Source organism: Rhamphochromis longiceps, linkage group LG5 (assembly GCF_057381845.1).
Source record: "Rhamphochromis longiceps isolate RC_006_pf linkage group LG5, R_longiceps_female_GT1.1, whole genome shotgun sequence".
NCBI lineage: Eukaryota > Metazoa > Chordata > Actinopteri > Cichliformes > Cichlidae > Rhamphochromis > Rhamphochromis longiceps.
In genome coordinates, this window is record NC_140561.1 from 22,732,384 (window position 1) to 22,868,853 (window position 136,470).

Here is a 136,470-nt window from a genome sequence, read left to right on the forward strand (position 1 = left end):
AAATTTAAAGTGAAAAGAACACAAAACACTGCAAACCACAACACAATTAAATATAAATTATAATATGAAAACTAAAAGAACATGCATATTCTCTGTCATATGGACCTGCATGAATAAACTTTCTCAATCCTTTATCATCTGCAACCGAAAATAGTTGTGGATGATTACTATACCTTTCTAATGTTGTTGTCCCTGCCTCTCTTTCTCTCTCTCTGGCTCTGTTCCTGTGCTACTGAGTGTAACTACCGCCCCTCCCCCCCTCTGCCCAGCGTAAAGCACAAGGCTCGCGTGCAGAGTGAAGCGGAAAAAAAGTGCGAGAGAGAGGCTGAGAGAAAAAAAACAAAAAAAAAAAACCCACGTGACGGCTCGCGATAAGGAGTCGGCTCGCGTCGTTCACGTCAAAGACCCGGCTCTAAGAGCCATTTCGTTCGCGAACGACCCATCACTAGTGTGGACCACACAGCCTGTGTCCGGGGAGGGTAAAGGTGCCGCCTAAAAGCGTGCCGAGTTATTGGATACGTGTTGTTGCTAGGGGCGTGGGTTGTGCCGTGAAATGTTCTAGTTTCCCCAAACCTGAAAGAGATGAAATTGAAGAAGAAAACAGCATTATCATCTGGAACGACAGATGCGCTGAGAGCTGTGTGCTCCGACGACGTGGGGCAAGCTGTGCCGCAGTGAGCATAATCTGATAAGCGCTTGTGTCCATCCTGCACTCGGCTTCAGGACGACGCAGGAGAGGAAAAAGTATATGCGGAGTGTGAGGATAGATGGAATTATGCTGAGGTCACACTTCTCGGAGCTGATTCACACTTTCACCCGGAACACCTGCTGTATATTTGCATCCACCGGAGTCCGTCTCGATGACTGACGCGCACTTGCTTGTCCCGTGATGTGTCTTTGGAGGAGCCGGTGCGTGCCACGGTCTAAACATCCCCGCCTGTCCACTGTAGGCCTATAGAACAGCTATTTGTCTGCGGAACAAATCACAGTTTTATAGTAGGCGCAGGATCTTATGCAATGTGGTCGAAACGGATTTCGTGAGCTCATAGGTTAAACTGACAGCGACACCAGGCTTAGGTCGCCTTGCTCTGTGCTGTACTGCAGCAAGGTGGACCACCGGGGCGTGAGGTGGCAAGGAGCAATGCACGCATCCTCCCCGCTGGACATTTTTTGGGGGATGTTTTGTGTCCCGAACAAACAAAAAACCCAAGGCCATACACCCTAAACTGGCGAACTGCGTCACCGTGTTGGAGTGTTGCAGGTAAGCAGCGAACTCTTCCACCGCTACGAGAGAGCGGCTCATCATCCTCCAGAAACAATGTCGCCGGTGAGTGTTTAACAGCGTAACCGGGATGGATTCGGTGGATTCAAGCAAAGATCCGCCACTGGGATCCACGTTTTCCTCAGCACCTAATCTGGACTCGGACATTAATGCAAATGCTTGCAGGCCTGTGTATGAGAATGGTACAGACCACAATGTCAACATACAAAACACAGCCCTGCGTGGAGCAAGTGACCCCAGCTCATACCCCTCCACAGACTACCAGGTGCCGGTCCGCCACAGGTTTATTCGGCGGAGCCAGTGGTTGTCAGACTCCGAAGAGCCGCCGGTGGACACACCGGAGTTCGCCAACAGCAGCCCGGCACTCAACATCGACCTGCGAACCATCGTTGACAGGAGTCGGGCGCGGGTTCTGCACGCGACCCGCCTCCAGGAGACCTCGAGCACGGAGAGCCAGGTGGGCCTGAAAGACATGGCCACAGAGAGCGTGAACGCGGACGAGGAGAAGGGAGGCAGGAGCGAAAGCGAGCCCAAGGCAGAGGTCGTGCCCTCCGATGTCACAGGTAAAGCAGGAAGTGACGAAAACGAAGAGGAGCCCGGAATGAAGGCTGTGGCCACCTCGCCCGGAGGGCGCTTCCTCAAGTTTGACATCGAGCTGGGGAGAGGGTCTTTCAAAACTGTCTATAAAGGTCTCGACACCGACACCTGGGTCGAAGTGGCCTGGTGTGAGCTTCAGGTGGGTTCGCTAATCACTGAGGTCCAACATCAATCAGCCAACACAAATTAGCTGACTACAAGAGCTCTACAGCATCATTGATTGTTTTTCATTCGCTCATTTGAAGGTTAAAAATAAAAAGCAAGACAATAATAAAGATCTTTATATTACACATAAATACCCATATACATGCCAGTCATGTACCAAACTCTCAGGCAGGGTCAGTGGATGCTGTGTTACATTGTTGCCTTTGGTTCTTTCCCTCATTAGCTCAGCCAGGTCACAGCCATGGTTCTGTATATAGCTGGGATTGATTAAACAAGCTGAAGTTACAAGCATTTACAATACATATGACAGGATTTATGTGTGAACACACGCACACATATATATGTATTACAAGAAACTTCACTTTTTCACTTTTTTAAAATTCAGCAATCAGTTTACAAGCTTTTATTTTTATAATTCTTAGCCTAGATGTTGCTATTTCCAAACCAAGTTGAAGTAACAGCACATTTCTGATTCAGTAGATTACAAAGATGTCATTTAAAGGAAATCTGCATCCTCCTTGTCCCCTGCGCACATTATTGACTCTTAAGTGAATTGAATTTCATCTGTACCTACTCAGCCATGTCAGCAGATGAACTGAAATGGCACTTTAATTAGTCAGATTTGCTTATAGGCTATATTTTAGCAAGGGGTGATGCAGCTTGCTGTATCGCTAATCTGTGTATGTGGTAATCTAATGATTAGTTTAGATGCTGCCCATGTGATATACAGATTAGTCTGCAGACAGACCTGTAGACAGTGGCTGCCCTTTAAGGGCTCAAATTGTGCTAAGCTTTTTCAGTCTGCAGATTTATGAGCAGGCATAAGAATAGAATTTAAAAAATTAAGTATTAAGACATTCTGCATCAAAACACAAGCAGAAGCGTCTTTGTTTTTCCCAGCAGATCTTTTTCATTAAACTTAAATAGCTACTACTTCTTGGTGTATGCTTAGTCACTGAATTGGCTTTCACGTTACACGCGGACTTAGACGTTGGGGCCAGTGCACAAAATGATGAGTCACCATCTCATCGTAATCTTAGAAACCTTTCGTGTGCTTTAACTGATCATAATTACAATTATTTCATATAAGATGAAAAACATTTCACCTCATACTCTTGCAGAAAGTGTAGGAAGGCATCTCAGCAAGTCTGGCCCAACAAATCACTGAATTTCTCCCTAATGAAAAAATCACAGCCTAGCTCTGTAAGGTTCATAGAATTAAGTGGTAGTTACATTGTGCTTCTATTTTCATTCAGTAGATGAAAATGAAGTTCTGATGTAGCCCATTCAGCGTGTCTTCATCTCATTTGAAGAGTGAGAACGGCGATTGTCCAAGGCTGTACCACAATGCGTCACTACTGTTTAAGATTAACTTTATTACTTTATTGCATTTGGTTTTCTGATCCTCATCAGTACACCTATCCATATCTTCAGTGCTCATTCTTGTCTGTTTGAAGAGAATCCAACCACTGGGCATATTTTTAAGCACTTAAACACATAATTAACTGTATTTCACAGCAGAGTGTGCTTTTTGAATGTGTGTCACGTTTGATGAGCTCTACAGTAAGTGTATTTGTGCATTATGCGTGTGTGTTTGCATCTGCGTGGTGTCTGAGCAGGTTCTTAGGGGAGATCTAGTGATGATTCAACCATTCTGTCCCTCGAGATGAGGCCTTGCCCTTCGGAGTGTCTCTGTCTGTGTAACTCACTCACAAAAAAAGCTGCTGTAACTCAGATGCCCTGTGTGGTTTGTACACTGTGTGCGTACGGAGGTAGAACTAAGAATGAGACAGCAGAAAACATAGATGCTCATAGAAATCAGAAATGAATTGTATTTGAAGTGGAGCTTTTTTCCTGGTGTTGAGCAAACCAGGCTGCCAGTTTTGCTACTTACTTGCCTGCAAAAATGCGATCAAACGTTTGCTGACTGAGTTGTTTACCCGAAATTAGCAAATCGCCTAACACAATTTAGTAAAATGCCAAAGCACTTTACCACACTGAGAAGTGTCTCACAGTTGTACATTTTGTCTGATGGCTTAGTAATAAATATCAAACAGCGATTTATACCCTTGTGCTGTTACCACACAGATGTGTCTGGAGAGTGAGTCTTGCTGATGCAGCCTTCTGCACCATGAGAGTAGAAACGGGAAAGGCTGGGTTCATCTAAGGACAGTTTATAGTATACGAAGTATTTGATACACAGTAAACCAAGAGTTCTGTATGTTTATATTATTTCCAGATTTGTGTCCACAACATTCTATTTTATTTCTAATATTATTTATTATTTAGTTTTTCATTGTGCACAATTATGTCTCAGTAAAGACAATCCTGGTGCCACACCCTGCTGAGATCTTATCCCTCAAAGCGTCTTCTAATAATTTGTATGAAAATTGCTTTTAAAAAAGGACAATGAAGATATGGGGATGAGGCAAACTGTAATATATTTGTACACCATAAGAATCAGAGTTATGAAAGAAAGTCGGATCTGTATCCTTCACAGTGTTGCATGTAATATAAGACACCTCAGACTGAGCACTGTATAGATCACTATGAGCTTTGCAGGAAATCTGATTCTCAGGTATTTGTCGATAATCAATAGCATGAAATGTACATCAGGTTATTGTGGACCCCCTGGCCTTTGAAACATCAACTGCACCCGAATGGTTTCTGCTGAAACGTGTCTATGGAGACGGCTCTAAAGAAACCCTGGAGGTCATGCAGTTTTTGGCGTTGTCATAGTCTTTGAGTTGGATGTGTTGTGCTGACAAGAGAGAAACTGAAATGCGGAGGGTGTTTGCTGTCAGCTGTTTTACTATTTATACAACAGTTCAGGGAAGAAAGGGGACAAAATATTGATCCATTATACACAAACCCACTCAGGCTTGTATAAGTAAAGATGTAGAATTCAAAATTTGTGCAATTTAATTCCTAAATCAAGGATTTTCATTATGCTTTGTGGCTTTGTGATTGAAAGGAAAATAAAAAGAAATCCTAGCTCGCTGTTATAAAGTCTTAATGGAATTTTTTTTTGTTCCATTATTTACCAGAGGCATGTTTGACATTTATGATTAAAAATGTGATTAAAGCTCACGTTTATCTGCCATGACAGATGTGTCTGTCTCTGTATCACAGCAACAGATTAAACAAGACTTCTACTCATCTGTCTTTTGAAAATGTGATTTCACGAATGCTGTAGTGCTTTGTGTTTTCTACACAGTGGTAATAAAGAGAGTAATTGGTTCAGACCCCCATGTATACCCACTCAAAATGCCAAAGCTGCTTTCACTATAAACATGAGCCACAGGCAGCAGAGTCCCATCATAAAGCAATGGGAATATTCAAAGGAATCATATTTGTTCCATTACCATCTCTAACTGAGAAGAATGCATATCTGTCCTAAATGAGAAACAGGTGCAGCGACTTATTGAAACATTTGCAAACAGAAGTGGAAATACATTATAGAAGGCAAACACAGAGGCTGTACAAAACTAATGAGCTTGAAAGTCAGTGTTTGGTATGTTCACCTTTATTCTGCAGCACTGTCTGAACTATATTAGGCAAGTGTTCTTGTATTTTCTTTAAGCAGTCTTCAGGTATAGCTCTCCAGGCTTCTTGAAGGACATTCAAAGCTCTTCTTTGGATGTTTCTGCCTTTTGTTCTGTTCTGTCAACACGATCCCACACTGCTTCAATATATGCATTTCTATATATGTGTTTGCTTTCAAAGAAATAGTTGTCATGTTGAAACTAAAGCTGTTTCTAATCAGATGCATTCCAGGTGATATTGCATGATGAAGAAAATCTGATGGTACAGAAATTCCATCAGTTTTGACAGGATCGCCAACCCCACTGGCTGAAATGCAGCCCCAAACCATAACAGAGCCTCCACTGTGTTTCACAGATGGCTCTCCTTCTTCATCATCATTCATCAGTTCTTGTGTAATTTGGCATACCTCAGCCTTTTCTCCTGGCCTCTCCTCTCCATTTCCTGGCCTTCCACTGAGGCCATTTTTGCTCAGGAATCTGTGAACAGTCCATGAATCAAATGAAGATGCATCTCTCAGGGCCTGTGTCAGGTCTTTGCTGCCTTTTTTCCCATTTCTTAAAGACAGGACTTTCAGACATTGTTCATCTGTTGCAGATAGGTTTTGAGACCTGCAACTTCTTTTATTCTCCACTTGTCAGTGAAGTAAAGTAAAGAAAACACTGCACAACATGCTGAGATACGCAAAGTTTTCACCTAATAGAAAAGATACTATTTTTTGTCTGTCAAACTGTGTTACCTTTGGCAATCTTTTTAGTTATTTATTTTGTAGATTTGACTAAAGAAATGGGCCCAAAATAGGTATTTCAGTCCCAGGCTGCTAGTAAAGTGCCTAAAGACACGAGTTAAAATTGTTTTTTTGCTAAGTTGTCTTCTATGTGTAGACCCATTACCAGTTAGTCCCCTGAGTTGCCTTTTTATGATTAAATGCTTCATAGGTCAGTGTTACATGGCTTAACAAACAAACAAGCAAACATTCCTATGAAAAAAGGACTGGGCTGAAAATCCCTCAGAAAACGTGGAGAACTATTATTTGAGACCACTTTGAAAAGATAGAAGTCTGGCTTGTTGGAAGCAAAATATAAAGAAATGAGGTGGGTAGAGAAACACAGAGAGACTAATACTGTTTCTTTATACTCTATAGAAGTAGATGCATAAATAATAGTAAAAAAAAACAAAAAAACATTTTCTTTCTTCATTTTTCCAGGAACGGAAACTGTCCAAAGCAGAGAGACAGAGATTCAAAGAGGAAGCAGAAATGCTAAAGGCTCTCCAGCATCCCAACATTGTGCGATTTTATGACTTCTGGGAATCACCCGTCAAAGGGAAAAAGTGTATTGTTCTGGTGACAGAGCTGATGACCTCAGGAACACTAAAAACGTGAGCGGCAAAAGAAAAATATTTCCTGTCATAACCTTTGTTTGTCTTTTTTGCTATATTTTAATTTGCTCCCCAAAGCTGTTGAATGGCATAATTTTAGTCATTCTACGGCTGAAATCCAACCAAAAGCTGAAAGATATATTTATGTGAATAAGGGGGTGGATTTTCTTCGTAAAGAGTAATTAGCAAAATAAATGAATACCAAATAGAGGGTAGGACAGAATAGAAAAAGATTTTCAGGCAGTCACAATTAGGAAATTGGTTTGAGAAAAGAATAATCATTAGAGAAGGCTATAAAAATTAGCAAGAGAAGAACAGCTAACTGGATATATTTTATAAATGCAGAGGTTACTTGGGGATAGATCTCTAAATGTGATTTCAGCAACTATCATTCAGCATGTTTGAAAAGCCAGTTTTTACTTGTTGTCAACTGGAAATTCTCTATCACCACAATAATATATACATTCTTTATCTTCCAACAGGTATCTGAAGCGCTTTAAGGTCATGAAGCCTAAAGTTCTTAGAAGCTGGTGCAGACAAATTCTCAAAGGCCTCCACTTCCTCCACACTAGAACTCCTCCGATCATCCACAGAGACCTTAAGTGTGACAACATCTTCATCACTGGTCCTACGGGCTCTGTCAAAATCGGAGACCTGGGCCTGGCGACTCTAAAGAGAGCCTCTTTTGCTAAAAGTGTTATTGGTTAGTTACCATGCAGTTGGAAAAAATGCTGTTTTAATGATTTGGGAATTTTCACAGTGCAGAAAGAAACTAAACGCAGTGCAGACACTGTTAGACACCGTTAGAGGTCGAGATTATTTTACCTGATGCATCAAAGTCAAACATTCGCTCTAGTTTTGCTTTTAATTCTTGGCTCTGTTTTTATCTTTGGCAAAATATTTCACTGCACTCACCAATCCCACACTAAAATGTGTCAGCGGGTTATTTGTTGCTGCAGGTAGTGTTCAGTACCAAAAATGACACTGACGATCACTGTGGGAGTAAACGAAAACAGTAAATCTGTGTACTGCATAACCAAAATAAGGGAACTTGTTCCTTCTAAGTGTGGGATTTTGTGCCTGTTATGTTTTTTATGTAACAAAACAAAAAATTCTGTGAAGTGTAGAATTACATTAAAAGCTCAACATCTATGTGTCACTGGATCCGACCAGCTGTGACACAATGAGTGTTTTGAATCATTGGCCACTTTTAAAAAAACATTAACCCTACTTGGTGTAGAGTTACCGAGACTGTTTGGGCTTATTATTAGCTTTTTGACCACCTTAAAGTTGCTATATTTTACTGTCATGTTTAGAAAATTCTTCATGATTTATCAGGCCTGATCAGTTTCTGCTGTTGATGCCACTGGAGTTCAATTAAACCATCAGTAAGTTTGCAATTTATCATCTTCTCTTGCATTAATTTTCCAGGCACTCCAGAGTTCATGGCTCCAGAGATGTATGAGGAGCACTATGACGAGGCCGTGGATGTCTACGCCTTTGGGATGTGTATGCTGGAGATGGCAACATCTGAATATCCCTACTCTGAATGTCAAAATGCTGCTCAGATCTACCGCAAAGTGACCAGCGTGAGTTCACGTTCAAATCCTGCCACTGCTATAATAACTTTCAATCTATGATTACAACAAAGCCAAGCTATATCTCAATTTTTTGGTTCTTATTTAGAATGAAGGGTTCATTATAAGCCTGCCACAATATCCGATTTGTTCTGCACATTTGCAGTGATCAAAAGACAGTCAAATTTACATGTAGGTTTGCTTATTTTGTTGGAGTTTTTTTGCCTGCACAGATGCACTGTTGTATTCTTGTGGTGTCAGGTCAAACTTGGAAGAAAAAAATAAAGCATCTAGCTGGTTCTGCAGCGCTTGGAACACAGGACCCTGAGAGCATGGGCAAACCTCGGACTAATTTAGTTAAATTACTGTTATAACAGACAACAGTATCTACCTAATGTAGCTAATGCTGACACTTTTAATTTGGCAGATGAGAACTGTCCTATTTCTTTTGAAAACCTTTATTCCCAGGGCTCATATGTCTGAAAGACAATGTGTTTAACAGACTCTGTATTTAATGATTTTATACAATGCAGACAGAAGTTTCTTCTGTTATTTCTCCAAGTACTTCTGTTTAAAACCTGTCATTTGGTAAGCTAAGACATGGATTACATTTTTTTAGGGGGTGAAACCTGCCAGCTACAGCAAAGTCCGCGACCCAGAAATTAAGGAAATAATCGGGGAGTGCATCTGTCACAGATGGGAAGAAAGGTAATTGGACCAGAACCTCTATCTCTAGCTTATGACGCATTGTTGTGTGGGTAGAGATTGACTCTTATATTAGCACTGCGTTGTTTTGTTTCTCCTCCTGCAAAGAGACATCAATACCACTATTTGACTCTGACATAGTTTGTGCTCCTCTGTGTTTTACTGTGCCAGTGACATGTAGTGCAGGTCTGTAGTGTTTGTGTATTTCTTGCAGGTACTCCATCAAGGACCTCCTGAATCACGCCTTCTTTGCAGAGGACACGGGTGTGAGGGTGGAGCTCAATGAAGAAGATGATGGGAAAAAAGCATCCATCGCTCTAAAGCTGTGGGTCGAAGATCCTAAAAAACTGAAGGGAAAATACAAAGACACTGGTGCCATTGAGTTTACCTTTGATTTGGTGCATGAGGTCCCAGAAGTTGTTGCCCAAGAAATGGTAAGGAAATTTTTTTTCAAAAAGCACTGTTTCTCAGTGCTTTGCCAGTTCATGTTTCTTATTGGTGTCTGTTAAAATGTTGCCTCGCAACAAACACCTGGGTTTGAATCCATCATCTGGCCGGAGCCTTTCTGTCTAGAGTTTGTATGTTCTCCCTGTGTCTGGGTACTCTGGCTTCTTCCTACAGCCAGTCAGTGAGATTAGGTTTATGGACTGATAGAGGGGAAATGAATTTAAACTCTAACCATAACAAAAGTAGTTTTGTTTTTTTTGTTTTTTTTGTGGTTTGCTATTTCAATTCAGTTTCTGTTATTTCCTGTTATGAGGTAGTTGGGCTATCAGCATAATGATATACAAAGTGTCTAATAATGTTATGGAAGTCATTACATTGGAACACATCTTCTGATGTAGGTCTGATGTAAGGAGTGCGTTACTGGTTTGCAGTACTGCGAAGTGCTTCAGATACCACAGGACTATGTCTACATAGACACTAGAGCAGGGGTGTCAAACATAAGGCACGGGGGAAAGAATCAGCTCGGCAAAGACAGTCGGGCCCACTAGAGAGCTTTGGGAAAAGGAGGGCATATATTTTCGATTTTCAATTGTATTTTAATCAATTTTAGAGTTTTTCCTGTTGGTAAAGAGCTCCATCTGGGCATTTATATTACATAACAGTAATTATTAATTGTTTAGTTAAAAGTCTTTACATGCACTTGGTGTAAAAAGTGAGTTTGACGCTCCTGAACTAGGGCAACTGATCACTTGACCTTTCGCTCTTCATGCAAACTTCTGTTAATGCAGGATGGGTAGTTCTGAGCTGCAGTGAGTATCTTGCCTGTGCCTCCATAGGTGGATTCAGGTTTCTTTCTGGATTGTGATGTGAAGATCGTTGGGAAGTCCATCAGAGATCGTGTAGCTCTAATCAAATGGAGGAGGGAGCGGACTGTCTCACCAAATGGAAACAGCGAGACACCCGTGAAGAAAACTCAGCAGAACCTCCTACAGGTTCCCAGTACAGGGATGCCACAGGGAGCTGCATTAGCTACTACAGATTATGAAGACCAAGAGTCAGAGCAGCAGACTCTGATCTGCACCGTCCCCGCTGCCACATCTACCACATGTAAGAAACTGGAATTAGAATATTATGTGAATGTGTGCATTAACACAAAACCTGAAGTTAAAACCAGTGTTGATTTTAAGAGCCAATTTTGACCAGTTTTAATTTTATTAAGAATTTAAACATCTAAGCTCTTTTAGTTTTAGTTGATTCAATATCGCAAGAGCATCACAAACTAAATCTGAAGTGATTCAGTTCACTAAAATATAAAGTGTAAAAGTTTGTCATGTTTTTACCAGTGAGAGTTGCTCCACGTGGTTTACAAAGCATTTTATTTTCCATGACATCAAATATGAAATGCTGCTGCTTTTCCTGCTAAGAGATATTTTGTTGTGTTATCGTGAGAAAGCATAGCTGAGCCTGCCCTCCCTGCGTGTTTTTCAGATTAAATGTGTGTATCTAACCTTACTGCACAAGGAGATTACTTCTGATTGGATCCTACCTATCTACACAACGTAATTAGCTCTGTTTGGATCTCGTATTTCCAGAACGTCTTCATCTCGCTCATATGAAATGTGCTGACAAAAGTATCAACACATGTCATGATAGTTTTTCTCCTTGTGCATTTGTTATCATCTTGGTCAACAGAATCAAACACTGGTTAAAACACACGACACAGACTGTTGCTAAAATAGTTTCAGTGAACCTAAGCGAGAATCAGACATATGGCTGCTGCAGTGTCTGAGTGATGCCAAATTACGTGACATCATTTAGCATTTGAATTTTATTAAGATTCTACTCCACTGTCTCCCACACCCCATCTCTCTTTTTGAGTGTCTGTCCTTCCTGCATATGGACAAAAAGCATCACGGTGAATCATAATCTTTTACATGCTCTCTTATTACAGCTGGCAGTGGAGTGAGCTCCACCATGCAATTAGATGAGCAAAACAATCAGCAGAATGGCCCCTACCCAACGTTTCAAGAACCTGTTACCACAACTCAGATTATCTACAGTCCTCCTGCACAGACTGACCCTCAGCTGCACCAGGGGCCTTACCAGCAGTCCACTGCACAGTCCGTGCAGTTACACCAAGGAGCGTACCAGCAAACCGCAGGCCAGCTGCACCCTGGGACCTTTCAACAACCTGCATCACAACTGCACCAGGGGCCTTATCAGTGTCAAACAGTGAGTAAAAGCATTTCATGTTATTTTCATTTTCTCTTTCTGATATCCTTAATGATATTTTTCTGAAATAACGAAAATGTTATTTTCTTTTTCGGAATGATACGTCATCAGCGTCACTACAGTGATCCCTTTGTTTGCCATGAGAACCTGCTCATCACTGAAAGTACTATGTGTCTTAGGCGTGGCAGTGCCTCAATGGTTGAGATGGTACAGTGTAGGATGCAATCGCTAACTAAGACAACTCCACTCCCCTGCTTGTGTCCGTTACAGGAAGTGTCTCCGGCAAATAGCACAGAGAGTCGAGTGCACGATACAAACTGCCTGTATGCTAACTCTGCCCAGAAGCCGTCATTGTTATCGCCTTTCTTGCTCCCCCATCAACACTCTCATCATGACTCAGCAAGTCATTTCGATTCACCTCACCTTCCCCTTAATTTACAACCTCCTGCAGAGCTGCCTCCATGTGTCCCACGCAGCCCAGGGCCTCACCATCACTGCAAAGCTTGCATGTCTCTCCTCTGCAAGGACAGGACAAAAGGAGGTGGATCACTGGGATACACACACAAACGCACTGACACCACATCCACCCAGTTTGCTCCAGTCTCCAAGCCAAGCTCGCCCACATCTCTTCATCAGCCAAGGTCTCCTCCCTCTCTGCCCACTACCACATCATCAAATTGTCAGCCCGTCGTGGCAGCTTCTCCTTCACATCTTTCTCCACCTTCACAAAATGTGTTCCCACGGAGTTTGTATGAAGGTGGAGATCTCACGCTCCTCAACTACTGTCTCCATCACATTGTCAGTCGCAGGACCAGCTCCCCCACCCTCTCTGATAGAGGTGTTAATCATCCACTACACAACCAAACTGGGGTTTGTTGTTCTTCAGTACGTGAGCATAAAGACAAGAGCCAGAGCCTGGATGCTCCGTTCTACTGTTCTCCAAATGTGGTTAGGAACCTGCAGTTATCATCACATCACAGCAAAGACAGAGCCAATTCTCTGGTGGGTTAGAGAAGAAGACTTTGCATAGCCTGAAATGCCATAGCAGCAGCCTGCTGTATCTTTCCTGATCCTGCAAGTTGCCTCTCTCCCCTGGCCAGTATGTTAGCAGCCTGTTTTTGCTCCTGCTTAATCAACATTAAGTGCTGAATTACTCGCTCAAAGTGCTTCTCTTAACATGTTGGATGGGCAATGATAGATAAATGCTGCCGCTTCCCATTTCCATTTTAACTGCCCTTGATGAACAATTCCAGCTGCTAAAAAACACCCCTCTCCATTTTCTTGCAAGTGACCACAAATGCTTTGACAAACTAAAGTGTGAGCCACATTTGTTGTATTAAATACAAGCACATATTATACAGTTCTACTATCCCTAAAGAAGGTCTCCCATTATGTGTTTCTGACAGACAGCTCCTGCTCCAGCTACGCCAGCCACTGCTGCTAACCAGAGCAGACAGTGCTTTCCAGCTGCAGGCCCAACTCTACAGACACAGAACACTGCCCAGCCCAACCAGGAGCAGGTACTGCATACATCTGACTCTAAAATACCCTGGCAACATCTGTAGTGAGACCCAAAAATCTGAATTATGAAGCGACGGTTTGAAAGTCGCTCATTGGAGCCCACCCAGCTGCCTGTCCTAGCGTGCTTGACTCGCAGGGTCTCGTCATTTGACATGTAATATAAAAAATACAATTTCAACTTTTAAATCATAAACTGAAACATGCAATATAATGGAAGTTAATCTGCCATTTGATTTAGTGGTGCTGGCCATTTTAAGTCAAGTAGGTCTAGTGCTGTGTGTGAGGTGGGTGAAAAGTGTATCTGATTTTCCCTTTAATAGCCAATGTGCACTGTACTGTATATCTGTGTTTATGTGTGTGATGTGAATAGCTGTTCATGTGGTTTGTGTCTCCTTCACATTTATCTCTCCTCACTGTAGTACCATCTCCAACCAGCTGCTATCCTGCCAAAGGTAGAGCAGCATGCAGAATAACTGAATCACAAGTCTGCCCGCCCTGCAGCTCACTTGTAATAAAGTGAAGCTGTTAAACTGTTTAATTATTAGTTTGAATTCTCAGTTTCAGATTCATACTGTAAAAAAAACTAAATAAGTAAAAAAAGAAAAGAAGAAAGACAAAACCCCAAACATGTCATTTCCTTCCTTAGCTGTTATCTGCAGAGCAGCCTGCTTCCCACCTGAGTCATCCTGACACCGCTACCAGTTTTCCACAGTTAGTCTCCAGTGCTCCTTCCCCACTTCTACCCCTGCAGATCAGCATGCAGGTGTGTTGTGTTAGAGAAGACAACAACAAATCTTCCTATAAAATGATATAATAGGTGGCAGGGTAGAGTAATAAATAAGGGGCCTGTGTGAATGTTATTTCTATTGGTTATCTTTGTTCATTTTATATCATTTTCCCTTTTTCTTTCCCAGTTTTCCTCACCATATGCAGTTATTCAAACAGGGGGCCACAAGCCTTCCCCCGTCTCGCCAGCTCCTCTGCCATCTGTCTACAGCAGCAGTGAATCCACTATGTCTAGCACCTATTACTCACGTTCACCCCACCGTCCCTCTCTGCCTCTGATTCCTCATTCTGCCATGCCATCTATGTCTACTCTTGGCACTCCTCTGTCCACACCTCAGCATGTAGCCAGTGTGGCATTCCCCCTCCCATTTTTTGCCATGGCCGTGTCCTCAGCAGTGCCACAGCAGCAGGGCAGCCCCTCCACATCTCAACCAAACCTAAGTTTCCATTCCACCCATCCCTTACCTCTCTCTCAGGTACAACCCACCCCATACCCTGCCCCCAATCCTGAGCACGGTCTGGCTGAGCAGCCTGTCCAGGTGAATATTTCACTCAGTTCTCACTGTAATGGTTGGTTGGATCATAGGAAATCTGTAATGCTAAGGTGGAATGGGTGTGATGCTTGCTGGGCATGGGTTTAGCGACTCGAAGACACAGAGTACTTGAACTAACTGATGAACAATTCTTTAAATGTGCTTGTTTTCTTTCAGATACAGTCACTCACTCCGCATGGCACTCTGGGAGACTTTCAGCATTTGGGTGCGGTTCACTCAGTTTTGCCTACTGTTCAGACTTCTCTCTGGGGAAGGGGAACAGATTCAGAAACTAGTGGAGCTGGCCTTGACTTAGCAGACGCTTCTACAATTTCGGCCCCAGTCCCAGCCCCAGCGTCAATCCCAATTCCAGCTAATGTTGTTACTCAACCTCCAGCACAAATTCTGGCTGTGGTGGGAGCACAAAACCAACTTCAAGTCCCAGTATCAGCTCAGGCCGCAGCTATGCCTCAAACCACAACCCTTCTTAAATCCCCCACTTCAATCCCAATACAAGTTCCAACAGCAATTCAAGCTGCAGTCTCAGCCCCAGCTCAACCACTAGTATCAGCATCGGGTCCCATTTTGGAGCAAACAGAAGTCTCCTCTGTGAGCATACTTTCATCCAAACCCGAAATGTCAGTCCCAGGCTTGGTTTCAGGCCCAAACACCCTGCCAGCACCAGTTCAGTCTGCAGCTCCTGTTCCCGCTCCAGCTTCTGTCACAACTTCAGTCCCAGCTCCAGTTCTGCAGCCTCCTGGCACCCAGACAACAGTCTCAATACCCGAGTGTTCCAGCCTGCCTGCAACTCAGCAAACTGCAGACATGGCATCTGCATCCAGCACCCCTCATCAAGAGCCCTGTGCAGAGGTAGTGATGAATCCAATGTCTGTGAATATTTGAGAACAATACCAGTTTATACACTTATGTAAATTCTATAAGCTTTACCTGTGCTTGATTAAAATTGTCTCTGCAAATGACAAATAAAGTCATGTGAAAAAGAAAGTTCTTCACAGAACTCTTTGGAGATCCATGAAAAAGTAAGTACACCAGCCAGGTGCTTCTAAAGAAAACTTGATTAACTGATCATCAGCACTTGTGAAAGCAGAGGTTTAGGCAGTTAGGTGTGGGGGTAACTCAACGCCACAGTCTTACCAGTTTTTAACGTCTCTGAAAATTCAGCCCAAGATCAGACCTTACGATGCTCCAAGAAACTGTGGGGGGGAAAAAAACGCTTCTCAGACTCCAGAGGCTTTATTAACCATGTCAGGTGTTAAAGTTCATGAAAGAACATGGCTCCACAGCTTAGGTTCGTTTAGATTACAATACGCCAGCACATCAGTGCAATTCATAGCAGCTGTGTCAAGCATGGTTGAGGAGGGTGATTATTTGTGCTTGTTTTGCAGCTACAAAACCAGAGCATTCATTGAGTTGACCACGGACTCCACTGTATATTAAAGTAATCTAGAGTCACATTTGAGGCCATATGCCTGACAGCTCAAGACTGGCTGAAATTGATCCCAAATGCAGCAGCAATTCTACAACAGAATGGCTGAAAGAGACAAGATGTGTCACTGGTCCAAAGTGCAGACCTCAACCTGACTGAAATGCTGTGGCAGGACCTGAAGAGAGCCGTGCATAAATGAATGCCAGCAAACCTCAGCAAGGGATACAGAAACCAATTACTTCACATTATTACTACTTCCACAAATGATGGCTCATACTGTAGCTCTGTAAAAACTTTCTTTTTCACATGACTGTATTAAAGTATCCGCTGGTCAGAAAGAACGTTCAAACTGCAGGATTCATTTCAAATTACATTAACATAAATTTTATACATCAGTCCCATCATGACACCAGCTTCTGAATCTTAGTTTAACATGCTGAGAAGTAACAACACACATTAACCATATTACATTATACATTAACCACAGTAAGGCTTAGTCCCCCAGTGATCCATTATAGGTCCTTCATCGAGGTCCTCTTACACTCCCATTTTTCTATTTTCAGGAGGTGCTTCAGGAAAAACCAATATCTTTACCCAGTTATGAATTTGACAGGTGTGTATCTGTTATTTTTTAAAAAAAATATATTTTATGTCTTTTCAGATTCTGTAGTTTTTACAATTTTGTGTGAGGAAAATGTGCCACTTGGCCGTGAATTGCTAAACTGTCTTAAAATGTTCTTTTTCGTTTTAGTCTCAAGTCTGATATACCATCTGGTAAGGAAACAAGTGATGGCTATGAAAGCTTTGCTAGTGTGGGAAAGGGAGATGGGAAACCGAGGAAACATCACCGCAAGTCTGCCCGCACCCGTTCCAGGCAGGAAAAGACCAGCAAACCAAAGCTGAGCATGCTCAATGTGAGTCTTGGTGACATTCGTGGTGTCAGAATGTACAGTTTCTTGAAATCTTTTATTTTTCAGTTTGTAAAATGTAAGCACTGCTCCCACAGGTTTGCAACACTGGTGATAAAATGGTCGAATGCCAGCTGGAGACTCACAACCACAAAATGGTGACATTTAAATTTGATCTGGATGGAGACGCTCCCGAGGAAATCGCTACTTACATGGTTAATCCAGACTTGTACAATCTAGACTTTGTGTTTAATCATTTCTTAATATTTACATTATTGTTTAACATCTTAACAACTGCATATCTACAGGTAGAGAATGGCTTCATCTTGATGTTAGAGAAGGAAATCTTTATTGACCAGCTGAAGGATATTGTGGATAAAGCTGAAGACATGCTGAATGAAGACATGGAGGGTGAAAGGGACACAGCTTTGAGTTGCAGTCCTTTACAAGTCCAGCCATTTGAAGCATTAGTAGGAGAGGTAAGAAACAAATACACTCATTGCTTGAAATTAGCAATTAGCAGACTGACTTAGCTTTCATCTGTACATTTCTTTGTAGAGTCAGCAGCCTGGAGGATCTCAACCAGTCTATCAGCAAAATGGTATAACACTTTTCTTAGAAAAACATTTACCCATATGCATGTCTGGTAAATCCTTTTTCCTCGTCACTATAACTTTTTTTTTTTTTTTTAAATTCTTCCCAGTTCTTCATACAGGAAAGAGATGGTTCATAATCTGCCCTGTAGAGGAGATACCTACATCCAGTCAGGAGACCCCCTCTGACGGGACAACTACGCAGTCACCTGGGAGCTCAGCCGCTATGCACCCTGCTGACAGCACCACTGCAAAGCCCTCCAGAGGTGACTGCAAATTTTCCAATAATATCCAGCAGCTTCAAGGAGCAAGAGCACCACCTTGTGGCAGTACAATGACAGGCATCCTGCAGCTCAGATGGGCAAAAACTGATTTCACAATAAATAAAGTAGACCTTTTTTTAAAATAAATAAATAAATATCACAATTCTGTGTAATTTTGATTCTACCTTTTTAAAAACCTTTTGCAGAAGAGGGTTCATCTTCCACAATGTCTGGGGGAAGTGGAGGTTTCTCTTACGACGTGTACGGATTCTGCAGTCCTCCAATAATGTCCAACACAGACCCGCTCCTCCTGGCCACCCTGTCACCTCCTGTGTCTGCACCTCCGACTCTCCAGTCAGTGCCATCAGTGGAGCCAGCAGGCAGTTCAATGCAACACAGCATGCAAGCCCAGACAGCCAGAACACAAACATCATCCCCGCATGCTGCTTTCCCTGTGGAAGATTCGCAGGGATCCCCTCTCGGCTCCATCTCACCAATCCATGCATCTCAGAAGTTGCCTGATATGACATGCCCGGTTTCTATTGCTGACGACGTGCCCTGCTGCCCTCTGGTCATGCCCCTCTCTCTCGATGTGAGCACTTCACAGGTTGGATCTCCGCTTACTCTTCCGCTCCAGGAGCCAGGATCAGTCAAAGAGGCACCGGCTGTCTCCTACGCCCCTGCTGCACGGAGCGAGCGACCACAGCAACCTGTGGTGCTGCATCAGCCTTTTGCCACTGTTGGAGGGACCAAAGTGTCCTCACTACCACAGAGTCCAGCACCATCCCAGCATGGTGCAGGTCCCAGTGAGTCCGATGGTGAAGGAAGACTGGCTCGTAGCGGCTTTGTGGACAGCACCATTAAAACCCTGGATGAGAAACTACGGAATTTGCTCTACCAGGAGTATGCTCCCATGTATCCATCAGGCAGCGCTGCAGAGACACCAGGGTCTGGCACAGAGTACATCCAGTCTCCTCCTGGTCCAGACAGCGCCACAGGAGGCTCAGGAAACAGCACCCCAGGGCCAATAGGGGAGGGACGCTACAGAGGAGGTGAACAGCTGGTAAGTATGTTTTGTACTGTGTTGTACTGTATCCAAATAATATTAATTTAACTGTTTAATATATTTTAGTGTTTTAATGGAGTTCAAGAAAAGGAGCACAGCTAAACTGATCTAAGAGAGAATGACAAATATTATTTAGCTGTTCCTCATCAAGTATTTTAAAGGACAACGAGTAATAGTTTGTATCCTCTGCCCTCTATAAGCCTCAAATTCCAGAGAGAATGGACAGTTTGAGCGCACTGAGTGATTCAGCTGTGTGTGGTACGTCAAACATCGCAACATAATCGGCATCATTATCTCCTAAGTAAAATGAGATGCGAGTTAATTCCTGCAGTGCTACAGTTTTAGTATTGTGGATATTTTCCTTCCAGCATCCCTGTCAAGAAGACACGTTCCTCACTCTGCTTCATGCTCTGGAGCAAGAGGTCGATTTAAGGTATGTTCTAGAGTATGTTCACACATTTAAAGTGAAGGTAGAGCTGTGTATTCAGCACCATTTTCTTCTTTCACACCATTCATGATGTCATACGAATTCTTCTTCTGTGCTTTTGGCAGATCACTCCTGTTGCCCCTGAAGTGGCCAACAGACGAGATGTGAAGCAAAGGAGCTGGAGCAGCGCTGCCTCACCGGCACACCCTGTGGGATACATTAGGGACCATGGTCAGTTTGATGCCATGGCTACCTCCACCACAATTGGCCGTTTCTCTGTGGTGAGCACTGAAGATGACATTACACAGAGGACACGTTGTAGCCGTTACTCTGCACCGCCTGATTTCTATCTGGACACGCCTCCTTCTAACGCCAAGCGGGGCTCTTTACCTCGTGCAATGACATCCGTCCCTGTGGATGTCACGGTCCACGCTCGCTTCCTCTCCTCAGATTCAGGGGCAGAGAGCAGCCCTGCAAAGCTGACTCCTGCCACCCCGTTGCAACACTCCCGCTCTGAGCGCAGAGGAAGTGACCTCATGAAAAGGGCAGTGGCCTTTCTCCGTCGTTCTGGTCGCAGCAGCAGCGTGCAGAGCTCTGACTCACCGAGCAGGCATGGTGGGGTGCACGGCTCTGCCTATGGCAGCAGCGATAATGACTCAGAGATGGAGGATTCAGACATAAAGAGAGAACTACAAAGACTCAGGGAGAAGTAAGCATCGCTTTTGGTTTGCTTTCTGTCATGCAGCATGTTTGTATATGAAGATATTTTGTCATTTAGCTTGTAAGTCATTATTATTTTTCTCTCCTGGGTTTCCTCAGACATCTGAAGGAAATCTCTGAGCTGCAGGCCCATCAGCGAGGGGAAGTGGAGCTCCTGTATCGAAGACTTGGTAAAGTTCCTCCTCCTGGCCTGGGAGTTGCTGCACCACATGCCAGCCGTAGAAAGAGGTCCAGCAAGCACAGGCTGAAGCCAGGCAAACTTCTCAGCCCTCTGGTTCAACAGTTTAGAAATGTCACAACCAAAACTGGTGACTCTAGCAGATCCAGTGAGTGGCTTTGCAGAAATCCAAGTACTAAAAGTTAAGAATATGTACTGAAAGACTATTTATCGATGTTATCCTCTTGCATTTGTGTGTCTTTAGGTGCTGCTGCAGGTACGGGTGACAACACAGTTAGTTTAAATGGGTCTCCAGCTAAAGGGTCTTTCCCCACTCACAGCAGGGCCCGGTCATGCACCAGCCACCTTCCCAGCTCAACCTCGGAGCCTGTGCAGACTCAGCAGCCCTGCTCCCTTAAAGGCTCTTTATCTTCTGATAATATTTATGCTGGACTACACGGAGATGGAACTGGCACACAAGTGCCACCGGGGCAAGGTACCACACACCCTGATTCAACAGTATTAATAAAAGAGTATTAATAAAACCATTATTTGTGTTGTTGCTTTGTTTAATAATGTTGGCAATGGAGTGTTTATTCTTCTTACCCTGTTGTCTTTTCCCCTTGATTATGCTCCTCTACAGGCTGGTCTAATTACCCTCAACCATCTGAGAGAGTGACCTATAAATCGAGTAGCAAGCCACGAGCTAGATTTCTCAGTGGGCCTGTGTCTTTATCTATCTGTTTGTATCTCTTCTCTTCCTGCATAGCTTCATATTTTCTGGTTTCCATATTTTCAGTAAAACTCCTTTTAGTTCACAGGGTTTTTTATGTGCTATTTTTTTTCCCTGCCTCATTGTTATTAGTTGGTATTTTATTGTATTATTTCATTTCAGAGATGATTTTATTTTATTCAGCAGTTTACACAAATTCCCTGAAAGAGAAGCTGAGAATTTTACCCAATAGCTATCAGTCATGTTTAAAAACTGTTTTTATTTATTTATTATTCAACGTATTTTTATAAGTATTGAGTTTTACCTCACGTTTCACGTGTCTCACTAATTCTTCTGCTCTCTGTCTGTGTGCAATAAGCACTTATCAACTTTGTATTCCTAGGAAATAGACTCTTGCATGTCTCATGCATCCCAAACTACAATAGATTTTCTCGTCATGCTTCTTTCTAACCCTGTATTACCTGTTTGTTATCTGTCACTTTGATATCCTGCACTTTGTAATGCCTTAAACATGGGTCATCTGCATGATTTGCTAACTATACGGATTGTCTCATTTAAGGGGAATGATTGCCTTGTTTATCCATTTGTTAGTGTGACTTTATTCCCTTGTTTTGCAGTGCTCTGTAGCTTTGTTTTGCACCGTTCCCCGTTATTGACCATTATAACCTGCTGATGAAAGCAGCGATTTGCATTAATCTTTTTTGGTTCTGTAGGGGCGACACTGAAGCGACTTTGTCTTGGTAAAGAGCGTGGTAGCAGTATGTAAAATTACAGTCTCATTAAGAATTTGTTTTTCTATAAGTCAAGTTGTTTGTTTCATGTTGTAATCAGGGTATTAAACCAGGTGTTTATATGTGTGTGTGTCTTTTTTAGGGTCTGGAGCTTCAGCAGGGGCTTCCAATCAGTCACAGCAGCTGCCTGGGGGTGTCACACCTCCTCCACATCAGCCGGTGATAGGATTGGCCCAAGCTCAAGCCAATAACAGCAACAACAAAACAGGCACATACAGTAGCACATCTGCGAGTGCCCATGATAGCAACCTGCCTGAAGACTTACAACGACTAATGGATGACTGGGCCCAGGAGGTTCTGATTGTCACCCACCGGCCTCGCACTAACTCTTTGAGTATAACTCGACCCCAGCTTTGGGATCAGGATCCACTTCAAACAAGTGAACAGCTTGCTAGGGCTTCAGATGTGAGTGCTATGGTTATTATCTATTCTATAAAAGAGATATTGCAAATATACAGTGTTTAGATCATGAGGCCTGAAGTGTATAAAACTACTCTAATGGCTATAACTTCAAAATGCCTTAATGTTGTAGGGACTCATTAATTAGAAGAGTTCATTACAGAATACAGTAATACGCTTTCATTTTATCATGACTTGCACTCTGACTTGATTATTGTATTTCATTTCCTAATGCATGCTGGGGCATTCGTTAAGATTACTAGAGGTTATTGCCATGCTAGTATTGCAGTACTGTATCCTGCATGTCTACATGTTAGTGTAGCTATTATTGTTTTAATATGCAAAAGTGCTATGTTTACTATTTGCTTTTAACTATGTAACCCTTTTAGTTATCGCCATGGACAGCTTCAGGACCAGAGGCCTGTAGTCTGCCACTGTCCTGGCCTGATGCCCCTGGGTCAACAATGATCGCTACCCCGCCGGCGGGGGCACATCCCTCTTATCAGCATCACTCTCCTGCTCCATTCAGGGCCTTGCCCTCACCTCTCTCTATTAGCCAGTGGCCTGGGTTTTTCTTTCCCCTTCCTCCAGGAGTCTTTGCCTTTCCTGCTGTGGCCTCAGCTCAGGATACCCACAGCTCCATTCCAGCACCATCATATCAGCCAACTGACCCCAAGGCGAGGACTCTCTAATCTCTGTAGCATTGTGTCTTCCAACTCCGTTACCAAAAATATATCTCATTGTAGTTCTAGTCAATCTGTACATAATAGTGTAAATATATATAACCAGCACGTATGTAATCATATGTACATACTCATCCTTAGTCTTTTTGTTATTTGTGTCATTTTGCATCAACATACCTCATGTCCGTATTACAATGCATAATCCTTGAGTGCAGTCCACTTGTAATTAGCTGAATCGTGCATTAAAGTGCAGATTTCTTTTTCTGTATGTGCATTGAATGTACATACTGTATTTCTCATTCATATTGTGTTTTCAGTTAAACAGCTGATGTTTGTGTTGCTCATCTCACTCATATATATATAAGCTGCCGAGTGTATATATGAATTATCGTCAGTCTGTAAATAGCTCCTGTGTTTGTACAGTTACCATTAGATAATCTGTAGGTTGGTGCTGCAGTTACGTGTCTTAATGCAACACCTTATTTGCCACCATCATGCCATCACTGTGAAGACTTGACATCCTGGTCACTAAGGCCAGTCGCTTTACTCTCTCTCAGTCCAAGGATAGGTTTCATTCTTCATCGATGAAATGCTTCCAGCACAAGCGCTTGAAACATCCTTAAGAGATTTGAATGAACTTGAACTTTATCTTCAGGTGGAAAAAAAAAACACCTGTGAGAGTGCCTTGAAATGCAGTTTCTGTTTTTTGAAGAAAAGAATTTAGATTCAAAGCATACTCTAGATATATTCTATATAAGCTTTCACCTTCACAGGTAAATTATGTGATTTGAATAATGAATGTGGATTAAAACATGTTTAATTTAGCAACAAAACACAGCTAAACACTACAATCCGGTGTTGCGGTACATTAAATATCAGAGATTGTAAAAAGATTAATGAATATCCAAAGCTGCATTAGGTTAGCATATACTTGTGTAAGTTTCCTTGTTCACTGAAGTCATGTTCTTGTGGGATTGCTTTAGCACCTGCACAGCAGCCTGCATGACCACACGGATGTTCTCTGAATCCCCACTGAGTGGTGTTCTGTGTTTAGAGTGGATGTTGTTCAGAGAAAGCGATTGAAATCATACATAAGGAGGGCTGAAGGACTCAACACACGAGTCAAAATCATAATCATCCCATACCTCTACTAATGCAATCTGTAGCTTTACATATTGTTGCCTTGTGGTTTTTAAGAGATTACTGCGTGGATGGTTTTCGTTTGATAAATGCTGTTGATGTAATAATATTAGGGGGGCATATGATGAATGTGAATTACCGAAAAGCCACAACTGTTTGATGTTTGCGTAATAGGCATAGGTTTTCAAAATTGTATATTAGATGCTGGCCTTTTAGCTCATGCTTATACGTATTAAGGCTAAAATGATTCAAGGATTTCCAAAAAATATAGTGCTTTCACTATTTTAGTCAAAAACAATACTTTAATACATCTCTTGCATAAATCATTTACTCCCTTACAAGAGTTCTGGGGTTGCATAAGTCATTTTGTGTATTTTTGAGTACAAATGGCACAGTCATCTTAAGAAAACACTTGCTTTTATAAATGTGGTCCCTTGTTTCCCCGTGTAAAACTACACAGTCAGTATGGTAAGCCAAGCAGTTCTGTAAAGGCACAATAAACACTTTTGGGGAACCAAAACAGAAATGTTCTATATTTGCAGAATTAGAGGACGCTAGATTTCCCATAATGCAACACGCTAGCATCTTTACATCATCAGGGTTGTTATCTTTCAACATTTAAAAAAATAATTTCAAATTCACAAAACACATTACGCAGACTGAGTATAACACATCATAAACTGAACCTTAAATGTAAAATCATTGGCATGACCCTTTAAAATTGTTTCACTTTTGCACATTAGAGAGTAATTGAAAATGGATTATTTGTCTATAAGGTAGATCTTTAATAATGACCTAGATATTTTTTTTAATCTCCTATGCAGTAGTTTTCTTTGTGCTTTCCACTGTAACTTCTGTCTTTAAATCTAATGCTTGCAATGACAGCTAGATGTATGATTGCTTTTGCCTGCTATATCACCTGTTTTCCCAGCAGTTTCCTGACCTTGTCAGATTGATACCTTCTCAAAAAAAAGCTGTACATACTTGAAGACATAAATAAATTCATTTTTGCTTGACACCACACAATATTAGTCACATACTGCTTTCATTAGTAGTCACAAGCCAAATTGTCTCTGGATCTTTACTCTTCTCCATTCTGATTCGCCAAAACAGTATTGCTTATTACAAATGAAAAGACAGTTTTGCAAATGCAGTTCTGGGAAAGTTATCACTCTATATTTCACCAAACAGAGGCTAAAATCTATGTTAAAATCCACATTTCACCACTGGTATTTGTATTTCACTGATAATAGGAGATTTCTGAGGTGTTTACTTAAAGTTTTTGTGTATTAGTATCTTTCTGTCAGGCATAATACACTTGACACTGCAGTTTGAAGCTCATCCTGATCTTGATTGTGGCTCAAAGAGTTGGCAGTTCGTCTTGTAACCGGAAGGTTGCCGGTTTGAGCCCCGGCTCGGACAGTCTCAGTCGTTGTGTCCTTGGGCAAGACACTTCACCTACCGCCTCTGTCAGTCTGCCCCAAGGCAGCTGTGGCTACAACTGTAGCTTGCCTCCACCAGTGTGTGAATGAATAATGGAATTGTAAAGCGCTTTGAGGGCCCCAAAAAGCGCTATATAAATGCAATCCATTATTATTATTATTGTCCAAGGAAATCTAAAAAGTAGAACTCCAGAATTACACAAATTGTCAAGGTGTCTTGGAAGCATTTCTAAATAACTGGAGATTCCAAGATTGCTAGTTTAAACAGTTGTGTATATACACAAGTCAATCTGGATGTGTCACCACATTGCCAAGGTCTTAAAGAAGGCCAGCAGCCACCCTCAGATGTGAGGAAATTAGTGATGTTCAGGAACAACACTGGATCTACCAATGTTCAAGTACGCTACCAACTGGAAACTGGTTTCATCATCGACCAAGACATGTTGACCAAGAAAGAAACCCCTGCTCCAAATTCCACAGATTTAATATTGATTGAAACCTGCAGCTGCCCACATGGGCAAGCAAACTGGCTTCTAGAAAAAATGTTTTGGACAGATGGAGAAAAGATTGAGCTACTTGGCCACAATGACAAGAGGTATGTTTGGAGGAGTAAAGGTGAGGCTAAGAAACCTGAAAACTCTGTACCCGCAGTCAAGCATGGTGGTGGTAGTGTCGTGGTCTGGAGCTGTTTTGTTGCTAGTGGTACTGCAACACTGCACAAGGTGGATGAAATAATGAAGCAGGAGCAGGAGGACTCCACATATGTTGACTTGGAGGTGATTTGGACACAGCTGGGTGTTCCAACAGAATGCTAATCTGAAGCACACGCCAATTACAGTTTTGGATAAAGAAAGCAAACATCTGCAATGGCCAAAGCTTCAGCCTTAATCCTATGTGGACAACACTTAAAAGCTGGCTCTATGCAAAGAAACTAATTTAAATGAACTCAGTTATGCCAATTATGCCAAGAAGAGTGGTTAAATATCCAGCCAAATTATGCCAGAAGCTTGTTAATTGCTACCAAAAGCATTTGGCTTGGGTTCAATTTGCGAAACGACTTTAAACCAAATATTAATGATGGTGTATGTATAGATTTGACACTGTGTGGATTAGATAAAATTTAAAATAAATTTAAAAAATAATCCAATTCATGCTTTTTAAAGTCGTTAAAGATGAATGCTGTATTCAACCTTGGAAAAAGAACTTTTCAAGTAAATCATTAAAAGCCCCAAATAACCATGATATTCATGCCAGTGATGAATGCTTTATCTAATGCTTGCAATGAAACCTTCAAGGCTGTTTTTCCCAGCACCTTTCAGATGGTTTCAGAATGGCACAGTCTCAACTACATACTTTAAGTCATAAATATATATTTTGCCCTAAACAAAACATTATTAGTTACAGTCACTAGTAATGGAAAGACAAATTATTGCCAAGACAGGAAACAGAATTTCCTGTCACTAATGAAAAGACAGCCGTGGGACCAAAGTCCTGGTAAAGTGCAAAGGTTTGACCCTCAATGTAAACATGAACTCCCACAGAAACTGCTGGACTTCTGGTAAATTACTGATTTACTTATGCGAGTGGGTGTTTTTGTCACAGACAGTTGTTGAAACTGGAGATAGGGAAAACAGAGTTTGAACTTTAAAAAAATAGGTACACAATAACGCTGTCCTTGTTTGAGTTCAAAAGAGTGTTTTGGCTGTTTTGCTGGCATTTTGGTTGGAGGCGTCATGGGGAGAACCGTGGTGCAAATCACCTTCATCATATTCCTGCTGGTTTTGGCTTCCACACAGCCAAACAAGGTAAGTTCAGTACACATAAAGGGCAGCAACAGTATTTCAATGTAACAAAATCCTTAAAAAGTGCTATTTATACTTCACAGATAACAAGAGATTTATGAGGTACATTGATTTTTATCTCTCTTGGCGTCTTTCAGTCAGGTGAAATACACTGAACTTTGCAGGGTGAAGGTCCTTTTGACTTCTTCCTCCAGGGTTACTTCATGTTGGTCCTATTACATGATAATAATTTAACATAAGGACTGGAATAAGCTTAAGCCTTTAAGTAACAGATAGAAGATAATGTAATGACACCTGAAGTGAAGAAATCCTGAATGTGTGCATGTTTACTGTATCCTTTGTCTAGAGTCAGAGTATAAAGTAGTCTATTAGCTCATTTTAATGTTTAAAGATATACATTTAATAACAGTGATGGTTAGTGCTAGATTAAGCGATTTATCATCATCCACAAAAACAAAACAAAACAAAACAAAACAAAAATCAACACATAGCACAGTGTAAAACTCTGTTTCCATGTATTTACTGCATCCTGGTGAACTGTTGGCATTTATCAGGTTGCAATAAATATTTGATAATTTATTGCACCCAGCAGCTGCAGTGTGTCAGCTGGTGATTCTATTAATTCATTTATTTCCATGTGTTGATGTTTTTCAGCACATAACCAGTCACATTTATGGTGTGGATGTGTATCTATTTCCCTCATGGCGATGATATCATCCAAAAACAAATTATTTTTCTGCTAAATTTGACCTTTGGTCAGCTGCTAAGCTCAGTTAACCATTATGTTTTCGGTGAAATGTGCCCCCTGTGTTTGCTCAGGATGACTGGGACATCTACAGCTTTCACATCAACTCCACAGTGACCAGTCGTTATGCCACCACTGTCATCACAAGCCGTGTGGCCAATCGTATGAACGAGTCAAAGGAAATTGAATTTCATGTTCAGATTCCCAAGAATGCCTTCATCAGTAAATTTCGAATGTGTGTGAAGTTAAAATAATGTGTAACCATCCAGAGATATTTGCAAATAATGAATTCTACAGTGAAGAATAAATGACAGGATACTCAGTAGTGTGTGCATTTACACAAGGGCTTTTCTTGGTCCTTTTCAGGTTTATCGATGGCCAGGTTTATGATGGTGTTGTGAAAGCTAAGGAGCAAGCTCAGCAGCAGTACACTGAAGCTGTGTCCCGTGGTGAAAGTGCTGGACTTGTCAGGTATTAACTAAATGATTAAATGATAGGTATTGTACAAATACACTGAGTGTTCCTTTGGATAAAAAAGAAGAAAAAGAAAATATTTCTGTCATTCAAAATTAGTTTGGTCTGTTCTTGTGTTTTCTCTTCTTTCTTCATTTCTCTAAAATAATGTTAATGCGAATAGGAAAATATATTTAGTTAATCTTATTCTCTGCTCAGGTCCAAACTACAGCCATAATCGCAATTTAGTGAGATCATTTTTTTCTGCTTTAGTTCTGTAGGGAGGACACTGGAGGAATTTAAGACCTCTGTAACTGTGGCTGCTCACAAAAAGGTCACTTTTGAACTCACATATGAGGAATTAATGAAACGAACACGTGGCAAGTACGAGCTGCAAATTCATGCTCGACCCACACAGCCTGTCAGTGACTTCAAGGTGACTGTCTTATTGGTATCTATTAGTGGAAAATGCTGAGATAACATCACACATGATGAGATCTTTTATTTTTATTATATTGTATTTATTACCAGGTGGATGTGTACATTCACGAGGAAGCTGGCATCAGTTTCATCAATGTGAAAGGAGGCCTGAGCACCAATGCCCTCGCTAATGCCATCACCAAAACACATGCAGATAAACAGGTACTGAAATCTTTTTTGTTGCAGAACAGTAAAAAAAACACGAGCTTTCTAACAAGAGACAGTTTGAGGTACTAACAGGTTGTTATTCATTTGCAGTAAGAGGGAGCTTGATCTCAGTGTAAAATGAATGACTATAAAATGAGTAAAATGCACAAATAACCATTATGGTAACAATGATATTTCTTCCAACATTATGGCTCATTTCTCATCCTTGTACACAACACAAATGCTAGCAAAGTTCTGATGTCTGGCGTAATGTAGATGGCAGCACATCGTGCTTCCAAATCGTAAAAATCCTACAGCAGTTTATTAACTAGAGATCACTTGGAAGAACTGAACATGATTTACAGAATTTACATGAGATACAGAATTGGATTAATAATTATTTGGCGATTAGATTCTGATGAACCATCATAGTATAATGAGGTCCCAGCAATGATAGGCATAAGGGCAGGATCCCCATGGATTCTAGATGCCAGTGAAGGTGAAGGTGAAGATGGAGACATGGATGCGCCTCTGAATGATCAGTCGGAGGTGGACATGGTGATGAGACAGGCTGGATGAATGAATGGCAGAAGAGAACTGAGATTTTAAAACACACCAAACAAAGTCTGATTGGCTCATAAAAGGTTTGGAAGAAAATGATTGGACTAGAAAAATGCTGTCAGCACCAGTGTTTGGGTCATTACTCAAGAAAAATCAACTATCACACAATACTTAACAAAAAAACAGTAATGTAGAACATTACTTTCTTACTTGCAGGAGAAGGTAATTTGTTACATTACTTGTTACATTACTTGTTAAATTACGTTATCATCACTCCATAAAATGACCTGAAACAGTTACATAATTACCAGAAAACAACAGAAACCTGAGGCTACAGTCCCACACACAAACACAGATCCCTATCATATTGCGGATGAAGACAGTCTTGCTTTTAGTGTTTACAGATGAACACAAAGCAGAGAAAAAACAGCCCAAAGAGACTAGAAAAGAGGCTGGTTTCTAAATCTTCTTAATATGTTTTTTTCTGTACATGGCTAAGTTTTAACCCACATTTGTCTTTGCAGCAGTGAAGTGTTTTTGGTTTTCTGAAGTATTCACGATGCAGTGGTTCAAATACATATTGTCATGGTCCAGAGTCTGTGACTCCGTGTTTATGTTAAGTTTATTATTATTCTGTGGTTTTGGTTATCTTGGGTTTTTGTACTCTTCTGTTTCACATTTCATGTTCCTATGTCGGTGTCCTCCAGTCTGTGTTTAGTTGGTGTGTGTCGTGTTCAGTCGGTGTGTTTCCTGTTTTACTTAGAAGGTCTCTGTCTGATGTCAGTGTGTTCTGTTTACGTTTCCCCTGCCTCGTCAGCAGTTATGTCTCCCAAGTGTGTTTCCCTCCTGTTTCCCATGCCCTGATTACTGGTGTGTGTAAGTGTGTGTTCCCTCGTCCTCGTTGCTGGGTCGTCTGCTTCTCTCCGTCCGTCTTCCTGTGTATTTTCCTGTGCCTCCCTGCATATCTCTTTCCGGTTAGTTTCAGTTAGTTTTTCCAGTTTAGGTTTTCTTAGTTTCATGTTTCACCCTCGCCATCTCTGTTGTATCCACTGTTGGTAAATAAAGTCACTTGCACCACTGCTGCCGCATCTTGGGTCCTTATAATTCACAAATTCACAATTCAAAAACATAATTTCAGTAGTTTACTAATCATTTAATTCTGTTTGCATTTACATTTTCAGCAGACCATGTATACAGAAAATAAAATCACTGACATCTCTCTCTTTCAAGTTCCTAAACTCTGTGATTCACTCTGTTTCCAGGCGTGGGTGTATTTCTATCCAACAGTCGACCAACAGAAAATGTGTGACAGCTGTGGAGATCAGGGTATGAATGGAGATCTGGTTATAGTTTACGACGTTAACAGGGATAATGGACTGGGACACATCAAGGTAAACCCTGGTCTTTTAGCAACACAAACCGTATGACTTGGGCTAAAAAGCTTCTTGAATAATCCTATAACCAATCAAGTTTTGTTTTTTGTTTTTTTTCATAACGCCGCCTTAGAAATCTGACGGGTACTTTGTTCATCATTTTGCTCCATCTGATCTTCCACGGATACCAAAAAATGTCGTCTTTGTTATTGATCAAAGTGGCTCAATGGAGGGCAGAAAAATTGAGCAGGTAAAGTATTTGAAGGGTCAGTTTCTGATATGATTTTATACATTTTTCTCTTTTTTTTACATTTTTAATGAAAAGAAAAACAATATATAGCCATGAATTATGTTTTCTTACCCAGACTAAGACCGCATTAATCCACATTCTGAATGATCTGGCAGAAGATGATCACTTTGGTCTGATCACTTTTGATGACAGAATTTCTTACTGGAAGCGAGAACTCGTTCAGGCCAACAGCAAAAACCTGGAAAGTGCCAAAAACTTTGCAAGCAATATACAAGCTAGAGGATGTGAGAAGTTGCAGTAAATACACATTTTGGAATATCAACAGTTGGGAGGAGAATAGCAGTACTGAAAATGCATTTGTTGTTGTTGCATTTCAGCCACAAACATAAATGAAGCAGTGCTGCAAGGAGCACGTATGCTGAATGCACATAACAGAGAAGGTTCAGCATCTATCCTTATACTTCTCACAGATGGAGACCCAACCTCAGGTTGTAATAAAACACATCTGTAAACAAATGTACACAAATATTTCATGAAACCGAGATCTTTATGAGCTTATTGTGGTTAAAAGTCCTGATTTATTATGAATTATGAGACTACATTGTTTCTGAGCTGAACTGGGTATGTCTTGTCTTTTTTCAGGGGTGACAAATCTGGAGAAAATCCAGTCAAATGTAAGACAGGCTATTGCAGGCAAATTCCCACTGTACTGTCTCGGTTTCGGTTTTGATGTTGATTTTAATTTCCTTGAGAAAATGTCGCTGCAAAATAACGGTGTGGCACGACGGATTTATGAAGACTCTGATGCTGATTTACAGCTGAAGGTATTTAAATTATGCATGCTCTTCTTTTATGTGATTTGAAACCCTTGAGAATTGAAAGAAAAAAGAGCATGATTTGTATCACTTCCACACTGTATGTCAACAGGGTTTCTATGAAGAGGTGGCCACACCTCTACTGACAGATGTGACAATGATCTATGTTGGTGGGACCAATCTAACCCAGACTAACTTCAGTCAGTATTATAATGGTTCTGAGATTGTGGTAGCCGGTGAGATCACAGATAATAACATTGAAACCTTCACCCCTCAAGTTGTGGCTATTTCAGTAAGAATCAATCCACAGGACTCATCAGCAGAACTCTTCTCAAAACCTTTTTTGTGATAGACTGACGTTACAATTAATTTATTACAGAGTAATAGAAGAATAATGTTCTCTAACCCAAATGAAACCGTGGAATCCACTGGAACAGTGTCTGATGACCGTATCCAGAGGGTTTGGGCGTACCTCACAGTTAAACAGCTTCTGGACAAAGAGTGAGTTTGACTTACAACATCTTTCCACTTTTTTTCTTTTCAGGTGATGAGCTTATTTTAAAGGGTAGTTGTTGATTGGCACAGCAAAGCTGAGATTTCGGGTAAGGCTCATCATAATTTACCTGAGCCTGAAGAAGAAATGGTTTGTTCAGTCCAAGGCCCAAAAGATTCTGTTTTACACACCTTTATATATTTGTTAGGAAAATACTGCACAGTTTCCAGTTTTAATGGTGATATGAGATGGTAACAATCTTACCACCATATTCTATTTAATTTATTTGTGTACTTTTTAACCGGTTGACTCTGGACTAAAGGCTGGTTTCCAAAGTAAATTTATTTCTTTAACTCTGGGGTGTCACAGCTGTTGCGATACAGCTGCAAATCCTTCTTGAAGGAAGTAGTATATTAATTTATCCATGTTCATAATTCAAACAGCCTTTCAGGTTTGTAACCCTATATCAATATTTTCAAAACACTGGATTATCTTTGGACATGGAAACATTTTTTTTTAATTACTTAATTACATTTGATTTCTGTGTCAAACCCCTTATTCGTTTAATCCTTTGTGACACAGGCTTCAGTTATCTGAAACTGAGAAAGAGAAAGTGAAGAAGGAGGCTTTGGAGCTGTCACTGAGGTACAGTTTTGTGACCCCTCTCACATCCATGGTGGTTACAAAGCCTCCCGGAGAGAACACAGATGTGCTTCATAAACCCAAGGAAGGTGAAACACCACAGAGAAGGCATTTCACTGGAGGTTATTAAAAGATTATTAAAATTCAAGTATTTAATTTGGATCAATTCACTTAATTATTTGTTGTTTCTCTGTCACATAAAAGAGAACCATTGAGTATTTATAATTTAACTACTAGAAAATGTAGAAAAATTGAAAACTAAACAGTTATGTAATAATATAAATTATTAATTTTTATTATTACTTGTAATAATAGAAATTATTACAAGTAAAGTTTCTATTTAGTGTTTTGTTGGTGATTAAATATGAGAATAGTGATGCCTTGCCTGAAATCATACAATATTTGCCAGAACTTTGCAATATTCTTGTCTGAATTTTTTGTAGTTCCTGTTAACCGCAGGACCAGGATCCAACATGTTCCTGTTCAAGGTATAAAGCGTATTTTTACATTGTATTGCATGGATGGTATATTGAAAATACAAGAAGTTTTTTTTTTTGTTCTTTTTTACACGATTTGGTTTTTATTATTATTATTTTTCCTTTTGAGCTTTTAGTGATGTATTGTCTGAAGCCATACAGTATTCACCAGACTTTTGTGATATTCTTGTATGTAACTAATGTTGTCTGAATTTTTTTGTAGGTACTGGTATGGTCAAGTTCAAACATGCTCCTGTTAAACCCCCCAGGCATCAGGCCCCTGTTCGTGTTTTAAAGAAAAACACTCGTGGTATAGTATTGCATGGATGACATACTGAAAATACAAGACGTGTCTTTCATATGAATAGGATTTGTATGACTTTTTTTCCTTTTTATGTTTTAGAGGTCCAAACTATGTCTGGCTCCTTCAATTAAAATCCACTCCTTACTTCTTTCATTTCTCTTTTTTGTGTGTGCACATCTTAATTTTCAGCTATATAGAGCAGTTACAAGATGTTATCAAATAATAGAAATCATTAGAATCACATTAAGTGTGTTTTTTGTTTGAGGTTGAATATGAAAACAGTGATGTCTGAAGTTATACAAAATTCACCAGAGCTTTACAAAATTCTTGTGCGTAACTAATGTTGTCTGAATTTTTTTGTAGTTACACTCAGGAGTGGACTTCTAGACACTTCTAGTCATTTTCCACTGGCACCTAAAGGTATAGTATTGCATGGATGGCATACTTTCTTTTTTCTTTTGATAGAATTAAAGATTTTACAGGGGATTTTATACATGGCATCTCCAGGTTAAACTCATGATACTTCCCCAACTGATGACTTAAAGCAGGCTTGGCCAACTCCAGGCTTTGAGGGCCGGTGTCCTGCAGGTTTTAGATCTCACCCTGGGTCTACACACCTGAACTTCAAGACATGTTGAGGACTTAAATCAGCTGTGTCAGATCAAGGACACATCTAAACCCTGCAAGACACCAGCCCTTGAGGCCTGGATTTGGACACCACTGACTTAAACAAAGGAAATTGTTTTTGTTAATGTAAATATTTGCCATAGAACAAAGTGTGTATTTATTGCTTGATGTTTAATATAAGAACATACATGTTTTGTCCAAAGTCATACAATATCCATCAGAGCTTTGCAATATTACGGTGCGTAACTATTGTCTAAATTTGTTTGTAGGTCCTGCTTCCCGTGTCCATGTGGTCCCGTTCTTCTCTATAGCTGCCAATGTCCCACAGGCAACTGATGGTATTGTATTTTATTGATAGTATAAAGATAGATCCTCAGAGAGGATTTTGTAAATGGCATCTACAGGTTAAAATGTAAACAAAAACATATCATCCAGATACTTCCTCACATGATTACTTAAACAAAGAAAATGATTTGTATTTAGTCTATTTTCTAAAACTGTGTATCTGTGGCATGAGGTGTTGTTCTTTTATAGATTTATAAAAATTAATTTCCATGTTTAAAAAAACCTGAATTTGTTTTTTCAATGTTTACTACCCAAAAGAAGTAAAGTGACTAATATGTGAAAACAGTAAAGTTGGTGTTGAATGTTAAGCTTTTTATTTTGAGGAACAGAGTTTCTATATACTGACTCAGTGTGTCTATGTGTATCTAGTTCCTCTTCTTCACAGGTTTTTAATAAACACTGAGAATCAGACTGTTCCATTGTGCTTTGATGTCAGTGGCTCACTACAACTTAAACTACTTCACCATCCCAGTGAGGGTCAGTAGTGTTAACTTTTCCTAATTTAATGAACCCTGATATATTTTTTCTTTTCATGCATAATAAAATCTTACTATTCTAATTTCTCATTAGCATTTTAATATAATCCCCAGTTTGTGAAGTGTGTTAAGAGCTGCATTTCTCTTTTGTTCCAGAGCTGTTTGTGAATGGTGAGCTTGATTCAGTTGTGAATGGAGGCTTCAACAGTATTTTTATACACTTCCAAACTGACCATCATGTTGAGATTGACTCCAGGGGCGTGACTGTACAAGGACAGACAGTGGCACATCACACTGGACAGGATACCATCACAGCTGGGAGGTAATCTTGCAATATAATGGTACAAACTCATGTTCTCAGTATTGTATACAGATATGTAACTTCACTTTTTCCAAGAAGTATAGGAGATGACGAATCCTAAATTAGCTTACATGTTTCAGACTGAACAAGAGAATAAACACGCAACAAATGGAGTTATCACAGATTTTTATTTGTACCGATTAAACATATGAAATGTTTTTAGTGAGATCTAGTTTGGTAAGCAGACCCTTCAACAAGGTTAATAGTTTACAAATGCAGAGCAAATTGGCTGCACAACATTATTCTTATAATGCTTTTTAAAATTCATGCTTACATTAAAGGTTCTGTACACCCACAGAAGTGGAACAATTTTTTTTGTCAGTGACAGAAACTCTTCTCATCTTCAGAATTACAAGATTCGTCTTTGTTGGTGTTCGTGTTTGTACATCTTGGTCACTTTCTCCTTAGCTTTGTTTTGGGAAACAATTTTAATCTTTCATTTCATTATAATCCATAAAATTGTGGCCCTTTGTAATGCCTTTAATAGTTTTGGAAGTGTAATCTGAACACAAGGCTGTCAGGAGCCCACTGCAGCTTTTGGCAGGCATCACAGCAGTGCCTGCTAATTGCAGAAAAAAAGATTTAAAAAAGATGGTAAATTTTAAAAAATATATTACTCCTATTACTACTTATCTAAGCAAATTATGATTTAGGACGTTATGATAAATATGAAACGATTGAGAGTAACTATTTTTTTCTTTGGCGATATAGCATCAAATTATGTCACCTGTTAATTTCTGAAATTTTGTTTTAAAGCCTGGAATTTAGTTGGAAAGATGAGATGTGATAAGGAGGGGTAGGCCTGACTGGGAAACCACACACTTACTGGCAAATTACTTTTAACTGATAACTCATTAGCCAATGATAAATGGACCAGTTTTTACACAGCGCTTTTCTACTCTAATGCAGCACACAAAACTATACAACTTGCCTCATTCAACGATATTCCAATATGAATGGAGAGCAACTTCACATTACCCGCAAAAGAGCATCTGATGTTGGATGCTGTGCATCTTTGAACGTGTTGCCTGTGGAAAAATAGGCCTATAGTATGTCTTGACTGGTGTAACTAAAGGGATCTTGTGAGACTAGCAAACCTTTCAAGTTTCAAAATGAATTTGCTCTTAGGCATGAGAGTCAGCCTGTGCACCCTCTCATATTACAGAAGTTTCATTATTATTGTATTATGTGCAGAACAAAAATCTGCCAAAATATGTGAAATGCTCAGAAACTTTACAGAGCTTTAAAAAGTTCAAATAAACTCCATATCCTTGCAGTGTGACAGTGGTTGTGCACAACAAGAAAATACATGTTACAGCTGGAAAGATGCGCCTGGTGATCTTAGTTCATGAGAAGAATAGCAACAAATTCCTTTGGCCAGTTTTAAAAAAGCATCGCTCGGCCAACGACTCTGAAGGACTTTTAGGTGAGTGGAAGGTTTTTGTGTATGTGTGAATATTCACTGCATGAGCTGGAAAATTGTGTATATACAGTAGTTAAGAAAAACCCGTTTACAACCAGCAGTGGTGTTTTCTGTAAAAATATCTTGATGCTGGGTCTGTTTTAGTATCTGATTCTAAATGTCAGGTCCTATTTTATTGTTTTACTCCCTTTTTCCAGCTGTAAAGCCTGCAGTGTATGAGGTGGTGCAGCAAGTTCCTGTCACAAAACTAAAGATTAAAAACCAAGAGATAGATGTTACAAGGTACGTTTTTTGTAATGTTTTCAGTTTCTTCATTCAAAACAGAAAGCCGTTTAAGATTCCACCTATAATCTTTTTTTCTCCTTTTGTAGTGACAACGCTACTGATTACAGCATCGACCCTCCTGTCACAAAGAACTGCTGGCTTATGTCTGCTGACTCTGCCCTGCAGAGGCCACTGGCAGATTTTTCCGTGGCACAACATTAAGTGTGAACTGTGCTGAATTACAAACATGAAGAAATAAAAAGTATCAGTTTAAAAAAAGAGCATTTTGAAACTTATTCAGTGTTGGTCTCAGAATGTATGTCTATGTAATGGGAAAGGCTTTAGGACCCAGGGCATCAAAGGAAGGTAATAAAAGAGGAAGTAGCAGAAAGTGTCTTCTTCTGTTTAGATGTGTAGTCGTTGAAAATTGTGGTTTTGGGATGTTACAATGTTTTGAAGTCCATGCTGAGTAGATCGCGTTGTCATTCAAGCACTTTGCGATAATACTGCCCTTCAGTATGATTCAAGTAATGAGTGAAAGGACATTAATCATGTTGTGCAGCAAGCATAGTCAGTTGGAGGATGGGCTGCACATGTGATTGTGCCACTGTTTTTCTTCTCTCTAGTTTGTTTTAGAGTGAGGGTCGTATTTTAAAACTGATTCTTTTTTCCTTGGTTTTGTCTTTATGTAAACTGGACCTGCTGCAATATTAATTAAGAAATGTCCAAACACCTCACAGCAATGTGCCACCAATTATTTCCTTAGCAAAGCACTTAGTGGATGTAATAAGTGTCCCCATGGGATCGCATTTATTTAGGGTGGATTTGGTTAAAGAAAAGCACCCATAATTTTTCTGCTGGCTAGATTGAGTTATTAGGTGATGCTACATTGCTGGCAGGTTGCACCATTAAAAGTACTCTGTAAATCATTAGTGGCCTTTCACTGTGATAGTCACATTTTATTGCAAATCCTTTTTAGTCATAAAATTGTATAAAGGTTTGGTGATACTGACCTCTTATCCGGTTTATTCTGGACTCTGGTGGTCCCTGCATGATATTCTGACTGGGAGTTTGTATGACAAGGTTTACAGAAGGTCTTTAATCCTCCACAGTCTACTTACCATATCTTGTCTACACATTCCCTCAAATTGTTTTCGTTTAGTTTTGAGCCTTTGTTAAGGCCAGATCCCATCCAGGAATGTTCCAGAATTTCTTCAACCACAAACATTTGTGGCCACATGTATTCATTGGGTAAGTCCAATGAATACATGTGGCCAAATAAAATGGTAAGGGCATGTGCAATGCTAACAAGGTTGTAAAGCACTTACACCTTTGATGATGACTCCAACACTGTCCAGGTCATCTATGGTTTCTTCATGTTCACGTTTCATGGCCAAGATGGCCAGGATTAAATTCATTAAAGGCTTGCCTAATTTGTTTGAAGATGAAAGTTTGTTTCCCTCGCACCAGGATCATTTTGGTTTTTTGGGCAATGTCATTTGTCAAACTTAAATCAACCAAAGGTGGTCTGTATTTTTACACATTACAGACACCATAAAAACATTAGTGTCATGATGCTCAGTCGTTTTGTATTTTTGCAAGGTAAACACAGAAAAACCATCAGGATGAACAGTACTTACGTACTGTTATTCAAAACCTCCACATTTAATAACAGATTAATACGTTAGCTTGTTAAATATTTCCTGGACTCCAACATTTCTTCTTGGAGAGTTTTGAAGACACCACCAAAGAACCGCATGGCTATTTATTGATAGACCTCACACCAACCTGCCCAGAGTGGGGATATTGCCTGAAAAGCAGCTTTGTCTTTTTATTTTACGAGGAAAAGTAACCAAAGAAACCAAGGAAATAGCCATTACTTTTTCCAAAGACACTGATAGAAAAAGTTTGGACTCTGGATTAGAGCCTGGTACTGACAGTTTTTGATGATGTCTTTTTTTTTTTATCTGTCTGCTCATCTCTGGTCTGGGCCGCTCCTTATTGATGCATCTCTCTCAGGCTCGTATTAATCTTGGGGGTGACAGTCAAAATCAATACTGCCCAGTCAGAGGTTGTCAAAGTGACTCTGGTTGTTAGCAGTTTAGAAACTTCACGACTTTTAACCGGTAGAGCTTCAGTTCTGGGGCAGAATTTAAAGCCCATTGTTCTTCCAGAGTTTTTTCAGCTGTTTTATGGACTCTGCAAACATATATCCAAAGCTGCACTGGTACCATTGTAAATGCCCTGTTGTTTGTGTTGGGTGTCTGGCTGAGCAGCAAAATGTTGCAGGGCCTCATGGGCACAATGGTGAAAAGTTAAATATTGTTTACACACACACACACACACACACACACACACACACACACACACACACACACACACACACACACACACACACACACACACAAAAGCAGTTATGAAAACAACGTGTGCCCAAAACTTCCTGTTAAAAGGGAGTTTTTCCTTCCCACTATGATCCCCTATCATATGATTTTTGGGGTTTTCTCAGTATCTATTATTGTAGGATCTACTGTATAATATAAAGCGCCTTGAGGCAACTGTTGTTGTGATTTGGCGCTATATAAATAAAATTGAATTGAATTAAATGTGATAAAATTTATAATTGTAATAGATTTTATTACCTCCCATAGCAAATCACTTGGTAGGTGCCGGTCATAAATGACATTTTTGACAAAAATTTACATCACATCTCTCTTTTTTTCATGCTTTCCCAGACGTCTCCAGTACATACATGCCAGCCCTCCCGATTTTTCCGGGAGAATCCCGAATTTCAGTGCTCCTCCCAAAAATCTCCCGGAGCCACCATTCTCCCGAATTTCTCCCGATTTTCCACCCGGACAACAAAATTGAAAAACCATATCGCAGAATTCATAGCGTGGCCCAGCCAGTTCCAGTTTCCAACAATGGCGGCAGCTACTTAGTTTTAATATTACTCTTTCTGGGTCGCAAAATAAACTTTTATTATATTTTCAGGCAGGGCCGTCTTTAGCCCAAAATGAATCAAAGCACCCCCAAAGATTTCTTACTTTTTTGACAACATTTGCTGTTTGTGTGACACACTACCGAAAATATAAAAAACATACAGTACTTGGTTGAGACATAATAGTTTGTATATATATATATATATATATATATATATATATATATATATATATATATATATATATGTATATAAGAAATACAGCAAGCTGTCCATACCTGAGGCCTTGGAGACTGCCAAGCAAAGACTCATAGCCTTGGCCAGCCGCTTGAGGAGGTACACCAGAGAGATAGAAGGCAGGAGAATAAACCAGCTGTTCTCCACAGAACCAGCAAAGGTGTACTCTCAGTGGCAAGGGAACAATAAGAGAACAGCACCACCAAGGCTGGAGACGGAGCAATACTGGAAGAGCATATGGGAGAAGGACGCAACCCATAACGGCAATGCTCAGTGGCTAGTGGATCTGAGGGCAGACCACAGCGACCTCCCTGAACAGGGTCCAGTAACCATCACAGTGGCAGATATCCAAGAAAGGGTCTCCAGTATGAAGAGTTGGACAGCACCAGGGCCCGACATGGTTCACGCCTACTGGCTAAAGAAGCTGACTGCACTCCACGAGCGTCTGGCAGCACAAATGAACCAGCTGCTAGTTAACGAGAGACACCCGGAATGGCTAACCGAAGGTCGGACGGTCCTGATCCCCAAGGACCCCAAGAAGGGACCGGTCCCCTCCAACTACCGACCAATAACCTGCCTCAGTACTACATGGAAGCTCCTGTCAGGCATCATATCGGCTAAGATGAACAGGCACATGGGTCAATACATGAGCGGGACACAGAAAGGGATTGGCAAGAATACCAGAGGCGCAAAACACCAGCTACTGGTAGACAGAACAATCAGCCGAGACTGCAAGACCAGACTGACCAACCTGTGCACTGCCTGGATTGATTACAAGAAGGCCTATGACTCAATGCCCCACAGCTGGATACTGGAATGCCTAGAATTGTACAAGATCAATGGGACCCTAAGAGCCTTCATCAGGAACTCAATGGGGATGTGGCGTACAACACTAGAGGCCAACTCCAAGCCCATAGCACAAGTCACCATCAAGTGCGGGATCTACCAAGGAGATGCTCTGTCCCCACTGCTGTTCTGCATAGGCCTGAACCCCCTCAGTGAGATCATTAACAAGACTGGCTACGGATACCGACTACGGAACGAAGCAGTTGTCAGCCACCTCCTGTACATGGATGACATCAAGCTGTATGCCAAGAGTGAACGAGACATCGATTCACTGATCCACACTACCAGGCTATACAGCAATGACATTGGAATGTCGTTCGGACTGGAGAAGTGTAGCCGGATGGTAACAAAGAGAGGGAAGGTAGTCAGAACTGAGGGGATTGAACTACCAGAAGGCAACATTGCAGACATAGAGGACAGTTACAAGTACCTGGGGATCCCGCAGGCGAATGGGAACCATGAAGAGGCCGCTAGAAAAGCTGCAACCACCAAGTACCTGCAGAGGGTCAGGCAAGTCCTGAGGAGTCAGCTGAATGGTAAGAACAAGATCCGGGCCATCAACACGTACGCCCTGCCCGTGATCAGGTACCCTGCTGGGATAATAGGCTGGCCAAAGGAGGAGATAGAAGCCACTGACATAAAGACAAGAAAGCTCCTTACCATGCATGGAGGGTTTCACCCCAAGTCCAGCACCCTGAGGCTGTACGCTAAGCGGAAGGAAGGGGGCCGGGGACTGGTGAGTGTCAGCACCACAGTCCAGGATGAGACAACGAACATCCAAGAATACATTGGGAAGATGGCCCCAACTGACCGAGTGCTCAGTGAATACCTCAGGCAGCAGAAACCCAAGAAAGAGGAGGGAGACGAGGAACCATCATAGAAGGACAGGCCCCTGCACGGTATGTACCACCGGCAGATAGAGGAGGTGGCTGATATCCAGAAATCCTACCAGTGGCTGGACAAAGCTGGACTGAAAGACAGCACAGAGGCACTAATCATGGCAGCACAAGAACAAGCTCTGAGCACAAGATCCATAGAGGCTGGGGTCTATCACACCAGGCAAGACCCCAGGTGCAGGCTGTGTAAAGATGCCCCAGAGACAATCCAGCACATAACAGCAGGGTGCAAGATGCTAGCAGGCAAGGCATACATGGAACGCCATAACCAAGTGGCCGGCATAGTGTACAGGAACATCTGTGCCGAGTATAATCTGGAAGTCCCGAGGTCAAAATGGGAGATGCCCCCAAGGGTGGTGGAGAATGACCGAGCTAAGATCCTGTGGGACTTCCAGATACAGACGGACAAAATGGTGGTGGCTAACCAACCGGACATAGTGGTGGTAGACAAACAGAAGAAGACGGCCGTAGTGATCGATGTAGCGGTTCCGAATGACAGCAATATCAGGAAGAAGGAACACGAGAAGCTGGAGAAATACCAAGGGCTCAGAGAAGAGCTCGAGAGGATGTGGAGGGTGAAGGTAACGGTGGTCCCCGTGGTAATCGGAGCACTAGGTGCGGTGACTCCCAAGCTAGGCGAATGGCTCCAGCAGATCCCGGGAATAACATCGGAGATCTCTGTCCAGAAGAGCGCAGTCCTGGGAACAGCTAAGATACTGCGCAGGACCCTCAAGCTCCCAGGCCTCTGGTAGAGGACCCGAGCTTGAAGGATAAAACCGCCCGCAGGGGCGTGCTGGGTGTATATATATATATATATATATATATATATATATATATATATATATATATATATATATATATATATACCCCCCCCCCAAAAGAAAAAAAAATCTGCTCGGTTCATCAAGACATCACATATTTTAAAAAAGCTAGGCTCATTACAACCAGGGGGAACACCGCACTCCCGGCACATTGTGCCTCGACCTCCTGGTCGACGAGCCGGTGGCCTCTGAAGGATGCGCCCAAAACATTTGCGAGATCTTGCAGAAGTTTTGTGAGCACTCGCAAAAGTTCATCTTAATTTTTTTTTCTGTCCCTTGTGTGGCTCCGTACTCCAGTCCTTGTCACATTCATACTGTTTTAAAAAAACTGTTCATACTTGCAAATAAACTTTTTTTGTTCTGAGACAATAATATTACTCAAATTCACCAATAGTGAAAAGCTAGATTGTTACTATATATCTTTCACTTTGATTTGTCAGAGTGCTATTGCTTATCACAAATGAAAAAGACAGCTGTGGGATCAAAGTTTGGCCTCGTTTGGCTCAAGTGCACAGGTTTGACCCTCAATGTAAACATTAAAGGTCTAATAAAGTGCTGGGTAAGCAGTAAATTACTGTTTACGGGGAATGTTTGTGTGAGGGGATGTTTGTGTAAGCGAGTGAGTTTGCCCTTTAAAAAAACTTTGTGCATAATAACAGTGTCCTTGTTTAAGGTTAAAAGAGTGTATCAGCTGCTTTGCTGGTATTTTGGTTAGAGGCATCATGGGGAGAACTGTGGTGAAAATCACACTCATAGGACTCCTTTTTGCTTTGGCTTCCACGCTGCCAAACAAGGTAAGTTCAGTAGACCCAAAGGACCAAAAGAGCACTTCAAGGGAACAGAATAGAAGATAATGTAATATCCTTTGAAGTGAAGAAATACTGACTGTGTGCACGTTTACTTTATCCTTTGTCTGAGATCAGGGTAAAAAGTGGTCTATTAATTTATTTTAATGTTTAGAGCTTGGCATTTAATAAAGGTGTTGGTCAGTGCTAGGTTAAGGATAAATTGGCCTTTCTGATTATTTGATTAAGTGATTTATTCATATGTGTTTTTTTTTATAACTTGTAATACTGTCATGTTATTTGGACATTGGAAAGACCTGGAGAGAGTTAGGTTTTCTGTGAAATGTGCCCCCTGTGTTTGCTCAGGATGACTGGGACATCTACAGCTTTCACTTCAACTCCACAGTGACCAGTCGTTATGCCACCACTGTCATCACAAGCCGTGTGGCCAATCGTATGAACGAGTCAAAGGAAATTGAATTCCATGTTCGGATTCCCAAGAATGCCTTCATCAGTAAATTTCGAATGTGTGTGAAGTTAAAAGGATCTGTAACCATCCAGAGACATTTGCAAATAAAGAATTCTACACTAAAGAACAAAGTACAGGATACTCAGTAGTGTGTATTCACACAAGATCTTTTCTTGGTCCTCTTCAGGTTTATTGATGGCCAGGTTTATGATGGTGTTGTGAAAGCTAAGGAGCAAGCTCAGCAGCAGTACACTGAAGCTGTGTCCCGTGGTGAAAGTGCTGGACTTGTCAGGTATTAACTAAATGATTAAATTATACATATTGTACAAATACACTGAGTGCTCTTTTGGATAAAAAAGAAGCAAAATTGTCACGGCCGAGGCTGCCTCAAAAGTGAAAGGACTCAAATGCTGGACGCCGAACAGCACGTAAGTAGTTTTAGAGACGACGTTTATTTACTCAGTAAGTGTTCATAAACTGGAAAGTGAGGTTAACAAGTGCGAAGTGCCACAACTGAATCAAAGGGGTCAATCTGGTCTTGGTCAGTGGAAACAGCCGTTCCAGGGATTGGGCTGGAGGGAGAGTCACACTGGGTCCAGGGAAAGGGTCAGAGTCACTGTAAATAGAGTACAGACGTTCAGGTATGGTTCAGGAGAAATATGGATAAGCTGTTCGTTCTGAATCTTCCTTCGTACTGCGTACTTGCCGCGGGTGGTCGGTGGTGACGTGCAGGGGTGAGTGGTCCGGGTGTGTGGTCCGAAATTCCTGGTGTAGAGGCAGGGAGGCAGGCAGGTGGTTCGGGTGAACAGCCCATGGGACTGTCAGGTGGTCCAGCGTCTGGGTTGGAGCTCTTCGGCAGAGATTAGTGTTTGGCAGCTTGGTGTGGTAGGGTTAGCTGAGAAGTCCCCGGCTAAATTACCCACAGGTGTGAGCAATCAGCAGAACACTGAGGCCCCTCCCAGGGGTGGAGATGCCGGCTCGGAGGGAGACACAGTGGCACACACCCGGACCATGACACAAAATACCCCCAAAAGGTTGATTCTGTTCATCTGGACGTAGCATTTTCAGTGGGAGAAATATTTCGTCACTTATCTGCAATCTTATAAACAGTACATTTGCACAATAAAACTAGCCCACTGAATGAACAATGGGCTGTGAGGTCAGTTCCTTGATCATTAATATGCAAATTGTCATGACCATTGATCCACAACCACTGATCAAGGCCCATGAGTACCATTCACAGAGAGTTGGGAAATGGCTGCAATCACAGCATTGTAAGATGGCGAAAGATGTACCCTTAGGCCCTCGCCTCAATTCAGAGATGGTCTTTCCCTTTTCACGTGAATGGCCTCCTTGACTCCTCGCTCAAACCAGCTTTTCTCCTTGTCCAGAATTTTTACATCCTCACCTTCTGCTTTGTGCCATTCGCTTCGCCAGAAGTTGTTTAGTTTCCCCGATGTATAAATCATGGCAATCCTCATGGCACTTAGCAGTGTACACTATAATCACTAGGTTTGACTCTCATCATCCACTGGAGCACAAACTGGGTGTTATCGGGATGCTACAACACAGAGCAAACACTATCCCCACAGATACAGCAGCCAGGGAAGCAGAAGAGCATCACATCAAGAAGGCCCTGATTAAATGTGGCTATCCCAGCTGGACATTTGCTAAAGCTGGGAAGGCGCCTAAAGAAAGCTCCAGCTGATCCAGGAGAGAAGGACAACTGCTGCCTAAGTGAAAACCGTTGGTGATCCCGTGTGTGTCAGGAGTATCAGAATAGTTAAAACACATTTTTTCTAAACATCCCATCTTTGTGGCTTTTAAACCCCAAAGCACGCTGCACCAAAAATTGGTCCACCCCAAGGATCAAGTTCCCTGGGGGGCTAAGGTTACATCTTTTGCCATCTTACAATGGTGTAATTGCAGCCATTCCCCAACTCTCTGTGAATGGTACTCATGGCCATTGATCAGTGGTCTTTGATCCATGGACTTTGATCAGTGGTTGTTAATCAATGGTCATGACAATTTAATATTAATGATCAAGGAACTGTCATTCAAAATTAGCTTGTTCTGTTCTGGTTTCTCTTCTTTCTTTCTTTTTCTAAAATAATGTTAATTGTGAATAGGAAAACATAATTTGAGTTAATCTTATTCCCTTTTCAAGTTCAAACTACAGCCATAATTACAATTTAGTAAAATGATTATTGTTTCTGCTTTAGTTCTGTAGGGAGGACACTGGAGGAATTTAAGACCTCTGTAACTGTGGCTGCTCACAAAAAGGTCACTTTTGAACTCACATATGAGGAACTGATGAAACGCACACATGGCAAATACGAGCTGCAAATTCATGCTCGACCCATGCAGCCTGTCAGAGACTTCAAGGTGACTGTCTTTTTGGTATCTATTAGTGGAAAATGCTGAGATAACAGCACACATGATGAGATCTTTTATTTTACTTTATTGTATTTATTACCAGGTGGATGTGTACATTCACGAAGAAGCCGGCATCAGTTTCATCGATGTGAAAGGAGGCCTGAGCACCAACGCCCTCGCTAATGCCATCACCAAAACACATGCAGATAAACAGGTACTGAAATCTTTTTGTTGTAGAACAGTAAAACAATTATCAGCTTTCTAATAGACAGTGTGAGGTACTAACAGATCATTATTAATTTGCAGTAAGACGCAGCTTATTCTCAGAGTGTAAAATGTATGATTATAAAATGATCAAAATGCACAAATAACCATTACGGTAATGATGATATTTCTTCCAAAATTATAGCTCATTTCTCATCATTGTACAGAAGAATTGGGTTGAAAGCAGGGGTATTCAGCTAACATTTCTTTAAGCAAAGATCCGGATTATCATAATGTGAAATTATTTCGTTTGCGATTTTAGACTGTCAAATCAAATGAAATCAGTACAATTGCAAAACCTTTTGACAAATAATTTGAAAAATAATTCCAAAATGATTATTGGTCACACAGCATAGAACTGAACATTGCTTAAAATTCTCATACACCTGTGGAGGTGCACACTGATGATTAGTTTGATTATGTTCACTTTGGACAAAACTGCCTTGCTTTTGTGTGTGGAGCCAAACATTGTCAGGATACATAAGGCTACTTTCCTTAAACCTGAAAAAGTTGTCCCAGGAACCATTTGAATCCAGAGAGTGGAAAGATCAGTTCTTACAAACTGCTCTTTCAGGCAGTTTATAATTGCCTAAAGCGCAGGTAAAACTGCATGTGTTGTATCTTTTCTTCTTATACTATCCTTTCAACTTACTACATCTCAACTATTGGCACTGTAGAGACCAGTGTTTATCACCTGGAATCCACAGAGTTGATTGGCTGAGTAGTAATGGGATGGCTAAACTCACATCCAATGCTTTTTCAAAACCTGGACCATGGTCCACCTGTTAATGACATCTGGTTTAATGTTTTGATCCTTGAATACATTCTCATTCCATTTTCTTCTAAAGGTTGGGCTTCTCCAACACTCTTTGTATGTAAAGTCATGTTGCGTTAATTTGAGACAAATTAGTAATTCTGACAATGTTTCATTTAGGATTTTTAACAATACAAATATCAGCCCAAAAAGGAAAACAGAAAATAAAATCACTGACATCTCTCTCTACCAAGTTCCTAAACTCTGATTCACTCTGTTTCCAGGCGTGGGTGTATTTCTATCCAACAGTCGACCAACAGAAAATGTGTGACAGCTGTGGAGATCAGGGTATGAATGGAGATTTGGTTATTGTTTATGACGTTAACAGGGATAATGGACTGGGACACATCAAGGTAAACCCTGGTCTTTTAGCAACACAAACCGTATGACTTGGGCTAAAAAGCTTCTTGAATAATCCTATAACCAATCAAGTTTTGTTTTTTGTTTTTTTTTCATAACGCCGCCTTAGAAATCTGACGGGTACTTTGTTCATCATTTTGCACCATCTGATCTTCCACGGATACCAAAAAATGTCGTCTTTGTTATTGATCAAAGTGGCTCAATGGAGGGGAGAAAAATTGAGCAGGTAAAGTATTTGAAGGGTCAGTTTCTGATATTATTTTACATTTTTAATGAAAAGAAAAACAATATGTAGCCATGAATTATGTTTTCTTAACCAGACTAGGACCGCATTAATCCACATTCTGAATGATCTGGCAGAAGATGATCACTTTGGTCTGATCACTTTTGATGACAGAATTTCTTACTGGAAGCGAGAACTCGTTCAGGCCAACAGCAAAAACCTGGAAAGTGCCAAAAACTTTGCACGCAATATTCAACACAGAGGATGTGAGAAGTTGCAGTAAATACACATTTTGGAATATCAACAGTTGGGAGGAGAATAGCAGTACTGAAAATGCATTTGTTGTTGTTGCATTTCAGCCACAGACATAAATGAAGCAGTGCTGCAAGGAGCACGTATGCTGAATGCACATAACAGAGAAGGTTCAGCATCTATCCTTATACTTCTCACAGATGGAGACCCAACCTCAGGTTGTAATAAAACACATCTGTAAACAAATGTACACAAATATTTCATGAAACCGAGATCTTTATGAGCTTATTGTGGTTAAAAGTCCTGATTTATTATGAATTATGAGACTACATTGTTTCTGAGCTGAACTGGGTATGTCTCGTCTCTTTTCAGGGGTGACAAATCTGGAGAAAATCCAGTCAAATGTAAGACAGGCTATTGCAGGCAAATTCCCACTGTACTGTCTCGGTTTCGGTTTTGATGTTAATTTCAATTTCCTTGAGAAAATGTCGCTGCAAAATAACGGTGTGGCACGACGGATTTATGAAGACTCTGATGCTGATTTACAGCTGAAGGTATTTAAATTATGCATGCTCTTCTTTTATGTGATTTGAAACCCTTGAGAATTGAAAGAAAAAAGAGCATGATTTGTATCACTTCCACACTGTATGTCAACAGGGTTTCTATGAAGAGGTGGCCACACCTCTACTGACAGATGTGACAATGATCTATGTGGGTGCGACCAATCTAACCCAGACTAAGTTCAGTCAGTATTATAATGGTTCTGAGATTGTGGTGACCGGACAGATCACAGATAATAATATTGAAACCTTCACCCCTCAAGTTGTGGCCATTTCGGTAAGAATCAATCCACAGGACTCATCAGGAGTACTCTTCTTAAACCGTTTTCCCTGTTGACTGACATTACATTGCATTTAAATTATTACAGAGTAATAGAAGAATAATATTCTCTAATCCAAATGAAACCGTGGAATCCACTCAAACAGTGTCTGATGACCGTATCCAGAGGGTTTGGGCGTACCTCACAGTTAAACAGCTTCTGGACAAAGAGTGAGTTTGACTTACAGCATCTTTCCTTGTATGACTCTGAAATGTGTTATCAGCTGTTATGTCTTTAAAATTTCTACCTCTACATCAGTGTCTTCAAAACACTATAAAATAAAAAAAATATATAAAACTGTATTTATTTTATACTTTTCTTTGTTTATTTTTCTGATATTTTAAGCATATATAATCATTGAATGCTGTTTAGGATCACATTATATATACATTATAAGAAAAGTCTGGATATATTGAATGGATGTCTGAATATATAGAATTAAATGTAAACATACAGACTGAAACTTGAATGTATAGAATGAAATTTGAATATACAAGGTGTCAGAAAGACAGGTGAACTGCAGTAAGACAATATGTTTTAAGTTTGTTAGATCAGGGCAGCAGGTTGAAATTAAGTCCCAAAATTCCAAGTAGAAGTCTGTTAAAGGGACATCAGATAATATGCCTGCAGTAATAAACTGTGTTCTCTTCAGTGTTGAATAGTTTGACATCAACATCTCCATTTCTTACCTTTCTATTAAATAGTCATGTACATCTCCCACATAAAATTATATTAGTACAATTATGTTTGTTCATCATCACTCATCTCCTTAAATTTCAAAAACAACGTTTTTCACATCTTTTTAAAGGCAGAGTTTTTACACTTAATCATACAAGTATGTTTCTCAGAAGCTAAGGATTTGGACAATATAGACAGCAAAGCTGTCTATGGTCTGGTAATGGATCTCTATGATTTGGCAAGACTGTATTTTGCCTGTAACAAACAATAGATTGTGTGTTTTTTTATGAACTTTGCTGAATTGACTTTCAGTGAAGAAAATCTCTTAGATACATATTTTAGGACATGGATTCAGCTTAAAACCTGTAATGTGTGAAGTTACATACAAAACCATTTTACACTTTGTCACACAGGCTTCAATTATCTGGACCTGAGAAAGAGAAAGTGAAGAAGGAAGCTATGGAGCTGTCACTGAAGTACAGTTTTGTGACCCCTCTCACATCCATGGTGGTCACAAAGCCTCCAGGAGAAAACACAGATGTGCTTCATAAACCAAAGGAAGGTGAAACATCACGGAGATGGCAGTCGCCAGGAGGTCAACCCAATTTAGCACACTTTACTCCTGCTAGTGGGGGTTCTAGTGGGTGGGTTCATTCTGGTGAGCAAATCAAACCAATACAACAACATTCATCAGTTCAGCTGAGGAGACGATTGCTTACAGTACAGAGATGTTCTGTGAATGAAAGAAAGGGAGTATGAAATAGACTGAGTCAAATAGATGTGAGTCAGACAGAAGCAGGATGTAAGATGCAAGCTGAGGCAGCTTAAATTGGGTGGTACAAGTGGCTAGGTTAGTGTACAGGAACACCTGCCGCATAGGATTAGAAATCCCCATGGGAGACACCACTAAAGGTGTGTGTGTGTGTGTGTGTGTGTGTGTGTGTGTGTGTGTGTGTGTGTGTGTGTGTGTGTGTGTGTGTGTGTGTGTGTGTGTGTGTGAGTGAGCTATTTAAAGATTTAGTTAAGAACTTTAGTGTCAGGGCATGGATGTTAGTAAAAGCATTAATTAAACTCAATTATAAATGAATTAGTTATCCTTATTTATTATTATGTCCCCTGCATTGCCTCTAGCAATATTAACTTTATGTAATGTGTGTAAATGTTTTTTACAGCTGCTGATTTACATTATGGGTTTAGCTCCTACGATGACGTGCTCTATGAAGATGCAGGTACTGTATTGCATACATGGAATACTTTTTTTGTTCTAAGACAGTCAAAGATTTTTTATTGTCATGCAATGTCAACCAGAGATCTGAAATTTTCTGCTATGTAACTAGTGCTGTTTAAATTATTTGCAGGTTATTTAAAGGCTACCCATGTCCCAATTGAAGTAACTGACGGTACTGTATTGCATAGATGGAATACTTTTTTTTTCTAAGAAAATCAAAGACTTTAAAGAGGGGACTTTGGAAAAAAAAATCCTCAAAAAAAAAAGAAAAGGGGAAAAACAATTTTTGGATAAAATGGTCTTTAGTGCTATGCATGATAAAGTCTCTTACACTTTTATTGGAAAACTTGTATTTATAGGTGAAAATTTAAAAAAATCTATATCACCATGACACTTTCTTAACTTAAGGCAAGTTTTCTAACATTCTATGACTGCATGGGAAACTTTTTTTTTTTAATATAAAAATTGATTCATTTTCAGAATTGTGAAATAGACAAAGTATGTAAAATTAAAGAAGTGTTTTATGTTTACTTTTCCAAAACTCTGAAAAAAAAATTCAAAAATGCCCAATGCATTAAAAGAGTTGAGTAGGTGTTGATTGCACAGGTCTTTATTTTCAGATTCCAGTCTAACTTTTTGTCTCTATACCTCCAGCTCCTCTTCTCCACAGGTTTTTGCTCAACTCAACTGGGAATCAGACTGTTCCACTTTGCTTTGACTTCAGTGGAGCTATAATCCTTAAACTATTTCACCACCCCAGCAGAGGTCAGTAGTAGTCTTTCTCGTGAGTATTTTCACATTTCTCCCCTAGTGGTTAAACAGCAGCATTTCTCTTTTGTTCTAGACCTGTCTGTTAATGGTGAGCTAGATTCAATTGCAACCGGAGGTTTCAGCAAAATTTTTATACACTTCAAAACTCATCAGCATGTTGAGGTTGATGCTGAATCACAGAGAGTCACTGTACGAGATGGACAGACGGTGACATATCAAGCTGCTGGACAGGATCCCTCAACAGTTGGCAGGTGATTTTGCAATATACAGTGGGGCAAAAAAGTATTTAGTCAGCCACCGATTGTGCAAGTTCCCCCACTTAAAATGATGACAGAGGTCAGTAATTTGCACCAGAGGTACACTTCAACTGTGAGAGACAGAATGTGAAAAAAAAATCCATGAATTCACATGGTAGGATTTGTAAAGAATTTATCCGTAAATCAGGGTGGAAAATAAGTATTTGGTCACCTCAAACAAGGAAAATCTCTGGCTCTCACAGACCTGTAACGTCTTCTGTAAGAAGCTTTTCTGTCCCCCACTCGTTACCTGTATGAATGGCACCTGTTTGGACTCATCATCTGTATAAAAGACACCTGTCCACAGCCTCAAACAGTCAGACTCCAAACTCCGCCATGGCCAAGACCAAAGAGCTCTCGAAGGACACCAGGAAAAGTATTGTAGACCTGCACCAGACTGAGAAGAGTGAATCTACAATAGGCAAGCAGCTTGGTGTGAAAAAATCAACTGTGGGAGCAATCATCAGAAAATGGAAGACATACAAGACCACTGATAATCTCCCTCGATCTGGGGCTCCACGCAAGATCTCATCCCGTGGGGTCAAAATGATCATGAGAACGGTGAGCAAAGATCCCAGAACCACACGGGGGGACCTGGTGAATGACCTGCAGAGAGCTGGGACCAAAGTAACAAAGGTCACCATCAGTAACACACTACAACGGCAGGGAATCAAATCCCGCAGTGCCAGACGTGTTCCGCTGCTGAAGCCAGTGCATGTCCAGGCCCGTCTGAAGTTTGCCAGAGAGCACATGGATGATACAGCAGAGGATTGGGAGAATGTCATGTGGTCAGATGAAACCAAAGTAGAACTTTTTGGTATAAACTCAACTCGTCGTGTTTGGAGGACGAAGAATACTGAGTTGCATCCCAAGAACACCATACCTACTGTGAAGCATGGGGGTGGAAACATCATGCTATGGGGCTGTTTTTCTGCCAAGGGGACAGGACGACTGATCCGTGTTAAGGACAGAATGAATGGGGCCATGTATCGTGAGATTTTGAGCCAAAACCTCCTTCCATCAGTGAGAACTTTGAAGATGAAACGAGGCTGGGTCTTCCAACATGACAATGATCCAAAACACACCGCCCGGGCAACAAAGGAGTGGCTCCATAAGAAGCATTTGAAAGTCCTGGAGTGGCCTAGCCAGTCTCCAGACCTCAACCCCATAGAAAATCTGTGGCGGGAGTTGAAAGTCCGTGTTGCTCGGCGACAGCCCCAAAACATCACTGCTCTCGAGAAGATCTGCATGGAGGAATGGGCCAAAATACCAGCTACTGTGTGTGCAAACCTGGTAAAGACCTATAGTAAACGTTTGACCTCTGTTATTGCCAACAAAGGTTATGTTACAAAGTATTGAGTTGCATTTTTGTTATTGACCAAATACTTATTTTCCACCCTGATTTACGAATAAATTCTTTACAAATCCTACCATGTGGATTCATGGATTTATTTTTCACATTCTGTCTCTCACAGTTGAAGTGTACCTCTGGTGCACATTACTGACCTCTGTCATCATTTTAGGTGGGGGAACTTGCACAATCAGTGGCTGACTAAATACTTTTTTGCCCCACTGTAATGGTCAAAACGTATGTTCTCACAGTATTGTTTACAGATGTGTGCCCTTATTCAGTTCTTTTCCCAGGATTTACATGAGGCAATCAGTATATACATCTCTGATGTCAGTTATATATATGACAAAACATTTGCTGGGAAATGAAACCTTAAAAGGGCAGTTTGGGCCGTTTATTATTTTGATTCTACACTTTTTTGTACGGAGTATTTTGTGAGATTTGGCCAAATCTCACTAATTTAAACATGTCTGCCATAAAATTAAAATAAAAGGTTAATTTCTATCACAACTACAAACACATCAGTAGCAGTGTATAAGCTTCGTAGCACAATATTTACTTTATATTTTTTAAAAGGCTCAAATTATGTCATTTGCTTTAACCATCCAACACACAAGCTCTCAAGCTGAGATACCCAGAGAAACCAAGAACATGGTGGTGAGAGGTCTCACTCTTTAGTAACATGAAAGAAAAAGAATCCAACAAAATAATTTCTGGATGCAACAGCAACTCTTCAATATTGGAATATTGTAAGGCAAATATACCAGGACAAAAAAGGTTTTGGATGGGAAAAGCTAGGAACACCTTGCAGAAAGGCCAAAAAATTAATTCTGTTCATCCAATTCAATTCAATTTATACAGCAATAATAGATTCTTTTCATCATCAGCGTTTTCAGTGGCAGAAATTTGTCACTCATCCAAGTGACCTTTCCAGTCTCAGTTGACTGCAAGTTTCCCAAACCTTATAAACAGTACATTTGCACAATGACTGAAACTAGCACTGAATGAACAATGGGCTGTGAGGTCAGTTTCTTGGCCATTGATATGCAAATTGTCCTGACCATTGATCAACAACCACTGATCGAAGCATCATCTTAAAATGGCCTGCGGAGACAAATGGGATAAGCTTCTTTAGCCATACAACATATGATATCCTTCCATCACCTGTCCCATCCTGTCCCCACTGTTCAGTTCCAGTCAGTCTCAAGCACGTATTAGCTGTGTCCCAATTCAGGAATCGCATCTTTCGAAGGATTCAGCCTCCGCTGTCTACGTAAGCCGAGTCCTTCGAAGGCTGAGAAGGCCAGAAGTCTGAGGCTGTTAAATGGGATTGTCTAGCCTTAGTCGCACTGCTCAGGTTGCCCAGCAACCATGCTTCTAGCCGCTAGAAACGTTTTATAGAGGATGGTTTGACAGAATGAAGGCAAAAAAAATCATCTTTTTCTTGTTTCATGAGGTTTTTTTTATTTGTTAAGTATCTGAGGCTGAGACCACAGGACTTTAAAAACATGATTGTTGGGCTTCATTTCTATACCAAACAATAATTTTAAGATTAGGTAATAAATAACAATTAGTAACAATTAGTAATAACAACTAATGTTGTTCATGAGACTTGTGCCATCTCATTTTGGTCATGTAAATATGACATGGTCAATATTAAATTTATTGTATTAAATTAAAAACATACAGCACTGAACTTGAACTGTGTTTCAAATACTGAGCTTTAATAAAGATTCAAGTTGCATTTATTTATTCCTATCACTTTATATCTTCATCTCAAACACAGTACATCTTTTATAGTGTAAATATAGATGTATTGTATATAAGAGAGATAAATATTGTTTTGTAAATATGTTGGCATTATTAAATTTGTCTGAATGCTTACATATATGGGTAAAAAGAAAATCTATGAGCTGGGATAACTGTCTGTTTGTGATAAAATGAAAAATGAAAATGTAGACCAATATATTAAATATTCCCTAATATAAACATGTTTTACTGCCTTCATAGTTTTTAACTTGAAGGCCTTGAATACTTTTTCTGACTCTAAAAACAGTTGAATGATAAACTCATTTTAACATTACCTAATAAGACTGATAATTAGGACAGACAATTGGTTATTTTAAACATTTCTAGCAGTCCTTCACAAAGAGGGAACACTCTCTCTCAGCTGGTGCTGGCTCTTCCTCCTCCTCTTTGGGGTCCTTAAGGACTAAGTAAAGAACTATACAAATACAGGCCATTTACCATTTACCTCTTCCTCAGACTCTGCTTAGTTTGTCCTGGTGGGTCATCAGGGGTGCAAAACCTCACAGATGATCTGCAGCAGCGGGTTCCTTAGTCTGTCCTCACTCTGGCGACTTGCAGTTCTCAAACATGGAAATCAAATGTGCAATAAGCTGTAGGATTCAAACACACTTGTAACTTATGCTTATTCTTTTATTTAACAATCAGAGAGAAAGAAAAAGAGAGAGAAGGGAAAAGTGCAGGACAGACAGAAAGGTGAAAGTCTCAGGTGGCAAACACTACTAAAAACAGCAACAGAGAATGAGTATTTTCTGTTTGTTATATAAGGAGTACTAAATAAGATAAGATACCTTTATTAGTCCCACAAGGGGAAATTTCATGTTAAGGCTGCCGGCCCAGTCGGTACATTGGCCACATGTTTGGCTCCTATGATTAAAGCACCTTTTTTTTAGCTTAACAAGTGAACTGTTGGCACTAACATCACTAATGTCACGTGACGTTGCCACCATGTGGCCAACAGTAATGTTTTAATGTTCTTTGTTATTAAAACTAGAGATGGACCGATCCGATATTACGTATCGGTATCGGTCCGATACTGACCTAAATTACTGGATCGGATATCGGAGAAAAATAAAAAATGTAATCCGATCCATTAAATATCACGAAAGCACCTCACAAAACTTGCAACACGCCGTAACTCGCCTCAGAACGTTAGCACGTCGGAGCAGTATGCATCACGTGATAGAGCGGCTGTGGCATGCGGGACCTGTCGGTGGTCTGGATAGCATGTGGAGCTTCGCTAGCAACCCGGCATTTCATCTCCGACAAAGTTATCCCCGAGAGAAGTAAAGAAAGTGTGTAAGTCCATCTCTGAATGTAAAGCATTCCTGCGTTAAGCTTAACAAGCGACTGCCTGTTCTTGCTGCTACTTCAATCATGAAACTGCTTAATGATCAGCTGATCGGCTTTTCTGTCGCGAGTCGGTCTCTCTTGTTTGTTTTTGGCCCACTTTGCACCAGAAAGAGGAAACCAGCGGATAAACAACAGCAGCACGTTTAAGCTTGATAAGCTGTTGTTAGAATTTATTTAATATTACTTTCTACTCGAGGATCTTTTTCTATGTAGCTGACGGCTGGTAACTGTGCAGGGGCGGATCTAGCAAAGTTTAGCCAGGGGGCCGATAGGGCATTAACAGGGAAAAGGGGGCACAAAGACATACTTTTCTTTCTTATTCTCATTTAAAATGTCTAGCTTTTAATAAATAATTATCTGACACCCAAAGTTTTAATTTGATGCAAAATGAATAGAAGTCCATTACTGTATATAGTAACTATTAAGTCTAATATATATATATATACCCTAGTAAGCTATAGTACTTTTTCCTTTGGGAAGGTACCATCTGTGCAGTCTGCAATTCTGTTGAAGAAAGATGCTGAATCTATTTAATATTTCTTGAAAAATAATTGATTTCTGTGCATTTTTTTTCACACTGCATCAAATTAAGGTTGATTACGTCGATTAAGCATCATGAGGTGGAGCATGAGGGGTGGTTCCCCATTTTTTATTTATTTATTTTTGTTGTTGCTGGGAGTTGGAACCCTATTAGTTAGGTTGCTTAATATTTACGCTAAGTACTCTTTAAAATGCCAGAATAGGGAGGATGGTGTAGGTTTAAGTTTATTAGATTGATCAGTATTGCTGAACTATGAAATATTTTTTTTTTGCATACAGGTATAACAGAATAGCTTTAGTGTAGTTGTTGTTTTAAACTTGAGTATGAACTTATACAAAATGCAGCAAGATATTTAAAAAAACAGTTTTGTTGATTAAAAAACACTATATCGGATTCATATTGGTATCGGCAGATATCCAAATTTATGATATCGGTATCGGTATCGGACATAAAAAAAGTGTTATCGTGCCATCTCTAATTAAAACATTTGCATTGCCACATAAATAAGTGATATAAAATTCAATACTTAATTTTAAATATGTACTCTTCGGCTGCCCCCCTTCAGCCGTTGGCCATTTTTTTCAAAAAAAACAAACAAAAACTATCCACCGCTGTGCTATGAATCCTGGGATATGCTGGGCCTGACCACTTGACCCATCCTTCAAATCGGGGGAATAGGAGGACACATTTGTGGGCCGCATTTGGAGCAGCCCTCGAATTGGGACAGCCTTCGTCACCTGGCTGGGACATAATTGGCCTTCAAATGCGGCCTCCGAAGGATGCAGCCCCTGTATTGGGACACAGCTACTGATTGCTTGTAATACCAGTCTGACACATAGAAGATACAACTTGACACACCACCAGGTATCGAGATGCCTGGCAGCTGCACTAGAGCACATGCACATGCAGATTTCCCAGAGGCTTGGAGGACAGGCCTGTAGGACAATCATCAAAACACTGTCAGGGATGCATGCATGTATGCAGATCTATACAGAAACACCCAAGTGAAGATACATAAGTGACGATTATCAATCTTCGATCGAGTAGGAGGAAATCCAAAGGTGTGTGCTGATATTTTGGGATTGTAATATTTATAAAGTTTTCATTAATTTCATGAATTTTTTTTTTACAAACAATGCTTGAATCAAAGGCCCTGCACACTCATGGTGAACCACAAAAAGTGGCTTGACTTATTTTCAATGACACTAGCTTTTGTCAAGCTTAGAAAAGTTTCTATTACCGTATCATTGCCTTGTTGTACCTTCCAGGTAGAAGCAAGTTTGTTGGATTACATGGAGTTGTGACATTGTGAAATGTCTATTACAGCCCTCAGTCGGACAGTAGTCAGCCAAGACTAGTGAAATGATCTGTGAAGGTTTTTAAAATCTTCAAAGAGCTTTAAAATATTCATATAAAGTCCATATTTTTCCAGTGTGACAGTGATTGTGCGCGACACTGAAATTCACATTGCATCTGATGACATTCTCCTGGTCATCTCACAACATGAGAAAAATGGCCAAAGACTCCTTTGGCCTGTTTTAAGACAGCAACCCTCAACCAACGACATCGAAGGACTTTTAGGTGAGTGAAACGACATGCATGCACATACTTTGTTCATTGCTTAAGAAATAAATGAATTTGTCAGTGTCATGTTAAGAATATTAACAAAGTTTGCACTGAGCATAAGTGGTTTCTGTAAAAGTACCTTGTTGCTGTGTCTGTTTTAGTATCTGGTTTTCAGTGTCAGTTCTTGTTTCATTGTTTTACTCCCTTTTTCCAGCTGTAAAGCCAGCAGTGTATGAGGTGGTGCAGCAAGTTCCTGTCACAAAACTAAAGATTAAAAACCAAGAGATAGATGTTACAAGGTAAATTTTTTGTAATGTTTACAGTTTATTCATTCAAAACATAAAACTGTTTAAGATTCCACCAAGACATGAGCTTGTTTTGCTTTTGTAGTGACAACGCTACTGACTACAGCGTCGACCCTCCTGTCACAAAGAACTGCTGGCTTATGTCTGCTGATTCTGCCCTGCAGAGGCCACTGGCAGGTTTTTTCGTGGCACAACTTTAAGTGTGAACTATGCTGAATTACTAGAAAATATTTGGTTTAAAAGTAGAGAAAACATTTTCTTACTGTGGAAAATGTCCTTCCACCTGTTCAAATGAACAAATAAAGTATCCCAGATTGCAAAATGGCTCATGACTACATAATTTTATTAAAGAAAGAAAGAAAATAAAGAAATAAGGATTTGGAGATTGTGGTGCCAAAATAATACATCTAACCATGTGAATTCTAATGAAACGATTACACAGAAAAAATCCACTGTGTTACTTCAGTGAAGTTTCTAATCTGACCCAAATCTATTAAATGACAATAGATAGAGTAAGAGGTTAGAGATTAAGAGATTACTATTAAGAGATTAATAGGCATTTATTCTACACTTTGTTGTTAAACAGAAAGTTAAAACTAATTAGATTATTTTAGTTAAATGAAATATGCTTTGCTGGGTGATTTGTCTGAAAGAGAGTTATACTGTAGAAAAGGGTTGTGCAAACTCAGGGGCTACACTGTGCTGGAAAGTATGACAATGTGGTCGGGTTCGCCATTCATTGTTTACAAAGGAATTTCAGTGTTAATACTTACATTTACTTTTAGTGGTAACAGTGTGGTTGATCAACCTTTTTTGCCAGTGCATCAAAGTCTGGTGTTAGTTTTGTTGTGGCAATTCTCAGAACAGATCGGAGGTGTTCATCACTCAAATGGGACCTGTGGGGTTCTTTTGTTGGTGTTCATCACACTAAAAGACTGTTCACAAACACACACACGTAGCGCCAAAAACATTAGCATCCTCCGTGTCAGCTTCTGGATTTTTGTAGATTTTGTTGGTCTTAATAAAGTATAAAACTCATCCAGTTTAAGAAAGTTGAACTTCTCCTAAGGCAATGTCACATTGGAGATCAATCAGTTCCAATTGCAACTCTGCCTAATGCATCACCTGGTGGAATGTCAGTCAAATGAATGTAGTCATAATTATGATATTATTTGATTTGGGCAATTCTGTAGCAATCTTTGGCAGGCCAGACTAAAAAGACCAAAAGGCCAGATGTGTCCTGCAGGCCGTAGTTTGCCCACCTCTGCTGTAGAACGTTTGCATATCAATCACAAATTCAAATCATTTTAAATCTTGGTTAAATATCATTAACAGAGAAATCGTCTTACAACACTTATTAGCTGCTGGCCTCATATCGTTTGCCTCATACTGCAAATACAAAATATTAAAGCATACTTGATTCAAGGATGTCCAACAAGTATGACTGTTTTAGTCAAAACAGTACTTATATTTCTTGAGAAAACACCCTTAAATAAACTGATCAGTGCAGTTTGTGAACTTAAGCAAACAGTTGCATTTATATACTGTTTGTGTGTCCTCATTTCCCAAAGTTTAAATCTTGTTAAACCTTTACGTTTAACAAGATTTTTTTGTCAGTTCACCAAAACTCTTTAAAACTTGTCCTTTATACACTTTAGGGATTTTTCAAAGGATTTCAGGGTCAAACACATAAAGACATGTATTTCAAACTTCAGTTTATGATATATTTCTAAAATGTGAAAGAAATACAGATGCCTACATTTCATATAATGCAACGCATGATCATCTTTGAGATTATCAGTGTTACTTTTTTCAAACGTTAAAAGCCATTTCTATAGCCACAGGATACATTACACAACAGATTTGACAGACTTTACCTGAATAAAAACAGTAAAATGACCTATCAATATTGTCAAACACTGCTGTAAATCAGTGTTTTATTTACAGTGTATCGGTAAATAGTTAAAACAATGAGGTTTAAAATTGCAGAAAAATATTGTTGTTTGTTAGGTTTTATTAATTTTGTGCTAAAAGTACATGTAATGCATTTTTACTCGAATAAAATGATACATCAGTCAAAGTCAATATAATGTTGTAAAACTATTAACTGGGCTTATAATTACAACTATCTCTTTGAAAGTTTTGACTATATCACCTGTAATATGGGTTTTTACTTTTTGATGTAAATTCACATTAAAGCTGGGAGTTCTTCATCAAAGGACCTGATCCACAAACTCCAACATGATGGAAAGCGAACTCCATCCAATGCTGTTTTTTGGTTTTTTTTACACAGCAAAAAAGCTTCAGTAAGCCTCCAGAAGTTGTATTAAAATATTCAGATGAACTGTTAACTTAGTCTGATACCAGACTGCTGAAGGGAACAGGGGTGAGTCTAAAGGAGGACACTGGGTGTACCAGATCATATTAATTCAGATATTGTGTTAATTAATGTCCTAAGACCCGAACTCTTTCGTGGCATGCATTTTAATTTCTCTTTGCTATTTGGGCTTTATCATGTTCGACAGAATACTTGTCACGGCCCGGCAGACCAGCCTGAGGAATATTCAGCAGCAAATGGGCTTTGTTGTTGTTTTGCTTTCTCTCTTGTTCTCTCTCCTTCGTTCTCTCTCTCCCACTGTCGCCTGGGCAGAACTCATTATGGGTTTCTGCCTTTGGCCTACACACCTGTAGGATGATAAACACCGGCGTGTCATTAACCTGCCACTACTTAAAGGGAAGAAGCGAGGCTACTCATTGCTGAATCATTGTTTGACTTGTGTCAGTGAAACCCCGGCTTTGAGACTGCTTGCATCACTCTCTTGGATTGTGCATTTGTTCTAATTTGCCTTCTCGTTGTGTTTAGACACCCTGGACCTGTTCCTATTCCTTGTGGATACTTGAGTGTGAATGAGAGCAGAGTGGCTCGCAAAACGTTGTGTGTGACAGAACAGAAGTGAGAGTGTTTTCCCCATTCCTGTCCCTTGGATCCCCTGGAGACCCAACTCTTGCACTATTGTACATAGCACCTTATTCATTGTTGTACATATCATCTGGCATTTGTAAATGAATTCCTCTTTCTTTCTTTAAGCAACGGAGTCCCGCGCTTGAGTCCCCTAGTTTACCGTAACAAAGATATATATAGTCACAACACAATATATATATATATATATATATATATATATATATATATATATATATATATATATATTTACTTATTTGATATTATTTGATTTGGTTTGAGATTGGACTGTAATTATTTTATTTAAGAAAATGTTTTCTTTATGAAAAAAAAAACAACAACAACAAAAAACTGTGCACATCACAAGGACTTTGTGGCAACAAAGTCCTTGTGATGTGCACTGGTTTGACCCTCAGTGTCAACAATAAAGTTTACCGAAACTGCTGGATTTCTGGTAAATAACTGCTTTGGGGGAGTATCTTGCGTGGGTGGGAGGTGAAAGAAGAGGGAGAGAAAGTTTGCCCGTTAAAAAAAATTATGTACACAATAATCTTGTCCTTGTTTGACTTCAAAATACAGTTTCATCTGTGTTTGTGCTCTGCTAGGAGGCATCATGGGGAGAACTGTGGTGCAGTTCACTCTCATTGGGCTGCAGCTGGCTTTGGCTTCCACACTGCCAAACAGGGTCAAAATACATAAATGGCCATAGCACCACTTTAAGGATCCATAATTAAAAATTAAATATAAAGAGTTAAATAAATAGTTTAAAAGCCAAAAACAAAAGAAAACAAAACAAACTTTTTATGTACCTCTGCAATTCATGTTTCACAAATAATGAGATATCTGAGGTGTGTGATTGAATATTTTGCGTCTCAGCATCTTTCTGTCAGTTCAACACCAAACTCTGTGGGGGTTGAAGGTTCTCATGACTATTCTCAGGATTATATCATGTTGTTCATGTGTGGTGTTTGTGTACAAGTCAGCTGACACATTAACACTGGCAGTTGTGCATTAGTTTGGAGATAAAAAGAAGGATTGGGGTAAGATGAAGTATTCTGCTAAGCAATATGAAATAATGTAATGTCCCATGAAGTGAAGAATTTCTAACTGTATGTGTTTGTATGTCTTCATTATCCTTTCTGTGCATCCACAATCACAGATCTCATTTTAATTGTTCAGGCTTGTTATTTGATGATGGTGTTGATTGGTTAAAGTAAATTTGGCTTGTTTGGTTGTTTGAACTATGGAAACATGTGTTGGATGTTTCTAATAACTCCCCTTATGATGCATAAAAAGTTGGTCTTCAGCAAATAAATGTAAGTGAGTGTCATGCTCTTTTGCGTGTGTGCCATGAAGACTAGATGAAAAATAATTTGAAGGTTTTTGCAGTGAGACCAATGAAATTCCACTGAAACCAGTCAATGAGATTGGTTAAGCCCGTCGTTTTTTCTCAGGATGACTGGGACATCTACAGCTTTCACATAAAATCCGCAGTGACCAGTTGCTATGCCACCACTGTCATCACAAGTCGTCCCCTTCATAAATTTGTAATCTGATGGCAATCTCTGCAATCCTGGTGTTAAAGTCCACCCATATGGAAAAGAAATAGTAAAAACTTACATGTGATTACTAAATCATATAAGGCTTACATGATTTACTCATGAAAGTGGCCACTTTCTCATTACTTTCATACATTGTTTTAGTAAGTATCCAAAACATACAAGTTTCATTATATAATTTTTCAAGGGATCTTATATCTGTTTTCACTCTTATATGCTTTTCAAGTTTCACACAAGACAGATACAAACTTTACAAGATTTATATATATCTTTTCCATATGGGCACAATATCGACTTCATCCATAAGTTCCTATACATTTAATGTGTATTAGTAAGTTTTGACACTATTTTGAGTTAAAGCATATGAAGGCTGGTAGATGCTTGTATTTTTTCAGCAGATGCTTCATCTGTGGTCATGTATCTTTCACTAGAGCAATGATAGTCTCCCAGTGTAATGGAACATGTCTTCATTGTGTATTTTATATTCCTTTTCTTTGTACAGTTTTACAAAAAAGAGAGAGAGAGAATTTATTTTCATCATTAAATCCTGCCAAACACAACAAGCAGCCTGTTTCTTGTTCTTGTAGGATGAAGTGCTGGGAATAAAGAATGTTAAGCTAGCTGAAATTACGTTGCCTGCAACAAACTTTAGTGAGGACAGCATATTGTTCTTTTAAAGATATAAGTTTGTTTACACATCCAAGGAGGCTCCCGAGATGTCATCCTGGTTGATATGGTGCACATCAGCTGGCATAGAGCTGCCTCTAGAGAAAAGAGGTTAAAAATATTTAACCAGCTTAAAAAACGACAGGCAGATGCCATTTTATTACAAGAGACTCATAGCCCTGTCACAGCTACAAATTAACTTAAAACACCTACATTTCCTAATGTGTTCTCAGCCTGCTAGAACTCTAGACATAGTAAATAGTACTCAATACAGTTATAGATCCAGAGGGTAAATTTCTAATCATTAAATTATCAATACTTAACAAAAAAAATATGTATTTTAAGTATATATGGCCATAATGTTGATGACCCCTCATTCTTCCACACTTTTTTTTACTGCACTCTCTGAACACCTAGATTGCTCACTTGTTCATGGGGGCGACCTCAACTTTGGACTTATTTCCTAGTCAGCAGCTCACTGTTGAATAACATTTCAGACACTGAGATGCATCCTACAGCTGTCAGCTATCATGCTCCTGTATCTTTAATACTAATACATAAGAAGAACATTCCGCCAAGTAAAAACTGGAGATTTAATGCATCATTGCTCAAAGACGAAGAATTTATTAATTTTTTTTTTTTTTTTTTTAAAAAGGGGTAGACTTTACATTTAGACTATAATGACCTGCTTCGAACATCGGCATCTGTTCTCTGGTAAGCAGGGAAAGCTGTGATGATAGATAAAAAAATTTATCTCTCATTCCATAAGAAGAAAGGAGAACACAAAAATAGTCTGGAATTTGAAAAAAACACAAAATCCTTAGAAGAAGCCTACGTGTCCGGCTAGGAACAGGAAATACGTAGCAAAATACATAAAACAAAACTAGAATTAAATGAAATTATTCATTAAAAAAACAACAACACAATTCTCAGTAAAAAATTTTGAACATGGTAATGACTTCTACCTAACCAGTTAAAAATAAAGAAAGAACTCTATGTGATGTTAAATACTTATCTGGGCACACAGTATATTAGCCTGAAAGAATAGAAAATATTTTTAGGGATGTGTATAAAACGTTCTATTCACCTTTATATTCATAAACACATCTAAAAATGAAACTGATCCACTTCTTGACAATGTAACCCTTCCAAAGTTACCAGACAGTCAAGCAATTGCACTGGATTCACCGCTAACATCTAGTGATTTCAGGAAGCGCTGAAAAGTATGCCCAATTATAAGGCTCCAGGTTCAGATGGATTTCCAGCAGAATTCTGTAAAGAATTCAGGACAATTCTGGCACCAGTATTCTACAGAATGTTGCAGAAAATGACAAACTACCACCAAATATGAATTTTGCTGACATTAGTCTCCTGCTAAGACCAGGCAAAGACCCTATATTTCATTATTAATGTAGATTTCAAAATAATCCGCAAAGTTCTCTCAAAGAGAAGACAAAAATAATACATCCTAAGCTAACTGGTTTCATGAAAGGGAGGTACTCATAAACAAAAATACGTAGATTACGTAATTTAATAGACTATTAATGTAGTAAAAGCACTGAAACCACAATATTGTCTCTAGATGTAGAAAAAGCGTTTGACAGAGTTAGCTGGAAATTTTGCCACTTTCCACAAATCTGGTTTTGGAAATTCTTTCATAAACTGGTAAAAAAAATATTATTATAATTGCTGCTGCTGCTGCGATTGCTTCTGTGGTTTCCCTACTGTGTAGTAGTGATGGGATTTCCGGATCTTTTTAGAGATTCGGCTCTTTCTAGTGATGGTAAATTTGATTCTTTTTACTGAATCGAGTGTTAATGAGTCCCTCACCAAAGTGAATCGGATTTTTTTAGTCATTTGATTCACTGAGTCAGTTGACCAGAGAGTGCAAAAATTTTACATTTTCACTCAAACTTAATTTGTTTCCCTTTTCATGTAAATCCCACTGCTAAGATGAATGATTTTATAGAGAAAAAAGAGCAAAAACATTTCTAAAATTAAGCAACTTCCTATCAAAATTGCTTAATAAACATTTATTTTGTTTATTTGTATTTTATTAGTATTTTCCTTAAGTGTGTCAAATATATATTTTCTCATCTAAATGTCCACTGCGCTGTGAGGCAGGGGGCGGTAATGCGCCTTAACATTGGTGGCCAACCAAGAAGAAGAAGAAGAAGAAGCTGTGAGCCAGGAGGGAGGGGGTGAGTGAGTGATTCGTTCGCTCGCTCTTTGATTCAGCACAGGAGGGAGGGGGTGAGCGAGTCTTGAGTTATTCGCTTATGATTCAGCACAGGAAGCGAGGGGGTGAGTAGCTCAAATGTGTTGTTAGCATGTTAGCAGCGCGATGCTACTCTGAACTGAGGAGCTATTTTCTTGATGTGAGCTTCTACTCAGGGTTTTTTCTTCCAGTTCAGAGCAGAAATGCTTTTGTTACGAAACTGGCTGTTGTTTCCCCCCCACAATTTTAATTATAAGCTAGATATATTTCTACTAATGGAATTAGTTTGCTAACAGCAACAGGGATGAGTCAGTTGGGCTTGTGAATCATGATTCACGAGTCAGTAAAGTGATTCTCGAGTATTGAACGATTCGTTCACGAATCGAACATCACTAGCTCTTTCGGTTCAGCTCACTAAAAAGAGCTGGCTCTTTCGGCTCTGAACCGGCTCTTCAGGTTGTTTTGTTGCTTTAATTAATTTATTATTAACAATAATATAAAATTATGCACAAAAGGAATTACTAACGTTTAAAAAAGTGATTTTATTTATATATGTTTATATATAAATATATGCGGTGGCCCCTAGAGACTAGGGGTGCAACGATACACAAAATTCACGGTTCGGTTCGGTTCGATACTTTGGTGTCACGGTTCGATATTTTTTCGATACAAAAAAAATGTTCATGCCTTTTTAATTTGTCATTTATTAAAATTATAAATATATATTTTAACTCAAAAGTACAGTTTTTAAATTTAACCCTAACCCTTGTGCGTGTTTTTTATTTTGACAGTGAATGCGCACCTGCGGACCACTTATGTGCAGCCCTGGTTATTTAGCTCATCATATTGCAGCCACAGAAATTCTTTTGTCCATGAAACCATAAAGCTGCACTTTCTTTTTGCCTTATAGTCTGATTTGTCATAACTTCTCCGTTTTGTGGTAAGCTTTTCTTTGGCTGTCACTTCTTCACCCTGACCTGTCTTATTTGGCTCAGCAGAACTAAAATATATATCTGTCTGTGAAGGTTCTCAGTCATCCAGGTCATCGTAGTCAAATATAAATCCTGCTGCTTTTACACACGCACTCACATAAGCTCAGCGATTCTCTGCGCGATCAACCTCTCACATGTTTAAGCTTGCTGCGGGAGATTTCACTTGTCATGTTTGCATAGTAAGCTAACGATTAATAAGACGATGTCAGAGGAATTGGTGCACAAATTATCATCACTCACAGATCAGTGCTGTCGCTCTCTATACACAGTTCGCACGATTGCAAAGTGAAAGCAAAAAAACAAGCGCAAATTCAAACGCGACTTCAATATGTCACATATTGACAGTGGCTCACCGATGCCAATGACATAATTACCCAGCTACATTTCTGAAAGAATGCAAAAGCATTGACATATATTTTTCCTACAATAGCCCGACGGGCAGGGAAGAGATAGATTTTGGTAGCCCGACTGAAAAAATCGCTAGCTCCGGGACGTCGGGCTAGCGATATTGCGAGCCCTGTATCTGATTGAGGAATCACTCATCTTTGGAAAAGAGAGTTTATTACAGAGAAATGGCTCTTTCCAAAATAAAAGCTATACTATCCGCTTCTTCTGGGCTATATTCTCAGCAGCATAAGGAGAATCATGTGCTAACAGCTGTCTAAATGACTCGGCTAAAGTTAGTAGCATGCTTGCTTTTTTTTGTCTGCTTCCACTTGTCTTTGCACTAGGATGATGTCGGCGTAAATGTGCAGTCATATTCGTCGTGTTCCCACTAGTGCTTTCAGGTTAATCTCGTTGAAATGACCTTAACGCCACAACACGGCAAATCTCCGTTAACGAGCTACCACCAATCGCTCCGTGCATGGGGCTAGACGGCCAACACGTTAACGAGCTAACTGCGCTAACACACTAGTTCACACCAATGTAATTGAGCATTGCGTGGCACATCCAACATACTGTTTTACTTTAGTCCATGACTCGCTTACCTTCAGGGTCATACGTCACATGAAAACCAAAATAATTCCAAACGCCAGATCTGAATGAGGGTGGGGGAGGTGCCCTGCGCTCTTCCTTCTGACTATGCTGTCTGTGTTGAGCGCTCAGTGGATCTGCGCTCGACAGTGCAGCCTAGGCGGAGCAGTCGAACGCAGATTCACTGAGCGCTCAACACAGACAGCATCGTCAGAAGGAAAGTTGATAAAATAAATTACAAATGTTGTATTGTTCGATACATATGCGTACCGAACCGAAAGCACTGTATCGAACGGTTCAATATCGATACGAATATCGTTGCACCCCTACTAGAGACAGAACACGTACAAACTCCAAAACACATTTCTAGCATGAACTGAACTTCCAAAGCAGAGCTACTAGATCACTTAAATTACACAATTGAAAGCATGTGTGTATTGTTTGTGTAATTATACACAGGCACTCATATATATTCAAATAATTAAAAAAAAAAAGTTCATTTACCTGTTACTACCACACACCAAATCCGGTCGTTGGTACTTGCTGGCTTGTGTAGCCACAAGATAACAAAACCTCAACACTGCACCTAGCATCCTGGAGCACTTCTGTTGTCTTTTGTACGTGTTTTGAGTTTTTATGTGCTTCTGAGTTTTTACGTGCTTCAGAGTTTGTACGTGTTTTGGAGTTTGTATGCTTCAGAGTTCGTACATGATTTGAAGTTTGTATGTGCTTTGTCTCTAGGGGCCACCGTAAACAGTGAATTTTGAGATTAAACTGACTTTTAAAATGTTTTTATACAAAGAGGAAAGAGAAGGCGCATTTCCACCGAGAGGAGCAGGGTTTGCAACAGCATGTTCATCATAAAGTCTGCAACCTGGACAGAAATATTATATCAACTGTTTTTTAATAGTTATTCAACTGTATTCTAAGCACCAGCTGTCTGTTAGAATGTGATTTTTTTTCTCTCTCTGTTGGCAGAGGTATAAAAAATGCGCAGGAAAATCTGACGTGCATGGCAAACTTCACCGACGATATTTAGGGAGGAATAAACACACATCAAACATAAATGAACCATTTGCCTGTCTCCATAATTGAGAGCATTTTCTCTTCTTATGTCAACACTCTCTCTCTCTCTCTCTCTCTCTTTTTTTTTTTTTTTTGCTTTTTCGGTCATGTTATGTTTACCTGTCAAAGGCTTGTTACAAACTATGAAACACATCGTTCAGACTTCTGGATGTTAGAAGAAAACTAATACTGCTCATGAAGGAGACTAAAGGCAGGAAGGTGTCCTTTAAAACTAAACATGTTAATAGGACCTCCCTATTTATATCATAGTTTATGATATAGCACGTGTATTTCAGTAATAGCCTGCTGATTTCACATGGTAGGATTTGTAAAGAATTCATTCGTAAATCAGGGTGGAAAATAAGTATTTGGTCACCTCAAACAAGGAAAATCTCTGGCTCTCACAGACCTGTAATGTCTTCTGTAAGAAGCTTTTCTGTCCTCCAAACTCCGCCATGGCCAAGACCAAAGAGCTTTCGAAGGACACCAGGAAAAGTATTGTAGACCTGCACCAGACTGGGAAGAGTGAATCTACAATAGGCAAGCAGCTTGGTGTGAAGAAATCAACTGTGGGAGCAATCATCAGAAAATGGAAGACATACAAGACCACAGATAATCTCCCACGATCTGGGGCTCCACGCAAGATCTCATCCCGTGGGGTCAAAATGATCATGAGAACGGTGAGCAAAGATCCCAGAACCACACGGGGGGACCTGGTGAATGACCTGCAGAGAGCTGGGACCAAAGTAACAAAGGTCACCATCAGTAACACACTACAACGGCAGGGAATCAAATCCCGCAGTGCCAAACGTGTTCCGCTGCTGAAGCCAGTGCATGTCCAGGCCCGTCTGAAGTTTGCCAGAGAGCACATGGATGATACAGCAGAGGATTGGGAGAATGTCATGTGGTCAGATGAAACCAAAGTAGAACTTTTTGGTATAAACTCAACTCGTCGTGTTTGGAGGAAGAAGAATACTGAGTTGCATCCCAAGAACACCATACCTACTGTGAAGCATGGGGGTGGAAACATCATGCTATGGGGCTGTTTTTCTGCCAAGGGGACAGGACGACTGATCAGTGTTAAGGACAGAATGAATGGGGCCATGTATCGTGAGATTTTGAGCCAAAACCTCCTTCCATCAGTGAGAACTTTGAAGATGAAACGAGGCTGGGTCTTCCAACATGACAATGATCCAAAACACACCGCCCGGGCAACAAAGGAGTGGCTCCGTAAGAAGCATTTGAAAGTCCTGGAGTGGCCTAGCCAGTCTCCAGACCTCAACCCCATAGAAAATCTGTGGCGGGAGTTGAAAGTCCGTGTTGCTCGGCGACAGCCCCAAAACATCACTGCTCTCGAGAAGATCTGCATGGAGGAATGGGCCAAAATACCAGCTACTGTGTGTGCAAACCTGGTAAAGACCTATAGTAAACGTTTGACCTCTGTTATTGCCAACAAAGGTTATGTTACAAAGTATTGAGTTGTATTTTTGTTATTGACCAAATACTTATTTTCCACCCTGATTTACGAATAAATTCTTTACAAATCCTACCATGTGGATTCATGGATTTTTTTTTCACATTCTGTCTCTCACAGTTGACGTGTACCTCTGGTGCAAATTACTGACCTCTGTCATCATTTTAAGTGGGGGAACTTGCACAATCGGTGGCTGACTAAATACTTTTTTGCCCCACTGTATATGATTTTAAAACAGGACACAGCCACTATACGTGCTGGCCTCATATCAAATGTGAAGGCAGACTGAGTCTATGTTTGACGTTTGTTTATATCCAGTGTTGGGGAGTAACGGAATACATGTACCGCCGTTACGTATTTAGAATACAAAATATGAGTAACTGTATTCCGTTACAGTTACCGTTTAAAAAGGTGGTATTCAGAATACAGTTACTTTGTTGAAATAAATGGAATACACTGGTAGGGCTGCTCAATTAATTGAATTTTAATCACGATTACGATCTGGGCTTTCAACGATCATTAAAAATGACTGAGCCGATTATTAGCCCCTCCCTCATTTATCCGCGACACCTTAAAGGCCGGTCCGTGAAAATATTGTTGGGCATAAACCGGTCCGTGGCGCAAAAAAGGTTGGAGACCGCTGATTAAGAGGACCCGAGGGAAGCTCGGAAAGCTAAGCAGAAGTTATTTGGAGAGTGATTGCCGTTGGTTGAAAAGAGAGTTTAAAAAAAAAAAACTTCAGTGGTGTTGCACACTATTTTATATTATTTTTTTAAAGTCATTGTTAACCCTTTAAAGCCGGTCAGAGCAGTAAGCTCCGTTTTGCATAACTATTGTTAAATCCCTGTAGAACCTGAACCGTGTAAGCTAGCGCAATAATTTGTTTTGCATATGAAACCGGAGGAGTTGTACTTACATCTTATGCCATCAGCTTGTCCTCGGTCACGGTTTCGTTCCACATATAGCTTTGCAAAAATTGCATAAAAAGCGCTTGCAGGAACAAAAACATAATATTCCAGAAACACGCTTTGCCGTTCCTATCAGCTGTTCGTAACACTTCCCACAGTGAAATGATGCACATGCTGTTTTCTTTGCAAATTTGCATCATAGGATTGTTTTTTGTTTTTCCTGCAGTATATAAAAATTGCTGTATCTCCAAAATAAAACTATGAAGACACTCAAAATAAATTTCCTGTGGTGGGAAACTATTTTTTGCAACTTTATTGTATTTAAAGTTTTGAGGGATAAACCTCTTAAATTTCTCCAAGTAGAAATATATGTAAACAAAACAAAAGCGATTTTCAATTTTTTTTGTAGTTTATTGCACTTTTTTGCAATTTATGTAATTACTATGGACTTAATGCATACATATTATTAAAATATGGGCTATAACAGTTGTATTGATGTATAGCAACTTGAAATGCTCCCACAAATGGCACTACAGCATGTAAAAAAATTATATAAGCTCTGGTGGACTTGGTTCTATAGTAGGTCTTAAAGGGTTAAATAAATATCGTCAAATAATCGTGATCTCAATTTCAGTGAAAATAATCGTGATTATCATTTTTGCCATAATCGAGCAGCCCTATACACTGGGGTACTTTCCTGTTTCATTTTGTCGCGGGTCAGGACTGTTTGGGTTTTGTTTGACAGCTACGTTCTTTTGTTCCAGGCGGCAGCGTTACGGTTGCCATGGTTACAGGGCGACGCTCTCTCTCTCTGCGACTGTGTGTTTCCTGGGTGAGAGAGCGCCTTTTCGTTGTTGTTGTGCTAAGCTAACAGGCAGAATGCTACAAGCATAGCTCTAAAGAATGTAGCATCATGTTCAGTGTAGTCCGTGCTGCTGGGAGAATGGACTGCCATACACGTTATGTGTCTGTGAGCGCTAGGAGGGAGAAAAAGGGGAGTGGAAAGGTACGAGCAGTCATCGAGCAAAAACGGGAGCTGGAAGCATGTAAATATAATAATAACCACTGCAGCCAAGAAGAGTGCCTGACGAGCCCAGTTGTAAGTAAGCTATTAAGACTCGACTGTACACTGTGTTCGTGTTTTCCTCCGAAAACAACAAGTTCCGTTGGAGCAGCCTTTCAACGCCTCTCTCTGTCTGTCGCAAGAAAAGTTGACCCACACAACAAAGTAGAGCTATTTTTCGGCTACCAGCCGACAGGGACCCCGCCGTATTATGCTGGGCTTACACTGTGCGATTTTTTCAGTCGCGCGATTCAGCTCCTGCTCAAACTGTACGATTGACTCGCAGGGGTTAGAAGTTCATAGGTCACGATGCAGGGTCTCACACTATACGGCCCGATGCTCTGATGCGACCTGAGTGCTCACACTGTGCGTCCATAAAAATGAAGGTTATAACAGAAATTCTGTCGCTCGCTCTCCCTCTCCGTCTTTCACTCACACAGACACACCACCACCATCAACTTTGCTAAATTGCTAATGAAAAACATTGGTCAGGCAGCTGTGATTGAGCAGCAGTGTCGATCCAACTATTTTCACGGTTGTTGTGGTCGTGATAATTTTGTGAGGCCACATCGAAAGGGCTCGGATGGTTCTACAGGTTGTGCCTCCATCGCTTGTGTCCAGATCACACGCTGCACTGCCCAGTGGCGTGTCTAGAAAATTTTTGTTGGGGGGGCCAGGTAGGGGCACAGATTTGGAGAAGGGTGGCAGATGTAATTGGCAGATAATGTTAAAAACAATTCTATTAACCATAATTCAATAACCCTGTAAACCTAATAACCGAATGCGCTTTTAACTCTTATTAGAATGAGATTTTAACCACTACTGTGCAAAGTTTTTAGATACTGCGTTGCTAAAGGAGAAGAGATACAATCAGTGTTTTGTCAGTGTTTACTCAGCATTCAAGGACATCAATATTTGCATAGTATTTTTACTGACATATAGTACACATATGTTTTGGGCAAAAACATTTTTTAATATTAAAATATGAACATTTGTAACAAACAATTGACAAATTAGCCAATGCAAAACTTTATCTGCCTGTTAAAAAAAGAAGATAATCTTCTCACAAACTGGTGTTTGATTGTGAAACAGGAAAAAAGTGGGGAAACAACTGAAAAGACTAACATTTGAATAAAACCTAAAGGCAAGTAAATACTTTCTATGCTGCCTTATGGTAAACTTTGGTAATATTGATAAAGAACAACACTGGCTGATGATGAAATCCAGTCAGCTGGCATGGTGACACTGCCAGTATTAACCTGCAGGGCTGGACTGGGACAGAAAATCGGGCATTTTGACTACAAACCGGCCCCCCAGGTATTAAAGCCATAAAGCCTTTGACTGAAAACAAATGCTGTTGTGACAGTGATGTACAGTCTTGTTGGTATATGTATGATTTCTATACATTTTACGTCAGATAAAAACTTTGGTTGTAAGATTTAGATAATTATTTAATAAAAACTAGATATTTTAAATGAGAATAAGAAAGAAAAGTATTTCTTTGTGCCCCCTTTCCCTGTTAATGCCCTACCTGCCCCCTGGCAACACTTTGCTAGATCCGCCCCTGCACAGTTACCAGCTGTCAGCTGCTTAGAAAAGGATGCTGGTGTTATTTGTCTCTCAGAAACAGTTCATAACTTCCCTTCAACTCATTCATGTCACCTAAAAGGTAAACCTGTTTCTCCATCACAGCTCTGATGATTCAGTAAGGACATCTCCTGGTTTCATCTTCATGTTTCCCTCTCACCACATATCCAAACCGACATCATGACCAGCAGCTTTACAGCTGTGGCTCCAGCAAACATCAGCTGATACTAGAAATTAATATTAAATAAATTCTAACAACAGCTGATCAAGCTTAAACGTGCTGCTGTTGTTTAGCGCGACATCTGCTGGTTTCCTCTTTCTGGCACAAAGTGGGCGATAAATAAACAAGAGAGACGATCAGCTGATCATTGATCAGTTTCATGATTGAAGTAGCAACAGGAGAGAGAGGGGGGAGAATGAGAGAAGAAGAGGCAGCTGTGCAGCGTAAACACAGAATAACTCCAGCATTGTGTCTTTTTCCATTCTAGCTAAAGTTCGGGACAAACTGCGTCTCTTCTCAGCTCAATACGAAACGTGTAATATTTTCTCTGATTGAGGGACCATTCCATTTTTTTAAGGAGCCGTTGGCAACTCTACTAACTAACCTTATGAATAAAATAAAGTTCACTATCAGTAACATCATAGCACCCACCCACCTAAAAACTCCATCAAGCTGGCTAGAACGCAGTACGAGTTATTGCAACTGAGGGTAAAAAGTCAGCACAACGAAAATAAACTCCACCTAAACTTGGTTCATATCTGACCCAGATAGACTGCAGCTCATAACTTCTTACCTGAAGTTCAGTTCACCTGACACTCGGACTGGCGGCTGCCTCGGGGCTCTCCTCCTGCCTCCCCTTCCCTCATCCACCTGCTGGCCTCTGTGGAAGCCCCGCCATAGCCACCACCAAACAACTGAGTCATTTTTACACATCGACCTGCATCTGGCCAATCCACCACCTCTCATTGTTCATGCCATTACAAAAAAAAAAAAATAATAAGTCACCGGGCACATGCCCGGTATGCCCGATGGCCAGTCCAGCTATGTTAACCTGCAACCAAATCTGCAGCTCCATACAGCAATGTTACGACTTAGATTATATCTTATAACTCATAACTCTTATGTTAGCTGCCCTCAGTAGCATACTGTCAGAAATATTCGACGGCTGCAATAATTCTTTAAGTGTTATTTTTTCCTTGGGATTCTAATTTCACCGAAGTTTACTAAACTCAACAAACTTAATATTACTTACCGGGACATTTATTCTGTCCTCATTTTCTTTCACCGAAAAATTGTTTCCTGCAGTGCCGTCTTTCTGCTTGGCTCTCCTACCTTTGCTAACGTGATGCACATAGCGCAGAAGCCGATGCTGCATTCACTTACACTCGGATATCTGAGCTTCACCGTGAAAACATAATCGTACATTTGATATTTGATTGAATTTTATTGTTTTGCCTTTGGGGTGGCACCTGGGGTGGCCAGTCTGGTTGGGGGGGTGGCCTGTGCCCCCCCAGGCCACCCCGCTGGACACGCCATTGGCACTGCCGTGCTACGCCGTCTTTTTCGCTGACATTTGTGTTTGCGCGTGCGCAGTGTGGCAAACTGCGGTGACACCCTCACGACCAAGCGATTGATGATCGGGAGCTGGTCGTGAGGTGTCAATCGCTTCTCGTTACCCCACGTATACTACACGATGCACGACGCACGATGAAGGCCAAAATCGGGCCGATCGCCAAAACGATCGCACGGCTCAAAATGGGCCAAAAATCGCACAGTGTGAGCCCAGCATTAGTCAGAGGTCCCTTTACTACAGTTCGGAGTCGCGGACCTTCAGTAATAGTAATAAATCACACAGCAATAGTACATTCACGTTGTTGTAAAAAGCATGATAATATTGTAGCGGGTCAGGGCTGTTCGGGGTTCTGCTTGTACAGTTATGTTTTGTGTATGTTGCCATGGTGACGGGTGACGCCCTCTCGCTGCGACGGTGTGTCCTTCCGGGGTCAGAGGGCGCCCTATGTGTGTTGTGGTTGCCGCGCTGAGCAGTTAGCTAGTGGCAGTGTGTTCTTCTGCAAATGTAATAAACGGCTGTGCTCCCTGGCTAGCTCACGGGAAGCAAGACCAAACGATACCTCCGTCTCCTCCTTGTCTGAACTCGCCACAATATATTAAGTAATCCAAAGTATTCAGAATACGTTACTGTCATTGAGTAACGTAACGGAATATGTTACAGAATACATTTTGGGGCATGTATTCTGTATTCTGTAATGGAATACATTTTAAAAGTAACCTTCCCAACACTGTTTATATCTAATCTTCCTTTTCAAACATTTAAACAGCAGCGAGTCTGCAGCTGTGCAGAGGGAATACAAACTCAAATTGTCGGAACAGGTTTGCTCGGTTCTTGGATTTATTTGGTGATTTATTAAATGTATAACTGTTATTCTAATCTGCTGCTGGGTCTCTTACACTTTTCTTTATGCTGTATATTTTCACGTCTCTGGAATAGTTGGCAGTTAGATAGTCAGCTGGGAAACTCTGTGTTAACTCATGGAGCTGAGGATATCGTGGATATGCTGACCTCGCTCCGTGGTGTACAGGGCCGTTTACCCTCATGATTAATATTCACTATAAAAATATTAGCCGAACATCATGAAGTCTGTATGTGTTTCATAGTGTCGAACAACCTTTGTACAGTTAAAGCCAGCAGTTACTACATGACAGAAACACCAACGTTATCTCTTTTATGCGTTTATACACAGGTCACGCTGATTACTGAACAAAAACCCAAAGATCAGATGTTAAACAGATTTATTTGCTCTCTCTCCTCCTTAAACATGTTTTTAATGTTAGTTATAATTCAGAATTGGCGACTGAAACACGTAGGACACATAAGAACATCAGGAAATAAAACACCGATAAATATAACCTCAGTACAAGAAGTCAGCGGGGGTTACTACAGCTGTGTACCGGGGCCTGCGCTTTGTCGGTGGGATTGCTTGCGAGGCGAGCGGGTCTATCCCACGCTTTGCCGTGAGACTGGGCAGACATCTCCGAAATCATCGAAGCACTTTTGTAAAGAGGCTGTATCTTGACAAACCGACCAGACACATGAAGATTAAACCACTACATTCTCGGCTAAAAAATATTAAAACGGTATTTGGTGACACACAAGCAGGGTTTTTCAAAGTTCAGTTCTGTTAGCTTCCACATGCCGGTTGTTGTGTGCTAGAAACAATGGCCACCAGGCCAAAGCAATGGTTTTGACTCGATCAGCGTTAACCCCGCCCCCTGAGTTTGATGGGTGAGGCTGACAGATAAAATTATTTCATGATGAGAGATGCCAAAATGAAATAAATAAATATATCATTAAATAATTAATTAAATATATCAATAATTAATTAAATGTGTCAATAATTAATTAAAATGTGAAATACATAAATAATTAATTAAATGTGTCAATAATTAATTAATTACATTTATTTAATTAATTCCAATTTTAATTAATTATTGCCACATTTAATTAATTATTTAATGGTGTATTTAATTAATTCATTATGGCAGTCCTGGCGCTCCATAGCATCACTGACTTTCAGCTTGTTGTGTTTGTGGATATATGACTGACTTTAATTATCCATAAATTCATCACATTCTCTGTAAGATTAAAGTCAACTATTGAACGGCGTATATTTTGAAGTAAAGGCTTTAAAACCAAGTTAGTACAAACATCGCTAATGTCACATAACTTTCCCGACATGTGACCAACAGTAATGTTTTAATGTTCTTCAATATAAAAACATTTGCGCATAAATATGTGACATAATATTCAGTACTTACTTCTGAAAGTTTACTCTTCGGCGGCTCCGCTTCCGCCGTTTTTTCGGCAAAATTATCCACACCACCGCCGCGCTATGAAATCTCAGATATGTTGGGCCATGAAGGCTACACCGACCCATCCTTAAAATTCAGGGAAATTAAGGACGCATTTGAGGGCCGCATTTCGAGCAGCCTTTGAATTGGGACAGCCTCCGTCGTGTCGCTGTGACGTAATCGGCCTTAAAATGCGGCCTTTAAGGCTGCAGACCCTGAATTGGGATACAGCCCAAATCCGGTCATTGGTACTTCCTGGCTTGTGTAGTTATTAGGTAACAAAAGCTCAACACTGCCCCTAGCGTCCTGGAGCACTTCCGTTGTGTTTTGGAGTTTGCATGTGTTTTGGGGTTTGCAAGTGTTTTGGGGTTTGCAAGTGTTTTGGAGTTTGCAAGTGTTTTGGAGTTTGCATGTGTTTTGGAGTTTGTACGTGCATTGTCTCTAGGGGCAACCGTAACTGTTAAATCCAAAACACACCAGATAAAGAAAAGCGAATAGTTCAGTCTAACACATGTGCCAGTGAACCATTAAACGTCTGTGAAACTATGCAGTTATGAAACGTAACTTTAACCTCAGCCAAACCGATTTGCTCAGTTGTAAATAAAACAGCGAAGTAAATGTGACCCGACAGACAGAACCTGAGTGAATGAAGTCCAGCGATTAACCACTGAGAGCTAAAACTAAGGTGAGGTTTCAAAGCTGTGTGCCGGTGATTGGACATCAGCCGCTGATGAAGCTGGTTCGCCTATAAAGTGCTCTGTAAGGAAACAAGCTCCAGCAGCTCTGCGCTCGGGGAAAACACTATATTTACTGATCTTGTGCAGAAAAATGCGCTGACATTGCTTTATATCGAGCACCGGCTGCCCAGTTAAACTGTGACTATCACCAGGTAACGTAGGCGTGTTTCTTGAATTAGCAGCAGGTGTTAAACAGCTGACAGATGAGGAGGAGGATGCATGCAGGTAAACTGAGGGTCTGTTGAGCTGATCGCTGGTTTCGTGAGAAAAATGTCAGCTCGTTCTTTATGTTACAGAAGCACAGAGACACAAGACCAGGCGGAAAGAGACGATCGTTCGGTGAAAATGAGAATCTGCGAATGCAACATGTGGAACACGGAGAGTGGAATATGTAAACAAACCGGTTAACGTAACCCCCTGGGTGCACTCTGCATGCTAATTGTTAGCAGAGCTAGTGAAATCTCTGAAAACATCTGAGCACTTTTGCAAACATGTTCTATGTTGACAACCTGACCAGACATACGGCGCGACATTCGCGGCTAAAACACTGTTAAAAGTGTAGTTGGTGACAGAAAAACGGGGTATTTTAAAACTACACCACCACCGTTGCTGCCTGTGATTTGATCTGCATTCTGGGATACCTGGCTGCCCCAAGTCTACACAAGCAATCGATTATCTAGGATCGACCTGTTTTGACTTACTTTGCACGGCAACCAATCAAATGTTAGAGAAGCTGCATGGGCAGCGTTAACCCCGCCCCCTGAGTTTATTAATTATTTATTATTAAATGTGTCAATAATTAATTAATTAAATGTATCAGTAATTAATTAAAATGTGAAATACATAAATAATTAATTAAATGTGTCAATAATTAATTAATTACATGTGTCATAACTATTTATTTAATTAATTAATTCCAATTTTAATTAATTATTGCCACATTTAAATAATTATTTAATGGTGTATTTAATTAATTCATTATGGCAGTCCTGGCGCTCCATATGATGCTGCTCGGTTTGCAGTCCTGAATATCACAGCATAAGCAGGATCCACTGCACTGTTAATGTTAGCTATGTTATATTGCTGCCTCTGTTCGGTGGTGTCGAGCCAAACGGACTTCAACGTGTGTTTGAATGAGCTGACGGTTCACTCGTTAAGCTGAAAGAAAGATGCTTTAATCACAGGAGTCACACATGTGTCCACTGTACCATCTGGGAACTCTTCTTGTTTCGTAATAACACAATCCTCCTTCTTTTGTGCTGTTTTGTAGCAGTGTGTACACCTGAGACTGTCACCTGTCTGTCTGTCCTGCACTCTCTCTCTTTTTCTTTCTCTCTGATTGTGTAATAAAAGTATGAACATTCATTTATAAGTTACACTTGTGTTTGAATCCTGCAGCTTATCACACATTTGATTTCCATGTGTGACAACTGCACGTGTCCAGAGTGAGGACAGACTGAGGGACCCACTGCTGCACATCATCTGTGAGGCTTTGCACCCCTGATGATCCACCAGGACAAACTCAGCAGTGTGTGTGGAAGAGGAGGAGGAAGAGCCAGCAGCAGCTGACAGATGGAGAGAATAGACAGACTGTTCCCTGTTTGTGAAGGACTGCTAGAAAAGTTTAAAATAACTAATTGTCTGTCCTGAATCAGTCTTATTAGGTAATGTTCAAATAATTTTATCATTCCAGTGTTTTCAGTGTGGGAGAAAGTACTCAGGGCCTTCAAGTTACACACTATGAAAGGCAGCAACAAGTGTAATATTCAGAAACCTAAAGTATGTATCAGCAGCAGAATGGAGCTAAAAATGAATGTTTGTTTCAGTTCTATGAAGCTTTGAGTATTTTGGATTAGTAGCACTGCTGTGTTTGTTGCATCATATTGCTGTAATTGTTTATATGCTTCATATATTCTGAGGTAAGTTGATCTATAGTGTTACATCATATTCTATAAGGATGTTATGTGTTTGTAGACTTTCTGCCCAGTTTGACCCATTTAGCAGAAGTCAGCCTGTTTAAGGCTCTGATATCTATTCTGTATGACTTAAAGCAGTTATGACATGGTCTGATTTTCTCACCCAATGAAGGAATATTCAATATATCAGTCTACTCTTCATTTTATCAGAAACAGTTATCACAGCTCGTACATTTTCTTTTTATAAATATATGTAAGCAATGAGCCAAATTTAGTAATGCCAACACACTGAAGGAACAACATTTGTCTCATATATATGATACACCTATATATGCACTGTCAAAGATACTTGTCTTTGAGTGAAGATTTAAGGTGATAAGACATATAAATAACTGCAACTTGAATCTGTACTGAGGCTCAGTATTTGACACAGAGTTCATGTTCACTGCTGTAATAGCTAATAATGATTAATATAATAACTATAATATTGGCCATATTATATTTACATTACCAAAGTGATATGACTTTAGTCTCATGAACAACATTAGCTAATTGTTATTTACTAACTAATCTTAAATGACTGTTCAGTACAGAAATGAAGCTCAAAAATCATGTTTTACAGTCCTGTGGTCTCAGCCTCAGATACTTATCAAATCACACAAAGCTCTTGTAGAAACAAACAAACAAATGAACAAAATATGTTCTCCTTCATTTCTGTCAAACAAAGTTGTATGACACGTTTCCAGCGGGTAGTATCATGGTTGCTAGGCAACCTGGGAAGCGCAACGGAGACTAGACCGTCCCATACAGCCCATGTGTTTGCAACAAACTTGCCGTTTATTTTGCAAATCGAGCTCAACACTGCCCCTAGCGTCCTGGAGCACTTCCGTTGTGTTTTGTAATTTGCATGTGTTTTGGGGTTTGCATGTGTTTTGGATTTTGCAAGTGTTTTGGATTTTGCAAGTGTTTTGGAGTTTGCATGTGTTTTGGAGTTTGCAAGTGTTTTGGAGTTTGCAAGTGTTTTGGATTTTGCAAGTGTTTTGGAGTTTGCAAGTGTTTTGGAGTTTGCAAGTGTTTTGGAGTTTGCAAGTGTTTTGGAGTTTGCATGTGTTTTGGAGTTTGTACGTGCTTTGTCTCTAGGGGCCACTGTACATAAGACAGTTCCAGCTGTGGTGTTTGCACTCTTGTGGGAGGCATCATGGAGAGAACTGTGGTGCAAATCGCTCTCTTTGGGCTGCTGCTGGCTTTGGCCTCTACACTGCCAAACAAGGTAAGGTTATAATACATAAAAGGGATACAGCATCACTTCAAGAGAACAGAATCTTTCTGTCTTCATCTTACCAATGCCACTGATGTTTCAGTTTAACAGATCTCTCAAAGATATCTGAGATGACTCTCATTTTGTCTCTGTGTTTCTTAACATCTTTTTGTTAACTGAACACTGAGCTCTTGAAGATTCCCTTGATTCTCTGTCGTCTGTGTTATTTAATGCTTTTCATATGCGTCACATGTGAATGCATGTGTGTGGTCTTGTATTAGAAATGTTGTGAAGAGTTTACATATTAATACTAGCAGTCACACTTCAAATTAGAAATGAAACTAACATACAGATTGGGGTTATAATTGTTTTGTTTAGTGTTAGATTAAGGCAAAATTGGATCTGTTCCATTAAGTTAATTATTCTCGTCCATTTTTTTAAAAAACATGTAATGTTAGTTGGACTTTGAAAAAATTCTGTTTACACGGTCAGTCTAGGAGATCAACCCCCCTTCTCATGTGAAAAACTGTCATGCCCTGAGTGCGAGGAGTGTGAGAAAAAATGCAGACATACAGAGACTAACAAGATGAATGGAACAAAAGGAAAACAATGGGGTCCAAAAACAGTTTTCATCTTTGCCCAGCCACGGGCCAAGACAGGGGGGTCATGGCAATTCCAGGGAGTTGCCTAGGCCAGGGGGGAACTAAACGTGAGCTGTTTTAGGCTATTGCAAAAATACAAAACTAAAGCATAAAGTGAAAAAGGAAGCTGAAAATAAATAAATAAATGCATAAATATATATATATACACATATATGTATATGCATACATACATACATACATACATACATACATACATACATACATACATACAGTGGGATGCAAAAGTTTGGGCAACCTTGTTAATAGTCATTATTTTCCTGTATAAATCATTGGTTGTTACAATAAAAAATGTCAGTTAAGTATATCATATAGGAGACACAAACAAAAAGAATGTAAAAAGTGAATGTAAACATTAAACATACCAGGGATTAAACAGATAATTCAAAAAAGAAAACCTCAAAGTACAAAAAACTCAAAACACCTGGCAATGAACCAGTGAAATCAGCCAATGACATGCAGAGATGTTTGAAGGAGCGGGTGCTCAAACACTGGTCAGTCAATGAGAATTGTTAAGCCTGTCAGGTTTTTTTTGTTTGTTTGTTTTTTTTGCTCAGGATGACTGGGATGTCTACAGCTTCCACATCAACTCCACAGTGACCAGTCGTTATGCCACCACTGTCATCACAAGCCGTGTGGCCAATCGTATGAACGAGTCAAAGGAAATTGAATTTCATGTTCAGATTCCCAAGAATGCCTTCATCAGTAAATTTCAAATGTGTGTGAATTTAAAATAATGTGTAACCATCCAGAGACTTTTGCAAATAAAGAATTCTACAATAAAAAACAAATGACAGGATACTCAGTAGTGTGTGCATTTACACAAGGGCTTTTCTTGGTCCTCTTCAGGTTTATCGATGGCCAGGTTTATGATGGTGTTGTGAAAGCTAAGGAGCAAGCTCAGCAGCAGTACACTGAAGCTGTGTCTCGTGGTGAAAGTGCTGGACTTGTCAGGTATTAACTAAATGATAAGTATTGTACAAATACACTGAGTGTTCTTTTGGATAAAGAAAAAGAAAATATTTCTGTCATTCAAAATTAGTTTGGTCTGTTCTTGTGTTTTCTCTTCTTTCTTCATTTCTCTAAAGTGATGTTAATGCGAATGCAAATAGGAAAATATAATTAGAGTTAACCTTATTCCCTGCTCAGGTTCAAACTACAGCCATAATTACAAATAAGTGAAATGGTTATTGTTTCTGCTTTAGTTCTGTAGGAAGGACTCTGGAGGAATTTAAGACCTCTGTAAATGTGGCTGCTCACAAAAAGGTCACTTTTGAACTCACATATGAGGAACTGATGAAACGCACACATGGCAAGTACGAGCTGCAAATTCATGCTCGACCCATGCAGCCTGTCAGAGACTTCAAGGTGACTGTCTTATTGCTATCTGTTCATTAATTATTTTGGAAAACAATGCTGAAAAAACAGCACACATGATGAGATCTTTTGATTTGTTTTATTTTACTTAATACCAGGTGGATGTGTACATTCACGAGGAAGCCGGCATCAGTTTCATCAATGTGAAAGGAGGCCTGAGCACCAAAGACCTCGCTAATGCCATTACTAAAACACATGCAGATAAACAGGTACAGAATTTTTTTAGTTCTCAAACAGTAAAAAACTTGAGTTTTCTTACAACAGACAGTTTGAAATAATTTTGGTCACACAACATAGAACTGAACATATGATTGCTGAAAATTCTCATACACATGTGGAGGTGCTCATTGATGATTAGCTTGATTATGTTCACTTTGGACAAAACTACCTTGCTTTGTGTGTGGAGCCAAACATGGTCAATATACATAAGACTACGTTCCTTAAACCTGAAAAAGTTGTCTTAGGAACCATTTGTATCCAGAAATTGGAAAGGTCAGTTCTTACAAACTGCTTCAGGCAGCTTGTAATTGCCCAAGATGTGTTGGTACCCCACAGTCCAGTGTTTACCACCTATTATACACAGAGTTGATTGGCGGAGTGGTATTAACTCACATTCAATTGGCCAGTGTGTTTTCATCTGGACCATGGTCCGCCTGTTAGTGACCTCTGGTTTAAGGTTTTGGTCCTTGAACACATCTCATTTCATTTTCTTCTAAAGGTTGGGCTTCTCCAACACTCTTTGTATGTAAAGTAATGTGTTAATTTGTGATAAATTACTAATTCTGACAATGTTTCATTTAAAAATTTGACCAAACAAAATATCAGACCAAAACGGAAAACAGAAAATAAAATCACTGACATCTCTCTCTTCCAAGTTTCTAAACACTGTGATTCACTCTGTTTCCAGGCGTGGGTGTATTTCTATCCAACAGTCGACCAACAGAAAATGTGTGACAGCTGTGGAGATCAGGGTATGAATGGAGATTTGGTTATTGTTTATGACGTTAACAGGGATAATGGACTGGGACACATCAAGGTAAACCCTGGTCTTTTAGCAACAAAAACTGTATGACTTTGACCCAAAAGCCTCTTGAATAATCCTATAACCAATCAAGTTGTTTTTTTTGTTTTTTTAAACAACTCCACCTTAGAAATCTGACGGATACTTTGTTCATCATTTTGCTCCATCTGATCTTCCTCGGATACCAAAAAATGTCGTCTTTGTTATTGATCAAAGTGGCTCAATGGGGGGCAGAAAAATTGAGCAGGTAAAGTATTTGAAGGGTCAGTTTCTGATATTATTTTATTTATACTTTTTTTCTTTTTTTTAAATTTTAACTAACAAATATGTGTGTAAATAATGTTTTCTTAACCAGACTAGGACCGCATTAATCCACATTCTGAATGATCTGGCAGAAGATGATCACTTTGGTCTGATCACTTTTGATGGCATAATTTCTTACTGGAAGCGAGAACTCGTTCAGGCCAACAGCAAAAACCTGGAAAGTGCCAAAAACTTTGCACGCAATATTCAACACAGAGGATGTGAGATTTTGTACTGAATACATATTTTGAAATATAAACATTTGGCCAATGAATGGTGTACTGAGACTTTGTTGTTGTTGCATTTCAGCCACAGACATAAATAAAGCAGTGGTGCAAGGAGCACGTATGCTGAATGCACATAACAGAGAAGGTTCAGCATCTATCCTTATACTTCTCACAGATGGAGACCCAACCTCAGGTTATAATAAAGCACATCTGTAAACAAATGTACACAAATATTTCATGAAATTGAGGTGTTTGTGACCTTATTGTGAATAACTGTCCTGATTTATTATGAATTATGAGACTACATTGTTTCTGAGCTGAACTGGGTATGTCTTGTCTCTTTTCAGGGGTGACAAATCTGGAGAAAATCCAGTCAAATGTAAGACAGGCTATTGCAGGCAAATTCCCACTGTACTGTCTTGGTTTTGGTTTTGATGTTAATTTTAATTTCCTTGAGAAAATGTCGCTGCAAAATAACGGTGTGGCACGGCGGATATATGAAGACTCTGATGCTGATTTACAGCTGAAGGTATTTAAATTATAGATACTCTTCTTTTATGTGAGTTGAAACCTCCGAGAATAGAAAGAAGAAAAAAAAAGCATGATTTGTATCACTTCCACACTGTATGTCAACAGGGTTTCTATGAAGAGGTGGCCACACCTCTACTGACAGATGTGACAATGATCTATGTTGGTGGGACCAATCTAACCCAGACTAACTTCAGTCAGTATTATAATGGTTCTGAGATTGTGGTGGCCGGTGAGATCACAGATAATAACATTGAAACCTTCACCCCTCAAGTTATGGCCATTTCGGTAAGGATAAATCCACAGGAGTCATCAGGAGTACTCTTCTTAATCCATTTTCTATGTCAACTGACATTACATTGCATTTAAATTGTTACAGAGTAATAGAAGAATAACATTCTCTAATCCAAATGAAAGTGTGGAATCGACTGGATCAGTGTCTGATGACCATATCCAGAGGGTTTGGGCATACCTCACAGTTAAACAGCTTCTAGACAAAGAGTGAGTATAATACTGTATATGTTACCTTTCCTCATGTGATCATTTCAAAACTTTAACTTTCGAAAATATGGCAGCATAAATTTAATTTATTAATTGTTGAAGGCACAGCAAATTGAACACATTTAAAAAAAAGTGAAGAATTTCACTGAGCTTGAAATAACATCTTTAAATGTTAAAAAAAATATACATATATACACTCAACAAAAATATAAACGCAACACCTTTGTTACTGCTCCCATTCCCCATGGGATGGACGTAGAGACCTAAAATTCATTCCAGATACACAATATAACCATCCCTCCCAAACAGTGGTCACAAATCAGTCCAAATGTGTGGTAGTGGGCACATCTGCTATATTGAGATAATCCATCCCACCTCACAGGTGTGCCACATCAGGATGCTGATCTGACATCATGAGTAGTGCACAGGTGTACCTCAGACTGCCCACAACAAAAGGCCACCCTGGAATGTGCAGTTTTGTCTCACAGCAAAATGCCACAGATGCCACAAGCAATGAGGGAGCGTGCAATTGGCATGCTGACAGCAGGAATGTCAACCAGATCTGTCGCCCGTGCATTGAATGTTCATTTCTCAACCATAAGCCGTCTCCACAGGCGTTTCCGAGAATATGGCAGCACATCCAACCGGCCTCACAACCGCAGACCTCGTGTAACCACACCAGCCCAGGACCTCCACATCCAGCAGGTTCACCTCCAGGATCGTCTGAGACCAGCCACCCAGACAGCTGCTGGAACAATTGGTTTGCACAACCAAACAATTTCTGCACAAACTGTCAGAAACCGTCTCAGGGACGCTCAACTGCATGCCCGTCGTCCTCATCGGGGTCTTGACCTGACTCCAGCTCGTCGCCATAACAGACTTGTGTGGGCAAATGCTCACATTCGATGGCGTCTGGCACGTTGGAGAGGTGTGCGCTTCATGGATGAATCATGGTTCACATTGTTCAGGGCAGATGGCAGCTGAGAATGTCCCAGTTCTTGCATGGCCAACATACTCACCGGACATGTCACCCATTGAGCATGTTCGGGATGTGCTTGACCGGCGTATACGACAGCGTGTACCAGTTCCCATGAATATCCAACAACCTCGCACAGCCATTGAAGTGGAGTGGACCAACATTCCACAGGCCACAATTGACAATCTGATAGACTCCATGCGACGATGTGTTGCACTGCATGAGGCAAATGGTGGTCACACCAGATACTGACCGGTTCTGGGTCCCCAGACCCCCAATAGCGCAAAAAACTGCACATTCCAGGGTGGCCTTTTGTTGTGGGCAGTCTGAGGTACACCTGTGCACTACTCATGATGTCAGATCAGCATCCTGATGTGGCACACCTGTGAGGTGGGATGGATTATCTCAATATAGCAGATGTGCCCACTACCACACATTTGGACTGATTTGTGACCACTGTTTGGGAGGGATGGTTATATTGTGTATCTGGAATGAATTTTAGGTCTCTACGTCCATCCCATGGGGAATGGGAGCAGTAACAAAGGTGTTGCGTTTATATTTTTGTTGAGTGTACATATATACATATCACCTGCGGGCAGTCTATCCTTCAAGCTCGGGTCCTCTACCAGAGGGAGCTTGAGGGTCCTGCGAAGTATCTTATCTGCTCCTAGGACTACACTCTTCTGGACAGAGACCTCCGATGTTGTTCCTGGGATCTGATGGAGCCACTTGCCTTGCTTGGGAGTCACCGCACCTAGTGCTCCGATTACCACTGGGAATACTGTTACCTTCACCCTCCACATCTTCTTGAGCTCCTCTCTGAGACCTTGGTATTTTTCAAGCGTCTCATGTTTATTCGTCCTGATGTTGCTGTCAATCGGAACTGCTACATCTATCACTACCGCCATCTTCTTCTGTTTGAAGAACCACTACTATGTCTACCACCACTATGTCCGTTTGGTTAGCCACCACCATTTTGTCCGTCTGTATCTGGAAGTCCCACAGGATCTTAGCTCGGTCATTCTCCAACACTTGGGGGGCGTCTCCCATTTTGACCTCGGGACCTCTAGGCCATATTCTGCACAGATATTTCTGTATACTATGCCGGCCACTTGGTTATGGCGTTACATGTATGCCCTGCCTGCTAGTATCTTGCACCCTGCTGTTATGTGCTAGATTGTCTCAGGGGCATCTTTACACAGCCTGTACCTGGGGTCTTTCCTGGTGTGATAGACCCCAGCCTCTATGGATCCTGTGGTCAGAGCTTGTTCCTGTGCTGCCATGATTAGTGCCTCTGTGCTGTCTTTCAGTCCAGCTTTGTCCAGCCACTGATAGGATTTCTGGTTGTCAGCCACCTCCTCTATCTGCCAGTGGTACATACTGTGCAGGATCCTATCCTTCCATGATGGTTCGTGCTCTTCTTCCTCTTTCTTGGGTTTCTGCTGCCTGATGTATTCACTGAGCATGCGGTCAGTTGGGGCCATCTTCCTGATGTAGCAATGGCGCTGTCACTTGGTGTTCACTCTCTCTGCGGTAGAGTATCACTTCCTGTTGCTGTTCCAACACACCGTGGTGTGTTTGAGTAGCTTATCTGGATAGCAATTTAATTAAAACTTTTAGATTACCTAATTTATAACCTCCCTAATTTATTGCCAAAGTATTCACTCACTGTGTCTTTGCTGTTTCGCTAGCTTAGCTTAGCTTATAGCTGACTCGCTAGCAGCATGGCCTCTTCACCTGTCCCTCCTGCACTTTCCTGCTCATTGTGTCAGATGTTTAGTTACTCCTCACCCTCCTTTATCAGTAATGATACCTGTAATAAATGTAGCCTATTTGCAGCTCTGGAGGCTAGGATTACTGAATTGGAGACTTGGCTTCGCACTCTTGATACACCCATAGGTAGCCAGGCCCCTGTAGCCGGTGCAGCTGAAGGTAGCGCAGGCCCCGCTAGCTGTCCCCCGGCAGGCCCCGAGCAACAGGGGAATGGGACGGCTAGGTGACGGTGAGGAGGAAACAAAAGCCCCAGGTACATCACCAACCTGTTCATGTGTCTAACCGTTTTTCCGCACTCCGCGACACACCTGCCGGGGATCAAACTGTGGTAATTGGCGATTCTGTTCTGAGACATGTGAAGCTGACACTAGCAATCATAGTCAGTTGTCTTCCAGGGGCCAAAGCAGGCGACACTGAGGGAAATTTAAAACTGCTGGCTAAGGGTAAATGTAAATTCAGTAAAATTATAATTCATGTCGGCAGTTATGACACCCGGTTACATCAATCGAAGGTCACTAAAATCATTGAATCCGTGTATAACTTTGCCAAAACAATGTCTCTGTAGTTTTCTCTGGTCCCCTTCCCAATCAGACCTAGGAGTGACATATTTAGCCACATGTTCTCCTTAAATTGCTGTCTGTCGGAGTGGTGTCGAAAAAATGATGTAGGCTTCATAGATAGTGGCATCCATCCCACTTTGGATGGAGCAGCTCTCATTTCTAGAAATTTGACCAAATTTATTAAACCCCCCAAAATGTGACTACCCAGAGGCAGAGTTGCAGTCTTACACTTCTCTCTGCAGCTTCTCTCCTCCTGTTATTCCCCCAAAACCCCCATCTCCGTATAGACTGTGTCAGCTCCCAAACAGACAAAAACAAACTAAAAACCAGCAAAAAATAACTTAAACATAAAAAAATCACAAATAAAGAACAATACAGGATCCACATCTGAACCAAAGACTAAAACAGTGAAATGTGTATTATTAAACATTAGGTCTCTCTCTTCCAAGTCTCTGTTAGTACATGAGTTAATAAGTGATCAGCAAATCGATTTACTCTGCCTTACAGAAACTGTCATAGTCCTGGGTCGGTAACCCAGCGCTTTAAGTTTATTATTATCATTTTCCAATTTATTATCATGATTATTATTGTTTGAGTTCTACGTGTTATATTCGGTCTGCGTCTGTATCTGTCTGTCTATGGTGTCACCCCGTCTGTTTGAGAATCTGTCTGTTTAGTTCAATGTCTTGTCTGGTTCCATGTGTCTGAGATTCCTGTTTCATTGTGAAGGTCTGTGTTGTATGTGAGTGTGCTCATTTTACGTTTCCCCTGTCTCGTCAGCTGTGATTTCTCACCGGTGTGTTTCCCTCCTGTCTCTCATCCCTTGATTACTGCCATCTGTGTATTTAAGCCCTGTGTTTCTCTGTGTCAGTGTCGCGTCATACCCTCAACTTGCTGTGTGTTTGTAATGTCCTGTCCTCCAGCACCTCGGTTTAGAGTTTTGTTTTTGTAAGTTTTATTTCGTGAATCATTCCTCCAGCAATAAAGCTGCGTTTTCAGTTTATTCCCATCTCCAAGAGTCCTGCAATTTTGGGTCCACCACTTCTGCTTGCCTGCCACACAGCCAACCATGACAGAACGACGCGACCAGTACATGGACCCAGCGGACTCATCCCGGGAACGCGATCTCGCCCGCGTCATGGCCCTAATGAAGCGGATTTCCCACACAAAGGATACTAAGGTGATGGCGATCGGATTAAACGCTATCGGAACAATCCTTGAGGGGAATCCACATCTCTGCCAACTCAAGAGATTCATGAGCTTAATTGACGAGATGCACGAAGCCCAGGAGGTTCTTCAGGCTCGGGAGCTAGCGGCCTTTGCTCGTTCGCAGTACTCCACTTCGAGGCCTCCGCAGCAACAGCAGCAGCGGACGGTTCTTTGAACTGCCACCTCAAGAGACTGTTCAGTGTGCGCCCGAATGTTTCGTTTCTTGGGCTACTGACACTCATTTGAAGACTTCAAGTGGTAATGTTGTAGATATTGACACAATCTCCAGGGCCTCCCCAGAGTCTGCGTGTCCTCCCTCAGCAGAGTCTGGACCGCTAGAGGCTGAAGAGCCAGCATTTCCCGAGTCTTTTAAAAACTCCACTGAGGTAGTGCAGTCAGCTGCCCAGCAGTCATCACACTTCGCAGTCCAGCAGCCCTCAATTCGCTTAGCTGTCCAGCCAGAAGCTCACTTAGCTGCCCAGCGGTCCCCAGTTCAGTCCTCTGCAGCTCAGTCTCCTCCTGTTCTCCAGTCACTCGCAGCTCAGTCGACCTCAGTGCACTCTCTTGTATTTCCAGCGCCTCAGCCTTTAGCACGGCCTGCACCTCAGTCGCCAGTTCCACCTACTCGTTTTCAGGAGGAGGATGCCCCCACATAGACTTTCGTTGCTCCTCAAGACCTGGCTAAATTTGAGACTTTTACTCTCTCCGGGGCCTCCCCAGAGGTTAGATATCAGCATTCAGTTAACTCTGGATCCCTGGACATAAAGAAGCCAGCGCAACCTGTTTCGTCCCTGCCAGAGGCCCGCGTGCCTGCTGGTTCTGTTCTGCTCCTGCCAGAGGCCTGCGGGCCTACTGGTTCTATTTTGCTCCTGCCAGAGGCGGAGCAAAATACTAACTATCTGTTTAGTTCAATGTCTTGTCTGGTTCCATGTGTCTGAGTTTCCTGTTTTATTGTGAAGGTCTGTGTCGTATGTGAGTGTGCTCAGTTTACGTTTCCCCTGTCTCGTCAGCTGTGATTTCTCCCAGGTGTGTTCCCCTCCTGTCTCTCATCCCTTGATTACTGCCCTCTGTGTATTTAAGCCCTGTGTTTCTCTGTGTCAGTGTCGCGTCGTACCCTCAACTTGCTGTGTGTTTGTAATGTCCTGTCCTCCAGCACCTCGGTTTAGAGTTTTGTTTTTGTAAGTTTTATTTCGTGAATCATTCCTCCAGCAATAAAGCTACGTTTTCAGTTTATTCCCATCTCCAAGAGTCCTGCAATTTTGGGTCCACCACTTCTGCTTGCCTGCCACACAGCCAACCATGACAGAAACCTCGTTACAGCAGGATGATTGTGTTAGATTAAATGAATCAACACCCCCGAATCATTCTAACTATCAGAAACCTCGAAGACCAGGCCGAGGGGGCGGTGTGGCAGCAATTTTTCACACCAGCCTATCAATCAACCAAAGACCCAGACTGACTTTTAATTAATTTGAAAGCTTGATGCATAGCCTTATCTACCCTAGCTGTAAAACTCAAAAACCAGTCTTATTTGTGATCATCTATCGTCCACCTGGGCTTTACACAGAGTTTCTGTCTTATTTCTCAGACTTTTTATCTGATTTAGTGCTCAGCTCAGATAAAATAATTATTGTGGGTGATTTTAACATCCATGTAGATGCTAAAAATGACTGCCTCAACACAGCATTTAATCTGTTATCAGACTCAGTTGGCTTCTCTCAAAATGTAGAAGAACCCACCCACCACTTTAACCACACTCTAGATCTTGTGTTAACATATGGGATAGAAACTGAACATTTTACAGTGTTTCCTGAAAACCCTCTCTTGTCTGATCATTTCCTGATTACGTTTAAATTTACAATAATTGTTTACACAGCAGTGCGGAGTAGACTTCATCACAGTAGATGCCTTTCTGAAAGTGCTATAACTAAGTTTAATATATAATCCATCCGGTGTTATCATCTCCAATGCCCTGTACCAACACAGAGCAGAGCAGCTATCTGAACACTACTCCAACAGATGTAGATTATCTTGTTAATAATTTTGCCTCCTCACTATGTATGACACTGGGTACTGTAGCTCCTGTGAAAAATAGAGCCTCAAATGAGAAGTATTTGACGCCGTGGTATAATTCTCAAACACGTAGCCTAAAGTAGATAACTCGTAAGCTGGAGACAAAATGGCGTTTCACAAATTTAGAAGATCATTATTTGGATAAATTGTTTGTTGCTGGAGAAATTGTTTGTTGCTTTATAAGAAAGCCCTCCGCAAAGCCAGAACATCTTACTATTCATCACTGATTGAAGAAAATAAGAACAACCCTAGGTTTCTCTTCAGCACTGTAGCCAGGCTGACAAAAAGTCAGAGCACTGTTGAGCCAATCATTCCTTTAGCGATAACTAGTAATGACTTCATGAACTTCATTACAAATAAAATTTTAACCATTAGAAAAAAAAATTAACCATAATCATCTCACAGATGTAACATTATCTATAGCTACTTTGAATACCACTGATATTCATTTAGACTCTTTTTCTCCAATTGATCTTTCTGAGTTACCAGTAATTACTTCCTCCAAACCTTCAACGTGTCTTTTAGACCCCATTCCTACAAGACTCCTCAAAGAAGTCCTGCCATTAACTAATGCTTCAATCTTAAATATGATCAACCTATCTCTAATAATCGGCTATGTACCACAGGCCTTCAAGCTGGCATTAGTTAAACCATTACTTAAAAAGCCATCTCTGGACCCAGCTGTCTTAGCTAATTATAGGCCAATCTCTAACATTCCCTTCATATCAAACATTCTTGAAAGAGTAGTTGTCAGCTTACAGATCATTTGAAGAAGAATGGCTTATTTGAAGAGTTTCAGTCAGGTTTCAGAGCTCATCACAGCACAGAAATAGCTTTAGTGAAGATTACAAATGATCTTCTTATGGCCTCTGACAGTGGACTCATCTCTGTGCTTGTCCTGCTAGACCTCAGTGCAGCGTTGGATACTGTCAACCATAACATCCTATTAGAGCGATTACAGGTACTGCGCTGCAGTGGTTTGTGTCATATCTATCTAATAGACTCCAATTTGTTAATGTAAATGGAGAGTCTTCTTCACACGTTGAGGTTAATTATGGTGTTCCACAGGGTTCAGTGCTAGGACCAAATCTGTTCACATTATACAGGCAGTATCATTAGAAGGCATAGCATACATTTTCACTGCTATGCAGATGACACCCAACTCTATCTATCCATGAAGCCAGATAACACACACCAATTAGTTAAGCCTTTAGAGCCGGTCGGAGCGGGCACGCTCTGTTTTACGTAACTATTTTTAAATCCCGGTAGCTCTGCAATCACGTAAGCTAGCGCAATAATTTGTTTTGCATATGAAACCGGAGGAGTTGTACTTACATCTTATGCCATCAGCTTGTCCTAGGTCACGGTTTCCTTCCACATATAGCTTTGTAAAAACTGCATAAAAAGCGCTTGCAGGAACAAAAACATAATATTCCAGAAACACGCTTTGCCGATCCGATCAGCTGTTCATAACACTTCCTACTTTGGAATAGACGTCAGCGCAAACTTTTGCATTTCCGCCATTACCTGCCCGAAACCGGAAGTGACGTCATTTTCGCGGAAATGTCGTCTTTTTTTCCATCAGGGCCTCAGGGCCTATACTGGTCTTTTTAAAAGTTATCTTTGACTTTATGACTTTCTGTGTCGTTTCTGGGATGCTTAGGACTCATATTGCACTGCTGGAAATAGTTTATTTTGATGCATATGCTGCTTTTTTGCAAATTTGCAGTATAATATTTATTTTCGTTTTTCCTGCAGTGTATAAAAATTAGAGATGGCACGATACCACTTTTTTATGTCCGATACCGATACCGATATCATAAATTTGGATATCTGCCGATACCGATATGAATCCGATATAGTGTTTTTTAATCAACAAAACTGTTTTTTAAAATATCTTGCTGCATTTTGCAAGTCTGCAAGTTCATACTCAAGTTTAAAACAACAGCTACACTAAAGCTATTCTGTTATACCTGTATACAAAAAAAATATTTCATAGTTCAGCAATACTGATCAATCTAATAAACTTAGACCTGTTCAACTTATAGCCAAGCATCTCACTGATCACTGCTGCCGTAGTGTAAGTCAGGTGGTTAGTCTTAGTAATGGTTGCGGTAGGTATTGTCCATAGCACTGCACTTGCACAATCTAGTAGATGTTCTAAGGGTACTTCACGTAGTGTTGGTAACCGACTATGGAGGATTCAGGTTTCCAGCTTTGCCATGATCCTATCTTTCTGGTCAGTTGCCCTCACACTGAACGATACCGTCTTGTTCCAGTAGAACACTTTTCACCAGGGTGCCCTAATTCCTGAACACCTGACATTGACCTTGTTAATCCAGGCAATGTCCAAACCAGTATGGCTTTATATTTATCTCTCTCATTCATATCTGTGGTAGACTTGGTTAGCATGGTGGTCTAGCCTAAGATCGATACTGGATACAAACAAACCCTCAGCCAACTGAGTGTTAATTTTGTAAAAAAACAACAACAACAACCACATGTTAACGATCTATAATGAAAGCCAAAGCAGCACCAATGAGTTCAAAACAATCCCTGAACCCATTGGTGCCACAACTGTTCTGATATCAGTTCTCCAGTTTATCTTGCAGCAGATAGGTAAAATAGATCAAATAATATACTATGTTTTTAATGAGCATTATCTTTCAGGATTCTGAAAGATGTGTCCCATACAGCAGTGACAGCAGTAAAGACTAGCTGGGGATATTTTCAAATTCAATTGATCAATTAAAAAACAAATGATTTAATCATATTCCACTTGTAAGTCAACCATCATATTTATTTAATATATTGTGACACAGACTTCAGTTATCTGGACCGGAGAAAGAGAAAGTAAAGAAGGAGGCTTTGGAGCTGTCACTGAAGTACAGTTTTGTGACTCCTCTCACATCTATGGTGGTCACAAAGCCTCCAGGAGAGAACACAGATGTGCTTCATAAACCAAAGGAAGGTGAAACACCACAGAGATGGCAGCCCCGTGTAGGGAAGTCCTTTTCAAGACAATATTTGGCTCCTAGTAGTCGCCGTTCATCTGGTGAGTATCACAAACACAAAAAGACTGAAATAAATGAAATGTTTCATAATCTCTACTTTTAGCCCCCAGACTAATGTCATTGTCAAGTTAAGGGGGGAAAAAAACATATGCATCAAACTGCCATGCCCTGACTATCATCTTGTCTTTATTTTTATTTAGCACATACCTTAAACATTTAAAGCTGTAAGCTAATGATAGTTATATAAGAGCAGATGCATGCTGGTGCAATAAGCTGTACGTTTTATGTCCAATGGATGTATGATCTGATTAGTCGACTAATCGAAAAAATAATTGGTGACTAGTCGATTATCAAAATAATCGTTTGTGGCAGCCCTAGTCCTCTCCAGGTTCCTCCCACAGTCCAAGGACATGCAGTTGGCAGGGTTGGATTAACTGATTATTTTAAACTTAAACTGTCCATAGGTGTGAATGTCAGTGTGAATGGTTGTGTGCCTCTCTGAATGACCATCTTTGAACAGAGGGGGTTGCTTACAACACCAACTGTCTGCCACCTACAAACCAGCTTTGAGATCCCTTCCCAGCTCACGCCCCACTTACATCTAGCATCAGGTGAAGCAAGGTCCCACAGTGGTTTAACCCAAAAACCTCTTGTGATAATGACCCATGCCTTTTTCACACTTTGGCTCATGTGATGAGTCACATGATTAATAGTCCTCTTAAGGGACCTCCACTAGGGTATAAATGCAACCAGGAGATGACGGACTAGAGCAGCGCAGATACTGAAGGACCCGTCCCATCCTGGCAACAAACTGTTCCAACTTCTGCAATCCGGTAGAAGTCCGATTGTCTATTCTTATTTAAGTCACGTAATGTACAGAATTCACCTGAAAAAGGATTCTCTGGTCGAGGTACAGTGCTTAACAAATGTAATAGACCATCACCTGATGCAAGGTTCATGTAATTGCTACCATAAAATTAACAGTATTGGTAACTACCAAAACAAATCTGTTTATTGGAATAATTAATACACCAGTATGTGCAAGCTGTTTAATTAAAATCATATTGTCAATGCTAAAATATAATCATTAATATTATCCCTGAATTTTCAAATGTACTCTTACAAAAACATACAAAAGTATATAATAAAAACAGATATTTCCTTCTTATATGTTACTGTTTATTTTTAGTCATGCAACAGCACACCCCCAGAGGAGAGAGAGGAGAGAGTGGACATCCTGGAGCAGGTGAAGTGCTTAACAAATTTATTAGATCACCCAATGCAAGGTTTATGTAACTGCTGCTTTAGATTAACAGTATTGGTAACTACCAATTTTGTATTTTTTTTTTTTTTGGGGGGGGGGGGGGGTGGAATAATTAATCCAACAGTATATACAAGCTATTTAATCAAAATCATATTGTTAATGCCATCCATCCATCCATTTTCATCCGCTTTGTCCGGGGCCGGGTCGCGGGGGCAGCAGCCTAAGCATATTGTTAATGCTAAAATATAATCATTAATATTATCCCTGAATTTTCAAATGTACTCTTACAAAAACATACAAAAGTATATAATAAAAACAGATATTTCCTTCTTATATGTTACTGTTTATTTTTAGATTAACAGTATTGGTAATTACCCAAAAAACCTGTGTGCACAGTTTTAATGCGTAATTTTACTGGGTTTCCTAACATCTGTTCTTCTAGTGAAGCATTCAAAGCTTTTATATGAATTCATATGTACTATCAGGTTTTGCATTTGTGGGGTAATAGAATAGAATACAATGCTTTTTATTGTCACTGTACACATGCACAATGAGATACAGAGCATCTCCTTCTCAGTGCAGACATGTAGGAAAAGAAACGGGGAGGGGGGCACCGTTTTGCAGCACTATATACATATGAACAGTATTAAATTAATTAAATATTACACAGTAGTGATTGTAAAGAGTGTAGTCTGGGTGTAGAGGGTAGTCCTTGGATTGGGAGGTGGTATTGTATTGTCAGTGCAGCGTGGTTATGGCTTTTTGGAAGAAACTATTTACGCTGCATCTGTAGTGTTTCCCTGAGTGAAGCAGGTTGAACAGGTCAAAACCAGTGTAGGAGCTGTCTTTGATAATGTTTGTCAACAACATTTCTAACAAGTTGAAGTGCAAAAATTAGAATTTATGTACAAACTATGTTTACAGACTGACACTGAGTTGTGAGACTCAATATATACGTGTCTTTATTTATTTATTTAAAGCAGTGGTTAGTATCAGGATGTGTTTATAAACTCAATATGCAACATAAAGACTTAAAATATTAGTGTATGTGATTAAATGTATTTACAGTTGTTCTCCCTGATGTCCAACCTGCTGTTGTTCATCTTTCACGTGATACTACTACTCTGGAAGCCACTGATGGTATTGTATTGCCTTGATGTCATTCAGGTTGATAAAAAAAATAATAGTAATTGTTTTGGTTTGGTTTCTTTTGTTTGTTTGCTTTTTTTGTATTGCAAGTTCCAAACAACCCATGATGTACTCAGATATGCAGCAAATTACATACTTTTTTTCTGGAAGGAAACTCCAAACATGGGCTGTTTTTCAAATCTCTTCATTAACCATAAAACAAAAAGAAAAGCAAACAAAATTGTAAGAATAATATGTTATATAAATCAGGCTCTGCATAGTATGTATGAACAATTGTGTATTTTTTGGATTCCTGGCTCAGGGGTTATAAAGCACATTTTGGGTAGAAAACCTGGGGTGAATATTTAATTTCACTAAAAATGTTCTAACACTGTGTACCTCTGTATCTCTAGTTCCTGTACTCCACAGGTTTTTGCTAAAAGCTGAGAACCAGACTGTTCCACTATGCTTTGATGTCAGTGGACCTGTCCGCCTTAAACTTCTTCACTATCCCAGCAGGGGTCAGTAGTGTTAGCTTTTTCCATCCTAATATTTCTTTTCAGTGTAATAAAAACGGTTACTCTTCTTTCTCATTGTTATTTTCATATGAAAACTCCAGTTTGTGGTATAAGATGAGCATTTCTCTTTTCTTCTAGAACTGTCTGTAAATGGTGAGCTTGATTCAGTTACAAATGGAGGCTTCAGCAGAATTTTCATACACGTCAAAGACAGCCAACATGTTGAGATCGACACCAACTGGGTCACTGTACGAGATGGACAGACAGTGACATATTACACTGGACAGGATCGCATTACAGCTGGAAGGTGATGTTGTATTATCATGGTCGAGACTCGTGCTCTCAGCTTTAAGCACAGATGTGTGACCTTATTCACCTGTGTTACCAAGATTTACATGAGAAGACTGTCTCTCTCAGCACCTATATATGTTAGCTGACATCTCTGAGGCTGAAACCCCTAAAAAGTTTGTTTTTTATTTTGTGTTGATTATTGAGCAGATGAGATGTGATTTCAGTAAGGACAGATCATTTGAAAGCACTGGTAATTCATTGAAGTAAAGAGTATGAATTATAAGCTATTTGGTGATTAGACATAGTGTAACAGATCAGAGTCAATGTTAGGAGGGTACATGCGAATGGTGGATGAGGTAAAGCAATTGGAAGAGGTGGGTCACATGAAGGAGCAAAATGATAAGAGGCTGTGAGATTTAAAACACACAGAACAGAGATTAGCTGGCTCAGAAAAGGAAAGCGAAAGCAGGAACATGATTGTTTCTCACATGAGTGGATTTGAGTAAAGCCCAAATGCACGAGAATACAGGCAGACGAGTGCATACAGATTTTTACTTTTTATGCTGAGGTAGGCTGCAAGTCCATAGATTTACATTTACTTATAGACTTATGTTTACTTATTAGAAACCAAGCCAGCACTGTGTCAGATTGAGGACCTGTCCAGGGTGTACCCCAACTTTCAAGGATAGGCTCCAGCTCCTAGTTCCTAGGAAGAAAGTGGAAGAAAATGCATGGATGGGTGGAAATAATTATTTGTTCAAGCCATGGACTGAAGAATGAAAATGGCAGGGGCAGACATTAAGTAGAGTTTGTCATGAATTGACTGTCATAAATTCATTTTTACAAAATATGCTAACATTAAAGGCTCTGTACTTTATGCACTACACTGCTGTTTAATCAGAGCAGGCTAAATTCATCCAAGTAGCATGATCTGTGCAGGTGCCTTGAACCGTTACGTTTTTTTAAAAAAGTTGAGTAACTCCATGTTTTTCCAGTGTGACAGTGATTGTGCGCAACAACGAAATAGACGTTGCCACTGGAGACATGCGAATGGTCATCATAGTTCATGAGAAGAATGGCCAAAAATTATTTTGGCCAGTTTTAAGACGGCGTCCCTCGGACAACAATGCTGAAGGACTTTTAGGTGAGTGAAAAGCTGTGTGTGTTTGTGATCTGTAGGTTGCGAACGAAACGGCTCTTAGAGCCGCCTCTTTGAAGTGAACAACGCAAGTTTCTTTTCTTTTTTTTCTTTCTCTCACCCTCTCTCGCATTTTTTTCCCGCTTCACTCTGCACGCGAGCCCTGTGCTTGCACTGGGGAGAGGGGGGAGAGACGGTAGTTACACTGCAGTAGCACAGGAACAGAGTGGGAGGGAAAGAGAGCCAGGGACAACAACGTCACATTAGAAAGGTAGAGTAATCATCCACAACTATTTTCAGTTGCGGATGATAAAGGATTCAGAAAGTTTATTCATGCAGACCTATATGACAAAGAATGTGCATCTTCTTTTTGTTTTCATATTTTTTTCATGTGTATATTTAATTGTGTTGTGATTTGCAGTGTTTTGTGTTGTTTCACTTTAAATTTGTTTAAAAGGAAAAAGCTGAAAATTTAAATAGTTAAAAGTTGAAATGTAAATAGTTGTTTTTTGTATTATATGATTTATTTATTACATTTTGTGTGGAGTGAATAAATAAAAGTATACTTACAGTGGCCCCTAGAGACGAAACACGTACAAACTCCAAAACACGTAAAAACTCCAAAACACGTACAAACACAACAGAAGTGCTCCAGGATGCTAGGCGCAGTGTTGAGCTTTTGTTACCTAGTGGCTACACAAGCCAGGAAGTACCAACGACCGGATTTGGTGTGTGGTAGTAACAGGTAAATGAACCTTTTTGTTTAAATTATTTGAATATATATGGGTGCTTGTGTATAAATACACAAACAATACACATATGCTTTCAATTGTGTAATTTAAGTGATCTAGGGTAGCTCTGTTTTGGAAGTTCAGTTAATGCTAGAAATGTGTTTTGGAGTTTGTACGTGCTTTGGCCAAAGTATATATTTATATATAAACATTAGGGGTGCAACGATATTCGTATCGATATTGAACCGTTCGATACCGTGCTTTCGGTTCGGTACGCATATGTATCGAACAATACAAAATTTGTAATTTATTTTATCAACTTTCCTTCTGACGATGCTGTCTGTGTTGAGCGCTCAGTGAATCTGCGTTCGACTACTCCGCCTAGGCTGCACTGCCGAGCGCAGATCCACTGAGCGCTCAACACAGACAGCATAGTCAGAAGGAAGAGCGCAGGGCAAGCTAGCAAGACAGAAGTTAAGCTCTCCTGGCAACATGGCAAATTGAACCTCCCCCACCCTCATTCAGATGTGGCGTTTGGAATTATTTTGGTTTTCATGTGACGTATGACCCTGAAGGTAAGCGCGTCATGGACTAAAGTAAAACAGTATGTTGGATGTGCCACGCAATGCTCAATTACATGGGTGGGAGCTAGTGTGTTAGCGCAGTTAGCTCGTTAACGTGTTGGCCGTCTAGCCCCATGCACGGGGCGATCAGGGGTAGCTCGTTAACGGAGATTTGCCGTGTTGTGGCGTTAAGGTCATTTCAACGAGATTAACCTGAAAGCACTAGTGGGAACACAACGAATATGACTGCACATTTACTCCGACATCATCCTAGTGCAAAGACAAGTGGAAGCAGACAACAACAACAAGCAAGCATGCTACAAACTTTAGCCAAGTCGTTTAGACAGCCGTTAGCACATGATTCAACTTATGGGGACCTGATATGTTTAATATGCTGCTGAGAATATAGCCCAGAAGAAGCGTATAGTATAGCTTTTATTTTGGAAAGAGCCATTTCTCTGTAATAAACTCTCTTTTCCAAAGATGAGTGATTCCTCAATCAGATACAGGGCTCGCAATATCGCTAGCCCGACGTCCCGGGGCTAGCGATTTTTTTCAGTCGGGCTACCAAAATCTATCTCTGCCCTGCCCGTCGGCCTATCGCAGGAAGGAAAAATATATGTGAATGCTTTTGCATTCTTTCGGAAATGTAGCTGGGTAATTATGTCATTGGCATCGGTGAGCCACTGTCAATATGTGACATATTGAAATCGCGTTTGAATTTGCGCTTGTTTTTTGCTTTCACTTTGCAATCGTGCAAACTGTGTATAGAGAGCGACAGCACTGATCTGTGAGTGATGATAATTTGTGCACAAATTCCTCTGACATCGTCTTATCAATCGTTAGCTTACTATGCAAACATGACAAGTGAAATCTCCCGCAGCAAGCTTAAACATGTGAGAGGTTGATCGCGCAGAGAATCGCTGAGCGTTATGCGAGTCCGTGTGTAAAAGCAGCAGGATATATATTTTAGTTCTGCTGAGCCAAATAAGACGGGTCAGGGTGAAGAAGTGACAGCCAAAGAAAAGCTTACCACAAAACGGAAAAGTTATGACAAATCAGACTATAAGGCAAAAAGAAAGTGCAGCTTTATGGTTTCATGGACAAAAGAATTTCTGTGGCTGCAATATGATGAGCTATATAACCAGGGCTGCACATAAGTGGTCCGCAGGTGCGCATTCGCTGTCAAAATAAAAAACACGCACAAGGGTTAGGGTTAAATTTAAAAACTGTACTTTTGAGTTAAAATATATATTTATAATTTTAATAAATGAAAAATTAAAAAGGCATGAACATTTTTTTTGTATTGAAAAAATATCTAACCGTGACACCAAAGTATCGAACCGAACCGTGAATTTTGTGTATCGTTGCACCCCTAATAAACATATATAAACAAAACCCCGTTTTTTTTTGTTTTTTTTTTTACATTATTAATTCCTTTTGTGCATAGTTTTATATTGCTGTTAATAATTAATTAAAGCAACAAAACAACCTAAAGAGCCGGATCTTTTTAGTGAGCCAAACCGAAAGAGCCCGTTCTCTAAAAAGAGATGGAAATCCCATCACTAGTGTTTTTGCACGCGTGTGTGTCCTTGCTGCATTGGTTTTCAATCTTAGCTCTTGTCTCACTCTCTCTTTTCAGCTGTAGAGGCTGCAGTTTATGAGGAGGTACAGCAAGCTCCTGTCAGAAAACTAAAGATCAAAAATCAGGAGGCAGACGTTACTGGGTATATTTTCTTTTCTTTTTTGTATTTATGTTTTTGTTTTGCTTTAGAATCCAGCCATTTCTACAAAGATTAATGATCTCTTTATTCTTTCTTTTGTAGGGAGATGGTTGTTGACTACAGCTTTGCTTCTCCTGTCTCAATGAACTGTTGGCTCATGTCTGCTGACTCTGCCCTGCAGAGACCACTGTTCCAGTTTGTCATTACACAGCTTTAACTGGCAAATATGTTGATTTATTTGAAAAATCTTTAATTTAAAAGGAAAACAAGGCAAAAACATATATTGTGGAAACTTTCTTTCCATCTGTTTCCAACATGTAGAAATATAACTGTGAATGTGGATCTAGTGTCAGACAGCATTACCAATTAAAAATAACATACATAAATCAGGATTTATGATTACCACCATCTGCCATTAACATAGCGTCCAAAATGACACAAATGCAGTTGACATGACAATAACAGGCATACTTCTACACCTTTATTTTTTAAATACGTTGAAAAATGTAAATTTTTGTAAATTTTAACTACAGTAATCATATTGTTATAGCTAAATGTTAATCAGCTTTGCTGGCTGATCTGGAAGAGAGTTGGATTGTAGAAGGTTTGCTTATAAATAACAATTTCAAATATTTCTGAATCCTGGTTAAGTACCAGAACATTGAGAGAGGAAACTTTTTAAAACATCTCTTCTGTTTTGTCTTTAGCCTCAAACTGCAAATGACATGTAATGAGGCTGACTTGATTCAAGGATCTCTGACAAATATAATGCTGTTATTTTTCTTGCATAATTTCATGACTTCCTCAGAACAGTTTATGGAATGGATATCAAGCGAATGAATAAAGAATCCAAACTATTCCCTAACCTTGTTTGCGAGCTCTTCTGTACAACAGCTGTAAGCCCCTCCTGCTGGGGAGGTTGATGTACAAGAAATTCAAAACATGCCTCCCATGAACCACTAGGAGGAAGTAGGTCAAATGCAATGGTTATGCTGCTGTGCAAAAGTCTTGAGCCACCCTTGTTTCTTTGAAGTTTTCATTTGGACATTGGCTCCCTTTTCGCTCATTTACGTCCAGTATTACTTGAGTATTTGCAAGGAAATGCTACATATTATATATATAGCATTTCTTTGCATTATGTTTTTCTATAGCCACTTAACACTGACCTATTCCTGCATAAGGAGGCACCTAGCTCAAACAATGAAACAGTTTAGAACCCATTCGTAAATTGTAATACCTTTCTTTCTAGTAGCATGTGGCACAAACACATAACTTCAGCCAATTTCTTTAGTTGAATCTATAAAAGGTGCCAATGATAACAATGTGACAGGTGGGAAAAAGTATTTTTCCACCAACCAAAGAGCTATTAGCTGAAAATGCATATGAGTGCAGTGTGTCCTTAAAAGCACTGGGGGAAACACAACAAATAGTGGACAAAGATGAAATGGCAGGCCTAAAACGACTATCTACAGCAGATGAACACTATCGGAAAGTCATGTCCTGAAGAGCTGCATCTGGCCCTGTTCACTAAAGCCTCATCAGAAACGGTCTCAGTGGAAGGGTGGCTGTCAAGAAGCCATTTGTGCGACATGGAAAGAGAAAGAAAAGGTTCAGTCATGCCAAATTACATAAGAAGTGGACTGAAAATCAGTGAGAAAATGATATGGTATGAAGTGATGAGTCCAAATGTTGGTTCAAAATCTCAATATGAAAAAAAGAGGTCAGAAAAGCAGAACACGGACCTGGGAATAATGTCACAATCAAGTAAACGGCATTCTGGTTAGCCTTGTCAGAGAAGTCGGGATTCCAATTAGTGATGGTAAATTTGATTCTTTTTTACTGAATCAAGTTTTAATGAGTCACTCACCAAAGTGAATCGGGTTTTTTGAGTCATTAGATTCACTGAGTCAGTTGACCAGAGAGTGCAAGAAATATACATTTTCACTCAAACTTAATTTGTTTCTCTTTTCATGTATATCCTACTGCTAAGATGAGTGATTCTAAAAGAAAACAACTATTTTATAGAGCAAAAAAGGGCAAAAACATTTCTAAAATTAAGCAATTTCATATCAAAATTGCTTAATAAACATTTATTTTGTTTATTTTTATTTTATTAGTATTTTCCTTAAATATGTCAAATATATATTTTCTCATCTAAATGTCCACTGAGCTGTGAGCCAGGGGGCGGTAATGCACCTTAACATTGGTTGCCAACTGTAACCCCCCTCAGTCTCTATGTCCGGTGCTGTATGAGTAAAACTCTCTGGATCCGAGATGGGTAGAGCTCAGGCGTGGTTTATTCCCCTTTTTGCGGGTCTCTGCAATAACATAGGACATGAATAACCATGGGTTTCCAGTAACAGGATTCCGCCAAACACAGCAAAAGCTTCATTGCTACAAACGGATAAGCTAATGATCGTATAGTGGAACTCTCAGTTTTCTTAAAATAAATGAAAAAATAAATATTGATTGAAAAATAAAATGGCCACAAAACTTATGATGGAAAATAAAATAAAAATATTACTGCATTGTGGTTTAGGTAAAAAAAAGAGAAATTAATTCACTTAAATGCACATTCATGTGAATATAAATAAACTTCCAGACCAAAGCCAAAATTTCCTTTCATGTACAATAGTAAATGGAACAATGCTGCCATCTACTGGGCAAAACTTAATAAGCAGTATTCCTTAAACAGAATTAGCCTGCAGCTCAACCAAATACATGTTTCAAAATACACATACCTGCAATAACATGGGGCATGACCATGGGTTTCCAGCAACAGGATTCCGCCCAAACTATCAAGAGAAGTTTCAAATTATTAGACACGACAGTCTCCTCTAGCTGTTAGCTGCTAGCTCAGCGTGTCCACTTTTCCTACCGTCTAACCCATTAATTGCAAAACAAGATCATAAAACCGAAATCTACTCAGATGCTACTGTATGGGCAGTTCTTGCTGTTAATGCACTGTCATGTTAACCTCAATGAGGATTTTCAAATATGTTTGTGGCAGAGAAAAGGACATTAAAGAAACTGATGGACATTATGAACAATGCTGGGCATCCTCTGCACACGGCCATTAACAACCAGAAGAGTCTGTTCAGTGACAGGTTGCTTCTCCCCAAGACAAGAACTAACAGACTTAAAAACTCCTTTGTCCCACACGCCATCAAACTGTTTAACTCCTCTCTGGAGGGGAGAGGGAGGGGAAACAGGAGGACAAAGGAGGGGGGAACAACTAAGCTGTAGTGCCTCTTCACCTCACTGTACAATACCTTGTGCAATACTTTTTGTAAATAGTCAATGGTGCAATAGACCTCAATACTTGAAATGTGCAATTCACTTGTATTTTTATTTTTATTCCTATTTATTCTATTTATCCTCTTCGTATATTTTATTTATATTTGTCTCTGTATTTATATATGTGTGTGTATGTGTGTGTGTGTGTGTGTGTGTATATATATATATATATATATAATATTCTGTAACTCTGTAACTTCTGTCGGTGCTGTGATTTTTGGAAATCGAATTTCCCAGAGGAACCCACCCGAGGGATTAATAAAGTTCTATCTTATCTTATCTTAAACTCATGTTCAGTCAGGGCGGACTGAGGAAGAATTTACCACAGCAAAAGCTTCATTGCTACTAACGGATAAGCTTAGGGAAAACCCGTTTACCAGTAGCAGACTTCCGCTGCGGATTTTCAAAATAAAAGTTTCAAAATAAACCCATGGTTGAGATCCCAAGTTTAACAGGAATTTAACAACAACAAAACCATATTCATTCTTTTACATCGTTACACAACCAAGAAGAAGAAGAAGCTGTGAGCCAGGAAGGAGGGGGTGAGTGAGTGAGTGATTCGTTTGCTCTATGATCCAGCACAAGAGGGAGGGGGTGAGCGAGTCCTGAGTGATTCGCTTGCTCTATTATTCAGCACAGGAGGGAGGGAGGAAGTAGCTCAAATGTGCTGTAGCATGTTAGCAGAGCGATGCTACTGTGAACCGAGGAGCTATTGTTTTGATGTAAGCTTCTACTCTGGGTTTTTTCTTCCAGTTCAGAGCAGAAATTCTTTTGTTAAGATACTGGATGTTGTGTTTTGCTCCACAATTTTAATTTTAAGCTAGATATATTGCTGCTAACAGCAACAGGGATGAGTCAGTGAGTCAGTTGGGCTTGTGAATCATGATTCATGAGTCAGTAAAGTGATTCTCGAGTATTGAACGATTCGTTCATGATTCACGCACCACTAATTCCAATTAGAGATGGCACGATACCACTTTTTTTTTTATGTCCGATACCGATATCATAAATTTGGATATCTGCCAATACCGATATGAATCCGATATAGTGTGTTTTTTAATTAATAAAACTGTTTTTTTATATCTTGCTGCATTTTGTATAAGTTCATACTCAAATTTAAATAAACAACAACACTAAAGTTATTCTGTTACACCTGTATGCACCCAAAATATTTCATAGTTCAGCAATACTGATCAATCTAATAAAGTTAAACCTACTCCATCCTCCCTATTCTGGTATTTGAAAGAGTACTTAGCAGAAATATTAAGCAACCTAACTAATAGGGTTGCAAACTCCCAGCAAAAGAAAATAGGGAACCACCCCCCACCCTCCACCTCATGATGCTTAATCGATGTACTCAACTTTAATTTGATGCAGGGTGAAAAAAAATGCACAGAAATAAATTGTTTTTCAAGAATAATTAAATAGATTCAACACTGCTGCTGGTGATGACACTGCAGCTGGTGGCTGGACGGGCTCCTCGGGCCCCCCAGCTGACGAGGCAGAAGGCTGGACGGGCTCCTCAGGCCCCCCAGCTGACGAGGCAGGACGCTGGACGGGCTCCTCAGGCCCCCCAGCAAAAACAGTCTCAGAACCAGTGGGCACTGGAGCCCCTGGCACACACAGAACAGAACCAGCAGGTGTGGAGACATCTGGCAGGAACGCAACAGAACCAGCAGGCACACGGGCCTCTGGCAGGAACGCAACAGAACCAGCAGGCACACGGGCCTCTGGCAGGAACGCAACAGAACCAGCAGGCACACGGGCCTCTGGCAGGGACAGAACAGGACCAGCAGGCACACGGGCCTCTGGCAAACACATAGCGGCCTGCAGCTGCGCAGAGCATTGACCCTGCTCAGGCAGCGACAGCCGGGTGCAGTCCTCAGCTGGCTTCTTAAACTCCAGGGGTCCAGAGTCTGATGGGGGCTGAAACCCAGCCTCTGGGGAGGCCCTGGAGTGCATCTCAGTCTCAGAACTGGCCAGCCTTTGAGGAATGTTGACATTATCATTAGGTTTGACGCTCTGCTTAGAACAAACGGATGAAACACAGTTCCTTTTAGATTGATTTGACTGGGCTTGTTGTACCGGAGTAGCAAGTGACACAGGGTGCAGGGCTAGTGGCTGCTGAACAGGAGGCTGAACTGAGGATGACTGAAACAATGGTTGGGATGACGGCGGTGGTGGAATTGGAGACTGAGCTTGAGGCCGGGCGGCTAACTGAGCTTGAGGCCGGGCGGCTAACTGAGCTTGAGGCCGGGCGGCTAACTGAGCTTGAGGCCGGGCGGCTAACTGAGCTTGAGGCCGGGCGGCTAACTGAGCTTGAGGCCGGGCGGCTAACTGAGCTTGAGGCCGGGCGGCTAACTGAGCATCCGGTTGCAGTTCAAAAGAATAAACAGTCCTGGTATTATCAGAGCTGGTGTTAATTGTCTCTGGGATATATGCCACAGTTTTAGCAGACCCTGGGTTAGCTGACATGGGTTTAACAGGTTCAGAAGAACAACAGCCCTTTGCTTTCACTGAAGTCTTAAAAATGCCAACCTGGGAGAGATCGGTTATCACGAAGGTAGGTAAGCTTTGTGAATTAGCTCCCACTGACACACCCCGAACAACCCCAGAAGAAAAAGTCTTAAAGTTCAGATTGGAGCTGTTATCCTTTTTACTCACCACAGTCGGCCGCTCTGATATCCTGGGGTCCGACTGTGGCGAGGGGCGTCGACGGCGTGAGTGCCGTTTCCCATTTGAAGGCTGGACCGACGGGCCGGGCAGGACACTCTCCGTCGGGTCAGGGAGTGAAGCATGAGTTGCAGAGTGGGTGGTAGCAGGGGGGAGAAGATGAAGCTCGTTCAGAACGAAATTCTGTGTGAGCGGGTGAAGTGAGCTGAGCAACCAGGGGAGACCAGAAACTAAGCGCTGTAGCCAAACAGCTATGCCTTGGCGGAATTTTCTCCCCTCATGCTCGAGCCATAAGTTAATTAATTTGTCTACCGAGTAAATAATGTCCTCCCGGAGCTCCTCGGGCGGGTTGACTGCTGCTGGGTCCATAGTGGCCGGTTCGTACTGTCACGGCTGCCGAGGCGAGCCGTGTGGAATAAATGAGGATCCAATCGCAGGCAGTCGTAGAGGAGTGAAGGTGATTTATTGAACACAAAAAGAATGTGGACAAACAGCAAACGGGGCTCGAACTAAACTAAACTGGGAAACAACTAAACTACAGAGCACAAACCTGAATGAAAACGAGCAGAGGAGGATGACGATGAACAGCAGGGAGAAGACACGGTGGATACACAGACTGACACTGAGTAATACAGACGAACCGGCAACAGGCAGGAAAACACACAGGGCTTAAATACACACACCAGTAATCAGGGGATGAGAGACAAGAGGGCAACACAGCTGGGAGGAATCTGGGCTGACGGGACAGGGGAAACGTAAACTGATCACACTCACATACAACACGGACCTTCACAATAAAACAGGAAACTCAGACACATGGAACCAGACAAGACATTGAACTAAACAGACAGATTCACAAACAGATGGGGTGACACCATAGACAGACAGATACAGACGCAGACTCAGAGGCAGACCGAATATAACACAGAACCTAAACAATCATCTAGAAAATGATAACAAACTAAAAGCGCTGGGTCACCGACCCAGGACCATGACAGAGACAGATAACACCAGGATCCTTTTTTTATGTAGCTGACAGCTGGTCACTGTGCAGGGGCGGGTCTAGCAAAGTTTTGCCAGGGGACCAGGCAGGGCATTAATCTAATTTTAATCTTTGCACTGATTGGTGCTATTTACTAAGGTTTTTTACTCCAACAAGACTAGAGTTTTCTTTGTTATAAGCTAAGCTATAAAAGAAAGATTTGTATTCACTGCTGCACAAATTTAACTGTGAAATAAGTTAAATACCTCAGATTAAAACGAAGGTTAATGTCTTTCCTACGATAGAGTATTAGGCCACATTAGAGCTGTTATTCATTCTGTCTGTCTGTCTATCTTTCTTTCTTTCTATCTTTCTTTCTGCATTGCATGCTGTGGTGGAGGAGCGTGTAGTGAGTCTGACTGAGAGATTGAGAATTTGTTTCTAACTTTACTTTTCTGTCTGTTATGTCTTTTTTCTCGATATTATAGTTTTGATTTTTATAGTGTGCGTGGAATTAAATTAAGTGTTACAGATTTTGTTGATTGCGTAAAACCGCAAATATTATTATTCCGATCAGGAAACTGTCACGGACCCAGTTCCAGGGATTCGGGGTCCGTGAGCAGTGTGGACTACTATTGTAGTTATTATTATTATCATTATTGTGGTTATTGTTATTATGGTTGTGTTTGCTGTCCTGTTCCGTGTTGGTGTACTGTCAGGTGTTTAGGGGTGTGTGCTTGTGTATGTGAGGGTGCGGTCGTGCAGGCACTTTTAGGCCTGGTGGGTGTGGCCCTGCCAGCTGACCGGTCCCATCCAGGAATCCACACACACCTGGCGCCGATCAAGCCTCGTCAGAGGAGCTTCAAAACAGTGTGGCTGAGAGCTCCTCGACGCTGGATCGTTGAGTGACTTCCCGTCAGTCTCAGTTATTGTGCAAGGTTAGTGCAAGTCTGCCGTTAGGTTTTGTACTCACGGCTGCCTTTTGTATGCGTGTTTCCTCAGGAGGAATTGTGGCGACCAGGAGGCAGCACACGGACAGTACACAGGGAACGGAGACAGAGCATGGGATAAGGGAGAAGACACGGAACGGGAGTCGGGATCGCACGGGGGATTTATTGTTGTTTGGATTTTCACCCCTGTAAATAAACGCACTGCCTTTAGCGTCAAGTCCTGCATTTTGGGTCCTCATTTCTCACATCCCTACGGTCTGCCAGCCAGACCGTGACAGAAACTGTCATCAGGCTGCAAATCACCGCTGTTAAAACATGTTGTCTCACACAGCTGACGGGTTCTTATGATCCTAAGTAAAAAGAATGAAGACCTTAATCTAGTGTTTAATGTGCGAATAGATGATTTTGACTATAACTTATATGTGACTTCAGGCGCGTTGGTGTGTTTTGGGTGTGAGAAGGTTGGCCATTTAGTTCGAACATGTGCTAGAAAAAATGTTCCTGCAAATAATTTAAACTCGGGTGGAAGGAGGGGAAAAGAGGCAGGGAACAACAGAAGCCAGAGATTCGGGGAGCAATGAATTAAACGAAACAGGAGAACAAGCTGCTGAGAAACTTGGTCGGACAGCAGCTGAAGTGCAGGAAAAGCAGACTACAGAAAAAGAGAATGTAGAGCAAAGTATCCAAACTCAAAGTCAAATAGTGATAGATACACAGTGAAGGAGAGTTCAGGGAAGTCTCAAGAAAAGAGAACAACTGCAAATGAAGCAGAGGACACAGAAAGTGGTCAGATGCTGTTAGTGGAGTCCTTTAAAGTTTCTGCCCAAAAGACAAAATCTGAGAGTGTAGCTAGCTCTCAAATTGAAAATGATGTTAGAGATAAAATGGAGTTGGGAAGCTCAGGACAGAATCAGGCAGAATCTGATAGTGATATGGAAGAAGAGGATGAAGGTGACCCACATAGCAGACAAGTCTGGGCTGGATCTGGTGTCAAGCTGGCACTGCTGGCTGACTTATGGCATGGTAAGTGGTATGTCATCTAGATATGGGCCAGGCCTGGCGTAGATGACACAGTTTATGTGATGGCATGCCACATCTGGCCCGATTGTGGTTTGGTTTATGTGGCCCAGGCTCATAGAAAACAGGTCTTCCTTGGATCCGGCATCAGCTGGCACTTCTGACTGACTGGTGTCATGGCAGGGTGTATGGATGGATGTCAACCAGATGTGCGCCACCTCTGGCAAACCTGATCTGGGCCACCAAAGGGCTGTCATTCTTTGCGGTATGTGGGCCATGTGTAAGCACTTTTTTTATCCTTGTGTCTTTGGTGATGAATGACTTCAGAGTTTCTATTTTGAACCTGAATGGAGCCAGAGATATGAGGAAGAGAGTTAGTGTGTATGAGTTAAAGAAACTGAAGCACTTAAATGTTAATGGTCCAAGATGTTACAGTTCTGGGTCATTTTGACCCAGCTTTTTCAGTTTCTTGTATTTTGGTATATTTCTGTATTATGATTTATGTTCTGGTTTTTTAGTTGTGCCATTTTGATTATTATTCTAGATTTAGTTCAGTGTCAGTCTGCGTCTTTGTAAATTGTGGTCGTGTCCAAATTCATGGGCTGCATCCTCCTGAGGACGCGGCCTTCGCGGTCTATGTGGGCCAGGTCCTCAGAAGGTTGGGTAGGCCGGAAGTAAACGGCTGGGGAAATTGGACGGTCTAGCCTTCTGATTAGCGTCACCGCTGTCTCGGTGGAGTTTAATAAACTCGGCCGTCTGCTCCTTGCTATCTAAAATATAACAGGACACTGGCGTAAATTCTCGACCGTCTCATACTTCTGTTTAATCAGTTTTCTTTTTGACGTTTAGTCAGCTGTGTAAAAACCAAGGAGGAACCCACCCGGGGGATTAACAAAGTTTTATTTTATCTAATCTAATCTAATAACTTTAATCTCAGCCAAACCGATTTACTCACGAACAAACAAAACACTGAAAAAAGCCCAACAATAACATTTTTAGGTTGTCTAAGTGACTTATATATTACGTTTAACCCGAGTAGCGAAAGTCCGCGGAGATCTGAAAATGATGTGCCGAGAGTTGTGCCGTTCTCGGCCGCATCAGTAACCCTCGAGCTCCCGGCTAGCTATCGAGCTGGTGGGTATAGACGTCTCCGAAAACGTCGAAGCACTTTTGCAAATATGCGATATCTTGATAAACTGAGCAGATATTTGATGTTTACACAGCTACTTTCTCGCCTAAAAATATGTTAAAAGTTTATTTTGTGACCCAGAAAGATTAGTATGAGTAATTTTAAAACTTAGTAGCGGCCGCCATTGTTGGAAACTGGAGTTTGGCTGGGCCGCGCTATGAATTCTGGGATATGGTAGGCCACGAAAGACACACCCAACCCATCCTTCCATTTCTGGGAAAAGGAGGACACATTTGTCGGCTGCATTCGGAGGAGTCTACGAATTTGGACAGCCTACGGCGTGTCGCTGTGACATAATCTGTCTACAAATGCGGCCTCAGGAGGATGCAGCCCATGAATCTGGACACGACCTGTTTCTTGTTTCCTGTTTTACTGAACACACTGTCTGATCTCAGTGTGTTCAGTTTTACTTCCCTCTGTCTCGTTAGCCCTTATCTCTCCCAGCTGTGTCTTTCTCCTGTTTCCCATTCCATGATTACTCCACTGTGTATATAAGCCCTGTTTTTTCCTTTGCTCTCTCTCGTGTCGTACCCTCACTTTCACTGTGTGATCCGTTTGCTATCTCTCCCGCATCCATTGTCTAGTCAAGCAGATTTCCCACACAAAGGACGCTAAGGTGATGGCGATTGGGATTAACGCGATTGAAGCAATCCTGGAATGGAATCCTCATCTGCGTCAGCTCAGAGGATTTAGGGGCTTGATGGACCAGCTGCACAAAGCCCAGGAGGTGTTAAAAGCTCGGGAGCTCGCAGCCTTTGCCCGCTCCCAGTATTCTACGACAAAGCTGCCACTCCTGTAGCAGTGGCAATGTAGGGAGCTCACCGCAGAGTTTTCCGCTGCGCAGCGGCATTCGCCACAGGTGAGAGGCATTTCCACACCGCGGCCACAGGATTCCACTACATGCCGCTCAGGGCTTAATTCGCCTGCCTCCTGTTTGGCGGCGATGTGGTCACAGGATGCGGACAAGGACCTCATTCCTCCATCATCACCAGCTTCTTCTATCGCATCCGCTCCCTCCTCCAGGTCGTTCCACACCACAGCCAGAGTTCAGCCACTCGTTAGAGCAGTCAGCAGTGGTGAGTGATGTAGACTGTACCCCTTTTTTTCACCTGTAAATAGTAATGGGGACAGTTTTCCTCTTACGGCTGAGATTGGTGAGATGAAGGCAGTTTTTTCTATTCACTCCGGCCCAGTAGATAAAAAAGACTTTGTGACTGGCTGTGACGTCTTTTCCGTCAAAAGGGCAGAAAATATGGAGAAAACTTTGATTGTGCACCCTTTTTGGAGCCCACTAAGGACTATCGTATTGATTCCAAGTTAGTCTCGTAGGATTTGAAGTCTGTTTTCACATGCACTGCCGAGTTTGTTAATAATTCTGTGGGTTCACAATCCAAAAGTGTGGTGGGAGAATTGAAGGACTATTTTTACCCTGCTCACTTAGAACAAAAAAGCCTAAGCAGGACTGTTTTTTCTGAGCTCGTCCCCGCTACCCGTAGCTCGGTCTTCAGTGTCCCCGCTACCCGTAGCTCGGTCTTCAGTGTCCCCGCTACCCGTAGCTCGGTCTTCAGTGTCCCCGCTACCTGTAGCTTGGTCTTCAGTTCTGTCAGCCACTCAGCCACCATTTATTTCTATGCAGGGAGAAAATCTCATTCCAACCCTGGCTGTTTCTCATGATCTGGCTGCTGTAGAATTAGTCACTCCTTCCAGGGCTTCCCCTGAGATTAAATCTCAGCCTTCAACTGACTCTGGACCTCCCTGCTGCCGCTGCCCGAGCCAAGAAAATGTGCTGTTTTAGCTCCAGCCAGCATCAACACTGCCAGAGGTCTTCGAACCTGCTGGTTCTGTTTTGTGCCCGCCAGAGGCCTCCGTGCATGCTGACCCTGTGTCTGCCTCCGCCGGAGGGTCCGAGGGACCTGTTCAGCAGCCTGCCTCTGCCGGAGGGTCAGAGGGGCCCGTTCAGCAGCCTGTCATCACTGAGGGGCCCGAGGAGCCGCTTCAGCCATCTGTCATTGCTGAGGGGCCCGAGAGGCCGCTTCAGTCGTTCGTCATTGCTGAAGGGTTGGAGGAATTGCTTCAGCACCTTGTGTCCGCTGACAGCTCAGCCACCCCCTGCGTCTTCTGCACCGTCGCCTGCAGTGCCTCCACCTGCTCCATCACCGGTGGCTTCCACACTGTCGCCTGCAGTACCACCACCTACGGGACATTTCTAAAGCGTGTGATAGGAGCACAGTCTTTAGTTGATGTTTGGAGGAAAATGCACTGTTGGAGTCAAATTGTTAAATGTTGTCATATTTCAAGCAGCATGATAAAAGACATTCCTTTGTCTCTGACCACCAGCCAGTCTTTGGTGGGGGAGGCTATAGTGTTTTATTATAGGGACATCCTATCTGAAGGTTCTGTTTTTTGGTTAGTAAACTTCCTGCTTTTATGATCCTTTTGTGGGCAGGAGGTCACACAAATGCACCCCCAAAGACAAACACACATGCTCACACACACACACACACACACACACACACACACACACACACACACACACACACACACACACACACAGTAAAAGCGCCATACAAATACAGGTCATTTACCATTTACACACACGTGCTTACACGTGCACACACATAGTGCCTTATCTTTTAGAACCATAGGGGGGTTTTACAATGGGAGGTGCTTGTGTGTACTGTAACTGTTTTCAATAAAAGGCGGCAAGGACGGTTGTTTATTTGATGCTAACTAGGAGACAGGTGAGGAGTGTTTAGCTCCAAGAGCCTGGTTCTGACCAGTCTCCCTTGCTAGCAAGTAAAAGCTGTTCGTCTTGTTTCCTTCGTTAACAGGAATAAGAATAAGTAGGTCTTCTGCTCATGATTCGAGAAGATTTGGACTTTTGGATGCTCAGTGGTAAGATGTTGTACAAAGTGTCTGTCCAAGGGTTAAACCAGTGGTCCCCATACTACGGTCCGGCCCGCCTTCACATTTGACCCGGCCACCTGAACAATACCAGAGACGCATTATTTTTTCCCCTCGCATTATTATTTTTTCAGTCTGACCACGAGACTAATGCACCCATAGAACACTGGGGTGTAGTGGGCCTGCACGGCTGAATCCCTGGAAATTTTACCTCATGTCAATAAAGCTCATTTGATTCGAATTGTGAACCACGCTAAAAAGAAATGTTGCTACTACAACCAAACTTTGTCCAGAACATGAACGTGACCCCCCCCCCAGAACGGAATAAAAATAACAGCAAAAGTAACAGGAAATTTGTGACGATGTTTATGTGAAGCGTAGTTTAGATCGTCTTTGGCTGCTGGTTGAATCAATATTGTTTGGAGAGAGATAAAACCTGCAGTTTCAGAATCTAGCGCAAAAAGGACGTAAACACAAATCGTCCGCCGACGCTTCAAAATCAGTGAGCTGTCGGCTTTCAGCCCCGACGGCGTGTCCGCGTACGTGCCATCAGCTTAGAAAAGCGACAGCTCACTGATTGGGATGTGTTGGGTCTGCGTTTTGTGTATACGTCTTTGTGCAGAATTCGTGTACCTGCTCTCATTCACTGTTTTAGCTATTTGGTGGTTGTAGAAATTTTGTGAGGTTTAACCTGGCGTTTCGGGCAAAATAAATGTATATTTAAACATCGATTCAGGATTTGAATGAATCGATATCACCTTATCCAAGCCAGAATCGATTTTAATCGATAAATCGATAATCAAAACCCACCTCTAGTCAGTATGGCCCCTCACGAGAACCCTCAGTGTCTACATGTATTTAAAATTGAGAGGTGGGAACCAGCACCACAGGTGAGGTTGAATACACAGACTGTCCTCTAAATGCTAGCGATGTGAGGATCAATCCTGAAATATCAATTCCTCTGATACCAATCATTTATGTTCTAGAATCGATTCTCACATTAAAATATCGATATTTTAGTAATTTAGGGTAAATTTGTAGTTTATCATTAACAGGAACACAGTGGAAAGAAACTATAACATTCGGATTGTCTACATTCAAAGGAACTACTTCCTCTTCCGCCTTTCATAGTCATGTGCGAAATATGGCTGTATAAATGTCTCGCAGCCCCTTGGCGTGCGCACTCACAACAATGGCTGAGCGTAACTGTGCGGACGTATTTTACCTCCATAAACAGCTGAGACGTGGTTTGCGATACATGTGGCAAAAAAAGTGAGGTGTTGTGGCTATACTTGCCAACCTTGAGACCTCAGAATTAGGGAGACATTCAAAAGGGCTGTTGGGGTGGGAGGGGGGGGGGGGTGAATTTTATTGTGTATGTATAATGTAATACAGATACATTAAAAAACACTCCCAAAACAGATTAAATTATTACAAATAAATTATTACAAAATATTAATAAAAACTATAAAAATGGAGGCAACTTTGCCTGTGGTAGAATGTATACAATGACAACAAATCTTTATTGCAGATACTAATTTTACTAATTTAATAATAATAACTTTGTGTTGTAAGATTTATGAGTTTCATGCTTTCATAGTGGTACTTTTTGGACATTTTTTCTCAGGTGGTACACACTGTAAAAAGTTTGAGAAACACTGATAAGTGTATGTGTGCTTTTGGAAAACATTTAAAGCTGCTGTACAGAATCTTTGAAACAAGATTAAAACATTTTTAGAATATAAACAGAGCATCTGCTTCTCTTTACAGCTCCTCACTCCACCAGGGCTGTTTGGCACTTTCTGATGGTGTGCAAATGTGATGTACGTACTGCGGCAGTCATACAGGCAACTGGACGGTCGAAAAGTTGGCCTACCTATTACTGTCTGAGGTTTTAGTAGAGTTGTGGCTGAACCACATAAAAATATATCATTAATTTTAATCTCCCCAATCAATTATAATGTTATGTTGGAATGTTGTTAAAGAGGGTCAAAAATGTTTCAACCCAGTTTGTTTTGCAGATTCTGTATAGCAGCTTTAATATAGGGAGAACACAACTTCCAGACTGTGTGAGTAAAATCAGTTTTTTTTCCCCTCTTTGTCAGTTTAACAGTTTCTGTTGTGCCTGTCACTGTTCCCTGTCTGTTTTCTTACCTGGTTCTTCCTGACCTTGTACTTTCTCTCCCCTCTTTCCTCTCTCCCTCTTTGGACTGACAATCATACACAAATAGATTGTATTCAATTAGATGAAAAATTACATTAATATGAAAAAAATTCTATTAAGATCACTAACAAAAAGTCCTCTCTCAGTCTACTTTCAACCAAAAGGCAAATAACTAAACCACATGAACATCTAATAAAAGATATAAACATTGAAACACTGATCCAACATTATTCTTGATTGATGGATCATTTGATTTTACACTTTTACCTGAATGTGGCTCCTTTTTTTGAAAAAACTTCCTTATATCCATTATGAACCTGGCTGTCTCTCTGTACACAAACACACACTCACACAACAGGAGTTATAAGGTTAATGGGCATTCAGTCAGTTAGCTAGTTAGTATCCATTTCAAAGAGGACAGTGGTAACCAACAGTAGGCTGCGGACAATTTAAAGTTTTAGATTTTAAATAGGCTGTATACATTTTAATGGGAGCAACAGGACAATCAAAAGTTGCTGAATTTACTACAGAGCAGGACGGATTGTAAGGTAGCAAACATTGTTGGAAAACACGTTTTCAACACTGCAGGTTACCTGGTGTAATGCTTTTCAGCTAAAAAGAAACATGGTCTGACTCCTACCGAACTATATAAGAGTAACTGAAGGTTAAATGCAGCTAACATGTCCTGTTTTAAGTCAGGCACTTACACCTCCGCTCCGCTGCGTCTCAGCCACCATCTCTGGCAGCAAGAGTGCTAGAGCCAGAGTAGGGGAGAGGCGAGCTGGAACAAACCATTTTGGGAGGGGGGTTATCTACACTTTAGTTGTTAAAATGTTACGTCTCAAACAAGTACAGTACTGTATGCTTTTTATATTTTTAGTAGTGTGTCACACAAATAGCAAATATTGTCAAAAAAAGTAAGAAATCTTTGGGGGTGCTTTGATTCATTTTGGGGGTGCTTAAGCACCCCCAAAAATGGGCTAAAATCGCCCCTGTATCAAAGTGACTTATATATCATGTTTAACCTGAGTAGTGAAAGACTGCGATGGTTTGAAGATGATGTGTTGGTCGGCTCAGATATTTGAAGTTTACACAGCTACATTCTCACCTGAAAATATGTTAAAAGTTTTTTTGCGACCCAGAAAGAGAAATAAGAGTGTTGAAATAAAAAGAGAAAATGCTCTCAATTATGGAGACAGTCAAATGGTTCATTTATGTTTGATGTGTGCTTTACATTTGTGTGGCTGTTAATAAAGTTAGCGCGCTCTAGGGGGCGTATGCGTTCATCAAAATGGCCGAAGGCTGATGTGTGTTTATTCCTCCCTAAATATCGTCGGTGAAGTTTGCCATGCACGTCGGATTTTCCTGCGCATTTTCATACCTCTGCCAACAGGTTATGGGCCCAGGAAGCTAAGAAGTTTTCCGAAAGAGTCCATGTGGTTTTGCCACCGAGAGAAAACGCCGCGACGTACTGCACACTCGGTGAGGATTAGCATACCATGCTAGCGCCATGAGCCAACGAGCCGCTGAGTCAAATAGCCGTTGGGCTCGGCTAGTTTTTGATGGAGACGAAAAGAATTACGAACTATGGGAGACGAAATTTTTGGGCCACCTTCGTTTGCAAGGTTTAAGAGACATTATTTTGAAGCAGCCTACCGATGCGGAGGGAGAAGAAGACAGAGCAAAGAATGCAGAGGCCTACGCGGAGCTGATCCAGTTTCTGGATGACAAAAGTTCGTCTCTTGTTATGCGAGAAGCAGCGGATGATGGACGAAAGGCGCTGGGGATTCTAAGAAATTATTATGCCAGTAAAGGAAAGCCTCGTATAATTAGCTTCGCTCCAAAAGTCCAGCAGTGAGAGTGTGACTGAGTATGTGATACGAGCAGAGAGGAATGCTGGAGAAACTTTGAGTGATGGGCTATTGGTAGCAATGGTTTTGAAACCGTTTGCTATCCATGTCACATAAAGTGAAGTTGAAGTGACTTTTGCTGAATTTAAAACTAAACTGCGAAGCTTTGAAGACACAGAGAAAATGCGCGCCACAGCGTCAGATGACAACATCATGAAAGCACGTGCATGACCGAGCGACAATCCCATGTTTGAAAAATCGAATGACCGTGGGGCTGGTGTAACGATGTAAAAGAATGGATATGGTTTTGTTGTTGTTAAATTCCTGTTAAACTTGGGATCGCAACCATGGGTTTATTTTGGAACTTTTATTTTGAAAATCCGCAGCGGAAGTCTGCTACTGGTAAACGGGCTACCCCCTAAGCCTATCGTTAGTAGCAATGAAGCTTTCGCTGTGGTAAGTTCCTCTCCGTCCGCTCTCACAGAGCATGAGTTTAAAACATATTTGAAAATCCTCATTGAAGCTAATATGACAGTGCACTAACTGCATGAACTGCCCATACGGTAGTATTTGAGTAGATTTCAGGTTTATGACCGTGTTTTGCAGTTAATAGATTAGACGGTAAGAAAAATGGACACGTGGAGCTAGCGGCTAACAGCTAGAGGAGGCTGTCGTGTCTAATAATTTTGAAACTTCTCTCAATAGTTTGGGCGGAATCCTGTTGCTGAAACCCATGGTTATTCATGTCCCATGTTATTGCAGGTATGTGTACTTTGAAACATGTATATGGTTGAGCTGCAGGCTAATTCTGTTTAAGACATATTGCTTATTAAGTTTGCCCAGTAGATGGCAGCATTGTTCCATTTACTATTGTACGTAAAAGGGAATTTTGGCTTTGGTTTATTTATATTTACATGAATGTGCATTTAAGTGAATTAATTTTTCTTTTGTTATCTAAACCACAACGCAGTAATGTTTCTATTTTATTTTCCGTGATAAGTATTGTTGCCATTTTATTTTTCAATCAATATTTGTTTTTATTTATTTGGGAAAACTAAGAGTTCCACTATACGATCATAAGCCTATAGTTAGTAGCAATGAAGCTTTCGCTGTGTTTGGGCGGAATCCTGTTGCTGAAACCCATGGTTATTCATGTCCCATGTTATTGCAGGGGAATAAATCACGCCTGAGCTCTACCCACTTCGAGTCCAGAGAGTTTTATTCACACAGCGCTGGAAAGAGAAGCTGACCAGGGGTTACATTGGTGCCGTGAGCCGTCAATCGAGTGTTTGGACGGTGGACTCCTCTCAGCAACGTGGGCCAGTTTCAGCGCTGCACGTTTGTGATTCATTGTTGTTCTTTCTGACACATTTTTTTTTAAAAAAGGAGCATATATAGCATTTTTGTTTTATTCTAGTTGTTGTGATGGACATCACAGAGGAGGGATCGAGTACTCCTAATGTTGTTGGTAGGGGTAGGGGGTTGTTATGTTCCCCTTTGCGTTTGCGTTATGACACTCCTGTTAGTGGGCGTGGTTTTGTTAGGGGGGATAGTCAGGGGATCCCAGGGCCCCAGTCCAGTGAAGGGGTTGTTGTCCCTCCCCCTAGCCATGTGTCACACACGTCTCAGAACAACAGTTCACCTTCTCCTAACCCAGATACTATTGCCACGGAGATTGTGAGTCAGATGGGGGATGTGATCCAACTGGTTGGTCAGAGAGTAGCGCAGAGTATCTTAACCCAGCTCAGCCCGTCTGCTAGTACCCCCTTACCTGCACCTACGGCCACACCTTTCCATGCTGTGTCATCTACATCTGCTGTTGATGCTGCGCCGGTGCAATTTGTGTCCCACAGGAAGCTTAAGGACCCACCATGCTTTAGAGGGGATGGTTCTGATCTCATTTCTGTGAGAGAGTGGGAGGATCTGATGAGAGCCTTTATAAAGCTGGGGAGTCTGAGACCCGAAGAACAGGCTGAGGAGATTCTTGTTCATTTGAGAGGCAAGGCTAAGGATGTGGTCCAGGTTGGCATTAGAAACAGTGTCGTAGATGTCACACGTGATCCTGAGGCTATTTTTGGAATCCTGAGGAGACACTTTGACTCTGCTCAGTGCTCACCTCTTCCACTGGCAGACTTCTACACCACTCTCCCAGAGAAAGGCGAAAGTGCATTCGATTACTGGCTTAGGCTGCACCGTGCTGTTGATCTTGCTGTTGAGCGCCTGAAGGAACGAGGACAGGCATTGGGTAGCCCCAGCACTGAGGTCACCCGAATGTTCATCAAAAACTGTCCCTCCCCTGAGCTTGCCATGATCTTGAGATCAAAGACAATTGATAAATGGACAGCCAATGAGGTCCAGGAAATCCTGTGTGAGTCCCACTCTGGAGGAACGTTGAACTCAAGCAGCATGACGGCCGAGAGAGTTGCAGTGAATACGCAGCAGATATCAACAGAGAAGCACATTCAGCCACAGTCGACAGATTCAGCTGCTTTGGAGCGGCTCATAGGCATGCTTGAGAAGGTTCTTCTGCAAAGATCCTTTCAGCCTGGTTTGACCACACGGCCTAACTCCAGACGTTCCAGGATTGAGGGCCTACATGATAAGCCCTGCTCCGTCTGTCATGATATGTCGCACACAGCTTTCATGCACTGCCGAGATCACAAACTCTGTTTTCTGTGCCACTCACCTGACCACACCAGGCGTGCCTGTCCTGGATCCTCGTCGTCTTCTGCCCCTCGACGGTCGGAAAACTAGTTGATCCACATTTGAGGGAGGAAAGTGTGGATCATCTGAGTGACTCTCCCACTTGCGACAGCGATGACCTGGGATCCATGTATGAATCTCTGTGCTCCACTTCGCCACCTGGTACGACAGTTGTCTTCCAAATGACGCAAAGAATTAAGAAATCTGACAGTTTGTTTTATACGACTGTGGGGACTGTGGGCGGAGTTTCACTGAGAGCCATGATCGACAGTGGCTCTATGTCGTGCTCTATTAGTGAGGCTACTGCTACGCGGCTTTTACAGTCCTGCCCTGATCTGAAGCTCGAACCAGCTAATGACATTGTTGTTGTTGGTGCTGGGGGCCACCAGTTCCAACCTAAAGCAGTTTGTGATTTGGAAGTGACTCTTTATGGTTTCAAGCTGCTCATCCCCACGCTGGTTATTCCAGGCCAAAGTGACGACATGATTATTGGCAGTAACGCTATTAAGTCGTTGATTCATGTAATGAAGAATACGGATGAGTATTGGAGGCTTGTATCTATTTCAGGTGATGTCACCAATGATGACTGTAGACAGTTTTTATCCATGCTTTCCAATGTTGAGCGTTGGCGAGGAGGGGCGGTGCCTGATAAGATTGGCACAGTGAAGTTGAGACAGCGTGTTACGCTGGAACCCCTTCAGCAACACCTTGTGTGGGGTAAATTACCTCCCTCTTCACCTCTATCAGCAGGCTGCACTGTTATTGTTGAGCCTACACAGTCACGGTGTAGACCCAGAGACATCCTGGTTGGCCGCTCCGTCTCATCATTGTGGGGTGACAAATGGGTTCCTCTCAAGGTGATTAACCCCAGCAACAAGCGTGTGATTCTGAGGAAGAACTGTAAAATCGCTGATGTCTACCTCTGTGTCGCAGTTGAAGAGCTGTCTCCCCCTGAAAAGATCATGTCTAACAGCCACTCTTTTGAACAGGGTTCTGTTCCCATAAGGTCTGTTGAACAAAGGAAGGAACTCTTGCACAGACTAGGACTACAAGACTTGGACTTAGACAGTTGTGAGGTGTCTGACAGATGGAAAGATCAGCTTCTGCAGCTTGTGGAAAAGTATGAGTCTATCTTTTCTAAGGATAAAATGGACTGTGGAGAAGCTACCGATTTTGTCCACAAAATACACCTTGTGGATGAGAAGCCTTTTCGTTTGCCTTATCGCAGAGTACCGCCGAGTCAGTATGAGAAGCTAAGAACTGCTCTGAATGAGATGGAAGAAAGGGACATAATCCGGAAGTCGAACAGTGAGTATGCATCGCCGCTGGTCTTGGTGTGGAAGAAGGATGGCAGCCTGCGCATTTGCACTGATTTCAGATGGCTCAATGCAAAGACTGTTAAAGACGCGCACCCGCTGCCACACCAAGCCGATGCCCTGGCTGCTCTCAGTGGAAATGTTCTCTTTTCAACAATGGATTTGACCTCTGGATTTTACAATGTGCCTCTCTACGAGCCTCACAAGAAATACACAGCATTCTCCTCGCCCTTTGGTCTCCATGAGTACAACCGGATGCCTCAGGGCCTGTCGAACAGTCCGGCGACATTCATGAGAATGATGATGTCGATCTTTGGTGACGAGAATTTCAGCAGCTTGCTTTGTTACTTGGACGACTTGATGGTGTTTGCGCCTGACGAGGCAACTGCCCTTCAGCGTCTTGAGATGGTCTTCTCTCGGTTGAGGAGTCACAACCTTAAGCTGGCCCCTAAGAAATGCCATCTTCTTAAGAGGTCAGTTAGATTTCTTGGACATGTCATTTGTGCGGATGGTGTGAGAACTGATCCGGACAAGGTTAACACCATTACCAACATCAGGGAAGAACAGCTTATGGAGAGCGATGGTGTGACTCCCTCCCAGAAGAAGATCCGGTCCTTCTTAGGAATGATCCTCTATTACCAACATTTCATCCCTGATTGTTCTGCGAAGGCCAAGCCCTTGTTTAGGTTACTTTCGGGACGACAGGCAATTCCCCATGGGAGGAAAGGAAAGAAGCTCAGGAAGCAACCCTCTGCCAAACCATCTCTGACACCAAGTGACTGGACATCAGCATGTCGCACATCATTTCAAACGCTCAAGATGGAACTAGTTAATGTTGTCACCCTGGCTCATCCCAACTTTAGTGAGCCTTTCATCCTGGCGGTTGATGCCTCCTTTGATGGCATCGGGGCAGTACTCTCACAGGTTTCTCCTGGCGAGACAGTGGCTCGACCTGTTGCCTTTGCCAGCAAGACATTGTCACGGTCTCAGATGAACTACCCAGCGCACAGACTAGAGTTCTTGGCGCTTAAATGGGCCGTGTGTGACAAGTTCAGCCACTGGCTGAAAGGAAGGCACTTCACTGCTTGGACAGACAATAACCCCTTGTCCTACATCTTGACAAAGCCACGTTTAGATGCTTGTGAGCAGAGATGGGTGGCGAAGCTCGCGGCATATGATTTTGATCTAAAGTATGTGCCAGGGGTTAGAAATACAGTTGCTGATGCTTTGAGCCGTGAACCATTTGTCGAGTCATGTATTGGTCATCGTTTGCTGAAAGAACCTTATGTTGCCCTGCTAGATGAGGTCAACGGGGTTGTGAGAGGTACTGTGCAGGATGCTTTTCGGCTGACTAACAACTGCCACATTGTTCAAGACACAGAGCCAGACTCACCAGACTCTGTTTCTGAGTGCGACCTTCAGAGCGAGAGGGGTTCGATCGATGCTGATGAGGTGTCAGCTGTGCTGAGTGCGCAGTGTGACCATGGTTTGACCAATGTCAACCCACCTTTATCACAGCTCCCTGAGGTGGACCCGGTCGTTCCTCTTCCCCAAAGCCAGCTCTCGAGCCTTCAGCAACAAGATCAGGCAATAAACAGAGTCCTTTTCTATGTGCGAAGAAAAAGGAAGGCTACGAGGCGAGAAGCAGCTTCAGAACCAGGTGGTGTTGGTGGACTTCTCAGGCAGTGGAAGAAGCTTAAAGTACAGAACGGCATCCTGTACAGGGTGATAAGGCATCACCGCTTGAGTAGAAAGATTTTTCAGTTTGTTGTTCCTGATAGCCTGAAGGTTCAAGTCCTCCTCAGCCTTCATGATAATGCAGGCCATCAGGGCCAGGCACGAACACTTTCCCTCGCCCGTGAGAGGTTTTTCTGGGTCGGGATGGAGAGAGACATAACCAACCATGTTCGACAGTGTGAGAGATGTGTGGTTGGAAAAACACCTGAACCTCATGCCTGTGCACCACTAGAGAACATCCAGACGTCAGAGCCGATGGAGCTAGTGTGCATAGACTTTTGGACTGCTGAGCTCAGCGATAATAAGAAAGTGGATGTCCTGGTCGTAACCGATCATTTCTCCAAGATGGCACATGCCTTCCCCTGCCGAAACCAGTCTGCAAAACATGTCGCACGCAGGTTGTGGGATGATTTCTTTTGTGTTTATGGCTTTCCCAAGAGGATTCATTCGGATCAGGGATCAAACTTTGAGAGCAGACTGTTGAAGGACCTCTTAGAGATGGCAGGTGTGCAGAAATCGCATACTACGCCATATCATCCTATGGGCAATGGGGTCACTGAACGGTTCAACAGGACACTTGGGAATATGCTGAGGACTCTCCCTTCTACAGCCAAGGCTAGGTGGCCTCAGATGTTACGCACTCTCACGTTCTGCTACAATTGCACAGTGCATGAGACGACTGGTTTGGCCCCCTTTTATGTCATGTTTGGGCGAGTCCCACGCCTCCCTGTTGACATGATGTTCCAACATGTGCTGCAAAATGATGATGTGATCAGCCACCATGAGTTTGTCTCACGGTTGCGGAAAGACCTGTTTGATGCCTCACAGATTGCCCAGAACCACGCTTTTCACGAGCAAGCGCGCCATGCCAGACTCTACAACCGCAAAGTCAAAGGCTCACCTCTGGCTGTAGGTGATAGAGTGTTGTTGGCCAATCGTGGTGAAAGGGGAAAAAGAAAGTTAGCCGACAAGTGGGATCCCACGCCTTATGATGTTGTGTCAGTTAGGTCTGGGATCAATGTGTACAGGATAAGAGAGAGCCACACAGGCAAGGAAAGAGTTGTACACAGGAACCTCCTTCTCCCTGTTAACTTCCTGGGCTTAGGTGTGGAAGGGAGTCTGGCCTCCCGTGCTGACTTGGACGGAGGGAACCCGAACAGTGGAGATGACCAAGGGTCTGTGAGGTCAACACAGATGGATCATCATGACAGGACACTGGACTGGCTGCTGAAAACGCCAGAGATACAGGGTCTCGCTAATGAGCCGGTGGAAGTTGAAGGTTCCCTCGACGTGGGACACCATTCTCTCTGCGTTGTGGACCCCAGCAGTGGCTCTATCGCAGCGGAGGACCCACCCCCTGAAGTTAATGCTGAAGTGTTTGAAAACTCCATTAGTGAATTCCCCTTGCCTGCTCCCGTGATCAGTGATGCTGCTCTCCGTCAAGGCTCTGAACCTGTTGCCGTGGCTCCTGTGGTTCCCATGGCTGATGTTGACTTAGATCTTGCTATTTGCACACAGCCTCAGACTATTCAGGCGGGCATGGATGGGCTAGCTATCACTAGGTATGGGAGAAGTGTTAGGCCTCCCAAGAGACTGATTTGTGAGATGGCAGCGCAGAAAGTTGAGGAAACTTCTTCTGTTTCAGGGTCAGTTTTTGCATTTCTGACTAGTATGTTTTAGCTCTGAGGGAATTGACTTGGTTTCATGTATCTTTCGACTTATTTTTTTGTGTGGTCCAGGATGTGATTTGGAGTATTATTTCGGGTGCTCTTATATGTGATGTTAAGGAGGTGTAGATGGCATCTTCTCTAGTCTGTTGAAGGTATTGGGCTTGGTACCACCCAATGTCTCGACACTTTTATATAAAAGGATTCTGTATCGACAATGATTAATATTAGTGTATCGATTTTACCCCGAAGCACCTGCTGTTCATAGTTCTTTTGTTTCTGGCCCTTGATACTCCCTTGAACTGGTTTGGAGTTTAACAGAATTTAAGGGGGGTGTATGTAACGATGTAAAAGAATGGATATGGTTTTGTTGTTGTTAAATTCCTGTTAAACTTGGGATCGCAACCATGGGTTTATTTTGGAACTTTTATTTTGAAAATCCGCAGCGGAAGTCTGCTACTGGTAAACGGGCTACCCCCTAAGCCTATCGTTAGTAGCAATGAAGCTTTCGCTGTGGTAAGTTCCTCTCCGTCCGCTCTCACAGAGCATGAGTTTAAAACATATTTGAAAATCCTCATTGAAGCTAATATGACAGTGCACTAACTGCATGAACTGCCCATACGGTAGTATTTGAGTAGATTTCAGGTTTATGACCGTGTTTTGCAGTTAATAGATTAGACGGTAAGAAAAATGGACACGTGGAGCTAGCGGCTAACAGCTAGAGGAGGCTGTCGTGTCTAATAATTTTGAAACTTCTCTCAATAGTTTGGGCGGAATCCTGTTGCTGAAACCCATGGTTATTCATGTCCCATGTTATTGCAGGTATGTGTACTTTGAAACATGTATATGGTTGAGCTGCAGGCTAATTCTGTTTAAGACATATTGCTTATTAAGTTTGCCCAGTAGATGGCAGCATTGTTCCATTTACTATTGTACGTAAAAGGGAATTTTGGCTTTGGTTTATTTATATTTACATGAATGTGCATTTAAGTGAATTAATTTTTCTTTTGTTATCTAAACCACAACGCAGTAATGTTTCTATTTTATTTTCCGTGATAAGTATTGTTGCCATTTTATTTTTCAATCAATATTTGTTTTTATTTATTTGGGAAAACTAAGAGTTCCACTATACGATCATAAGCCTATAGTTAGTAGCAATGAAGCTTTCGCTGTGTTTGGGCGGAATCCTGTTGCTGAAACCCATGGTTATTCATGTCCCATGTTATTGCAGGGGAATAAATCACGCCTGAGCTCTACCCACTTCGAGTCCAGAGAGTTTTATTCACACAGCGCTGGAAAGAGAAGCTGACCAGGGGTTACACTGGCAACGCAGACATAGTGTGTTTCAGATGCGGACTAAAAGGACACAAAGCCAGGACGTGTCAGCGCAAGCAGTGGTGTAGCGAGTGTAAAAGCACCATCCATCGGGACTCAACATGCAGACGGAAACGGCGGCAAGACAACGCACGGAAAGTTTCCGAGGAGTCGGGTAGCAAAGACTACGCATTCCGGGTAAGCAGCGAGGATGCAGCGTTCCAGTCAGAGCATGGCATCAACAAAAAGGGTCTGATGGTGGACACAGGGGCAAATTCGCATATTGTCACAGATATAACGAAGTTCAGGAGATTCGACGACAGTTTCCAGCCCAAGTCACACTACGTAGAGTTGGCTGACGGCACTAAGTGCACTGGAGTTGCAGAGCAAAGAGGGGAGGCAGAGTTTTGCTTGATGGACAGCAGGGGGCAGTGCCACAAAACAACCTTGAAACAAGCACTGTACATCCCATCGTATCCACAAGACATCTTCTCTGTGAAAGCAGCTGCCTCAAATGGAGCAACTATGATCTTCAAGCAAGGAAAAGACACCCTGCGACACAAAGACGGTACAAGGTTCCCAATATATGAGTACAACAGACTGTACTACCTGCAAACAGTAAACACTGAAGGTAAAGACCAGTGTAAGGGTTGCTATGACATGCAAACATGGCATGAAATTCTTGGTCACTGTAATTATAATGACATTCAGAAATTACAGGGTGTTGTTGATGGTATGGCAATCAAAGGAAAAACAGACAAATCTGTCTTGCATTGTGAAGTGTGCACACAGGGAAAGTTTGTTCAAACTAGAAACAGGGACCCTGATGCACGAGCCAAAACCGCCTTAGAGCTGGTACACACAGATCTAGCTGGTCCAGTAGACCCAGAGTCCAGAGATGGATATAGATTTGCACTATCATTCACTGATGACTATTCCAGTGCAGTGTTTGTGTATTTTCTGAAAAATAAGAGTGACACAGCAAAAGCGACACAGACGTTTTTGGCTGATACAGCCCCGTATGGGCAGGTTAAATGTATCAGGTCTGACAATGGAACAGAGTTTATGGGAAATGAGTATCAGGCACTCCTTAGCAAAAATGGAATCAGGCATGAGACCTCAGCACCATACTCACCACACCAAAATGGTACTGCAGAACGCAATTGGCGTACTCTTTTTGATATGGCCAGGTGTATGTTAATAGAGAAACAGTTACCTAAAGAGTTGTGGACTTACGCAGTGCAAACAGCAGCTGTAGTGAGGAATAGATGTTTTAACAGACGCACAGAACAGACACCATATTTAATGCTGACAGGAAGAAGGCCAAACCTTTCCAGGATGCAGACATTTGGGTCAGTGTGTTTTGCCTACAGGCAGAACAAGAGAAAACTAGACTCAAGGTGTGAGAGAGGAATTTTTGTTGGATATGACAAGAACAGTCCAGCTTATATGGTCTACTACCCAAACAGTGGGAAAGTACAGAAGCATGGACTGGTGAAGTTTGAGACTAAAACAAGAGTAGAGAGACAAACACAGACTGACAAGGTGCCAGATGATGAGGGTGACTTTGAGACACCAAACAGGTTCACCAAGACCAGAGAACAGACTGATGTGAGTATAGAACACACAGATACTCAGGAACAGATCCCAGTAAGCATGTCTGAGATGAGCAGCCACTCACAGGAGAATGAACTCGACTGCGAGGCTGCAAGGTATCCTTCCAGAGTGAGAAAGAGGCCTGGGTATTTAAGTTAATATGTTACTGATAAGGAGGATTGTGATCAAGTACTTACAAAAGTGGTTATGCTGATACTTTGCTATCATTATTTTCATCTACCTCTGATTTGGCTGTACCTGACGACTGTTCTCTCTGTTCGGTTGATGGTTGTGCTAATATCCTGTTATCTGTTTGTTCTTTTATTCTTGATTCTGTTGCTCCCATCAAAATGAAGCGCCCTAGAACCTACTCTCATTGCTGGCTAAATGATACTACACGTGCCTTACGACGTGTCTGTCGCCGTGATGAGAGGAGGTGGAAAAAAGATAAACTTCAGGTTTCTTATGATATGTTACGGACCAGCCGCTCACAGTTTCAAACTGCTGCTAGAATGGCTAAGGCATCTTTTCTTTCCAAAGTCATTTTGGCTAATGGTCACAACCCCCGTATGCTATTTAAAATTTTTAATTCTGTTGTTAATCCCTGTCCTGATATGCCTTTACTGTATTCACAAGCTCTTTGTGAGCGTTTTCAAATTCTTTTTTTAGATAAGGTTTCATCCCTTAAGCTTTCCTCTTCGTCTGCCTCTTATCCTGTCTTTTCCTCTGAGTGTAATTCAACTTTTCATCAATTTGAGCCCGTGTCGCTTTCGACTCTGAAGCAGCTGGTTGATCAACTGAAAAACACCAATGCTGTGTTTGATATTCTCCCATCACGCATTGTTAAGGGCTGCTTTGATGTAATTGGACCGAGCATTCTATTCTTAATGAATTTTTCTCTACTCTCTGGATCTGTCCCACTGGCCTTTAAGCATGCTGTAGTCCAGCCTATTCTGAAAAAAAAAAGAATCTTGATTGTTATGATCTTTTGAACTATCGACCAATCTCTGAGCTTCCGTTTCTGTCCAAGATCCTGGAGTGACTAGTTCTCTCTCAGCTTCAGGCGTACTTAGACGCGAACAACATTGCAGAGAAATTTAAGTCTGCCTTTAAGCCACGGCACAGCACTGAAACGGCCTTGCTTAGAGTTCTCAATGACCTATTTTTAAGCACTGACTCTGGACGCTCTGTGGTCCTGGTTTTATTGGACCTTTCCTCTGCTTTTGATATGGTTGATCATAACATTCTTCAACTAAGACTTGAGCATACTGTGGGTATAAGAGGCACTGCCCTCAACTGGTTTAAATCTTATCTTGCTGACAGGTCTTTTTCGGTTAATTTGGGCAACTTCTCATCTTCCTCGGTACCTGTACGCTGTGGTGTGCCTCAAGGATCTGTATTAGGCCCTATTCTCTTTTCGCTATATCTGCTCCCTCTTGGAGCAATTTTTGAGAAGTATAATATTGCCTTTCATTGCTATGCTGATGATATACAGATTTATTTTGAGATTACTGACGATCTTGCTATGTCTCTTCACTATTTTCGTGAATGCATGCGTGAGGTTAAAGGTTGGTTCAAGAGTAATTCTCTTGTCCTGAATGAAAAGAAAACGGAGATCATGGTGTTTTGATAGTAAAATCCCCCGCGACCAACTGTGTGCTGCTCTGATGCCTTTTGCTAGCTCTCCTTCTGATTATGCCAGTAATTTGGGCATACTACTGGATAGCTCGCTTAAATTTGACAAGCAAGTGTCTGCTGTTGTGAGGTCTAGTTTTAATCAGCTGCGCCTCATTTCTAAGGCAAAGCGCTATATTCCGCACATTGACCTGGAAAAACTCATTCACGCATTCGTGACTTCCAGGTTGGACTACTGCAACTCTCTTTACATTGGCCTTTCCTCCACCCTTCTCGTTAGATTGCAGACTGTCCAGAATGCGGCGGCACGCCTTTTGACAGGTAGCAGGAAGTTTTCTTCCATCACTCCTGTTCTTGCTGGCTTGCACTGGCTTCCAATTAAATACCGTATTCAATTTAAAATATTACTTTTCACCTACAAAACCATTAATAATTTGGCGCCAAGCTACCTCAATGAGCTTCTCAGGTTACACACTCCTGTCAGAGCACTTAGATCTGCTACCCAAATTCTTCTGGAGCAACCTCGTTCTCGGCTGAAGTCTCACGGGGACTGCGCGTTTGCTGTAGCTGCCCCGGTCTTATGGAACAACCTTCCTGTTGCTATCCGGGCGTCTGACTCTATGCCACTGTTTAAATCACGGCTGAAGACTTACTTGTTTAATCTTGCCTTTCCACCTAGTTAACACTTGGTGTGCGTTGGTACATTTTTATCCGTCATGCTTGTGAACTACTTTTATATCTTATGGTTGTCAAGGTTTTTATAATTGACATGTGCCAGGTCCTTTCTCTTTTCCCTCCCATCTCCCTTTTCCTATTATTTTTGTCAAGCACCTTGGTATACCCTTGGTTTTTTAGTGTGCTTTATAAATAAAGTTTATTATTTATTTTTAAACATGGATTATTGTTACAGAGCAATGTGTAACATTCCCCAAACATTCAAGGAAGCAATAACTTCATCTAACTCAGAGAAATGGGTCAGTGCAATGGATGAAGAGATGCAATCACTAAGTGAAAATGACACATTTACCTTAACCACTTTGCCTGAGGGTAAGAAGACAGTGATCATTGCTGCTAGTGATGAAAGTGAACCAACTGTTGTGAAGAAAATGCTTGCAGCAGAGTGATAACTGTGTAAAAATGTCACAAAAACAATATGTGGAAAAAATACTTGAAAAATTCAACATGCAGGATTGTAAAGAAAGACAGACACCTTGTGAGCAAAAACTGAACTATGCTGATGATGCAGAAAGGATGAGTGATGTCAAAAGGTACAAAGAGGCAGTTGGTAGTCTGATCTATTTGGCTACATGCACAAGACCAGACTTAAGTTTTATAGTCAGTAAACTTTCACAGTACTTTACTGAGCCAACTGAAGACCAATGGACTACAGTAAAACATGTACTGAGGTATCTGAAAGGGACAACCGAGAAAGAACTGTGTTACAGGAAATGTGACAACAAAGAACTGAGGTTGTGGGCATACAGCGATGCTGATTGGGTAGCTGATGTAACAGGCAGACGGAGTATTATTGCATAAGCTTGTCTGTAGATGGTCCTTTAATCTCATGGAAAACCAAAAGACAACCTACTGTTGCATTATCTACCTGTGAAGCTGAGTACATGGCTTTAGCTGCAACCCTACAAGAAGTTTTGTACCTAATGCAACCGTTACAAGAGATGTAAACATGTTGACATAAAGTACCACTTTGTGAGGTCAACTGTGAGTGCAGGAAAAATAACTCTGGATTATTGTTCAACAGAAGAGATGGTTGCAGATGTAATGACAAAACCTGCAACAAAAGTTAAGTTGTTCAAGTTTGAGAAGTTTATGTTTGGGCATTAACATGGTATACGGAGATGTATACAGTACTGAGGAAGAAACCTTTTGTTTGTTGTTTTTTGTTTACTTAGGAGCATCATAATATGAGAGCAAGTGGGGGTGTTGAAATAAGCAGAGAAAATGCTCTCAATTATGGAGACAGTCAAATGGTTCATTTATGTTTGATGTGTGCTTTACATTTGTGTGGCTGTTAATAAAGTTAGCGCTCTCTAGGGGGCGTATGCGTTCATCAAAATGGCCGAAGGCTGATGTGTGTTTATTCCTCTCTAAATATCGTCAAGTAATGACAATACAGTTTGTTGTGCTAATTTTACATGGGATCTTGCCTTTTCAAGTGATGTTAAACATTAAATTAGGAACATGTTAATGTGATTAAACAATGAAATCATCTATAAATAGGAAAAAAAAAACATCTTAAAAAAACGGTAATATTCCGGCAGCTGGGGTGCCAAAATACTACCGTAAAATAACAGAAAATAACTTTCTCATGAAAATACAGTCATTTTCAGTAATGAAAATAGTTTGTTGCGCTAATTTTACATGGGATTCTGCCTTTTCCAAGTGCTTTTAGACATTAAATTAGGAACATTTTAACGTGATCAAACAATGAAATTACCTATAAACAAGGTCAATGAATGTGGCAATTTGAATCATAATACGTAAATGTACAGAAATATACAGTTAACAGTTGGTTTAAATAATAATGGATCGCATGCCCTGGGACAGACTGACGGAGGAGCACCATCGGCCCCTCTGGCCATCACCAGTAGGTAAAGAGTCTTAACCACGGACACAATACCGAGAGTGTCCGAGCGGGCGCTCAAACCTTCTAATCACAAGGCGAACTGCCAACTCTTGAGCCACGATCGCTCTAAATAGCAATGATAATAATACTTATGTGATGTAACACAAGCTTATAGGAATCATGTTATATACTTTTCCATAGCATTACATTTGAATTCAACAGTTCAATCTTTCAAATAACGGACAGATATTTGTGAAATCACGATACATTTGTGAATGTATTTTAACAATCTAATTAAGCATATGTACAGACAGATACATTTAATAATCATGAAAATTATGTTTTATTACATTACAGTGATTTAACATTAATTTACATTTGAAATGTGAAATCACAGTCTATTTACGTAACTTTAATGATATTCTAGAAGAAC

At 41.1% G+C, this 136,470-nt stretch overlaps 5 protein-coding genes across 8 annotated transcripts; all 5 read left to right on the top strand.

Moving 5' to 3' along the window:
- The first annotated feature begins 464 nt into the window (after window positions 1–464).
- wnk2 (WNK lysine deficient protein kinase 2) lies at window positions 465–25,107 on the top strand. 4 transcript variants are annotated; one of them, XM_085406682.1, is made up of 29 exons: window positions 465–2,018; window positions 6,795–6,967; window positions 7,450–7,670; window positions 8,399–8,556; window positions 9,164–9,252; window positions 9,464–9,683; window positions 10,533–10,803; window positions 11,648–11,928; window positions 13,335–13,448; window positions 13,869–13,901; window positions 14,096–14,212; window positions 14,364–14,774; window positions 14,946–15,638; window positions 16,779–16,828; window positions 16,967–17,129; window positions 17,222–17,338; window positions 17,432–17,602; window positions 17,682–17,724; window positions 17,827–17,982; window positions 18,186–19,042; window positions 19,246–19,303; window positions 19,414–19,478; window positions 19,598–20,181; window positions 20,292–20,518; window positions 20,615–20,845; window positions 20,993–21,091; window positions 21,796–21,840; window positions 21,956–22,278; window positions 22,662–25,107. In XM_085406682.1, the coding sequence occupies exons 1-29, from the start codon at window positions 1,353–1,355 to the stop codon at window positions 22,962–22,964; spliced, it is 6,939 nt and encodes a 2,312-aa protein (XP_085262808.1). In that variant the 5' UTR covers window positions 465–1,352; the 3' UTR covers window positions 22,965–25,107. The 4 variants fall into 4 exon arrangements, with proteins under 4 accessions (XP_085262808.1, XP_085262805.1, XP_085262806.1 ...); XM_085406679.1 differs by lacking the exons at window positions 13,869–13,901; window positions 14,096–14,212; XM_085406680.1 differs by lacking the exons at window positions 13,869–13,901; window positions 14,096–14,212; window positions 20,993–21,091.
- A 2,049-nt stretch (window positions 25,108–27,156) lies between these two features.
- On the top strand, window positions 27,157–37,868 carry LOC146670008 (inter-alpha-trypsin inhibitor heavy chain H3-like). Its single transcript, XM_085406686.1, has 22 exons — window positions 27,157–27,342; window positions 28,159–28,319; window positions 28,451–28,555; window positions 28,811–28,973; window positions 29,069–29,179; window positions 30,988–31,116; window positions 31,232–31,348; window positions 31,464–31,632; window positions 31,726–31,836; window positions 31,991–32,172; window positions 32,276–32,455; window positions 32,543–32,664; window positions 33,239–33,420; window positions 33,742–33,786; window positions 33,998–34,084; window positions 34,442–34,498; window positions 34,975–35,043; window positions 35,420–35,527; window positions 35,683–35,848; window positions 37,165–37,313; window positions 37,508–37,592; window positions 37,682–37,868. Exons 1-22 carry the CDS (start codon window positions 27,271–27,273, stop codon window positions 37,794–37,796), a joined length of 2,685 nt encoding a protein of 894 aa, XP_085262812.1. The 5' UTR covers window positions 27,157–27,270; the 3' UTR covers window positions 37,797–37,868.
- Window positions 37,869–43,910: 6,042 nt separating this feature from the next.
- Window positions 43,911–59,952, top strand: LOC146670009 (inter-alpha-trypsin inhibitor heavy chain H3-like). Its single transcript, XM_085406688.1, has 20 exons — window positions 43,911–44,109; window positions 44,467–44,627; window positions 44,757–44,861; window positions 46,792–46,954; window positions 47,049–47,159; window positions 48,248–48,376; window positions 48,493–48,609; window positions 48,704–48,872; window positions 48,966–49,076; window positions 49,231–49,412; window positions 49,516–49,695; window positions 49,787–49,908; window positions 50,830–51,074; window positions 51,589–51,645; window positions 51,775–51,816; window positions 52,299–52,409; window positions 52,489–52,666; window positions 59,195–59,343; window positions 59,543–59,627; window positions 59,719–59,952. Exons 1-20 carry the CDS (start codon window positions 44,038–44,040, stop codon window positions 59,831–59,833), a joined length of 2,604 nt encoding a protein of 867 aa, XP_085262814.1. The 5' UTR covers window positions 43,911–44,037; the 3' UTR covers window positions 59,834–59,952.
- A 22,850-nt stretch (window positions 59,953–82,802) lies between these two features.
- On the top strand, window positions 82,803–105,329 carry LOC146670010 (inter-alpha-trypsin inhibitor heavy chain H3-like). Its single transcript, XM_085406687.1, has 20 exons — window positions 82,803–82,893; window positions 84,098–84,258; window positions 84,390–84,494; window positions 84,746–84,908; window positions 85,016–85,126; window positions 85,825–85,953; window positions 86,069–86,185; window positions 86,294–86,462; window positions 86,551–86,661; window positions 86,816–86,997; window positions 87,105–87,284; window positions 87,376–87,497; window positions 96,911–97,143; window positions 98,292–98,348; window positions 99,435–99,506; window positions 99,908–100,015; window positions 100,151–100,319; window positions 101,299–101,447; window positions 104,378–104,462; window positions 104,562–105,329. The coding sequence occupies exons 1-20, from the start codon at window positions 82,822–82,824 to the stop codon at window positions 104,674–104,676; spliced, it is 2,610 nt and encodes an 869-aa protein (XP_085262813.1). The 5' UTR covers window positions 82,803–82,821; the 3' UTR covers window positions 104,677–105,329.
- LOC146670011 (uncharacterized) lies at window positions 90,154–90,811 on the top strand. The gene is given in 2 exon segments (XM_085407774.1): window positions 90,154–90,453; window positions 90,456–90,811. Coding segments are annotated over 2 exon segments (612 nt in total). The 5' UTR covers window positions 90,154–90,197.
- Window positions 105,330–136,470: the final 31,141 nt, after the last annotated feature.

Bases quoted from the DNA above. Each gene is read 5' to 3' on its own strand.
- wnk2 (XM_085406682.1), top strand. From the start codon at position 1,353: ATGGATTCGGTGGATTCAAGCAAAGATCCGCCACTGGGATCCACGTTT. The intron at 17,603-17,681 runs GTAAGAAACAAA...ATTTCTTTGTAG, and splicing joins TTGAAGCATTAGTAGGAGAG to AGTCAGCAGCCTGGAGGATC. The intron at 19,479-19,597 runs GTATGTTCTAGA...TGCTTTTGGCAG, and splicing joins GAGCAAGAGGTCGATTTAAG to ATCACTCCTGTTGCCCCTGA.
- LOC146670008 (XM_085406686.1), top strand. From the start codon at position 27,271: ATGGGGAGAACCGTGGTGCAAATCACCTTCATCATATTCCTGCTGGTT. The intron at 29,180-30,987 runs GTACTGAAATCT...CTCTGTTTCCAG, and splicing joins AAACACATGCAGATAAACAG to GCGTGGGTGTATTTCTATCC. The intron at 33,421-33,741 runs GTTATTAAAAGA...AATTTTTTGTAG, and splicing joins GAGAAGGCATTTCACTGGAG to TTCCTGTTAACCGCAGGACC.
- LOC146670009 (XM_085406688.1), top strand. From the start codon at position 44,038: ATGGGGAGAACTGTGGTGAAAATCACACTCATAGGACTCCTTTTTGCT. The intron at 49,077-49,230 runs GTTGTAATAAAA...GTCTCTTTTCAG, and splicing joins AGATGGAGACCCAACCTCAG to GGGTGACAAATCTGGAGAAA. The intron at 59,628-59,718 runs GTAAATTTTTTG...TTGCTTTTGTAG, and splicing joins CAAGAGATAGATGTTACAAG to TGACAACGCTACTGACTACA.
- LOC146670010 (XM_085406687.1), top strand. From the start codon at position 82,822: ATGGAGAGAACTGTGGTGCAAATCGCTCTCTTTGGGCTGCTGCTGGCT. The intron at 85,954-86,068 runs GTAAACCCTGGT...ACTCCACCTTAG, and splicing joins ATGGACTGGGACACATCAAG to AAATCTGACGGATACTTTGT. The intron at 86,998-87,104 runs GTATTTAAATTA...GTATGTCAACAG, and splicing joins ATGCTGATTTACAGCTGAAG to GGTTTCTATGAAGAGGTGGC.